Raw genomic sequence first — 144,179 nt, forward strand, 5'->3', positions numbered from 1 at the left:
TGCTGCTTCTGCTGCTTCCCTTGCATGAAGCCAAAAGTCTCTCTCTCTCTCTCCCTGAGAACGGAGCTGGAGACTGTATCCTGCGATCCCAAATAAAGAATGATCGATTGGTAGGAAAACAGGGTGGGGAATTTTCCTGCAGATTTTTTTGGGGGATTTTCCCAGGGTCTCTGGTCCGCAGGATTTAAAATTATGAGTTTGGTGGTCCCTGAGGTCCAAAAGGTTGGCGACCCCTGCTCCAAAGCACCTGAGGGAAGGACAAAAAACAACGGATGGAAACTAATCAAGAGGAGACGCAACCTGGAATTGAGGAGACATTTCCTAACAGTGAAGACAATTAACCAGTGGAACAACTTGCCTTCAGAAACTGTAGGACAGTGGTTCTCAACCTTCCTAATGCCACGACCCTTTAATACAGTTCCTCATGTTGTGGTGACCCCCAACCATAAAATTATGGCTCGGTTCTAAGACCATTGAAAATATGTGTTTTCCGATGGTCTTAGGCGACCCCTGTGAAAGGGTCGTTTGACCCCCAAAGGGGTCGCAACCCACAGGTTGAGAACCACTGCTGTAGGTGCTTCATCACTGGAGATTTTAAAGAAGAGACTGGAAAGTGACTTCTCTTGAAATGGTAGGATCTCCTGTTTGAGCAGGGGGGCTGGACTAGAAGACCTCCAAGGTCCCTTCCAAGCTCGATTCTGATTCTATAGCGTCCTTTGGTACCGAGTCTGAACATGTGACCTGCGTTTGAAACCTTTGGGAAGGGAGGGAAAAAGTGATCGAGAAATCAGATTAAAGCTGAGAGATCCCAGATCGAAATAACACTGGAAGAGGTCACACGAAATCGAGATCCCAGAAGCCTCGAAGCCGAGAAGGAAAATCCAATCACTCCTCCCCCCCGCCCCAAAAAAAAAAAAAAAGAACGCAGGCAGTTTCAGCCGCTGCGTAAGAAACGGGCGTTCAACATTCAATGAGGTCAAGATTTAGAGCTACTTTTCTATTGGCCCTTGGGCTGCACGTGAGGCTTGAGGGGGCGGTGTCTCGGACGGGAGGGGGCGGAACCTTCCCTGCGGGGTGCGGCGGGCGGTTTAGGTCGAGGGAGTTGCTGCCGCTGTTGCAACTGCTGGAGTGGGCGGGATCTCGGGTTTCCCTGGCGACGGGAAGTGGGGGGAAAGGGAGGGCTTTGAGGAGGCCCGATTCTGCTCTGCCATGGGCAGCGGTAGTTGGCTGCCGCCGCCGCCGCCGCCGCCGGTTGCGCTGTCCAAGGGAGGAGGACGAGGCTGGCGGAAGGCCGGGCTGAGCAAGGCGGTTTTTGTGTGGGCGGCGGGAGCAGGTAAGCGGCGAGGAAGGAAGTGGAGGGATTGGAGAATCGCAGCCGCCTCGGAGCCGGGGCCTAAAAAGCAAAAAAAAGCAAGCGAGGGGGCATCTCTCCTTGGCTGCTGGTTGGCACGGACAGGCTTGCACCGCCTCGCCTCTTGAGCTGGCTCTCTCCGCTCCTGAGGAGAGCGGCTTGCGATGCTTCGGCTTAAGGTTGCATCCTGCCGGTCTTTGCCAGCCTTCCCCGGTTGGGCCGCTTTCCTCTGGCCTTGCGGGACAACTGTCGGGTCTGCTGGGTGGCAAAAGGAGGCTTAAAACTTGCAGGCACTTTCCCCTTCCTTTTTGCCATTCTTTTGCTCTACCTTTTATTATTTTGGAGGAAAGGCGGGGGAGTGGGGGTGGACGTTCAGATTTGGCAGCCTTTTGGGACAATTAGTAACTTTTGTGCGTCTTTGTTTTTGAAAACCAAGAACCAAATGGAGTTTGCTGTCCCCGAAGAGGGTCCTGCCTCCATCCTGTGTCAAGGGGAGATTGCTTTTTTTTCCATGGGTGTAAGAATAGGTTTCTGCCTCTCCTTTTTCTCTTGGGCTCTCTGCTGCCTCTGCATCATCATCATCATCATTTCTGATACATTAGCAGCTTTGAGCAGCACTTGTTCTTGCCAGGAGGCCAATACTCAGCTTAGCTCCCTCGGGTCTGTCTGGGATCATCAGACTGACTGCAAGAAAATGGTAGGGAAGCAGGGCTGGTTAATTAGCTGTAGCAGCCCTGAAGTTGGGTGTAGAAGGAAAACAATGCACTGGGCACCAGTTCTCATTATCTCAGTAGCAGCAGCAGCAGCAGCAGAATGCTGTTGCCAGGTGAAGGTGAGGGCTTCGTTATAGTAGAGGATAAACCACAAGCCTTGCTGGAAATCTTGAATATGAAATGCACTTCGGGCTTTTCCTTTCCTGTACGGCCTTGGACAATTTCCCGATATTGTTGCTAATTGCCTCGGTTAAATTTATTATTCCCCAGTGTTTTGTTTCTGCTGTAGAAAACCCAAGACTTGGCAGGTCACAAATTAGACTTGGGCCAACACATAACTTAGTTATTGATGATATATTGGGGAGGAGATTTGCACAATGCATTGAACTATATACACTGTCAAATACAAAACATAAGGTGTGTGTTTCAAATATTGAACGCTGCCCAGAGTCTTTTTCAGAGTTGGACAGTCTTAAAAATCAACTAAGTAACCCAACCAATGTTATGGTAGCACTAATCAGGCTTAATGTTTTGTTCAGATGCATCTATTAAGTTATCTGATCTGGTTAAACATGTTGTATGACTGCCGCTTTAAGACTAACGGCAAATTTGGAATAAAGGGAAAGAAACAGAAGAGTTAAAGAATGCTTTACTCATATCAGGGTGCCCCCAAAAGAAGAAAAATCTTTGTTATTTGGGAATTTCCCCTCAGCATTAAATGCCAATCCCTCATAACTGGTTAACGCTATATCCAGACTTAATTTGATCCTAGAAGAATTAAATTGGGATAAGCAAGCAATAGATTGTATTTCTTCTTTGCTTGATTATTTTTTGTCTGAATTTTAGTACAATCCTAAATTGTTTTACAAAGAAGGTTTATAATATTACTATGGCTTACTTTAATATAACGGTCATTAGGCTATAACACAAGAATGATACATTCTGAGATTAATGAAGATTTAGGAAATTTACTCTATGTTACAGGAAAGATATCTGACTGCTTAAAAATACTGAAGATAATCTATGTACTTTAATCTTTGAAAAGTTGTGATGGCTGTGTACCATACTGTGAGGAGGGCCTGATTCTTTTTATTTGTAGAATATAAATTTAAATAGTTTGAGAAGTAATTGTGTAATGAATTCAATGAGCTGCTAGCCAGATGGATATCAGAACCTGTTATTTTATACATCTGCCCAAAGTTTTATCTTCTTCATTATGGTATTTTAAGCATAATCTGAATTTGTTATCTTTTCAGTCATTATGTGTTCTATGAAGAACTTATCCATTAATTTAGATAACTTAATCTCTGTTAGATTGCATGACATGTCATTTCTTACACTAAACAAACACCTAAAGTTAAAGAATATAATTCTTTGCATGTTACCAGTGATCTTTTCTGAAGATAGCATTGAATGTGTTGCTTGTAAAAACATGTTAGGCTCCACAAGCTTTTTCTCTGTATAGAGACCAAATATAACTCAGAATTTAAAAATAAAACCCTTGATGTGTGCTATCAGAACCTTATGGATTATATGTGTTTTAATACTAATTAGAAAGTTATCTTTTTAAATCATTTTTCTCCTTTAGTAAGTTTGTGTTGAATTCTGGATGAAGATAACTGAATAACATACAAACACGATTTTAAGCTAACTTCAGGGATTTACATTACATTCATATCTAGAATATTTATGAAAGATCTGGAATGTAGATTCAAATTTGGAATATAAGCTAATGGCTAAAAGTTCAATACAGTATGTTAACACATTAAATACATTATGAATTTACAAAAGAATAATTACAGTCTGGTGCTTCAGTTCTATGCATCAAAGTAAATTTCTTATGCCTAATAGTAATTGTGTAACAAATATATGCTTTATTATTTCTTCTCTCTCTCTTCCTTGATGTAAAAGTTGTTAGATCATGCAACAAATGCTGGAAGTCTAGTCAAACCCCTTTCTAGCTGGATAATGGATGGTACCATGTAATTCCGGATATTGAAAGAATGAAACACGCACATATACCAGCCAAATAAATGTGCAACTGAAACATGTAGATTGTTTATTGTAAACAAGAACTTTTGTTCACATGGACACTTAGATGAGCTAGATCAGGGGTGGCAAACTTGTCACAGTGTTTTCACATAAGTATCGGGACTTTTTCCCCCTTCACTAAACTGGGCAGAGCATGGCCAGCATGTGAGACATCTGGCCTGCGGGCCGCGAGTTTGACAGCCCTGAGCTAGCCACACCCATTGGCTTTCTGAAAACCTGGCTCTGGAACTGGCTCTAATGTGGGTGTGTCTCCTACTTTTGAGGAGGCTAGTAGATTTGGAGAAGATCCCATCTCCAAGCTGTTTACATACTGGTCCTTTTTAATCCACTTTTTTGTTACCTTTTAATTTTTAAGGTTTAACCCTTTAGATTGTTTTATATTGTTTCATGATGTTGTAAACCAAATGGAGTTGCTTAGCAGTGAGATGGGCAGCGTGTAAATTTAGTACATGCAAAGTGGTATATAAGTCTAAGTGCTATTGCTATGTCAACAAGGCAGGAAAAGTTCATTCTTCCAAAAGGATAATTAGCTGATGATATCATTGTGTGAAAGGGTATAATCATCTATTTAGGCTATTCTATACATTTATTTGAAAAACTATTTTAAAACACAATTTAATATTGAAATGAAGGAATGAAATAATTCAAATGCACTAGAAGAACTGAAATGATCCCAGCTCATTTGCCAGCTCAAATTATATTATGTACTCCTGTGATTATAGTGATAGCATTAATTGTTATTTTTATATATGTGGAAATAAAACCTCTAATCTGAAGTTTTCATGGTATTTGGACACTTTCTCTGTCTTCTAGAGCTAGCTGATGCCTACATATTGTGGATTTAATTCAGTTTTTTAAAGTAGCAAAATGCCTAAGGCTAAATATCTGTGCTTGTGATGTAGTTATGAATGAAGAAATTAACACCTAGAATTGAACTGGATCATTGGCCTATCTGATTCAGTATAACTACTCTTACTGGCAGCTATACTTTATTTATTGTTAGAATAAAACAACTAGAATGTCAAGCAAAGACCATTCTCATTCTCTGTTACCAAAAGCTTTTATATGAAGATGTTTAGTTTACTTTACTTTATTGTCATTGCACCTCATACAACGAAACCAAACACTATCTTCAGTGCACATCATGACCATGAAAATAAACACAAATACACATCCTTCACACTCCATACATTGAACCGAAAACCCCCAACACCGCATGTATGGGATTGAAATGAGATATTATGCAAAGAAAGCACCCCTGTTGTCATAACAGATTGCCACTGGCTGTTTTGTCTAAACTTCGATCATCTGCAGATACAGATGAATGTGGATACAATTGGTCCTTTTTTACAGTAAAGCTACACACACTGTAATCAAGTGATACTATATATGTCAAATAAAGCTTTTTTGATATACTGTACAAATATCTTTGCTTTCATCAGGCTTTGTTTTGTACTGTAGTCATTCAATAAACACCCTAATGTTTTATCTTGGAAAAGCTTAGCTGGATAGATATTAGCTGCTAAAGACATGACTACCTAAAGACTGCATAATTGCCAAATTTCCTTGTGAAGTGCAGTAATTAGGAATATAAGAGCATTTATTAAAATAGCCATGCTCTACCTTCATTGTTGCATAATGAAATACTTATGGTTCCTTCTTTATTGTATGTCTTTATGTATAATTTAGGATATATTTTATGTCTAGACAGTTTAACACAGGTAGAGATTTTGGTGCATCCAGGTGGATAAGCATTTTCAGCAACCCCAACCATTGTATTAAAGGAGAAAAGATTAAGACCATAAAACTGGCTAATCAGGCTAAAATATAAACAACAAGTTCCACAATCGTATTTCAGAAATAGACATTCCAGATGTTTAAGATTAGCCACCCTAAGGTAATATCTGGAATGTCTATTTCTGAAACATGATTGTGGAATTTGTAGTTTGTTTATATTTTAGCCTGATGAGCCAGTTTCTATAGAGTTAAGTTTCATTTCTTGTTGGCATTGTGGTCAGTTGTTAACCCACAGTTCTGGGATATGCCTACTTCCTTTTCAGAAAGTCTTTTTCTGAACTCTTAATACTGTATTGAAAGATTATTTGCAAATCTTTTGCTTTCAACTAGTTTCTTTTATGTTGTTTGTGGTATCAAGGATTTTTATTCATTTGCTTGTTGATTAACTACAACTGCTTTCCTTTGGAAGCGCAAGGTGGCATACATAGTATACCTTTTAAGAGATGTCTAATCCAAAGTGACCTCATGAGCTTCCATGGCTGAGGCTGGACCTGAACCTGTGTTCAACATTTTAATTGCTACACACACTACCTCTTCACTCAGATTTGCATACCAGGAGAAGATACACTATTCTAATTTTATGTGAGATACCAGAATTACAATGGTTGCTATTCTGCTTGAGCTGAATGTACAACACTAGCTAGATATTACTGGGAAAATTTTATGGTAATATCCTTCAGGAAAGTTTGTTAGATAATTCTTTGCTAACATTTGATTATTATTAGATGGCCCTCTTAATTAAAGAACATCCTAAAACTTTTCTGACCTTCGCTTCTGTATAATTGCTTTGGTTGGAGCTGTTTGTTGTGAGGCTGAGTCAGAGGCTTTGCAATATATCTGTTGATTTAAAATGGTTCTCCTCCCTTCCATTTATGTGTCAGTATTGTTTTTTGTATGATAATGTGAGATGAATGCAGGATAATTTTGGCTTCTCTGCTTTGGTGTAGAGAATTGGTTATTATTGCTCCTATTGGGACTGCCTTGTTTTGGATTTAGGAGTGCTGTTCTAGTACTACAGTGTACAAAATCAATTTACTCTGAATTCAGTATTTGGAAGGACATTTCTACTTTTTGCAGAAATAAAATTTGCTTTTAATGCCATGGATCACATGTGTAATGGAATGTAACTCATCTAATCCCTTCTCACAAAGCATTCTAAAAGTGGAACTAAATTGTTATTTTCACTGAAAGTCTAAAGTGAAAAGCAGTGAAATATGGTACATGTGGTATAACTTAATCAGGAGTATCTTGCAATGCTGAATTTGGCTTGGTTTAGGGATGACATAGAAAAACAAAGACAAAAGCTTGCCTTTGAGAAAGCTTCAAGCTTATCTTTAGAACGGAGACTTATGAGAAATTATAATAAATTAATAATCCAATAGTACTGGTAGTTTCATGGGCTAATACATTTTTTTGTTTAAGGGTATTTGAAGTGTACTCTTAAATATCTATGTGAAAAGCTAATGTATCCTCAGTGTTGTTATTTCTTTCAAAACAAGATTGAGGATACATTAGCTTTTCAAATAGCAATAGCACTTAGACTTGTATACTGCTTCACAGTGCTTTTACAGCCCTCTCTAAGTGGTTTACAGAGTCAGCATATTGCCCTCCACAAGCTGGGTCCTTATTTTACTCACCTCGGAAGGATGGAAGACTGAGTCAACCTTGAGCCAGTGAGACTTGAACTGCCAAATTACAGGCAGCCAGCAGGCAGCAGAAGTAACCTGCAGTACTGCATTCTAACCACTGCACCACCTAAGCTATCTATACAATAGATACATATCTATTGTATTTTAAAATTTTAACAAGTCAAGTGATAAGCCAGTTGAAGAATCACTTTATAATTAACAAATAAGACAACCACAAAACATTTGTAACTTTCTCTAAAGACAGTACAATGGCATATTCATGGAAGGACAGAACGTTTTAAGTGGTTTAGCAAATGGTGTTAATTATTATGGGCTAAATATTTACCAAGCAATTTACTGGAACTGGGCTTGTGCTTTGCTTTCTATTATTCATTCTTATTGATTATATATCTCCAAGTCAGTGTCGACAGTGGCCACATAGGTAGATTTTCTCCAATGTAGTCTATCCCTAATCTGGAATTTCAGGTCTTCCAGTGATGCATTCAATGCCACTGTAGCTTGGACCATCCACCTTGCTGCTGATCATCCTCTTCTTCTCTTTCTTTCCATCTTTCCCAGGATTAGAGCCTTCTACAGAGAGTTAAGACTTTGCATATTGTGAGCAAAGTTGGAAAACATGAGCCTGGTCATTTGCATATGCAAATTCTGGGTTGATCTGTTGAATAATCCATTTCTTTTCTTAGCTGCCCATGGTATTCTCAAGAGTCTTCTCCAACACCAAAAGTTCAAAAGCATCAATACAATTTCTATCTTGCTTCTTAAAAGTTCAACTTTTGTTTCCACAGACTCATTGGGAAAACCATCACCTGCATGATTCGGATTTTTGTAGTTAGACATATTACAGCATCTGAATATCTTTTCCATGGCCTTGATTACTATTTTACTATTTTATTACTATTTTATGATTACTATTTTATTTCTTGACTGCTTGCTTCTTTCCGGTTGATCCTAAAAGACAGAAGTTATCTACACTTCAACATCTAATTGTCAGTTCTAAGTCTAATTGTTGTACCTATTGTCATTATCTTGATTTCTTTATATTTAATTTTAGTCCCATTTTTACACTATGCTCCTTGATTTTTATATCCTGAAACTCATGTATTCTGATTTCTATACTTATGGATATTAGTTATTTATAGCATGGTTCCCTATGTTGTACATGAACATGTATATAGTAACATATATAATACTCTAACAGCAAGCTAAGGCCATCATCAAAAAGCAAAAGTGTAAAAGCACAAAAACAAATATCTTAACAAATTTGGCAAGTGTTCTTTTAAGTCATTTGTAAAGATGTTGAATAATCTTGGGCCAAGGACAGAGAAAATTCTGGGAAAGCCCCATAGTTACTTCTTTTCAGGATGATGCAAAACATCTGTATGCACTTATATAGTTTGAAATCCACTGTGTTGCTGTGTCTTCTACTTCACATTTATCCATCTATCCACAAGGATATCGTGAGAGAATCTATAACATGCTTCAGTGAAATCAAGATATACGTCATTCATAGCATTCCCTTGGTCTACTAAATTTATTACTTTGCCATAAAAAGATCTGCCATCGACCCTATACCTAGTTACCTTGCCCAAATTTATACTATATACATTTTCCAAGGACTTCTGTTACAAACACAAAATATGCTGTCAAGTTCATTGAGGCATCTTTTTAATTTATAAATATTTTTGAGTGAACATCTGATATAAGCACAGGTTTCTTTTTTTAAAAAAATAAGTTATTTGCAAATCAGTGCTATCTCAAGGAATCCTGTGCATCTGAATTTGCAGAGAGACTAATAGAAAAACCAAGAGTAAGAATGCCTATGGGAAGGTTAAAGGGATTACAGATAAGCTGTAGAACATGGGATATGAATCAAAGAAATATTGCTTTTCTAGCTAGAGGCTGGTGATTTTTCAAACATATATAAAACCAACTTAGTCCAGAAATGCTTTGTTATGTGAAGGTATTTGAATTATAGAAGAAGTATGAATTGGTCCAAGAGGTACTGATTCCAGTTTGGGTTATCTTTTTCTCTTCCTCTCTCTTTCCTTCTTTCTCTTTCATACTCTGTGTGCGCACACATTCCCATATAGAATTATTATTGTTCCAAGTTCGCTTGAGGCAAAAACGACAAGCTTTGCTAAGTTGTTATTCAAACCATGCCACAGCAAAGCTGGTTAAACCTTTCTTGTTCATTGCCCCTTTGCTCTTGAGTTCTCAGAAACAATGATCACAATCCATTCTAAGTGCAGATCCAGAATTTTGGAGGACAGCTCTCATTAGCATGTGATATCTTGGTGCGCTAGTCAGGTCCACTGTTGCAGGAAACTTGCCAAGTTGAGTTAACATTACCCATTGTGTCAAGTCTTCTCTCTAGAGCAGGGGTGTCCAGCTCGCATCACAGTGGCGTCGTGATGTATCTGGGCTTTTTTCCCCTTCACTAAACCGGGCGTGGGCATGGCCAGCGCGTGCCGCATCCAGCCTATGGGCCAGGAGTTTGACAGCATTGCTCTAGAGTGTCCCTTATGGCCCATCCTGCACATTTATGCGGCATTTAGTGCTTTCCCTTGCTGGGCAGGAATATATTTGTATAATATATTTACAAGCAGTGCAGCCAAGAAGGTTTATTATTAGTCATACAACTTGAATTGAGTGACCATTGAAATGCAATTAGAGAAAAGCATTTGTGGCAACACAGTTTAATTGTTGCGGTTTCTTCCAATGCTATTATTATAGAAAGTTGCAATCATAAAGTGCTTGACCTCCCCCCTCTCTCTCCCAGATTGATACCCAATTAAAATAATTCATCCAATTTGTTTTGTACAATTATTTCTGTGCTTCTTATGCCATCTCAATGTTGGAATTGAAGAAAGGGGGAAACTGCTCTATTTTAGTTAGATATAAATGGATTATTTTTAGTCCTCAGATGTGAGATAAGAATATAAACAAAACACGGTAATTAGTTAATGTACACTTTCCATTCATGCTACTTCATAATGTGTTCTTGGCTTATTAATTAAATGTTCAGAAAAATCCTTGCATAATAAACATTTGTTATATAACAGAATAACAGAGTTGGAAGAGACCTTGGAGGTCCAATCTCCTTTTCAGGCAGGAAACCCTATACTATTTCAGATAAATGGTTATCCAACCTCTTCTTAAAAACTTCCACTGTTGGAGCATTCACAACTTCTGGAGGCAAGTTTAATTGCTCTAACTGTCAGGAAATTTCTCCTTAGTTTTAAGTTGCTTTGTTCCTTGATTAGTTTCCATCCATTGCTTCTTGTCCCACCTGGAGGTGCTTTGGAGAATAGTTTGACTCTCTCATCTTTGTGGCAACCTCTGAGATACTGGAACACTACTATCATGTCACCTCCAAGTCCTTCTTTTGATTAAATGAGACATACACAATTCCAGCAACCGTTCTTTATATGTTTTAGCCCCCAGTCCCCAATCATCTTTGTTGCTCGTCTCTGCACTCTTTCTACTGTCTAAACATCTTTTTTACATTGTGGCAACCAAAACTGAATGCAATTTTTCAAAGTGTGGCCTGACCTTATAAAGTGGTTGTCAGGTTTCCAAGTGATGAAACCCATTCAAAAAGAAATAAGCAAAGTCCATCTTCCGCAACAAATTTCTTTTATTTAGGTAAGCATCAAATTGGCAAAGTCTGTTGTAATTCTGGATCTGACACAAACCGGAATTACACCACAGAATATTGCAATTTAAAAACAGTCCCCAAAAGTCACATTCCCCAATAGAAATAAATCAGCGTTGCCTAGTGTCATCAATCTCCACCTCCAGGTCTCAGCAGGGACAACTTCTGTTCCCAGGGGAAGGCAAGTCACCTAGTCTCACAATCCTCACTATCTAACCACTTCTCCCACCTTAGGAATGTAGCAAGCCCAAAACCCTCCCCCCCCCTTAACAGCAAAGAGAAAGAAAGAAAAGAAATATATGATTATAATTAGTGCTAAATAAAATGGCTACATATATGTCAATTTCAGGCTATTAACACTTCACATGATCTTGATTCCATCCCTCTCTGTTAATGCAGCCTAGAATTGTGTTGGCTCTTTTGGCAGCTGAAGCACACTGCTAGCTCATATTTAAGTGGTTTTTATTATACCTTTTTATTTAGTTTATATAGAACTTTTAAGGCCTTGATCACATTTGAATATTTTGTGAAGGTGAATTTGGGAAGAGATAATTTGGGAGAGATGTTGTAGCAGGAAGCTACTTTCTACCAGTCTGTTCAAACTGTTCTTTCTAAATCAGTTTTCTTTGAAGTAACATTTAAATTTTAAAGAAATTAGAGCACATTTTTAAAAAAACATAACCTTTATTAATTGCCTTTTCTATTTTTTTAATAAATTAAGTAAAAATCTTAAGGCTAGAAACACATGATTCTAGGAAATAATTATATAAATAAGAAGTCTTTCATGGGAACTAAATTGTTTAGTTTATATTTGCTTTAACTATTGTAATTAAAATTTTCAATAGAAATTGCTTTAAAAAACACATGAGTCTTAAATAGCTGTAATGTTGATTTGGGGTCATTTTTTAATTACCCTTTTCACTTATTCACTTTGAACACAGCCTGGCTTTAGCAATTAATTATTTTCTGTATTCTGCTGATTTCTGTATTCTTCAGATCCCGTTTGGGGGGAAATGGGAGCGGTAAAGATTAAACATGCAGTATGCAGCCATTAGGAATTAATTTGTGTTTTTTTAAGCAAGCCTTTAATTTGTGAAGGATTCTAACAATTACTTTTAGGCACATTTTTTATTAGCTACAGTATGCATTTTATTTATTTCATACATGCCTTGTTTTACAGGTCAGTCGCTAACAGACATACTGAGAACATATCTATTTAACGCTTGATAATTACTATCAATGAGAAAGGAAGTGTAATCTGGTGAGTTTTGGGGACTGAGCGTATTTTAAGATACTTAAATAAGCATGAAAGTGTACTGAATCAAGATCATGTTGAAGATTGTAGAAAACAGAATACTTTCATTACAATTCTACTTGATTGCTATAACAAAGAAATTATAATTTTAGAAGTTAAATACTAGGTCTTCCTGTGATGCAGGATGATTTGTATGGCCCTAAATCTTGTATAGGTTTTCATGTGTCTTAAGTAAATTTGGGGTACTTTACAGACTAATATTAGCTAAGAAATAGCTAAGAAATCAGAGTACTGCTGAAATTAATCTCATTTGACCTTTAAGAAAAAATAAATGTATGTACCTTACATCATATTTCATTAGTACCATACTTTAATTGTGAATAAAATGAATAATGAAACGTCAAGATAGCTTCCAATGTTTATAATGTTTCCATGTATTTCCATCTTAGAATCATTTCCATCTTAGAATCATGTAAATTTATATTGATATAAGGCATTCTTCTTCCCTCTCCACGTCTTTTTCATTGTGTGTAATGCATTAGAAATAATTTCCTTGGAAGGATTTTGGAGAACTGTTTTAAATTTAAACAGCTAAATGTAGCAATCCTTACATAAATTTTTATTTTGCTTTCTTATCAGGGAATGAATATGAAGACCATCTTAATTTTTATGTAGCTTATTAAAAATTTAAATTTGTGTAGAAATTTTAAATACATGCTTTCATATTTCCTCTAAGGTTACTCCTGTTTCAATCTTTTTATTCTCCTCTTTTTCCTCTGTCCGGCTCAGATGAGAACAGAATGTATTATACTGTAGCTTTTTCAAAGACAATTATGTTAATAGCTTTTCAAAATGTTTTAATGTCCATTTATTTGAAACTGAACAGTTTTACAAAGTCGAGAATGTTTCTATCATTTTTTTTTAGAAATGTTAGCTTATTATATAAATTATTTTTTAAAAAAAATCAGTATATGTCCTGTATGTATCTCAATAATATGCTTATTGTTTAATTATAATCATGATTAAATACTGATATGCTTGCAATGTAAAGTATGTATCTCATGTATCTTTTTGTAATATATGGGAAAAGTATTCTAATCTAGGAAACAAAGTATTTAGTACTAATATAGATTATAGTAGCAGCCAGTTAGCTGACAAATGTTGCCCCTATTTTAGGTTGCTAAACTATACAATAGAAAGGATACAATGGCAAACAACTTCCAATGAAACCTTGCCAAGAAAATATGAGGGACTAGCCGAGGCAGTTACCAGGAGTCAAAAACTGACTCAAAGGCACAAATTTAAAAAAAAGATACCTGTACAAGCTATATAAGCTATTCTAGCTTCCTTACATCTTTGGAAATGTTTTTTTTTATTAATGTTGAAAATCCTTTGTTTATTTGTGACAGCTCAGACATGAGCAGTGCGAGTAACTCTCTGGCACGAGAGTTTTTGTCTGATGTCAGCCATCTTTGCAATGCAGTGGACCAAAAGGTGGAAGCCAAGGAGGAAGAGGAAGAGAAAACACACATAGCTGCCCTTGGACAATATCTTATTCAAGGTCGAGGATTCGCTTTGCTTACTAAACTCAATTCCATCATTGACCAGGTAAATGTTGTTTTCACATTTGTCAAAATATGATGCATTTAGCTGGAACAATATCTATTTGAATTAAATAATATGATGCATATCCTTCATTGTGCTTATAGTTATAAAGAAGATTAATTGGGATCACTTTCATATTCTGCTTGAAATTGGATTTTTACATCAGCCAGGATTAGGATGACAGATGCATTTGATAATCAGCTTATTAGTCATATTCTATGGGTCACACAAAAGCCTTCCATTAGGCCAGGGCTGTCAAACTGCTGGCCCATGGGCTGGATGCACCACAGGCTGGCCATGCCCACACCTGGTTTAGCAAAGGGGAAAAAAGTTAATGTGAGTTGACACCCCTGCATTAGGCCAACGTTGTAAGATGGGCCAGTGCTGTAGCTTTTTAGCCACTGTCCTAATAACGTAGGACATGGGTTTTCCCACATGAAATAATCAGATGTGAATGACTTGAAGGACAAGATCTCTTTCCAGTCAGTTCACTCATAAGTTAACTTTTTCGAAGTATTCATAATACATTGACTCATAAATTAAGTACATAGGTAGGTTTAAATATCTTGCTATTTAAAAATAAACCAGAGTTGTAATTTATCAAGTTAACCTGGTGTGGAAATGCAGCTGGTACAAATTTAATAGCCTGATTTAGCTATTACTGTCTTAGACAATATTACTTCTATTTTTTATTGTTTTATTTTTGTGGCTGTACAATATTTTTTGCAGCTATATATCTGTTTACCTGGGTGTTGTTACACTAATGGTATTTCTTTTCCAAACTGGTTATTTCACTTACCATTTTAATGTGAATATTAAACAGTATTTGGAGACAAGGCAAGAACCCATTATACACCTAGTATTTTCTGGAATCAATCAAATTAAAAAGGAAAATCTATCCTGGGCCAACTTATCCAGAGATCAAAGAAAAACCTAATTGAGATTGATGTAGGCTTCAGTATCTTCTAAAAATAACTGGTAAAAATGATAACCATATCTGTTGTCTCACCTGGATTAAATAGAAAGGTAAAGGAGGGCACCCCCAAATTATTAATGTACAGGTTAAAAAGAATGTGCAATAAAACTGAATTCTGTGAAGCAATTGCCATGGTAAAATACGGTAGTCTAAAAATGTTATGAAACATTACTCCAAACTTCTGCCAGCTGTTCTAAAATGTTATTGTGAATTTAGCTATGTTGAAATCTAAGGGGAAGTCTGAGGAACGCACCGATTATGTAAGGCACTTCCAGTCTTAAAACCAAACCTTAGGTTAAATTGAAAGAACTAGAGAAAATCTTGAGAGAGGGAAGAAAGAAAATTTCTCAGGATTAGAGCTCAATTGAATTACAGGTAGTCCTCAATTTATGATTGGTCACTTAGCAACTGTTCATGTTATGACTGACCTGAACAAGGGGACTGATGAGGCTCCATTACAGTCATTACTTTAAGGATTACCTGTAACTTTTTTCACTTCAGATTAAATGGTTAAAATGTTAATACAGAATGCTATAAATTGGTATTAGACGCTTTGAAAAAAACAAACAATAAAACTTATGAAAGTATGGTAAATTATTTTTCATAAATAATGAATTATATTATTTTATTTTATGAATTATCATAAAAAGATGTGTTTTTGTTTCTTTAATAGGAGCTTACCTGTCGAGAAGACCTTCTTACTCTCCTTCTATCACTTCTGCCACTAGTATGGAAAATACCTGTGGAGAAAGAAAAGGCCATAGGTAAGTTCTCTGTAATCTTGATGCATAGATTTAAAATATATTTAATAATTATAACTTGAAATACATTTTTTCCAGATAAGTGAACATCTAAAATTTCTGTGCATATAACTATATAAAAGCAAGATTGTTTAATAAGTATCATAGAGCTTTTTTGTATTCTACATCTCCCAATTACCTTATAAAATGTACTTTTTAAAGTGCTTTATAAATATTCATGACAACTTGGAAAAATGAAGAGTCATATATTGTACACAGGGTACTGAACTGAGTTGTGTCTGAAATTAAACTGAGGGGTTTTTTTAGCTTTGATTTAAAGCGTTTATATTCAAAGTTTGGTATCAGTTTTTGTGTTCAAGGGCTAATTTGTGTCCTACAGCTGGTTTCATTAAATCATTTTTCCAAAACAAATAATATGTAACACTTCATATTTAAAAACTATAGTTCTTGTTATATGTAACCAAAGAGAAAAAAAGAAAATGGATTTGGTCAGGACACATTTGAATGTACTAGATAGATTATATTTATTACAAAGCGAATCTTAATAACATACATTTAGATCATGCTAACATCATTTAGGTGCATATATTACACAGTTAGGTCTTGTTCTCTGTGTGGCAAGTCTTTAAAAATCTTTTAAGTAATAGGCTGGCCATATAAGTTTGCATCTAGATAAGTATGACGACACATTTTTATCTCAAGCTGTGAGATTCTAGTATCAATTGAAATAATCTTCCTGTTTTCCAACAGATTTTAATCTGCCCTTCTCTGTTGAAATATGTTTGACCAAAGAGACAACCCTAAGTTCTCTGAAACCTTCTCAGGAAAAACAAAATGTAGGAGAAAATGTTCATCTATCTGCTCAGGCTTCTGGAAAGCTAAATTCTTCTTGGAAGAACAGACGCCAGCGCAAAACTACTCATCGATATTCTGTGAGGGATGCAAGGAAATCCCAAATCTCCACCTCTGATTCAGAAGGCAACTCAGATGAAAAGACTAGCGCTATAATAAGGCACAGGAGACCACAGCTTCTGCAACCTTTTCCAGCAAACCAGTCTAAAGAGCAATCTGTAACAAGTGAATGTAACTTTCTAGAATCTGAAATGGTCCAGAGCTGTAATTATGGAAGGGAGAACTCCCAACAGTTCATTCCAGTTCAAGAAGGTATTGTTCAGGCTTCAGATGAGTCAGTTACACCATCTGCCAGTTATTTAGACAACTCTCCCTTTGATTTGTGTCATGTCTTATTGTCCTTGCTGGAAAAAATATGTAAGTTTGATATTGCATTGAACCACAAGTCTGCATTGGCAGCCAGTGTGATAGGCACTCTAACAGAATTCTTGTCAAAACTTGGAGATTGTTACAATATAAATAGTGCTGCTGAAAATGAAGCTGTTTCATCAAGTTGGACAGAAGAATCAGTTGCTCTGGTTCAGAGAATGCTCTTTAGGACAGTGCTGCATCTTATGGCAGTAGATGTTAATAATGCTGATACTATGCCTGGAAATTTGAGAAAAAATCTTACTGATTTACTTAAAGCAGCCCCAAAAGTGAAATGTATTCTAGATGCACTATTTAGTCCTTTTCCTTCAAGATTACAAGGAACATTACAAAACGTATTGCAGGTTAATTTTTTCTCACAGAATCGCCACAGATTCCTTCTTTTGCCCGAGTTCATGGAAGGAGTTCTGCAAATTCTAATCTGCTGCCTTCAGAGTGCAGCCTCTAATCCTATTTATTTTAGCCAAGCCATGGATCTGATTCACGAATTCATACAGCAGCAGGGTTTCAAACTGTTTGAAACCACAGTACTCCAGATGGAAGGATTATGCGCCAGGGGCCCAGAGGTCAACACAGAAGCGTCAGAATATCTCAAAGCCCTCGTCAACAGCATTATGAAAATAATCAGCACTATCAAAAAGGTGAAATCAGAACAACTTCACCAGTCTGTGTGTGCGAGAAAACGGCACAGGCGATGTGAATATTCTCACTTCATGCATCACCACAGAGATCTCTCAGGATTGCCAGTTTCTACTTTTAAATATCAAGCTTCTAAGAGTCCTTTTGAAGAAACAGCTGATGGGGAAGTTCATTATCCTGACCGGTGTTGCTGTGTTGCTGTTTGTGCTCACCAGTGTCTGAGGTTGCTCCAAAAACTTTCTCTGAACAGTACATGTTTTCAGATCTTAACTGGCATCCACAATGTAGGCATATGTTGTTGCATGGATCCTAAATCAGTAATTAGCCCCTTGCTTCATTCCTTCAGATCACAAACTTTCAAGAATTTTCAGCCACATATACTAAGCATCCTTAATAAGTTTATTTTAGAACAACTTGGAGGATTACAAATTTCTCAGAAAGTGACGCATGCCTCTTGCAACATCTGCAGCATTGACTGTGATCAACTTGCAGAACTTGATGACTTCCTACATGGGAATGCTGCTGAAGTATCAGCATCAAGTTCATCAGCTCCATACAGGTTTCAAGGGATTTTGCCTAGCAGAGGATCTGAAAATATGTTTCTGAAATGGGATGCCTTGGAGGCATATCAGAGCCTTGTTTTTGAGGATGATGACAAACTGCGTTGCATGCAGATTGCTGGACATATTTGTAATTTGATCCAAAAAGGCAATGAGATTATTCAATGGAAACTGTACAATTATATATTCAGCCCAGTGCTCCAGAGAGGTGTTGAGTTGGCTCATTACTCCCAACAAACTGGTGCAACTACTGCTTTTAGTCAAACAAGTGGCTATCAAAAAAGATGTTTCCCTCAGGAAGTCCTTCAGATCTATTTACAGACTCTACCAATACTGTTTAAATCCAGGTTTGTTCATTTTGTTCATTGGGGGGAACAAATATATTTGGCCAGTTTCTTCCATACCTCTTCTTGGCATAATAAAATTGGAAGCTAAGAATGTCACTGCTGATAGTAAAGGAAGATGAGTAAAGATTGGTAAAGTCATAAATTCCCACTCCTGGACAGTTCCCGTTTTAAATTGGCCTTGGATTAATCTTATGGCCCTACTAAGGAAATTATATTGGTGTAGTATTTACAAGATTATATTCCCTACTAAATTTACATAAATGCCCAATTTTGGAATTTATTTCTACGCTAAATCTATATGAAGCCACATTTATTTTTTTCTCCTCTTGACAATAAATCTTGCATCTTTAAAGATAAATAAGCACGTATATTTCCAGATGGCTACGGTCCTACCAAAATCCTCCTGAATGCTCTGAAAAACTATTGATAGAAAAATCAGCTCTTGTATTATTTGGAAATATATAAGCACATATTCCATAATTCCCATAGTATATATTCAAAGCCAAAGTATAGTATTCTGATAAAAGCTTGTATGTTACTATGCTTATTGCAACCCACTTCTCTGTTGCTTTCTTCGTTTGTGTTATTAAAAATGTAGCAATTAGTTAATGAAGCTGTGCTTTGAAATATGAATCGCATAGCATAGCATAGCATAATTTGGCAGCATAGCACATGCTTTGGATTAGAAGATCCGAATTCAGTTCTTGTCATCTCCAAGTGTGGGAAAGCTGCTGACTGAATCCTCCTCTTCTCACTAGTTTTATCCTGTACTAGCTACAAGAAACTATTTATTAATGGAGAAAATGTTTGTAAAGGAATTTAGGAGTTTAGCGTCAATATCCCAATCCCCAATGATATATGGCATTATAGTAAATTATTTATGTCTCTTTCTCTCTCTCTCTCATTTAGTTGATAACAGTTTAAAATATTGTTTTCCTCCACAGAATAATACAAGAATTATTTTTAAGCTGTAACGGAATAAACCAAATAACTGAATTAAATTACTTGGACAGTGTGAGAGCATACTCATTGAAAGTATTTGAAACATTGGTAGTTTCCCTTGGAGATCAGCAGACAGATCAATTGATGCCACATGTGGAAAGTTTGGACAGTGAAGAAAAAGTGCTTGCCTTAGACTTGGATGTTGCAGTTCATAGACAGCAAATGGTTTCCGATGTGCCTCAGAGCCTAAGTAAATTTTATGCTGGACTCAAAGAAATCAATCCGAAAAGGAAGAAATCAGTCAGTCAAGATGTTCACCTCAACATGATAAACATATTTCTCTGTGTTACTTTTTTATGCGTGAGTAAGGAAGCAGAGGCTGATCGAGATTCAACAAATGATTCTGAAGATACTTCAGGTTATGATAGTACTGCTAGTGAACCTTTCAGCCATAAGCTTCCATGTCTGTCATTTGAAAGTTTGACTTTGCCTTCCTTGGAATATATACACAGGGCAGCAGATACTTGGTCAATGTGTCGTTCAATCTATTTGTGTAATGCAGTATTTCAAAGACAATTCCATAGACTTGGTGGTTTTGAAGTATGTCACAGATTAATAGCCATGATTATTGAGAAACTTGGCGTGAAAGAAGAAAAGGAAGAAGGTATGCAGGAGAAACCTACTGAATTTCTTTTCAAAAATTGTTCATCGCAGTTGATAATGAACAATGAGAAAGGGCAGTCAGACAATAATACTGATGAAAATCTTGACAATATAGGCCAACAGAAATCCATCTCTTATCAGCATTCATATGCAGAGCAAGCTTCGACTGATGGCACTGCAGAATCAAAACATGTCTTAATGCAAGAAAATGACTGGTCGCTGCAAGGTATAAGACTTTTGGAAGCTCTGCTGGCAATTTGTTTACACAGTGCAACTAATTTCCAGCAGAAGGCTGAAATGGAGTCTCTTCAGGTATTGTGCTCTTAAAACTTCATTAAATATTGACATTCCTGGCTTTAATTGACAGATGCTTTAGAAAGAGGATCAAAAAGTTGTTTGGCATGTTGAAACAAGTGTCTCATGACAAGCAGAATTTTTAAGTTTAATGAAGTTTACCAAATGTATCAGAATGACAGAATGACATTTGTCAACCTCCCCCCCCCTAAAAAATATATATATATATATATCCCCCAACCCATTGCCATTCATCATGCTGTGAGTTTTCCATATTCTTGCAAAGCTTTGGGGAGGCTGAGTATATTGCAGAGTTTGTAGCAAAGATAAAACCAAGGGGAAATCCTGTGTGAATAAGTGCAAGTGATTTGGATGAGCCCATTGCAAGAATATAGCTGCAAATGGACAGCTGAGAAACAGCATTTAAAATTGAGTTCCTTTTAATAAGGTAATTCTGAGGAGAAAGCAAATAATACAAAAGGGGACTAATACAAATAACTATCAAAAATGGATAGAAATGTATTTCCATAAAGAAATTTATGAGAATAAAAACTAAAATAAACCTGCCAAGGGATAATTGGCACAAATTCTTATTCACAGTGTACTTTTCAATTTCTGATGATGTAGAAATTGTAGTATCCCTTACCCAAAAGTAATGCATTAGTGTTTTTATTAACTTTGTAGGGATTTTTTAAAAATTAAACCATATATAGTGTATCATATTAGAATGCAACAGAGACATTTAGTTGGAAATAATTGTAATAGGAAAAAAAAGCCCTTTGAGAAATGAATGTTGGTTCTTGTTTTCAGCAACAATTATTTGTGCTTTAATTTAGAACATTTGTGTGGAAGACATATTACTTGAAATGAGGGAACAGCTAACTAAAGCTAGAGTAATGGAAACGGAATTGGTGAAGCCTTTATTTGATTCTTTGCTTCGAGTTGCATTGGGAACATATTTTACTGATCTGGACCATTCAGAAGAAAAGAAAGAAAAGGTATAACTAGCTCAAATTGCACATTTCCTACTGTTCACCTACTTGTCGCAGACTCTGCAGTTATTAGGTTGCTCTTAGTAATATTGACATCCTCTTGAAATAGGCAGCGTGCATATTCTAACTGAGCTACTATTGGGGTAACTTTGAGTAACCTCCAAGATTTCTGCTATGATTAGATTCCTCTTTCATGTTCTTTTTAAATACAGTCTCATTTTTGGGAAGTTTTGTAAATAGCTGAACCAGAATACTGGACTAGATAGGATTTTTAATCTGATCCAGAATGGTTTGTTTTTTTTGTTAAGTCTGCAAAACAACTGGGCAAGCTAGTGTGCATGGTGAATTAAAAGACTAAGCCTGAATGTGAATGTGAATTTCAAAAACTTACTAGTCTAAATGCTGCCTTCTCATTTATTTGTTCTACCTAGCATGAATTCAGAGTCTTGGGTATTTCTGTTTTGTCTTATGTTTTGCATACATTGAATTTAAAATATTAAGGAATGTACTGTAGCTATCTAATTGGAAGTGGGCGTTAGTATATTTAGATATTTTCTATCCAATTTTACCTTTCAATATTGCAGCATTGTTCTCAGTGCTATGAAGCCTAGAATCTATGAAAATAGTTGGTAAGTCTAATTTCTAATTGCACATTTTAAACTTATGTAATATCATGTCAGATTCATCAGTCTGAAAAGGAGCCTATGTCTCGGCCTGATGATATATCTGAAGAAGCTGATGAATCACAATGCTATTGTTTTAAATGTTTTGCTGAAGAAAAAGGCTATGATGCTGATAGTGAAAGTAATTCAGATGACAATGAAAGCAAGGATGAAGGCAAGTACTTGAGCTCTGAGTAATCCCTTTTGCGCTGAAATAGCAAATTGTAGAGTATTTTTTCCACAGTTGATAATCTTAAGGTCCTTTAGGATACAGACCTGTTCAAGTGTTGTGTAACAGTTTTTAAAACTGTCCATGTTAGACTTTTGCTTTTTTTTCCTTCTTAGTTCATCATTATAGTTCGCTGTTTGAGTCAGAAATTGAGAGGAATATAAAGACAACTACACCAGAGACCTGAAAAATTCTGTAATAGCGGCATTATGAAAAAATAGAAACAGCTACATTATTTCTTCCATTCTTGTTCGCTTCATAATTTTGTCATTAAAGAATGCAACTTGAGTTTTTATTTCTGTTTATGGGAGCTCCAGCTTATAAACCAATGATCCCCAAGCTTTCCAGCTTTGTGGAATGGCCAGTGGGGAGGGGGAGGAAATGGTTCTGTGCGACTTGCAGGTATATGTGCTCTCATGCGTACAGCGGACACTCGTGTGTGCTTGTGAAATGCTGTTTATGCGAGCGGCACACACTGCCACTTGTGCGGTCCTGTTCCAAACAGGCTGTGGTCCAGAACCAGGCCATGGCTTGAGGATTGGGGACCCCTGTTAGAAACCTTATGTGGTGTTTTTTAGTACAATGCAACCATTTATAAACTGTCACTTTCTAGAATATTTTTTAAAATAGGCATATAGCATTTGTAAACAGCATTATTAATGAAGATGTAAATAAATAAATAAAAAGCCAACAAAATAGGGTATTATCACATAATGTGCAATGCCTGTGTATCTAATCAATTTCATGTCTAAGGCCAAGCATACACTGAATATGAGTGTATATGATTTACCCTATTCATTTTAGTGAGAGTATGCTACAAGTTGATTTGGGACTTTGGGCTGTGTAGAATATTTGATTTCTAGTCATCCATTCTATTGTCAAGTAATGAACATTATTGTTGGGTAGCAGGATAACACACACATGCACACACACACACATACACACTGTTAGGAATATAAGTCACCTAACAGGTATTTGGGTTAGAAATATATAAACCAGGATAAACATTTTAGTACTATATCTTTAAGGGAGTGCAAGAGCATGCAATTGGGTGTGGTTTCTCAAACAGCCATAAGATGGAGCCAGAAACCTGGGTTGTTTAGTCTGAGTCTCAGAAGAGAGTGTGTCTGAGTGAGTATCACTGTTTCCTTCTGTTGGAAAGTATTGCCGTTGCTCCATTTCTTCTAATTGATTGAAATTACTGGATTTAATGTAAGTCTGATACTGAACTGTTTTTGACACTGGAATTTGATATTTGGATTATCCCTGGATTGAAAACTGACTGATTTTACCTGTGAATGACTTTGGACTGCTTATTTTGGACTTTGCTTAAACCTTTCTGGAAGTAAAAACCTACATTTACTGTACAGTGTATCTGTGTGCTCTGTGTGTATTATTCTAACACTACTCTATACGTCTCCCTGTATGTGCTCATTCTCCTAACGGGGAATTACCTCAACACTGGTTATGGGCCCAGGCCATACCAGGCTCAGATAACTGAGAGTTAGTGTGAATGCACAGTACTGTATACAGACAGCTGTTTACTGTTTAATTGTGGTTTACTATCCTGATAAAGATGGCACAATACACTTCAACAAGTCTATCACTGATAACCCGGTTGGAGGGAACAAACTATGTTTCCTGGTCTATGAAATGCAGTCTACTTCTGCGTAAAGAAGGTTTATGGAATGTAGTTCCAGACCCACTGGATGTAAATGCTTGGGATCCAGAAAATGAGGATGATGCCAAGAAGCTTGCTGACTTTAAACAGAACAATGAACGAGCTCTTTGTATAATTGGACTAACACTGAGTGACCAGCAGCTAGTCCATATTCGTGGAGAAGAGTCTGCTGCTAGGTGTTGGGAGAATTTGAAGAGGATTTATGTTCATGACAGTGTAGGTGCACACATACATCTTACACGTAAACTGTTTAGAGCACGTCTTCTGAAAGGTGGAGATATGTTAGCTCATTTAAACTTCATGAAAATAACTTTTCAAGAGCTACATGAAAAAGAACTGATATTTTCAGAGCTGCATCAAGTTTACATCATTCTTTCCTCATTGGATGAAAGTTATGATGATTATGTATCTTCACTGGAAGTACTGCCCAGAGATAAACTGACATTGACTGGCATAACTGGAAGATTGTTAGAAGAAGCAAGAAGACGGCTGGATAGGGACCAACTGAGGAAGGAAGAACCACAAGAAGAGGATTTATCTTCAACTGCCTATACTGTTAGGAAATGTTTTTCTTGTGGGGCTAGGGGACATATAGCTAAATTCTGTAAGAAGAGAAAACAACAGAATACTGGCAAACACCAGAAGGCTAAGAAGAATGTTAGTTTAGCTATGTCTAGCAATTCAACTGTAAACCATGATTTGTGGGTGGTTGATAGTGGAGCATCACAATGCATTACTAAAGATAGAAAAAGGTTTGTAAAGATGTCCATGAGTAAACAACATGTATCATTGGCAAATGGATGGAAGATTATAGCATCAGGTGAAGGTACTGCATATTGTTCTTGTATAAACAAACATTTAACTATGTTATATGTACCTAAACTGAAATTTAATTTGTTATCAGTAAGGGCTTTAGTTAATCTTGGTTATGTAGTAACCTTTAGTGGAGATAACTGTATCATAGAGAAAGAGGGTAAAAGGGTTACTGCTACTTTAAAGAATGATTTATATGTGATACATGATGATCAGCTGAAGATGGCTAACTCAGTTTATAACAATGTTAAGCCACATGATGAATGTATACATTTACTGCATAGAAGTCTGGGGCACATTAATTTCAAAATGCTCAAACAAACTGTTGAATTGTCAGTGGGAGTAAAATTGAAACCCTGTATTTACACTGTAATGCTTGTAGTCAAGAAAAGAGTAAGGTTACTCCAGCAAACAGACTTAATGGGTTTAAGACCAAAGAACCTTTAGAGGTTGTTTTTGCTGACATAATTGGTCCTAAGAAACCAAGTTTAGGAGGTGCCTGTTATATTTTGAGTATTATGGACCATTACTCAAGATATGGTTTCTCCTATCTTATGAAAAACAAAACAGAAACATTCCAACATTTCTTTAACTGGCTAAGGTTTGCTGAGAGAAAAATGAAAAGTAAAGTAATTACTTTAGTAACTGATAATGGGACTGAATTTGTTAACAAAAGATTCCAAACTATGCTAAAATTGGCTGGTGTTGAGCATAAACGTTCTGCACCTTACAGACCACAACATAACTCATTTATAGAACAAAGAGGGCAAACATTACAAGCCATGGCTCGCACTATGTTATCTGATTCAGGTTTACCTGAAACACTGGGGTGAAGCCATAATGTGTAGTAATCATGTTTTGAACAATGTAGTTAACACAACAACTGGAGAATTGCCATTCACTCGTTGGCATGGCAGAAAGCCAAATTTAAGTTACCTACACACATTTGGAGCTCCAGCATGGGTGCATATTCCTTCACAAGTAAGACTGAAAGGGCAACATAGAGCTAAGAAGTTATTTTTTGTGGGTTAAGAGGCCAACCATAGCTCATTTAGATTCTGGGATCAAGGCACAGCTCATGTTTATTGTAGTGCTAGGGCAAAAAAATGGTTGTATATATTGTCTTACCCAAAAGGGGAGAATGTTAGGAATATAAGTCACCTAACAGGTATTTGGGCTAGAAATATATAAACCAGGATAAACATTTTAGTACTATATCTTTAAGGGAGTGCAAGAGCATGCAATTGGGTGTGGTTTCTCAAACAGCCATAAGATGGAGCCAGAAACCAGGGTTGTTTAGTCTGAGTCTAGGAAGAGAGTGTGTCTGAGTGAGTATCTCTGTTTCCTTCTGTTGGAAAGTATTGCCGTTGCTCCATTTCTTCTAATTGACTGATATTACTGGATTTAATGTAAGTCTGATACTGAACTGTTTTTGACACTGGAATTTGATATTTGGATTATCCCTGGATTGAAAACTGACTGATTTTACCTGTGAATGACTTTGGACTGCTTATTTTGGACTTTGCTTAAACCTTTCTGGAAGTAAAAACCTACATTTACTGTACAGTGTATCTGTGTGCTCTGTGTGTATTATTCCAACACTACTCTCTATACGTCTCCCTGTATGCGCTCATTCTCCTAACGGGGAATTACCTCAACACACACACACACAAAGGTGGGTAGGTCTAACAGCCTCTGAATAATGGAATTTCCATATATAATGATGTGTCTCTTTTTTTTCCAGGAACAGAAATTAAAAGAGAGCAAGGATGTTTTGGCTATTGCAGTGTTCCTAGTGATCTTGCTGAAAATATTATTCAAGGAGAATTGATATATCCTGAACTATGTATGCTGGAATTACATTTACTTTCTGTTGGCAGTCCAAGCCTAGATGTGCTCACTCATGTTTTCCACAGCTTCTTGAAAGTAGTCAGGTTGAAGGAAAAAAATGCAACATTACTAATGGAACAGGTATGTGTCCTTGTGGCTGGATTCACACAACATACTAGGCACAGACACAGCTTGACAATCCATCTGACCCAATCAAAGAAACCATATTAATGCATTAAAACCAAATTTACAAAATCTGGTGGCCTAAAGTAAGAGTGTAATGGCTGAATACGATGTTCTAGTTCATATAGCATGCTGCAGTGCAAATTTGGGGGTTTGTGTTTGAAATTCAGCATTGCTGTCATAACTTGCATCTATTTTCCTTAGACAAGCTGTTTATTGGCTTGTCCAAGCAAAATGGGAAGGAAAGCTTCTGGTGTTGTCTGGCAGGGCTCTGACTTTACTCTCTACTTTGTTTGAATATGTCAGCTGCCAAGTGAGTTCTGATTTTATATGTTTACCCTTCATGACTTGGACAGCCAAAGCTGAATCATTGTCACGTTTGTTCCATTTTGCTTGGATTGTCCAAGCAATTCAAAGGGTGAATCTGGAGCATTGGTTTACAGATACCAAGCTGGATCACTGGCAGTACTTCCTCATGCTGCTCTAAAGAGCAGGCACCATTCCAAAATAGTAAGCTAAAAGTGTGAGTGGCTATCTCAACCATTAAGAGATTTTAGAAATAATGCAAAACTCAACATTTTTTTCCTATTACAAATATGGTTTAAAATATGGTTGTTTTATTGTTTATTTCCAATGAATTGTTTTATTTTATGAAGTGGGAAAATCCTATCATTGTTTTATTTGGTAAGGGGATTAAAATTTAATTATTAAAGTATGTTTCTTGCCCAACTCTAAGCCTACAGTTTTATTTTGGGAAGACACACAAATTTATTAACTAAATCATTTAAAGGGGACACATCACTGCAAAATTTCAGAAGCCCAGTATTAAAACAACGATTGCCTTCTTAGAACATTCTGATCACAAACTGTTCAATCCGTTTTAATCCATTTATGGTGCTATGCCAACCCAGACAATGAATTAAGGTTTTTATCTAGCATATGTTTTGGTTCATTTGAGGACATAATTCAAAATGTTAGTGATGAAGAGCTTGATGCATAATACTTTAGAGACTGGCACTAGGTTGTTCATGCTGTAAGAGTTGATGGAGTAATTATTCTCTGCGTATTGATGGAAACAAAAAAAAATAGCCCTTCAGTAACCATATTTAAGCTGTAAAATTCTTCTGCCTTGGGATATCAGACATTAGTTCTCATATCTGACTTTCTATTTGCAAAAGATGTTCACTTCACAGGGAGTTTAAATTTTAGTTGAGATTCTGTTTTCCACTGTATCTCCTGTTTTACCAGATGATGTGGATATTTTTGTTTATTATTTTATACATGATTTTAGTTATGGGCTGTTGTATTAAGTTGTGAAAATGGTTAGAATAGAAGATTACCTATATATTGCTTTTATATTCATATTTTTGTCTGTTCATGAATTGCTTGGACAAAAGGGGCAAGACAGATATTCCCACAAAACCTAGAAAAAAAAAGGGAATCAATTGACAATTTGAGGAACCTTCAGCATTTCAACCAGAGGAAACCTTCAAGGAATCTTTATCCTAAGGTTCCCATATCTCGTGGAATTGTCATTTTCTGCTTTAGGAAAATAATTAGTGAATATGTTTCTATGACAAGGAAGGAATGTATTAATCAAAGCATTCCAGGAATGGTTTGTTTCTGGAAGTGAGTCTTCTGGAACCCATTGTGTTCTAAATGTGTTCATAATGTTAATCCATTGGGTTCCGGATTACAGATGACTCTTTTTTTGTAGAGAGTTCACTTCAAAAAATAGAGAAACCGTCTCTGAAATCAGGCTGTTCCAGAACTGAAATATTCCATCAAACAGTGGAATGTCATTCAAATACCAGGTTAATATTTGGTTTCAAATTCCTCCTCCTCCTAACTAGAAATGATTGCTAGTCCTAGTTAAGTGTCACACCTGGCCTTAGGGAGGACTTAAACCACATTTAAAGGACTTTGTTGGATAAGGAGTCAAATGACAGAGCACGTTGTCCTATTGTTAATTTGGATGGTTATATTACTTCGGGTAAACAAAGTCACTGCATGTCTATATGGAGATTCTCAGTCACCAGGTCATGGTTTCCAAAGGTGCTTTTTTCAAAACATCTTCAAGGAAAAACAAAGAAAGTCCAGTTGCCTTTTGAAAAAGTACCTTCAGGAGGTCACTGCCCAGGCTTATCTCATGTCTATTCGTATACCCATCCATCTTACATTAAATAGAGACACAGACATTCTTAACAGGCATGGAAACAAAAAATTCGGAATAAATGTGGGAATAATGGACCAGACCATTTGCTATGAAAACACTGTTGATGGAGAATTTTAGAATTTAGAGAAGAGGTGTGAAGAAGAGCAAATTGTTTCACATGTTAGACATGTTTATATATCTAGACTACAATCTGTGCATCTTATAACTTGGCTATGAGCTTGATAATGTGAAAACATAATTATGAACTTGAGGAAACAGAGGGCAATACAAGGGGTTTAGTTAAAAATACATTGGAACATTTGGGCTAGGTTTGTTACTCATTTAACTGTAAAATATTTCTGGGCAGTACTTCCTCATCACTGCTGGATATTTTATTAATTCATGATGAGTGTTCTTTATAATTTTTTTATCTTGGTTGGTTTATAGGGAACTGTAAAGAGCCTTCTGGGAGGATTCCTCCATGTATTGACACAAACAGATTCCTGTTTTCATGGTGAGTTGTAAATAATGGATACAGTATTTCCTTTTGATTTGCTTTAACACTTGGCAATTACTCTTGGATCTGCATTTTGAAATGCTATATGTTCCTACTCAGTTATATATTTTCACAGTATATTCTTGTAATATGAGCACAGTCTAGCAAAGCTAAGCAGTTTATTGATTTATGTGAGAGAGCATTTGAGTAATAAGGTAAATTCCTAATGAAATACTGAGATTTAAATGTGCTTTGTTCTGTTGGATTATATACAGCTTTGTCTGTAAATGAGCGTTTAACTTCATATTTGCCCCAGGATGATGATTAGATTAGGTGTGAAAGAAATTACTCAATTCATAAACTATCTGTTCAAACTTTCTCCATCCTATTTCATATTCTAATGGGTTTCAGAAGAGAAGTTTTAATCTTCAATTTTAAGGAAGATTTATAATCATGAGAGGGGAATTATCACTCTTAGGTAATAGCCTCTATTATATTAGATACAGAATCAATAGCATTCTGTATTGATTTTTTTTCTGGTTTGATAAACCTCTTCAGATAAATAGGTAGATATTTTAAAACTCATATAAAGACAATGAAATGTGTCATTAATTCAAGAAAAATGGATTTTTGTATATATTATCTTCATAATATATTATTTACTGTATAAGCATGTGACTTCAGTTGTGTGTCTTGACTGGGAAATTACATTTTGTATAGATTATTTTACTTATTTTCTGGAAACTTTTGATTTTGCTTCAGTTCTACTTGTTTTATCATAGGTTTGGGTAGAGTATAGGTATGAAGGCAATCTAGCTTTCCTCACACGTTGTTTAAAATAGTGTCTATTATCTCCCTCAGGGGGGAAAAAGTATCTCAATCTATATCACATTTGAGGTGAAAACTAATATTTATATAGTTCCACAAACAAAAGATCCTGAATATAATATATAGTATATGTAGCTATTGGAAGTTGTTTTGCCTTTGTTATTACTAATGTAACCCAGAGGATTTAAAATACACTTGCCCTTTCTTGTGCATATAGTCATTACTATGACACCATATTTAATTACATTTTTACATTGCTATTGGGAGGGGGATCTTCTAGAGCAGCAAGTCTTTGTGCTCGTGATTATACACCAGAAATTGTAGCAGTGAACAAACAGCAGATGGATATGAAGCAAGATACCTCTTCCTAATCACAAGTCTATGTAGTTGTTTTCAGTTATTTCCTCTGATGTAAGGGAAAAAAAATATATCCAACAATGTAGGGATTGCTGCTGGGACGCATAAGAAAAGAAGCCTAGAAGCCACACTGAATGGTTTATTAGATTAAATTTGTTGGATTGCATCCTATTTTAAACAGATTTAACAGAGTTTAGTATAATATGGAATAATTTTAAAGCCATGATTCTGCTTTTCAGAATGTCAGAAAATATTAGTGGATTTGCTGGTTTCTCTGATGAGCTCAAGCACATCTTCAGAAGAGCTCACACTTCTTCTAAGGATCTTTTTAGAAAAAACACCTGCTACGGTAAGATTTTAATAGTAAAAGGGAAATACTTTGATTTGAAATTAAGTATTGCTTTAATATTTGTGTTTTATTACTGAATTGTCAAATTAGCATGTTATCCTTTAACTCGGGAGTCCCCTACCCTTGGACCATGGCTTGATGCCAGGCTGCTGCCCAGTTGGAACTGAACCACACAACGGCAGGCAAGTATGCATGTGTGTGCAGCTCCACTTTGGCAAGTGGCATGCTTATGCGTTCAGCTCCATTTATGTACGTGCCTGCTGCTTGTACAAATGGAGTTGCATATGCATACCTGCCGCTTGCACCAAGCCATCCTCTCCCCCCCTGGACCACAAGACTTAATTCAAGATTTAAATAGTAACATTTTTTCAAGCCTTAGTGGACCCCCTGTGATGCCACCACACCCCCCCAGGGGTCTGTGGACCACAGGTTGAGAACCACTGATCTATTGTTTTATTTTCTCAGAATGCCCCTGTGTTCTGTCTGAAGTTCAGAAGCTCTGCTAGAAATAGCTTATGCTTGAGGATGGTACTTAATTTTGTCATATGCATTTATTAATTGGTTTAAAAAAACTTTTTAGAAAGTGAGCAGGAGCTATCAGCAGACACATTGACTTTCATAAGTGTTGTGTTAGGAAGACAAATATGTGGTATAATGACCATTTGTTAATTATTTTGTTCATTTCTTTTAGGGTATCCTCCTTAAAGGAATCCTAAAAATTTTGGACGCAAATACCAGGATGCGGCCTTTACAGCATATCGTATTTCCTTTGCACCAAATTTCAAGTTTAGGAAGCAGCCCTTGCCAAAAATCAGCCCCTACATTCTGCAGCAAAACTGTAGCATTACTAAGGCGAGCAAAATTAGTCCAGGCAAAGAAAGAACCAGAGGGTGAGACTTTGCCACACCATCTTCTTTCTCCATGGCATGTGGCTCCAATCCATTTACCTCTGGTGGGACAAAACTGTTGGCCACATATGTCTGAAGGATTCAGTACCTCATTGTGGTTTAGCACTGAATGCATTCATAGAGCAGGCAGTTCCTTGGAGAAAAGTAAAAAAATGAAAAGAAGGAGCAAGTCGCTAATATCACATGAAAGCAGTTTTGATGAAGCAGGTAAGTAACACGTGTAAAGCTGTGGAAATTATTAAAAATATCTATATGATTGTTCCTCTGAATGATGAAGTGAATTAAACATTAAAACAACTATAAACTGCAAAAATCACAAAAAAAAAGAAATAGCATCTAAATATGAAAAAATTCAAAACAATGACAAGTATCTATACCTTCTGTATTTCCTGACCTCATCCTTGGGCAGACAGTCAGATCTTAAGCACCTTCTGGAAAGTCATCAGGCTTGATGTCAATCCATTCTCAGGTAGTAAGGTATTTCAAGGGACAGGTACCATACAAAAGGGCACATTTTCTGGTCCCACAAAATGACAGGGCCATTTGCTTAATTTTATAGATTGCTTATAATTTTGATGAGGGCTGGGATTAAGTTCTGTCACTTAATATTATTAGCTTTGAGGAAGCTAATTTTGGCGGGGTTGGTCTTTTTTAAAAATCAGCTTTTTAATATATTTGTACTTAGCGCTATAAAGATTTAAATTATTGGTGCAGAAAACGTTAATCGTAGCTTTAATACTTTTAATATTCTTATATATCAGTGCCATTTGATCTGCATGTTCTTTCATACTTTTCACAATTTAAATTTGATGTACTCTTTCTAAATCTGTTTGGATGAGGATATAGGAGCACAATCACCTTGCTTTAGAGGCATTCTCATTTTACTTTTAATTGGTATTATATTAACATTTCTATATGTTTTTAATCCTTAGTAAAAAAAACCACTGCAACAATTTCATTCTTTGTTACTTATACAATTGTTACTTTCTTACTTATATAGCTGTTTTAAACTTGGCTTAATTTTTTCCAAATTATGAGAAATGCAAAATGAAATGCTGCTGTGCATAATACTTGTACATGTCTATAAATTAAATTTCAAAATAAACCAAAGTTCCAGATTCTTCTCTTTTATGGAATAATATTCTGATTAATGATATGCTTGGTTTTATAATTGTTATGTGTTACAGAAGAAAGCAAACCTGGATTTGATTATCTCAATTTGGGAGATAAACTCCTTGAAGATGGCTGCCTTCATATATTTTCACTGGGCTCCAAAGCATTGATGATACAAGTCTGGGCTAATGTGAACTCGGGAACTTTCACATTTCGGTATCATTATCTTATTTTAGAGATGAAAAAAATGCATTTGAACAGATTATTTATGCCTTTTATCATCAGGGATTTGCTATAACATTAATAAAACGTTGCCACATTCTGTACTTTTATATACCCTGATTTTATCATATTACATTGAGTTCAAACAATGAGTCAAGCACAATGGGTAAAATGATATTTCTGCTTAATCAATTTAACTGGTTGCATTTATGTTTTACTAACCCTAGAAACCAATTGGATGGGAATAGTGTTTTATAACATTAATAAAGTGGCATATACAATAAAGTTGCAGCATCTAGAAAAATAAGTTGGTCCATTGTTAAGGCCTTGGATAATTGAAGCCCAAGCAAAGTAGTCTTGGGAAAGGAATAATATATATTTTGAAATATATTTTGATAACTTTTTAGTGATTTTCCTCTTTTTTATTTTCAATAGTATGTGTATAGATCCGAATGATGAAATGAAAGCTGGATTATTAGCACAAGCTGAAACACCAGAGAATACCTTCCTTGTAGGCAAATGGCAGCATTTGGCACTAACCTACATCGAACAACCAGAAAACAAGAAAAATATCCATGGAACTCTCTCTCTATGGATTTGTGGTCAGAGGTACGCTTTTCCAAGATTATAAATATTATACAGGTAGTCCTCAATTTATCACCAAAATTGAGCCCAAAATTTATGTTGTTAAGTGAGTTTTGCCCCATTTCACGACTTCTTGCCACATTTGCTAAGTGAATCACTGTAGTTCTTAAATTAGTAACATGATTATTAAGGGAATCTGGTTTCCCCATTTGCTTGTCAGAAGGTCTCCAAAGGAGATCACATGACTCTGGGACACTGCAACGGTCATAAGTATGAACCAATTGCCAAGCAATGTAAATCATGTAACTATGGGGATGTTTCAACAGTCATAAGTATGAAAAATGGTCATAAGTAACTTTTTTCAGTGCTGTTGAATCTTAGACCTGTCACTAAATGAACTGTTGTAAGTCAGGGACTACCTATATACATAAAACTAAGGAGGTCATGGGAAGCCTTGTCTATTCTTTTAAGATCTAAGTAAAAAATAACATTTTCTTTGAAGAGGTTTTGCTTCTCATTCAAAAAGCTGTGAAGAAGCTTCATAGACGAGAAGCAAAATCTTTTCAAAGAAAAACCAAGAAAGTCTAGTTGCTTTTTGGAAGAAGCACCTTTGGGACAACCGTGACCTGGATGATTGAGAATCTCCATAGACAACTTTTCAAATGGTTTATAATTCTACAGGTTTTCAGTAAAGGTCTGTTGACTTCATTTAGGCAGGGGAATATATTCCTGTCATAAAAGAGGAATCACTCATTTCTGTCAACTGTGGGCCTGATTTAATCAACCAAGGGGCAAGAAATGAGGTCCTCAACCTTTCTACATTCCATATTTTCAAGAGTTGATGAGATTTAAAAAGTACATGGCAAGTGGTTGTTGAAATCATGTGTCTGTAACCTGCTGTAATTCTGACAGCTCCAATGCAATTTGTTTAGGACGTGCCAGGGCATGTTCCCGTTCTCTGCTTTCTTGGTAGAGGAAATGCTATGCACTACAACAAATTGCCTATTCTGTATAGAAGGAGTAAGACTCAGAGCAGTAACCTACTTTCACTGGTTGCAGAGTTAAATGTTCAGATTCTGAGTACAGATGTACTCCATACCCAGTCTGATCTATCCAGGAGTCGAGTTGACCATGGCAAGTTGTTGGTGGTGGGTTGGCTGTGTCAAGTTATCCCATTCCATGGAGAAATTGCCTAAAGAAGCAATCTCTTCCTGAGCTGCTTTTTCTTGCAGTACATCCCTAAAAAGTGAAGACTGCAAGTTAGCAAGCTCAATGCTATGACTTTAATTAGTTAATTAGAATTGCAGCTGCTGCCTGAAATTGGTCAGATCTTGAGCACACCAGGCAAAAGCAGGCACAGGTACATTCCTTTCGGTGTGTATTCCCCATTGTGTGCCTGCTTACTTTCTTGTAATCCCTTCCTCTTTAATGAATGTAACACACAAATATCAATTCTTTTTCTTGATAATTATCTGCTTCCAAAGACTGGTGGAGTGGAGGAAAAGGGCTGTAAGATTTGTCCTTTTACCCAGCTTCCTCTTGAATCAAGTTCCCCAAACCCTTCCCTGCAGAGGTGGTATTCAGCAGGTTCTGACCAATTCTGGAGAACCGATAGCAGAATTTTTGAGTAGTTTGGAGAACCAGCAAATACCACCTCTGACTGGAGATTTTACAGTATCCTTCCCCTACCACACGCACCAAGCCACACCCACAGAACCGGTAGTAAAATTTTTTGAATCCCACCATTGCTTCCCTGCATATCGGGTTCACTGACTGTTTGGGATCATATCTTTCTAATGCTGTACAGTGAAGGAAAACTGAAGTAAAATTGTAAGCACAAAGTCAAAGTGGTTTTTCATTTAGCAGCTGCTTCACTTAATGACCAAATTGCTAATCCGTGACAGACAAAATGAAAAATTCTTAAAGTGCATTTAGGAAACCATGAGGTGCTTGGATAGATTAATGCTGTCCATTTTTGCCTTCACAATAGCTCTTCATGTGCTTCACTGAGAATTGTTCTTCAGCAGCAGACATGAACCTTTTCATATTTTAATGGGATTGATATAAATTAGCTCATTATTTGGTTGTTCATCAGTTAGAATTGGGGATTAATAGGAAGTGTTACTGAAGAGATTAAACTGTGGGTTCAATAAATTATATTTCCATGTGATTAACAGCATAATGCAGTGGAAATAACAGATAACAGATAATCAGAGTTGGAAGGGACCTTGTAGGTCATCTAGTCCAAACCCCTGCCCAAGTGGGAGACCCTACACCATTTCTGACAGATGGAGTCCAATCTCTTCTTGAAAGTCTCAAGTGATGGCGCTCCCACAACTTCTGAGGGCAAGCTGTTCCATTGGTTGATTGTTCTCACTGTCAGAAAGTTTCTCCTTATTTCCAGGTTAAATCTCTCCTTGTTCATTTTCCATCCATTATTCCCTGTCTGACCTTTGGGTGCTTTAGAAAATAGCTTGACCCCCTCCTCTCTGTGGCATCCCGTCAAATATTGGAAGACTGCTATCATGTCTCCCCTGGTCCTTCTCTTCACTAGACTAGCCAAGCCCAGTTCCTGTAACTTCTTCATATGTTTTAGTCTCCAGTCCCCTAATCATCCTGGTTGCTCTTCTCTGTACTTTTTCTAGAGTCTCAACATCTTTTTTTACTGGATGCAGTACTCTAGGTGTGGTCTTACTAAGGCTTTATAGAGTGGTATTAGTACCTTACTTGATCTCGATTGTATCCCTCTATTAATGTAATTTAGGATTGCATTAGCTTTTTTGGCTGCTGCTGCACACTGGGGCTGATGGCTTATATTTAGATGGTTGTCCACTAAGACTCCAAGATCCCTCTCACACCTACTGCTATTGAGCCTGGTTTCACCCAGTCTATATGTGTACTTTTGGTTTTTCTTCCCTAGGTGTAGGACTTTACTTTTCTCTGCATTGAATTCAGTGGTGGGATTCAAATTTTTTTTACTACCGGTTCTGTGGGCGTAGCTTGGTGGGCATGGTAGAGGAAAGATACTGTAAAATCTCCAGTCAGAAGTGATATTTGCCGGTTTTCCAAACTAGTCAAAATTTCCGCTACCGGTTCTTCAGAACTGATCAGAACCTGCTGAATACCACCTCTGATTGAATTTCATTTTCTTAAATATGGCCCAGTATTCTAGTCTGTCAAGATCCATCTGGATCTTGAGCCTATCGTCTTGGGTGTTAGCTATTTAAATTTAAGAGATGATGAAAGATGTCCTTGAAGGGGTACCTGTATCCTTGGTTTCTTTGGAACTAGAATGTGGAATTGCTACCAAATGCCTACTGCTAGATGTGGGCCACTTCAATAGAAGCAGAAAAGCAAAATTTACTGATGCAGATTGCAACAGTCACAACCCTTCTAAGGTGGAAAAGAAGGGAATAGATGGAGACTGTTGAACAGCACTTCAGATTTTCTTAAATCTCTTCTTTTGCAAACTTCTGTTAATGGATGATAGAGAATAAATAACATAAAGCTCTATTTCCCTTTTTTTCTCAGTAAAAATGTTTAGGACAGGTAAAAAGTTACATATATTTATTTATCTCTTTATTGCTTTTAGAAAACCTGACATTTGTTTAGATTATACACTTCCAAGAAAAATAAGTTTGTCATCCGACTGTAATAAGACCTTCTGCATGACAGGCCATTATACATCATCCCAAGATGATTTTTTGCAGTTGACTGGGAGATGGAGCCTTGGGAATTTGCTTCTCTTCAATGGTATGTTATAATTTTTGCTCTTTATAAACTGCTTCTTATCTTGCCCCGAATTATATTGGAATTTGTTTTAAGGCTTATTTACAGTACTTATATCTTGCTTTATTATAAATTTAGACTGTATAAAATCAGGCAAGCCATTAAAAAAAAGAAAGAAAACAGAGAAGAGCAACAAAGATAATTAGGGCTCCACCATTGGAAGTTTTTAAGAAGAGATTGGACAACAATTTCTCTGCAATGGTATAGGGTTTCCTGCCTGAGGGCTGGACTAGAAGACCTCCAAGGTCCCTTCCAACTCTGTTATTCTGTTCTGTGATTCTGTTATTATTAGATGTTCCAGAAATCTAAGAACTTGATTTTATCAAATAGTCATAATACAGATACAAGAAGTTATAAACTGCAGACCAGTTAATTTTAGCCATGTTTTTTAAAAAGTAGAATAGCCTTTTATAGCAGTAAACTTTAAGGAAATAAATTTATAGCTATTCATTTATAGCTCTATTTTCTTTGGCAAGACAAGCAATGTTCTGGCTTCTCAGTCCTTTGTCCAAGAATGTTCTAGCTTCTCAAACCTATTCCCTTTCCTTAAACATCTTTAAATATATAATCCATGGAAGTATTCTGCATCGCTTGATGGGAAGAAACTGTAGGCATATAGTGTTTTCGTGTTCTGATTTTCCTGATAATAGTTGTAGAAAGTGGTACTAAGCGTTTCACAGCAGTTAAAGAACTGTGGAGTTCCCAATATGTGTGAAACTCTACCTGATAATTGTTTGGAGAAGTGTTCTGAGGATCTGAACAATAATATCATCCATACACAGTCAGTGTAACACTTTCTTACATTTCAGGGGAGCTGTTTGGAATTAATACTTAATATAGGTGTTACAATATATAGGAATCAGCCAGTGAAAGTTTAAGTTAAGTTGAAGTGGGTAGAAATATTTATAAGAAAAACGTAAAAGCAAAAGTGGGAAAACACTTTTGGATATTCAGGTCATCTGAAATGTTCTTATCCAGCTCTGGCTATGTCAGCAACTGTACTTATTTATTTCTAGAGAAAGGACATCTAGCATTGTAATATAGCCCTTTGAAAAGCTCTTGAAAACTTCCCAAAAAGTACAAGGCAGAACTCTTGCTTGTAAGAAAATATTTGAAGGACTGCTTCTCATAGCAACCTGAAAAAGTACTAAGATCAGCTCTCCTCCATGTCCCAGTGTCAGGTATAAGCTTTATTACAGCATGCAAGATAACTACATGATTTGCTTCGGCTATGAAATTTTTTAAATGGGAAAGTCATCCTTCCTGTTCGTGAAGATTTTCTCTTACTTTATTAAAACTTTTCAGCATTTAGCCTCATGACTGCTTAACATATTTATGCTCCTGGGTATATCCATCAAGAATTAGCTGCAGTTCATTTAGGTTAAAAAAAATCTTATATATTTCAGTGAACCACCTCAAAAGCTTTTATCCATCCTAGAAATAGAAAAGCAACAGGATAAGAGTTTTCCTAAGAAAAGAAAGTGCTGCTTTCTTGAAAATGGCTGACAAACAGTGATACCAAAGGAAATCATCAGGGAAAGCTTCAGGGTGAGGTCATGAGTTTCTCCCAGAGTCACCATGGCATTAGAGAGTAAACGTAATGTTTTTGTTCTTATACTTTTACTATAGGGAGTCTTGAAGGCATTTGAGAGCTGCTTCTATTCAGTGTTTAATTCCTCATTATCTTCCTTCAATGAAGCTTGAGCTTGTACTTTTACATCGTTGATAAAAACTTTGATTATAATTCAGGCTCGTGTTCATATTACATTATGCATTATATTTATTCAGCTGGAATAATATAAGAAGCAACACAATTATTAGCCTGTAACAGATGGATTTCAACCCCTGTACATCTTATGAATACACTTATTTTGAACACCGCATGTCTTGGAGCATGCCGTGGCTAAACCACTTTACTTTCTTAAAGGCATCTTATGTTGACCATGTAAGAAGTTTATTTAATCTTTTAACCTGACTTAGTAACTCAGTTAAATTTTCAGTAGTGTTAATTAATATAAATATATTTTTTGTATATGAAGCAAAATGTATTAAAACACAAAGTGTGGTGTGTTTGTCTTCCTGTAGGTGCAACAGTTGGTCCCGAAGAGGCATTTCATCTCTATGCTTGTGGGCCAGATTTCACATCTGTAATGCCATGTAAATATGGCAAGTCAATACCTAATTACTCCAAATATATAGATAAAGAGATTCTACAGTATGAACAAATCAAAGAACTTCTGTTGACCAAAAAAGAAGTAGACACTGGGCCCTTAATTGTAAGTTTGTAACCCTTGTTACCTTTCATTTGGCAATTTAGGTTAAGGCACCACCACAAAAGATCCATCATGAGAAATGAAGTTGAATCAAATGGAATCTGTATTTATGAAACAGCAAATACATTTTATTACCTGTTTTGGACTAGTTTATTTTTGCTTGATTTCAGACATCCTAAATAATAATAATTAGGGTTGGACCTCAATTTAAAATATACGTCAGAGTGAAATTTTAGATAGCGCAGAGAACTCCTTAACTGTCATCAAGCTACCTGGGTGTGAGAAAGTTTATATTTCAGAACCAGTCCTGATTTCCCATCCTACTGTGGTCTCAGATCGGAAGACCCAACAATTTGTATAAATGAAAAAGGGTGGTAGTATATTGCATGCATTTTTCTAGCAACTTAATCCTATTAATCTCCCCCAGGTTATCTCCTTCTTAAATGTTGTCTATTATATTTCAGGAAAACCTTGCTACAGTATACACCACTTGCTGCCCTAATTACTACACAATCTATGAACCAGTAATCAGACTTAAAGGTCAAGCGAAAACCATTCCTTCTCAACGACCTTTCAGTTCAAAAGAAGTACAAAGCAATTTATCAGATCCTCATTATCTGAAAATGCTGCAGCCTGCTGAATACAAAGGTCTACAAGGCATTCTTCATGAGATTGGTGGAATTGGGTCGTTTGTCTTCCTTTTTGCCAGAGTAAGATGTTAAAAGCATTACATAGTATATTTATGGTAGGCCTTCAGGGTTTTTTGCTATTGTTGTTGTAACTAGGGTATGGGAAACAGTATACAAAGAGTATTCCATAGGAATAGATGACTTCCAGAAATTATGCTTAACATTGCTCTTTTGCCGTAAGGTAAGAGTGACATTGAATCCTCCCATTGTGTGTTCTACTTTTGTGTATTTATCCTGCTGTGATCTATCATGATAATGGGTCATTACATCACTACAGCAAGTATGGAAGAGGAATGACCAATTCATTAGAGCATTTATTTAAGCAAAAAATAACAACAACCCAGCAATCCTTTAAAAAATAAAGCAGTATTAGATTTGTTAGATTTTTCTATCCCACCTTCCTTGCAAGAATTGCACATAGTGCTTGCTCCTTCCTCCCACCCCCTTAGAAGCAGACATTAGATTTGGGCTATGAGACCGAGACAACCCTAAATAATATATCAAATTTGCATCACTGAAGGTGAACTTGAAATTTCTCTTTTCCTAAACATGTTGGTCAGTGACCATAATAAAGTTAATAATAGGAATATCTGTTTTAAAGTCCTTATAATTTATTTGGAGCTCTCAGGATTCTCTGAACAGCTCTGTAAATGGTGGCTATTTAAGTATTATTTCTTTTGTTAAATGCCCCATATCAAGAATGCATTGTGCAGGTTTCATTACAAAACAACCCATCTGATGAAGTTATTCATGCATCACTTCTTTTGACGAAATGAATGTTTGTAAATAAAATATCTACCATAAATTTATAGCTGCAACTTGTGCGGCAAATCGCAATTTGTCAAAATCACTTTATTTCTTCAATGACGCATTGGTTTATTTTTAGGTTGTAGAGATCAGCAGTTGTGAAGAAACACAAGCTTTAGCTCTGAAAATTATCCTTGTTTTAACAAAACACAATCAACAGAGAATACATGAGTTAGAAAACTGCAATGGTTATTCAATGATTCATCAGGTGTTGTTAAATTCAAAGTGTATTGTTGGATTTCACATTTTGCAGGTAAGATTTGGTAGTGAAATGTTCCATTTTCAGTTAGCAAGATAGTTTATTTATTTATTTCTTAAATTTATTTGCTGGCCATCTCACTTTGGGGCTATTCTGGGCAGCTTACAACAATAAAATGGAAAAAATGGTAAAAAATGTAAACATAACAATAGCAAGGGAACAAAACAATAAAGAAACAGTGGGAGTACAATAATATGAAATTAAAAAGATGGGCAGAGAGGGAGCAAGAAACACGTCGGGGTGTGCGGGAGATAGAGCCAGTTAATTAAACTGGTAATAATAATACAATTTTATAAATTATGTTTTCTGACTTTGAACTCTTGGGATTTGTATCAGCAAAGACACATAGTATATTATATTAACCTTATGGTATAATATATCATGTTTTATCACTAAAATAAATTATTGCAGCCAGACAAACATCATATTAGGTTTAAAGTTAAAACGTTAATAAGTTCAATAGCCAACAATTATTATAATTTGTGTTTGAGCTTGCATTCTTTGAAAGGAAATACCTTGAGTGCTAGTGATGCAGTATAGAGTATGCACAAATACTGAAATATGTTTTTAAAATGTTTTCAATTTAAAATGTTTTTATACTTCGAAAGACTATTCTTGAAGGATGCTGTAATGAGAAAATGATTCATCAAGATGACAATGGACAATTCATGCTTGATATGGAATCCAGAGCAATAATCCAAGATGTAAAATTGTTGGAAGAGCTACTGTTTGATTGGAAGATATGGTCTAAAGCTCAGGTAGGTTGCACTAATCAGAAAACAACTACTTTGTAACTAAAGGTAAAATATTACTGTGCCCAAGAGAAAATAATTATTAGAAAGAAAGATGCCCTTCTGTTGGTCTTTCCCCTTGTCACCGATATTTAATCAATCTCTAAAAACTATAATTGCTCATGGGAACTTAATTTATACAGAATTAAATATAAATTGCAGTTGAGAAAACACTTTGTTCAGTCTGTTTCCCTCTGCTACTCCTTGGCTATGTTAGCTAATTCAATGCCATCTGCCTTTAGAGTCAGCAGATGCAATTCTGTAATGGAATGGAAAGGCTTTTTGTAAAGGTATCCATCACTTGATACCACAGTAGTTCAAGGGTCTTGAAACAACCCATGTATCAGGCACTATTTATATCCTTAACCTGCCAGGAGCCAAATTTAGCTTTCCAGGGTAGATATGCATATTGGGAGTCCACAGCTTAAACATTTAAAAAGCAGAGGTAATTGGCTGAGCCAAAGGTGCTTTTCCAAAAGGCAACTGGACTTTCTTGGTTTTTTTCTTTTGAAAACGTTTCACTTCTCATGAAGAACTGAAGAAGCTTCTTGGATTGGAAGCGAAACCTTTTCAAAGGGGAAAAAAAACCCAAGGAAGTCCAGTTGCCTTTTGGAAAAGCACATTTGGTACAACCATGACCTGGATTATTGAGAATCTCCAGAGACATAATTGGCTGAGGTTGTCCATCCTCTTATAAATGTTGCAATAGTAAATTGTGCATTTGTCAGGAGATGGGAGAAATTTACCTGTTTTCTTCATTAAGAGCAGACAAATGCCAAAGAGAAAAAGTTCCTTGTTTGTATGTAGAATGAAGGCTCTTGCAGCCCCAGAGGCCTTGTATGTAGCCTCTCCAAAAATTGTTGCCAAATGGCAATAAGGACATTTCTAAATATTGTTCTCATTCCAGCACATTATATTCTGAAAAACAGCTCCATGATCATAAAATTGCACACAGTTGTATATAGTTTTTTTTGCAACAAAGTGAAATCTCCATTTTTCAATACAGTTTTTATGGTAATTTGCTTTTAGCTTAATTGATTTGCCTGTCTGCTTACGTTACTGCTCTTTTGCTTTCTTTAGCAAGGTGTGTGGAAAACACTGTTATCGGCTTTAGAAATACTTATCCAAGATAATCACTGGCAACAGCTGTTTAACATTAAACAACTTCTTAAAGCGCAAGTTGTGCATCATTTCTTGAGGACATGTCAAGTTCTGCAGGTACCGTGCCGTTTTTAATTTGAATATACGTTATAATCTGTGAGATATATATATATATATATATATATATATATCTATATATATATATATATATATATATATATATATATATATATATATATATATATATATATATATATATATGGTGTTCGGCTTGGTTCGGGTATTTTCCCACGTCATTGTAGTTCTTTTAAAGTTGTAGCAACGTTTCAGCAGAATCTCATCTGCCATCATCAGGCTTCTGTATTGTGTCCGTCTGTGGGTCAGACTTTTACAGTGGTTTCAGATTTAAATTTGGGGCAGCCTATTGCTGTGCCAGAATGGTTTTTTCTTCATCCTGATTGGTTGGGAGTCTTGGTCTGTGTTTATTGGTCTCGGAGTTTGCTGTGTTCTGCTTGATGGGTGTCTCTGATATCTTCTGTCTGTTTTTTGGCTCTTTTTGTATCTTGATTGGCTGGCAGCATTGTGTTACTTTAATGGAGGTCTTTAGTGCAGCTTGGCTTCGGGTAAATGGACGGCTATCATTAGTTAGGAAGCTGGGTTTCATCTGGGTGCCTGGTTGGGGTGTGTTTGAGCTGGAGGTATCAGGGGGATCTGTTTGTGCCCAGGTGTTTGCCTGGCTTGTGGTGTGGAGATTTTTTGTTTGTGAGTGCAGGCTTCCAAATGATTGACAGCCTGGTGGAATCATCTCTTCTGTTCATGCTTTCTGGTCTTTTTTCAATCTCTATGGCTTCTCTGATGACTCTGTGGCTAGGGTTTTCCATAGTGGCCAGGGTTTTGGTGCCATTGAAGTTGATGCTATGACCTGTAGCTTCCATGTGTTGGACTAGTGAGGAAGTGTGTTCCAGCTTTTTGACTGCATTTTTGTGTTCATCCAGGCGGGTACTTATTCTTCTATTGGTCTGTCCAATGTATGTGGCCGGGCATGATGCACAGGGGACTTCGTATATGCCTTGGTTTTCCAGGTCAATTTTATCTTTGGGGTTGCTAAGGATGGCTGCTATTTTTCTGTCTGTTTTGAAGGCAGTCCTGATGTGATGTCTGTGTAGTACCTTACTAATTTTGTCTGTAGTACATACAGACATACATTGGACAGACCAATAGAAGAATAAGTACCCGCCTGGATGAACACAAAAATGCAGTCAAAAAGCTGGAACACACTTCCTCACTAGTCCAACACATGGAAGCTACAGGTCATAGCATCAACTTCAATGGCACCAAAACCCTGGCCACTATGGAAAACCCTAGCCACAGAGTCATCAGAGAAGCCATAGAGATTGAAAAAAGACCAGAAAGCATGAACAGAAGAGATGATTCCACCAGGCTGTCAATCATTTGGAAGCCTGCACTCACAAACAAAAAAATCTCCACACCACAAGCCAGGCAAACACCTGGGCACAAACAGATCCCCCCTGATACCTCCAGCTCAAACACACCCCAACCAGGCACCCAGATGAAACCCAGCTTCCTAACTAATGATAGCCGTCCATTTACCCGAAGCCAAGCTGCACTAAAGACCTCCATTAAAGTAACACAATGCTGCCAGCCAATCAAGATACAAAAAGAGCCAAAAAACAGACAGAAGATATCAGAGACACCCATCAAGCAGAACACAGCAAACTCCGAGACCAATAAACACAGACCAATCAGGATGAAGAAATAAACCCAACCAATCAGGATGAAGAAAAAACCATTCTGGCACAGCAATAGGCTGCCCCAAATTTAAATCTGAAACCACTGTAAAAGTCTGACCCACAGACGGACACAATACAGAAGCCTGATGATGGCAGATGAGATTCTGCTGAAACGTTGCTACAACTTTAAAAGAACTACAATGACGTGGGAAAATACCCGAACCAAGCCGAACACCATACATGTAAGTACCCGCGAAAACTTAAGAAAATATATATATATATATATATATATATCTTTCCCTTCCTCCTTCTCTCTCTCTCTCTCTCTCTCTCAGCTTTTGATAATGCTCTTCTATTTTTTACCTCCAGATCTCTGTCCTTTTCATACTATATTACAAATAAGTAGCTAGAATGCCATTATAAGGAAAAGTTGTTGACTATTGAAATATATCCTTATTTTCCAACTCACTTTATCATTGCTACTCTACATGGCAAATACCTTATATACTGCTGCTTTGCCATTAGCACATCATCATGAGGATGGAGGGCAAGAATCATGAAAGACTATCAGTTTTGCAAGACCTTTGGTCTCTCGGACCTTGGAATCGGCTTCACAAAAGCACACTAATGCTAGTTGACATTTATATCCAATTCTTTGGAACAGGGAAAAAGAAAAGCTTTAGATAGAGTTTATTGCTGCACTTATGCAGTGAATTGTCAGGTAATATTGACCATAAGAATTGTTGAGAATTGGGAATGCTATCGAAATATAAATTACCCCATATGTCTAGATTTTTAATTGACAAGAGGATCTAATCCAATATATTAGAGAGAAAACCATATCCATTTTAAAGTTTCCTTTTCAAGGAAAGATGCATTGTAACAGCAGCTGGGCATGATGTAACCTCTCTTGTTCTCTACCTACTTATTTTCAAGAAATATGAGTAAAACATAAAGTTAAGGAAAACACTCATCAGGTACAATATTTTACTCTGAGTTTACCTTTGGATAAACTATAAAATGTAATACTAATTTTGTAGGAAGCTATTTTCAGCTTTTTGCCTATATTTCTCTCTTTCTCAGGAGCACAAAGAAGAACATTTCACATCTATTCCTTCTGAAGTTTGTACTTCATTTGTGAAAATAATTGAAGAAGTGCTTGGATCTCCACCAGATCTGGAACTGCTGACCTTGATCTTCAATTTCCTTGTAGCAGTTCACCCTGCTACTAACACATATGTTTGTCATAATCCCAGAGATTTCTATTTTTCCTTGCATATAGGTAGATGAAATATTACATTTTATATGAGTCAGGAAATAACAAATTTGCAGTAGAGGCTTTTAGACCCAACATAAATTTTGCCCTCCTTCCTTTATAAGATCTGATCTGTCAAGTCTTCTAGCTTTCCAAGGCATTTTTGAGGTAGAAAGGTCTGCAAGAATCTGTTGTATAAAAGCATGATGTTCCATTGAGGAAGACACTAGTAGGTTACCATTTTAAGTAGCAGAACTATTGCCAATAATATTTTATTCCACTCCCCCATTTCAGTCATTCTATAACCTCTGCTTCGATTTATTTCCTCTCAAAACTTCATTGTATCTATAATTAGTTCTGTTCTGTTAAATGTTATTGGCCTCTATCTTACAATATTGAATTCATTGTATTAGGAAAAAGGTATGTAATTTGAAAAAGCTAAAAGGAATAATTTAGTGAAAATGAAACATTGCTGTGTAAACGTGAAGAGTAGCTGTGACATGAAATTTTATCACCAAGAATCTTTTCATAAAAGTTGGTGTTAATGTCACACCTAGCTGATACAAGCTGCAATTTTCTATAAAGAATGACCTTGCAGCCTTAATATGACCATAAAGCTTTTTGATAGATTATTGTGTGAGAGCACTTATGTTTATGTGAAATTCTGCTAGAAAGTTGCTCATTTTTATCTTCCCAAAAACATTTACTTAAAATTAACTCAAAATACCCTTGGTAGGTCTTCAGTGTATAGAAGGAATTTGCAAAGCTTTCTGATTAAAAAGAAACACTATAGCCCCCATGTACATTTATATTATATATTGCAGATAGTAAATTGTTTTTGCTCTTGAAATTAATAGTAAAATGCCCATGGGTGTCCTTTTCTATCCTCAATATTTTACCTTTAATTTCAAGTGGAAAAATAATGAACTGCCCCACATAGCTCCTCTTTTTTACAGCCTTAAATAGCTAAACATTTATTTAAAAGCTCAGTGAGCCCAACAGTTTATTTGTAGTGTTCATCTTTTGAATTTTGAAAATTAAAATTTGAAAATTAAAGCTCTTTACTATACAAACAGATATTGTGATTCAATTCTTTCCATAGCTAATATGCATTGCTGAACTCGTACTTCTGAGCAAATATGCATATGATTGCCTTGCACTTTTCTGGCTTCTTCCCATCTCTTAGAGCAAAGGATACATATGTTTTGTTCTTTTTTAGGATTAGTGCCAGCAGAAGCAAAGAAATATTGCATGTTTGTTCAGGGGGGCTTTGACTTAATATCATATTTACAAGTGTAGTTCATAGACTAAGCTTCTATGTTTTTAATTTTATCTTTAAGAGTGAAATCATCTGAGGTGTTAACTCACCGTCTTTACTTTTTCTAGATGGCAATATTTTTCAAGAGAAGGTTCAATCCATCATGTATATGAGAAATTCCAGTAGTGGTGGAAAATCTATTGACAGTCCAGCTTTAGCTATGATGAGCCCAGTTAGATTTTCTGCTGTCCAGCAAGGTAAGTAATCAAAATAATAATATGCATTCCTAAAAAAGCTGCAGATGAGTTAATCATTGGAACCTTATTTGTATTAGAGTTGTGAAAACTGAACACAGATTTGAAAGACGAAATGTACATTGATCCAGCTTGTATTGGTGAAATCAATATATTTGATTTACTCTCCTGATTTACTGTATGTTAGGAAGCAAGTATAGAGCAGAAAGCATCAATCAAGGGCTGTAGTTGACATCTTGGCTCCTTATAGTATATAGTATCAGGATTCCGGCTTTTAGTTGACATATAGCTCTACTGTTGTCAAAAATAGTAGCTAGGCTCTGTGGAAACTGGCAGCAGAAAAAAATGGAAGAAGACTTCAGAAGTCATAGGAATTCTTGTCATCAAATCAGAGATGTACATTGTCTTTTATTGTCTTGTGGTATTTTGCCCTTGTAAGGACCGGATTCATCACCTGCTTGTAATAAATTGAAAGCAAGTTGATGAATGAACCATGTTGAAATATTTCTTGACAAAGAAAATTATCAAAGTGTGTTTAAAGTTTCCCTAGAAGAATTTTACAGATTAAATGCAAGAACAGAATTAATAAATGTACTGGTTTCATTACAATCATTTTTGTTATGGACCATTGGAAGAAGTGTGAATGATATTTGGCATATCTGTTTTCTCAGGAAATGATTCTTCCAAAGCAAGCAACTCACAAAACACAGTTCATCAAGCACCTGAAAGACTCTGTAAAAGCTTACCATCATCTCCTATATCCTCGCCAAGAATGCATCAAGGTTTCCTTAGGAATATAGGCTGGAGTGCTGAGAATCTTCATGAAGTTACACAGCCTAAAAGAGTTGAGCCACTCCAGAAAAACAATTTGAGAAAGCACACAGAAGCTTTTAAAAGGAGTGAGGAAGAGCATTTCATTAGTAGTTGTGAATCTGCAAAAACAGTTGTAGGATTGGGAGAAGTAACCCCTGCGGAAACACTGGGTATTTCAAGAGAAGAGATAGAATTGTTAGATAAAACCTCTGAGGACCATGAAAAAGTCCCAGGAATGAAACCCAGTGAATATAACGTTATTCCTGAGTTATCTCTGAAGCGGCCTGATAATCTGAAGGGATTGTCTCCTATACAGAAAAGCCACGGCAATTTTGCAGGCTTGGGATTAGCCTTCTCTATTCACACTGGAGCTACTGTATATCGCTGGCCCAGCTATAAGAATGTGCCTTCAGAAGATTGGGAACGTCTCACTTCTTCAGCTAACGAATGGGCTGCACAAAAATTTGAAAGCGTGTCCAACAGGTAAGTGGTGGCTGCTATGTCTAGGAGTAGTCTGTTCATTTATACTATTTAATTTTAGCTACCTGGTGAAGATTGCATTGGGAGTACAGTGGCTTTTTGGAGGGGAGCGTGTGTTATGTGTTTTGGAGTCAGTCTTGACTCTTGGCAATTGCCTGAACAAGTCCCTTCAGTTTTCTTGGCAAAATTTTGGAAGTAGTATGCCATTGCCTGCATCCTAGGGCTGAAAGGGAATGACTGACCCAGGGCCACTGAGCTGTTTTTGTGCGTTAAGCAGGGGTAAAACTCCATCTCCCGGTTTCTAGCCTAATGCCATAACTACTGCACCAAACTGGCTCCTATTGGGAGTAGTACAGAAATATAAATTATATGCTAATAACAAATGATTTGTTAAAGCAATGGAGCCTGAATTATTCTCTACGTAAACCAGTAAAAAAAGGTCTACCTAGCAAGAATATTTCTAGTATCTTGTCTAGTTACAACTAGGATTGTAATGCATCATACAGTGCAATTACTGTATATTGTGAGACAGTGATACTTCATACTGAATTCTTACTTTCGTTCAGCAAATATTTAATTAAGTAGTATAATAACTCTTCTTAATAGTGGCATGTGTTTAGCATTTTACTGTACTTTAGTTTTTGCTAATTGTTGATGTAATGAAGGTTGACTGATGGACTATAGTGTAATCATTGGAATGTCATGTGTTATTGAAAACTCGTGTTATGGTAAAAATATGGAGGAAATGGCCTAGTTCAGACTGTAATATTTTCTCCTTTCCCATGTCTGTCTGGTAGATGCAATCTCCTCTCATTGTATACTAGTATAGGATATCCTAAAAATACAGGGCTTTATTTTCATCAGATCAACAGAAGATTGTCTTGTACTCATATGCCATGGTCTGTATCACCTTCTGCGAAGAATTCTTTTAATTTTGCCAGATGTGATGCTCCCAGATGTATTGGACAAGCTGATTCAGCCAGACATTTTCATAGTTCTTGTAAACCATCCATCTACTCTCATTCAGCAAGGAGTCATTAAAGTAAGGACCTATGTGTGTGTGTGTGTGAGTAAGCGTAAGAATGAGAGAAATGGCTAGAGAGAAAATTTTTTGTTAAAATAATTAAGAAACAAGGATATCCCATTGAAATAGAAATTAAGGACATCCACTGAAGTTAATCATATATGGAAAAAGAAATATCCCCCATTTATAAAATGCCTTGGTCCAGAAAATATGTCCTTCCCCTCTTCCTTCTTTTCTAAGATTGAGAAAACCACCTGATACAGGGGTAGAAATGCTATCGGTTCTGCCTGGCTCTGTAGAACTGGTAGCTCTGAAGAGCAGCAGACACTGAACTGGTTCTCTGTCTGCTGCTCTTTGGCCCACCAGCCCGCCCGGACTCTTACCTGTCCTTTATTTCCTGCTTTTTCAACCTCAGCTGCTTTGCGCAGCACAGCTGAGGTTGAAAAAGCAGTAAAAAAGTAGCTTTTCAAATGCTGTGCACCTGCACGCAGCGCTTATCAGCAGTCCGGGCAGCACAATTTAAGGTTTAGTACCCCCGTGTGCACACACGAAGCACACATGCGCATGCAAAACATAATCACCGAACCGCTAGTAACACCGGTTGAATCCCACCCCTGACTTGATACCATGCTGAATCTGGGTGTCTTACAACAATAAAATTAATGCAAAACCCGTATATGAAACAGAAAACTGACAAAAGAGATAGCCATCTAATAGAAAAGAGAAAATCCTATGAGAGGCTCACAACCCACATTAACCAGGATCTGGGAAAAAGCCATATTTCTAGAAACTTTTAAAAGGAAAACAGGGTAAGAGGCATATGAATCTCTGAGGAAGTGCTCTTTCAGAGGGCAGCCACAATGATAGAGATCAGATTGCAAGTTCTGTTCAGGGTCTATGATAAGTTCTCCTATTACTAATGAAATATAAAACAGTTTGGGATGGGATATGTTTTTTTGCCTATGTATTTCTTCAAGCATTTCATTTTATTTAATGTGTTTTATGAAAGCTAAGTGATGCTTGAGAGCTTTACAAATAATGTATAGTAACAATGTATTTATCAGTGAGACAGTACAAATTCTGTTCGAAAACTCAGTATATATTACAAACTCCAGATCTTTATTTTGTCTCTCTCTAGCTTTTGAACACCTATTTTAGCAGAGCAACTAGAGAACAAAAAGAGAAGTTTTTGAAGAACCGAGGTTTCTCCTTGTTAGCTAATCAGCTGTATCTTCACCAAGGAACACAGGAACTTATGGAATGCTTTCTAGAAATGCTTTTTGGTCGATCAGTTGGCCTGGATGAAGAGTAAGTATAGGCTTTCCCCCTCTTTTGATCAATAATGCATTTTTAGGAAAAATAAAGGTTTGGTAAATTACTGTAGCCGCTCTATTCCTGAATATTCTGAGTAATTTAATGATTAGTTAAACCAATTAATACAGTTATTATAAAGAATCAGTGTGCCACCCTTACTCTTCTTCAAATTCCTTTTTGAAGATGGTTGAGAGGTGATACTTTTCCTTAGTGGCTTTCGTATTAAGAGACAAGTAATCTTTGAGATCTTGCAAATAATATGAAAATATCTATCTTGCTCTAGTAATTAAATAAGTAAAGGTAATGTAGTGAGTCATGTGTAGTTATTCACCACTAAAAGTTCCATTTATCCATACAATTTATCACTGAGTTAAAGTTATTACATGTAAATTGATAAATTCATATTTTATTTCTATTTCTTACTGCCAATAGCAATACGTAATATTTCTATTTTTTAAATGTAAGCCTTGCTGTTTTTAAGATTGCATTATTACTGTTTTTATAGCTTTGATCTAGAAGATGTGAAAAATGCTGGACTTTTTCAAAAGTGGTCTGTCATTCCTGTTCTGGGCCTTATTGAGAATTCCCTCCATGATTGCATCCTCTTACATAACTCCTTTTGTTTCCTGCTGCAAATCATAAATTCTTGTCCTAAAATATCAGACATGCTGTTGGATAATGGCTTGTTGTATGTGCTCTGTAATACTTTAGCAACACTTAATGGACTTGAAGCCAAGTAAGTGGTATTTTATTTTTCTTTTGTTGTAGAACAATTAGATAATTTAGATTATTTTGGGGACATTCATTTAAGGTACAGGCTTCCAAGGAATGGCATGAATTGGAAGAAGACATAAAGCCATTTATGTCATAGACTCTGGTTATTTGAGGGGCTGGCTGTCTTAGGTATGTCCAGGCAGAATGGGTGTACTCCACGTCCCATCAATTAAATGTCATCTTTTTTTATAAACTTAGAGTTAATTCTAATTGTAAATTAGAGATTACAATTGCAACAATAAAAACTAATAGAAACTTAAAAAAAAGAATATAAAGAAAAAATGGAAGAGAAAAAGAGGAAAAAAGAAAAATATATATCGTAAAGGAAAAAAATATACATTTCTTATATATTTTATATAAATATATAAATAAATGACTTTTCAACTTTCAATCACAAGTATGAACATGGGGACATTGATTAATTACCATGTTACATGTTATGTAATATCGAATGCGGTCACTAAAAATAGCTTGAAGCTAGGCAGGTTCATGAGTTCTTTTTAGAAAATGTACAGCTTTTAAGACATATGTAGTTTTAAACAAAATATTCGGAATTGCCCAGTAAGCCATTGGAATAGAGCTGGACCAGTTGAACTTGGATGTGGGACTAAAATATGGGATTTAATTTGTTAAGCCTGAATTCCCCAACGAGTGTTAAGGAAAACAAACTAAACAGAATGTGTAGTGTAGTCAGATAGGCAGACAGGTAAATGTGTGAGATAAGTTTGTATTTTTAGTTAACACGCAGTAAAAAACAGATACGCTTGTGCTATCAAAAATATAGTTTATTCCATTAGGAATTATAGCATAGTCAAAATAAGCGGTCCATTAGTCATGAATCATTTCAGTCAGTCCAGTCGGGGATACTCAATTTGCAAAGTCCGTGTTGAATAGCCAGTGTCAGTTCACTTACAATAAATCAGTCCGTATTATCTCTTCTCTCCGTTGAGAAATCAACACTCCTTTCTCTCCTCCGTTCCAGTAAGGAAAAACGCAGTCATCAATCCATCCAGTAATTAGGGATCATTAAGCCAGAGAGAGAGAGCTGCAATTGACTTGCTTCTTTTATGGTGCTTTTACAACCACACCCTTAATTACATTCTTGTAGTTAAAGTTACACACACTTTAACCAACAAACCATGATAACTTATTTATTATTTTTTACCCAAACCAGTTAGGGTAAACAATGTTATCCCTAACATAATTAACTGATTTCATCTTTTCCACAGCATTCTCTCAAATGACTCCAGATTACTTGTGTGTGATATACAACAGTTACTTGCAGCAGTGACAATCCATGCTTGCAGCTGTTCAGGAATACAATATTTTCGGATTATTGAAGATCTTATGGTGTTACTTGGACATCTGCAGATGAGCAAGAATGACAGAACACGGAGTAAGCTGCAAATTCCTTTGTGTGAATAACCTGTTTGAATTATTTAATCTTTGAAATAATCAGAAAAAATGATTGTTTGTTTAATCTCTGTTGCTTTCAGAAATGGCAGTTAATTTCCAATTCACAGTCTTGCAATCAGCTGTAAAGTATATAAAAACTGTAGGAAATCCAGATTCAGAGCATTTAAGCAATTCACTCCATTTATCAATTGAAGATTATCAGGCTATATTTCAAAAACGCAAAAGCATTGCTGGTAAGTTTCTTAACTGAGCAATCTTTGACTATAATTTGGTTATTCACTGTTCTATGGTGAAGTGTACAGTCTTTTTTTTTTAAGTTTTAAAGTTTATTGAAGATGAGTAAACATTAAAAGAAAATATATCTCTATAACAAAATATTATCAAAATGTTTTTATTATGTTAGTTAAGTTTACGAGCAGAATCTCTTGACCTGCTTTTAACCTTTAATTCATTTTGCTAAATAATTCTGCCTTATAAAAAGATCCTTGGCAAAAGGGGAAAAAAACCTTTCCCCCGCTATCACAACTAATACTATGGACACTTGATATTTACAATTTAAAATTTCATCAAAGAATTTATCAGTGAAGTTTTATTGGCATTTCCTTTTCATTTTTGAAGCAGCAAGAACATTTTCTGTTGCTCAGTCTGAGACATTCCTAATGCGAATGCATGCAATTGCAAACGAGGAACTGGATTTTATGATGCTGCGTAGAATGAGTCAAGACAGTTCTGTTTGTGCCACTGAAGCAGAGCTTATACAGAGGTTACAGAGGATTACTGTATTAACCACCAATAGATTCATGTATCAAGGTAATATTTTTCCAACATTTTTATGAAAATTAATCCACAGTGCTAATATCAGCTTTCTTAAGGAATTTTTGGAATCCATTAAGACACATCACTTGAGCAATATGTCAAACTACAGCAGAAAGAATCGTATATTGTAATTATGTATTAAACAATATTTTAAAGGTAGCCCTAAAGAAGGATTATGCAGATTATGGTCCATTATAACATTGGAAGTTGTGTGACAGAATATTTTGCATGTCCTGGCTATTGCTTTTAATTAAAAAAATAATAATAGAGGCAAAAGTGCTTTAAAGTGGTTGGTTTTGAATTGCCTGTCATTAAATTCTTCCACATGTCTCCGCATCCCATATGAATTCATTCTTAAGGAATAAAAGGCATATCAGGTTCCACTTTCACCACTCAGTAAATCAAGAGACTTGGAGCAACTAAGGAAAGGCTGAGAATGAATGAAGGAGGTACTTGGATAATGGTGGGGAACATAGGCCTCAGGGTAGGAGGAAACTAGAAACAGAAAGACTCAAGTGGCAGAATGTGGTAGACCATGCTATGTCTTGCAGAATGTGCATTTATATGGGAGACGTCTAGAAAGAAATGATAGAAATATTACACATGATTTTGGGGTTTTGATTACACCTTGGTCTTGTGTTTAGATTCTTGGATGAATTACTTGCCTTTTATCATCATCAGCTGTGTCTTTATGTGCTATAGCTATCCATGGCATGCATTGTGTGAATGGCAAATCTTCCCCTTATGGCAACCAGTACTTTTTCAAAGTTCCATATTTGTACAGGTTGGCATTTCTAATCCAGTTTATAACTCTGGGTGTTATGGAATGCAGTAGCTTTCATATTGAGTTTGTTATTTGTTGTTTTCACAAAAGACTGGTTAATTTTCATTCAATTCTCCACCAACCCTGGGATAGGAAGAGTTTTTAGTAGCAACAAAGGATTCAGTGGGCAGGAAAGCAGTGCTGCACAAATAGATTTGTTCCATAAAAAGGTCTTTGTTCCGTAAAAAGAACTGCAGAAGCAAATATTGTTCTTCATTTAAAAACAGTTCCTTGTTTTGTTCTTCCTTAATATTTGTGCCCAGGATACATGTACAGTACTCATGATATTTTGATTTCTTGGCTTCATTAACATTTGTTACACATGTATCCCACTGTGATACCTGAGTTTAGCAGCCTATTCCATTAGTGATCCTTAGCCCAGGTCTTAAACCAGGACTGTTCATTTCAGGCTTCGCCCCCTGTCCTGTCCTTGGAAGCAATCATTGATGTGGGTTAGGAATTCTTAAAAGCCAGGATTTGCTTTCAGATGCCTGAGACGCAGCACTTACTGTTGCTTCATTCTACAACTCCTTTTTCATTTTCAGTAATTTTCACTGTACTTTTCTTCTTCCTGTATTTTTAAAATATTCCAAATCCTTTATTTAGAAATATTTGCACATTTAAATGCAAGATATTGGTACAGTTTAAAATTTGACGTGAAAAAATTACATGTTGCCTATGTTGCCAACTGGCACTATTTTAGCAATGACTTAACATATATGTGTTTTTCAATTACCACAAAGTCTTCTTAGTCTACTTTCATTTTTACAGCAAAGAAAATGATAGCCTAAAGTCCTTATAATGCAAATTAAAGAATGGAATAAAATTCAATTGCATTCAATTCAGTTGCATTCAAAACTGTTATTTCCTGTATTCTACCACCCATGCAAGTGCAGCGTAGAAAGTGGGATGACTATGGCCTTGGATCAAGACAATCTAGGTTAATGTTGACCATATAATCCTTTTTCAAATTTGCAGACCTTTCTGAAAATTGCTCTGAAATGATTGAGATCCCATTCCAGAATAGATCTTCCAGAATAGTTTCTCAACAGGACAAGACTGAAAAGGAGGATGAACAGAAGGAACTTACCCCAAGAAACACTTTCTTGAGAGAAATGTTTAAAATAATGATTGAAGGAATCGGATTATCTATTGTAAGTGGTTGTGCTATGTATTACCTCCTAAAAGTTCATCAATTCCTCTGATCCAATCTTACTGCTTTCTGTACCTCAGATAACATTCAGCCCTTTGACTATCCTTATCTCGTCCATGGTGGCAGGGAATGGTGGTGGAGAGGGTGACAGCGCCTCTCCACAAAAGTCCCAGTTTCTCAGGTGGCCCTTTGGGAAAATTAATTGCCCACCCCCTTTGTAGACAGATATTTCCTCCTTTTTGATATTCCCACTTTTAACCAAACAGCGATACCAATCCTTTTTGGCTCCATGGACTGGCAGCGGCAGGGAGGAGGGATGGTTTCGTGTATGCAATCTAATCCTGCACATGTGCAAATAAAGCTTTGCACACTCGCCCACTGCTTGTGCACCCCATTCTGAACAGGCCATGGACTGGTAGTGGTCCATGGCCTTGGCATTGGGGACCCTTGCTATGGTGTCTGTATATCTGCCTGAGGTGCAGGAAGCTTTGAATGGAATAATAAGGTAAATAATAGTTCACATGTTGCACATTATTTTAATATGTACTGTACAGAATTACAACTTTCTAAGTTTTCAGTCAAATTAGAATCAATGTTTTGTTGGTTGGAGTCCTTCCAGATGTTTTAGTAAAGGTTATAGTTTATGCCTACCAACAAAAATGTGATATGTATCTTTGTAAAACAAACAAACAAACCCTTTAAGAGTACTTCATTTTAGTCAAATGCTTGTATCGTATTAGTCATGTGTTTTGTTCTTAGATGAGAAAGAAGAATCTTTGGGGATAACTTAACTTTTCTCATGCCTAGGGCACTTCCCGATTAAGCACCCCCAAACAACAGTGGAAGAAAATTCTCTTGTCTTGTAAAGATACTTTTCGAGTGCAGCTTGGGCGACTGCTCGTGCATGCTTTGTCTCCAACACGCTCTTTGCAAGAACGAAAGCACACTTTGGGATTCTTACATGAAATTAACCACCAGGAGATTTTGCGAGAGTGTTTAAGTGCAACTTTGCAGGTACGAATTCTAGCGCTTTTAAAAGCTTCAAGGGAGATTGTTCTAATGTTTTTTTGAAGAATGGTTAAAATGGTTAAAATGTCCAAGCTCCATAGAGCTCCATTTGTTAATAGCTTGTATGTTTGGGAAATGATATTTTAGATTTCTACCAGTGGCTTTCTTTAGGGTTTTTTTTATTCAACATAATCTTGATAAGAGGAATTTATATGGAAAAATGTGGTCTTAATAAATGATAGTTTTATCCTGTGAACTGACATTCTTTGAACCAAAGCCACATTTGCCAAAATTTGGAAGAAGTAGGAAATTGCATTGCCTGAGGAAATTGGGCTTAAAATATGAAGTTCATTTGTGGTTGAAATTATTGCCTTGGATTGTACCTTGAGGCAAACAAAAAGCAATGCAAGTATTTCATAACTAATAATACTGTGTTGTCAGTAAATAAGTAACAGTGTTCTATATCAGCTACTTATTTTTCAGATCAAATGTGGCACCTATGAGGGCATTTCCCTCCTCCCACCAAGTCTCCAAGACATGCTTTTAAGTCGTTCTTAATAGGATTGTCAATGGGGATATGATATGGAAAATCAAGGTGAATTGAGAGCACTTCAGCATAGTGATAGAGAGAATCTCTCTGTTAGACTGCAGACCCATTTAGCTCATTTCTGTGATCCTGAAGTGTAGTGGAAGCTCCTTTTCTGTATCTGAAGTTCTTTTAGTTGTAAAGCAGTGCTGTGCCATTGAGCTGTGGCCTTTTGTTTAGTAAGTGTTTTAGTAGTTACATATGGTAAAAGAACAAATTCATGTTAAGAAAAGGCCCTGGACCATGTTTGTTGTCTTCTTGCATCACTGGTGATATGGACCTCTTGGAAGTATCTTTATATAATAGCTTGTAAAGACATTTAGATATGCCAAAGGATTATGCATTCTCAGCGGAATTTTTGATAATGATTTCATTAATAGTAGATTACAGGTAGTCCTTGATTTACAATAGTTTGTTTAGTGACCGTCTGAAGTTAACAGTGGTACTCTAAAAAATGACTTACGACTGTTTTTCACACAATAATTGCAGCATCTCCACGGACACATGATCAAAATTCAAACACTTGTCAAGTGACTCAGATTTATGATGGGATCATGTGATCACCTAGAGTATAGTGACTCAGGTGGTTAGGACGCTGGGTCAGAGGTTAGCAAGCTCGTGTTTGAGACCTGAGTGCTGCAGCATGGCAGGGTGCATCATTTCAGTTCCTCGACAGGGACACGAAAAGAGCCCCCACAGACATTCCCTGGGCAACAGTGATATCACTGACCAAGCCTTTCAACCTGGAAGTGCCTTAAATGGTGCCTTCGTCATGAATGGGATGTGATCACCTTTTGTGACCTTCTGACAAGCAAAGTCAATGGGGAAACCAGATTCACTTAACAAAGGTGTTGCTAACCTAACAACTGCTGTGATTCACTGAACAACTGTGGCAAGAAAGGTCATAAAATGGGGCAAAATTCACTTAACTGTCTCCCTGAGCAACAGAAATGTTGGGCTCAATTGTGGAGGACTACCTGTATCAAGCTACGGAATATAATAAATTAGCCATCTAGGTCCCTTCAACTTTAAAAGGCTTTAACCATGTTACCCATGGAACTGTTGTTCAAACGGCGCAAACTCTAAAATCTATTTGTCTGCATAAACATGTTAAATATGCTTTGAATAATGATAAAATATGTAAATGAATATTTTTATCTGTTTTTTTTTCTGTAGTCCTTAATTTGTAACTGCTGTATTATTATATATATTATTATTATTGCAGCATGGGCCTAAGGTGTCACTGTATTTATTTGAATTAATGCATGATCACAAAGATGAATTAACCAAAGAAGAACAGATATCGGTTGGAGCGTTTATGAACACATTAAAACTTTGTGGGTACAAATATATTCCTCTCAATGCTCCACCAAAACCTGACCTCATAAAAGCAATGGAAGAGGTATGTAAATCTATAGAATAGTATGACTTGATTACATTTGTATCATTGACATATTTGCAAAGTTAGATATGGGGCATCTATTGAAATTCCCATTTCAATAGAAAGTTAAACAATTCTTCAGTTTCAATTCAATATGAACACTGAGATTTATGCAAAGACATGTTTTTTTTTCCAAATTATGTAGTACGGTTCTGTCAAAAAGAAATATATGTAAAAATGAACTTACTAAGAAAATATTTGCAGGAGAACCCATAGTTTTGGAAAAATAAGGAAGGGAAATTAATTGAAGGGAATTATTTGCAAAAAGTACATATACTAGGAAAATTGCATGCAGATACACAAAAATGTATATATGTGTGTAATATATGTGTAATATGTATATATGTGTGTAATATATGTAAATTTGTGTATAAATGTATATGTGTGTAATGTCTTCATTATAATTTGGAGCTTCTCTGTTTCAGTAAATGTATTTCTTAAAATAATTGTAATACACTAAACAAAAATAGAAAAACATGTATGTTTAAATAAAATTTGGTTGCAATAGGTAAGTAATATTAAAGTATTAGAAATAGAATGGAACGGAAGAATATTCTTTATTGGCCAAGTGTGATTGTACACAAAAGGAATTTGTCTCCAGTGCATACTCTCTCAGTATACATACAAACAACAAAGTAATACAATCATACCAATAATAGAAAGATGAAAAAGATAATAGTAATAGATGAATGTGAATTAATACTTAGACTTCTATGTGAATTAATATCCTTAGACACAAGACAGTGCTGTGGGAATTACATATTCAGCAGAGTGATGGCCTCTATCTATTTGTTTTGGCATGCAATGCCTTATAATGGTGTCCTGAGTGGAGGAGTTGAAACAGTTTATGTCCAGGAAGTGAGGGGTCTGTAGATATTTTCTCAGCCTTCTTCTGACCCACGCAATATACAGATCTTCCACAGAAGGCAGGCTGGTTGCATTTTTTCTTTCAGCAGTCTTAACTATCTGTTGAAGTCTGTACCTGTCCTGGTTGGTTGCTTTACCAAACCACTGTATTTGATATTGCAGCAGTATTAAGAAAATAGATGAAAAAGTAAATCACTTTTTTAAAACTGCTTATCAGGACCATAAGAAATATGTGGGTGAAGAAGAGGTGAATAAAGCTGCTTGGGAAAAGATAATGGCCAACAACTGGCAAACGTAAGTTGCAACTGCTTTTACTAAGAATAAAAATAGATGTTTCCTCAACCATTGAGACTTCATCAAGACAGGCACCAGTCTAGTTTATTTCCCTCTGAATATATTGTTGGAGTGTGCTTTTTTTTTTTAACCTCAGTGCATCTTGGCAAAAGCATGGAATGCCATATGTTTCATTATTATACAATGTGGGATGAAAGAGTCAAACAGCATAACATTTCTCTTTCTAGCATCAAAGGTTTTCTCTTTTTATCCATTTCTTTTCACAGTAGGATAGCTTCAGTATTATGCTATGGAATTAAATTATGGTTATGTCCGGCATTATCTCAGAAGTTGGTGGTTTGAGAAGTTTCTTCTGAATCCTACGACCCATATTGAATCCTAATTTGAAAAAAAATATTTTAACTTTAGAGGAGACATTTTGGGGGAAGGGGATTGGCTAAACTAAAAGAGAAGAACAGAAAAAAAAATCCTTATAAATAGAAAATCCTAGCTACAGATTGATACAATGCTTGCTTTGTTTGTTCCTTAATGTAGATGGTGCTGTCTTTTAAATTGGTTGTTTCAATTTAGTCTGTTTCAGCGCTTGGATACAAAGTCAAAGGAGATTTCTAAAATTGCAGGGGACATCACTCAGGCTGTCTCTCTGTCCCAGGGAATGGAAAGAAAGAAGGTGATTCAGCACATCAGGAGGATGTATAAAACAGACTTAAGTGCTAGCAGACACTGGCAGGAGCTCATTCAGCAGTTTACACATGATAGGTAAGCAGCTACCTTTCTACTTTTCAAAAAATTAATGGCTGCTGTTATTGCTTAATGAGAAAAAAATCGGAGATAGCTGTTCCCATTTGTGAAATAGAATTTGATTCACATTCAGATTTGTATTTTAGAAGGGCTTGAAACTCTGCCTTTATTTCCCTTAAAAGAAGCAAACTCTGCAATTATTCAGAATCAGTATAGGGCGGGATGGCTTATGAACCAAATAGCCTTTTTTCTGTTACAACCTAAAAATCTGGTCAAGTTATAGTAATGTAAAATGTGGAGAAAAAAATCTCATCTATTTCATTCCAAATTAATGTATCACCGAAGCAGCAGATCAAGCTGATTTATTTGGCCTTCAAACTTATCATCCCCAGCTTTACCTCTCCTGAGGGATTGACTGTTTCTTATCTATGCTGAGCAAAATTGCATGTTATATATGTAATATTTTTAAGCTCATCAGAATGGACTCGTTGATGTACAAAGTGAAATTGGGAAGGTATACAGATCCTCTGCATACTGTACCTGACATGGGATAGGGTATCAACCTTACTCCAGTGCTTCTATTTGAGTGGGATTGAATTGAATACGTTATTTGGACAAGTGTGATTAGAAACATAAGGAACTTTTTTCCGGTACAGAAGCATTCAGTGTACTTGAAAGACAACAGAGAAAATAATAATAATAACACCAATAAAAGCAGGAACTAAAGAAGATAATAATTAATAAACAATAATATTAAAGCCACACTCTATGGGTTGATTTCTGCAGGGCTCTTTGGTATGACCCTGCCTCCTACCCAACATCTTGGCAGCTGGACCCAACTGAAGGACCTAACAGAGAGAGACGCCGCTTGCAGAGGTGCTATTTAACTATTCCAAATAAATACCTCCTCAAAGACAGGCAGAAATTGGAAGGTAGGTTATAGTATTCTTTATGAGTCCAGTTACTTTCTTTAAACAAAATTAAAACATAAACGTTTTGTTTTGTTTCTTAATAGAGGTTCTTAAGCCCCCTCTGGCCTATCTGTTTGAAGACAAAACACACTCATCTCACTCTTCTACAGTAAAAGACAAAGCTGCCAGTGAGCATATAAGGTCAGTTCTCTGGAAAAGTCAAAAACTCAACAGGGTTAGAGTGGTTGTGAAAAAAGTTAATATAATGCAGGGTCATCATTTTGTGGAAGTACTTATACACAGGATGCTTAAGAATCATCTGTCTATAATTAGAAAGCTTCTCACAAATGAGGCCTGAGTTATAGAAATATGAGTGCACATTGAATAAGTAAATGGAGTAGCAGGTAGGTGGGGGAAGAGGTCAGGCTAATTTAATTGATAAGAGGAGGGCTCAGTTATTACCACATACATATTTTTAATGTATTTAGCCCATGTTAGTAATGAAATTCTGTTTACATTTCCTCCCCTCCACCTGTATTTATGTAGGTGTTCTCTCTCTCTCTCTCTCTCTCTCTGTGTGTGTGTGTATCCTGCTAATATCTAGGGAATAGATTATAATCCAAAAGACCATTTACCTTAAAAAATCAATTAGGTTTGAGCCCAAACTATGGGATGCATGGCTCCCATCAGCCAGTCTCTACATCTCAGAAGAAAGGAGGTGGTAGAAGAAACAGGAGGGGGAAGGAAGAAATATTCTGCTTGTAAATTTCACATGTGCTAACTAGAATCTACCATTCTTGGTTTTATATTACCGTAGTATTTGAATTTGTCATATTTTATTGTATTTCTTTGCAGAGTTAATCGAAGGTGTATAAATGTGGCCCCATCTAGAGAGACCCCTGGTGAATTGTTACTAGGTAAATCTTTTTTCCCCTTAACTGTGTATTTGATCAAGGAATCTGATTCTTATATACAGGAAGTAATTTTGAGATGAATACTTTTGATACCTGCAAAAATAGCAAATCTAGTTGTTTTCTTCTGAATAACAGCCAGGAGATACATACTGCAGTGCATGGGAAAAGTAATTTAGTCCAAAGATATAATTTAACCTGTATGAATTTTTCCATACTTTCAAAAATTACCTTCATCTCAGTCTTAAAAGCAGTTTTAGAAGAAAGGAATGTTAATAGGATCAAAGTGGGATGATGATGATGACCTTTTCATCATCATATAGTATAGACCCTGCTGGCATTCCAGAGAGCCTTAAAGACTTTTTCCCCAAGCCTTGGGTTAAGGAGCCCCTGTTGAATGTATTTATTCATTCATTCATTTAAAATATTTATATAGCTGCCCACTAACCAAATCTAGGTAGCTCTTATTCCAAAATTAAATCATGAAATATTAAAACTATAAAATTAAACACATTAAAACATTAAAAACAACAGTGTTGGGTTTTAGCCATTTGCCAATGGTTCTTGTTCTCTTTTATGATTTTATTATATTGTATTTTCTATATTATTTGCTTTTATTGTACACTGCCCAGAGTCAGTTTGGAGATGGGCAATACCTAAGTTTAATAAATTAAACTTATTTTTATGCCAGTCTTTTGATATCATATATAGGTTAAATATAAACCATGTTAACTCTAATGTATACATTAAAATATTTCTTAAATATTTTTCACTTTGCAGGCAAATGTGGAATGTATTTTGTGGAAGACAATGCTTCTGAAATTATTGAAAATTCAGTAAGTAAAAGTTTTGAATTGTTTTAAATCTTACTCTTAAATACGTTTATATACATTTAGTGATTATAATTCAAGGAAAATCTATAATATGTTTTTACCGTATTTGCCGGCGTATAAGACGACTGGGCGTATAAGATGACCCCCCCACTTGGAGGCATGTTTTTCAGGGCAAAAAAGTCATCTTATACGCCGGCAAATACGGTAACTAATCATCCAATATTTACACAGTGTGTATGTTATTCTGTGTTGGGAGTGAAGGATGTTTGAACTCTCTTAGATGGACTGTCTAAAGGAGCGTGTCTCGGAGTAGGCAGGCGTTACTCCAGAACCCTGGCCATTCCCGGCGGAGTCCCTCGGGCTTTCCCGCAACAGAGTCTTCTTGCAACGCGTCCACTAGGTCAGCCAAATGATCCCGGCGGGGTCACCGGAAACACCCTCCATAAATCCCTGGGGCTGCAGCGGCAGGGCGGAGTGCCAGGGGCTGTGGGAGGAGCAGGAAGGCAGGCAGCCTTCACATGGCCCTGCCTGGGGCAACAGGAGCGACCCACGCTCTCGCTCCCCCCAGTCGCTGCAGCCTCGGGCGGAGCGAGGCGAGCGGGATTCGAACCTGATTCAGAGACACGGGGAGGCTCTTGGCGGAAGCGACGCGGGGAATCCGGGAAGCCAGAGGCGCCTTCGCTGCATCCCACAAGCATCCGAAAGCCGGCAGTGGATATACCATATTTGCCGGCGTATAAGACGACCCCTCCACTTGGAGGCATGTTTTTCAGGGCAAAAAAGTCGTCTTATACGCCGGCAAATACGGTATGTCAGTTGTTGAAAGAAAATGTAAAACATTAGTTAGGTAAATTTCATAAATTTCTGGCATCTGAAAGTATTTGTTAGTTAGAAATGTTTGTTACTTATTTAAAATGCATTGAATAGGTATATTTATTAACACTGACATTTGCCATAAAATATCAAAATAAAACAATAACAATAAGAATTTATGCATCCTCTAAGCAAAAATATCAAAAGCATTAAAATATTTCCATGTCAGAGAAATATATTCTGGGTTATTATTATTAAGAAGCTAATTGCTTTAACATGTTGCATTTTCTCTAGAGTGTTCATGGAGAAACTGAGCCAGCATCATTTTCTTGGACATTTGAAGAAATCAAAGAAGTGCACAAGCGTTGGTGGCAATTAAGAGATAATGCTGTAGAAATATTTTTAACAAATGGCAGAACATTGCTATTAGCTTTTGACAACACAAAGGTAGGTTAAGAATGTATAAACATTCTGTCCAATGTTGGATGGAACTTTGTGTAATTTTGTTTCATTTGCATGAAAATTTGCAAACGAAATCAAAGGGAGTCCAGGCAGAGAAAAACTGAGCAGCAGAGCTATCTCTGCATTCCTGGTTTGCATGTATGTCTGGGAAAGGAACAATTCTTTGCTAAAACCCAGGTATCTTGACGAGGTTACTTGAATACAGTAGATGGAAAATCTCACTTTTGATCATATGCTGTGTCTCATAGAAGATCTCCCATGTCTCCCTCCAGATGGTTAGGAGGTTATATTCTGCCCCCAAGGTTACCTATGTCAATGTACAGCAGGAAGTATTTAAAACCACTATATTAATATAAACTTTAAAAGATCACAAGAGAAAATAAATAATTATGGTTTAATTCAGATGATTGTTCAGAATCTCTCTCCCTTGAGACGGATTCTGTATATTGAGAGATTATAGAGGAAAAGTTCCAAAGATATCATAGTGATGGCATTTTATTTGATAGCATGAACAAACCAAAGGTGCTTTTTCAATAGGCAACTGGATTTTCTGGTTTTTCTTTGAAGAAGTTTCGCTTCTCATCCAAGAAGCTTCCTCAGTTCTGACTGAATGATGGGGAATGGAAGGATTTATACTACTTGCAGGCAGCTGGTCATTTGCATTCTTTTACGAGTCGTTGAAGTGACTCACTAAAAGAATGCAAATGACTAGCTGTCTGCAAGGAGTAGAAATCCTTCCATTTCCCACCTTCCAGTCAGAGCTGAAGAAGCTTCTTGGCTGAGAAGTGAAACATCTTGAAAGAAAAACCAGAAAGTTCAGTTGCCTTTTGAAAAAGCACCTTTGGGACAACCATGACCTGGATGACTGAGAATCTCCATAGACATATAGCATGAACAAAGTTTGTGGGCAAGTGTGCATGCATAGGTAGTCCCCAACCTATAACCATTCATTCAGCCACTGTTCAAAGATACAACAGCACAGAACAGATGGTGGTTATGACTGGTCCTTAACCTTCCAGCCACCCCATTGTCACGTGATTATGATCTGGGCTCTTGACCACCAATGCATGCTTACAACTGGCTGAAGTTCTCCACAATCCTGTGATTGTCATTTGTAGTCTTCCCAGAATGTCAGTGGGGAAGCTGACACAGAAGGTAGCAAGTTGCTAAGGTCAGTCTTCCCCACCTGCACACCCTTCCCTGACCCCTTTGTACTTGTGCCACACTGGCCACTCACACTTCATTGTGCAGTCTTATGCACCTTCCCCAAGTCGTGCCACACCTTCCTTCCCCTTTATGGCTGCATTGCTTAGTGACAGAAATTCTGGTCCCAACTACCTGTATGAAACCTATTTTGGAAAGGGAAGACAAGCATCTATTCATGAGACTACTTATCAAGAGGTGAATGAGGCATGAAGATACGTATGTATTACTCTGGCTACAGTTCTAAAATAAACACATGACTGGTCAAATATATTGAAAATGTATAGTTCAAAAGATTCATGATTTAAGGCTTGGTAAAAAATTTCTTTGATTCTTTTTAGGTGCGGGATGATGTGTACCACAATATCCTAACAAACAATCTTCCTAATCTCTTGGAGTATGGCAACATTTCTGCATTAACCCATCTGTGGTACACTGGACAGATCACTAATTTTGAATACCTCACTCATTTAAATAAACATGCTGGGCGTTCCTTCAATGATCTCATGCAGTATCCAGTATTTCCCTTTATACTTTCCGACTATACTAGTGAAACATTGGACTTAAATGACCCATCTGTTTATAGGTAAAAATATAATGGCTTGCCTTTTAAAATGATATATCACTTCCTGTCAAATTCCCATATGCTAGTGAAAAAAACCCCCCATTAGACTGCATTGTTGTGTTCCTTAAGTTCTGGAATTGACAAATTGACAAATTGTAATATTGGTGTAATTTCAGAAATTTGATCAAGCCAATAGCTGTACAGTCAAAGGAAAAGGAAGATCGTTACGTGGACACTTACAAGGTACTGAAATATTTCAGTTCATATCATTTTATTTAAATGAAAAGGGGGGAAAAGAGAGAGAGAGAGAAAAGAAAAAAAAAAAAAGAGAAAAAGTTTGTCTTGTGTTCTGCTAACTGCTTGCCTGATTATTCAACTGAGCAAAAGGGAATAAAATATTCAGTAATCCTCCTCATTCTAGTTTTTGATAAGAAATAATTGTCTTCTCAAGTGATTACAAGCTTGTTGTGGGAGCCACTTTTCTTCATTGCTTCAGCTTAGAGTCCAACCAATTTTGAGGCTGATGAGTTAGTTTCAATTAATTGCTACTTTGGTAGTAATATTACTAAGTAATCTATGAACATATAAATGATTTATGTACTTAGCAGCTGAAGAAAATCATTTCAGATTTCTTCTTTGTGACTGTCCTGAATGAAATGTTCATTGCATGATGACACTGTTGATGGTCTCTTTAGTCCTGATGACATCCAATGTTTATATTTGAAGTTTTAATCTGTTTTATACATAGGCAATTATTTTTTTAATTTTCATTTTGATCATGTTGATTGATAAATTGATTTTTAAATTATCATCCAAAGATAAGATTAAGTAATCAGTTCATTATATTGCTAATTTAAACAGCAGCACTAGTTTAGTATTGCTGTACACAAGTATCACTTGTGATCATTTGAAGTTACAATGGACTTTCCCAAGGCTACTTATGACCTGGATTCAAAGTTCTGAAGACTTCCCCCTGCCCCCCCCCCGTCACCTGATCACATTTGGGGTACTCAGCAGCCAACCTCTATTTATGGCACTTTTCAGCCACATGACCACAGCTTACAATGGTTTTTTTTTGCCAAAAACCTCCATTCTCCTGAGAGCCGTTCGGATCATCCAGAGAGTGGGAGGTGCTTCAGTCTGCGTCGTTGAAGGCTGAGCTTAATTACTGAGGAACGCTCCGCCCTCCATCACGTGGCTCCCTTGCGTTCCCCAGTTTACGCTCAGCCTTCGTGAGATTAGGCTGTGTAGTTCACCACTCCTTGGCCGATTCAAGTGCTCTTTATTCTCAGGTTTGATTATCTTTTCCTCTGGTTCTCCTTAGCCTCTAGCGCATTGGGATAGCGATACAAGCAGGGGAGCGCATTTTTTTCGCCCCAGGGGGTTCAAGAACAGGCGGCTTTCGCGCTTTGGCGCCAATCTTCCCCCAATTCGGTCTTCTTTCCTGCCGCTTTTCACCCGCACTCATAGCGGTTCTATTCGATCGCGCCTAGACAGCGCAGCTGGTATTCCCCCCACCGTTACGCCGATCGCCCCAGGAAGGGGCGAAAATTTGCCTGGCTGCCTCTCTCGTTTTTCTGTGTGCCGGAGAGGCTGTTATATTGCTCTGAGCAGCCCGTGATTAAGGGAGCGTGGGCGGCCGCCATTTTGAGCGCCGCCACGTGTCGGGCGCCATTTTTATAGGCCTCATCGAGCTGCGAAAGGACTGGCCCTAGTTATAGGCCTTTCAGCCTGTAAGAGCTACTGGGTATTCAGTGAAATTGGCAAACTTGTTGGCTTTCCGCAGCACGCTCAGGGCAGGAATCAGCAGCCTATCCCTCCCGGTTGTTGCCTGGGAGCTCCAGCTGCCAGAGGCCTCATCCCAGCCTCAGGCGTTTTCATTCGGCAAATTGGTGATATTTAACAGTACTCTCTGGGGTCACTCCTTCCTGGGAGCTTCATACCAGACAAGAGGTTCTTTAACCTCGATTCGAGCTTCTGCAACTTGCTTAACACTCCCGAGGTAGATGAGCCCATCGTTGGTTTGGCATCTTCGTCCTCCCCCAGTGACCCCCTAGAGGCCCTGAAACCCGAGGATAAGAGATCCGAGCTTGCTTTACGTAGGGCTCATCAAGCGGACACCTGGGCCATTAGATCGGCCACGGCCGCTTCCTTCTTCACCAGATCTTTGATCCAGTGGCTCCATCAACTGAAGCAGCATGTTCCCCTCTCCAATACAAGGGCTCACCAAGACATCGCAAAATTGACGGCCACGGCAGAATTCTCAGCCGACGCCACCTACCACGCGGTTAAGTTCTCCGCCCAAGCAATAACCTCTCACGTTACAGCTCGCCACCTGCTCTGGCTCAAGCAGTGGCAGGCGGACGTAAAAAACAAAGTTAAGCTGGCCACTGCCCCCATAAAAGGGGACAAACTATTTGGCACTGCTCTGGACCCATTGCTATCCGAAACCCGAAGCAAGAAAAAATTTCTCCCTCCCCTCTTTCGGAGGTCAGAGTCAAGAGCCCCTCAGCCATTTCGGAGAGGTTCCTCCCGACCCTTCTACGAGTCTCCTTTCCCACCCAGGTACCCAAGGCCCCCCGCCTTCTGGCCATTCCAGCCCCAGGATCGAGCCGATCCGGGCGACAGGAACAGGAGGGGCAGCAGCTACAGGCGTCCCTTCAGGGGTTCAGGAGGGAAGCCTTTCCGGCACACCAGATAGATCCCGTCCCTCCCTTCCCATCGGCGGACGCCTCAAGTACTTCGCCGACCGACGGGACTCCTCCACTTCTGATGCCTGGGTCCGAGATACCATCAGACTTGGTCTCACGCTTGAATTCCAGCGCGCCCCCCCGACTTCTTTATGGCATCCCCCCTCGAGGATCCCACCAAATGCAACTTAATGGATTCAGCAATCCATCATCTCCTCAACATACAGGCCATTCAACCCGTCCCACCATCCCAGCGGGGGCAGGGGTTCTACTCCCACCTCTTCGTGGTCCCTAAATCCTCCGGCGGATGGAGGGCCATCCTAGACCTGAAACGCCTTAACCGTTACCTGTTCTATCGCAGGTTCAAGATGCACACCCTACAGTCCATCCTACTGGGCATCAGGCAGGGGGACTGGCTATCCTCCATAGACCTTTCAGAGGCGTATCTTCACATCCCAATCCGGCCCTCCCATTTCAAATTCCTCAGGTTCTGCTACAACCATCGCCACTTCCAATATGTGGCCCTTCCCTTTGGGCTGGCCTTCACTAAGGTCCTCGTGGCCCTGGCGGCCCATCTCAGGAACCTCCCGGTTCGTCTCCATTGTTACCTGGATGACATCCTCATCCTGTCTCACTCCAGACCCCAAGCAGAGAGGGATATCAGAGCTACTCTCTCTGCCCTCCAAGACCATGGGTTCCTAGTTAACTGGCAAAAGAGCCAACTGTTACCATCTACACGGATCACCCACTTGGGGTCCGTCATTGACTCAGTTCAGGGTAAAGTTTTCCTTTCCTCCGAGAGATTCCTTAGCATCCAGGAAACCGTCAAACATATCAGACGATCAAGGAAGGTAACAATTTTAGAATTGTCTAAATTACTGGGTAAAATGGTCTCATGTATCTCCATTGTTCCCTGGGCCCGTTTACACACTAGATCCCTGCAGTGGTTCCTGCTCCCGTTCCAACGGACCAGCAGAAGCAATTCAAAGGCCACGGTCAAGGTGCCTTCAAGGGTCCTCACGTCTCTCCTCTGGTGGACCAGTCCCGCCATCAACAAGGGCCATTACTTCAAGGAGCCCCAACGCCTCACTCTCACCACAGACACCAGCCTGTCCGGATGGGGCGCTCACATCCACTCGCTCTCAACACAGGGCAGATGGTCATAGGTAGAACGGGAATGCAGTATAAACTGGTTGGAACTCTGCACCATCCACCTGGCCCTGCGCAACTTCCTCCCTCACGTACGCGGGCGGCATGTCCTTATACTCATGGACAACGTCACCGCCAAGGCTCACGTCAACCGACAAGGGGGCACCCAGTCGATACGTTTGATGAGAGAGGCCGAGCGCCTCTGCCGTTGGGTGGAGCGCAACCTCCTCTCCCTCAAAGCCGAACACATCTCAGGGGACTCAAACACCCAAGCAGATTGGCTAAGCAGGACCACGGTGGACCAGTCCAAGTGGCGCATCCACCCGTCACTATTCAGAGAGGCGACCAGGATGTTCGGTCTCCCGTTAGTAGACCTCTTCGTATCCCCGCTCAACAAGCAACTCCCCAGGTTTTTTTTGAGATACCCCTCCCACGGGGCCAAGAAGCACAACGCCCTCCGTTGCCCCTGGCCCACAGGGCTTCTATATGCATTCCCTCCATTAGCCCTGGTCCCCAGAGTCATCGAGAAGCTCATCTCCGAGAAAGCAGAGTTGATTCTAGTGGCACCCTACTGGCCCAGACGCCCATGGTTTGCGGACCTCTGCAACTTATCGGTGGCCCCTCCCTGGAAAATCCCCTCGAACAGGATATCCCTTTCCCGGGGCCCCTCCAACACCCGGACCCTCAGTGGCTCCAGTTAGCCATTTGGAGGTTGAGTGGGAACGTCTAAGAAAGGAGCAGTTTTCTGACCAGGTTATCGATACCATTTTAGCCGCCAGGCGGCCTTCAACAACCCGAATATACAATGCCACTTGGAATGGTTTCTGCAAGTGGTGCCATAGTCTCCAGGTCAACCCGCTTTCACCTTCCATCGCTCAAGTTTTGGAGTTTCTCCAAGAGGGCCTGAGGAAAGGTCTTTCCCCAAACACCCTGAGGCGTCAGGTCGCAGCCCTCTCAACAGTCATTGCTTGTGATAATCTGGGTTCCCTCTCCCTCCACCCTCGCATTCGGGCATTCCTCAGAGCCACTAACTTGTTTCCCCCAACCATACACCGATACCCTACCTGGGACCTCAATAAGGTCCTGGTGTCCCTTACTAAACACCCCTTTGAGCCCCTCAGGGAATCCTCACTCCAGTTCCTAACATTCAAAGTCTTGTTCCTGGTGGCTATTACTTCGGCCCGCCGAATATCGGAGTTAGCAGCCTTGTCAGTAAGGAAGGACCTTTGCATTTTCCATGCCGACCGGGTGGTCCTCCGACCGGACCCTACCTTCTTGCCCAAGGTCAACTCGGCCTTCCACAGAGCACAGGAACTCACACTCCCGAACTTCTGCCCCAATCCCTCGCGGGAAAGGGAGAAGCTTTGGCACACCCTGGACGTAAGACGGGCCCTCCACATTTACATCAAGCGTACCCAACCCTTCAGGAGGTCAGAATCCCTATTCCTTTCCTTTCAGCCCAAATCATTAGGCCACAAAGTGTCCCCGTCAACCATCGGCCGCTGGATTAGGGCTACTATTTCCAAGGCTTATTTGTCCCAGGCTCTGCCGGTACCCAGAGGGATCACAGCACACTCCACCAGAAGTGCAGCCACCTCGGCAGCTTGGGCCACCTAGGCTCCAATTGCTGATATTTGTCGGGCGGCCACTTGGGCCTCCCCATCTCCCTTCATTAGACATTATAAGATCGACACATTTGCCTCGGCGGAGGCTTCGTTTGGTAGACGAGTCCTCCAGCGAGTCTTCAAGGAACCGCAGAGATTACAGGACCAGACGGAGTCCCTCCCGTAGGACAGCCAAGCTTTGGTATGTCCCACTCTCTGGATGATCCGAACGGCTCTCAGGAGAATGGGCGTTGGTCCTTACCTGACACGCCATTTCTCTGGAGCCGTGAGGATCATCCAGCCCCACCCTTATTATTTTACCGTCTGGTGGGGTCTTGTTTCGGCCAATGAACTTTTAGCATAGGAAGATGAGAGCACGATCTTCTCTTCACTCTCGTCTTCGCGTAAACTGGGGAACGCAAGGGAGCCACGTGATGGAGGGCGGAGCGTTCCTCAGTAATTAAGCTCAGCCTTCAACGACGCAGACTGAAGCACCTCCCACTCTCTGGATGATCCTCACGGCTCCAGAGAAATGGCGTGTCAGGTAAGGACCAACGCCCATTTACTTTCAGTTTCCAGTAAAAAATACCTATTAATAGAGAATGGATTTGCTTAACAACCATAACTTTTGCTAAATGACCACAACAAAAAAAAAGCTTGTAAAATTGGGCATGGTCCATGGTGATCTACTTAACAACCAGCATGACTTACAACCATAATTTTGGGCTGAATTTCAGTTGTAAGTCAAGCACTAATTGTATTAATCAGAAATGCATGTCTTTTTTAAAATTTTTAATTTTAACTTTGGAAATATTTTTTTAAAAAATACAAAAACAATGCATGTTTTTTCTCCTGTTTTTTTCTGCTGCAGTACCTAGAAGAAGAATATCGTAAAGGAGCTAGAGAAGATGATCCAATGCCTCCTGTACAACCTTATCATTATGGATCACATTATTCAAATAGTGGAACAGTTCTTCACTTTCTGGTTAGAATGCCTCCTTTCACAAAGATGTTTTTAGCTTATCAAGGTACATTTTCCTATGGTGTAAATAGTTTTAATTTCCTAGCTTCGAATAGGCAGTATTTTGATAGTCCCACCACAGAACCAACAAACCATTACAAATATTTATTTTAATTCTTTTTTTTTATAATCCTTAGAAATAGAAGTGCTGAAATATATAATGTATGTCTGCATCAGTAAAATTAGAATTAGAATTAGAAGAACTTTATCGTCATTGTACAAGTACAACGAAACTGTGGATGCACCCCAGCAACTGTTCACAATACAATAAAACCAAAGCACTTAAAAATGAAGCTAAGAAAAATAGAGTACCCACATCTCCATTTGCAATTTGAGAGTACAGTATCTATGAATATACATAAAAATGCATATACGTAAATAAGATGCAGAAAATTAAATATTTTCCTTGTTGATCACCAAATATTTAAGTGTGATATATTAATTTCTACGTAATGTAATATGATTTCATCATTTTCAGATCAGAGTTTTGATATTCCAGACAGAACTTTCCATTCTACTAGCACAACCTGGCGCCTTTCATCATACGAATCCATGACTGATGTAAAAGAACTCATCCCAGAATTTTTTTATCTTCCTGAGTTTTTAGTTAACAGGGAAGGTATGCTTCAAAAAGACATTGTTGTATTTTTTTATAATCCATCCAGCATTCAGACACTCAATGCTGGAATTGTTGAGCTTTTGGGCTTATTTGGTAGATTGCAGATGTAATGAGCAAGAAAAAAAAATACTTGACTCATGTGAGGGTGGTGAAAAGAAAAAGTGGAGATAGACACATTTCATTCATGAAATCAGACCAGGATACAGGAAAGAAAACTGTACTGGTTGCATTAGTTTGTTCATTTATTTCCTGTCATTATTTTTACAAATAATACAAGATGGCGAACATATCCAGCACACCTCTTCTTTTTCTTATTTTTTTCCACAACAACTCTGTTGGGGTGAGAGAAAGTGACCGGCCTAAAGTCACCCAGCTGGTTTTTATGGTTAAACCAGGACTAGAGCTCATGGTCTCCTGCTTTCTGGCCTGGTACCTTAACCACTAGACCCTTTGCTGATCATGCTATCCTTTTCAATCATCTGAGGGGGTTAGAGATTGTGGTATTGTGCTCCAGTGATTCCATTCCTTCCTTCCATTCCTTCTTTTCATTTCTTCATAGGTGTGTCTAATCTGTGGTAGTAGATAGCAAGAGATATTAGCCCAATGGCCTGCTATACCAGAGTGTCACAGAGCTTGGTTCTCCATCCTACTTTTTAATCTTAGCTACTGGATCAGGTCATTAATTAGTTTAGGGTACAGTATCTTATATATTGCCACCCACACAATATAGTTAGTATCTTGTTTCGGAGCTTGGAGGCTATTGGATATGATTAGGAAGGAACAAACTGAAACTGAATTGAAGGAAGATGAAGTATTGTTCATTTGCAAGTTCTCTGCTAGCTCTGGTCTTATCTCTCAAGAAGTGAGTACTACCCTTCAGGGAAGCAGATCTATGATTCAGGAGTACTTCTGGGCTCAGAACCACTGCAGAACTACTCCTGAAAAGTTAGGGCTATGACCCAAAGAGCTTTTAGCCAGTTCCAACTAGTGTACCTATTACTGTTCTACCTGAAGTGGAACATTCACTAATAGTTCCCCACTACCATGAAATCAGGGGGGTTGAGGCCAGAAGGAGGGGCTTCTCTAAAATGGTCTCTATATTAGCACACACACCCCAAATAAAAAATGGAAGCAAGTTAAGACTAAACTCTGGTGAAATGCCGGTGTCTATATTGCTCCAGTTAGATAGTTGGTTTTAATTTTTTATTAATATTGTTGTTATGCCATTATTGTTTATGTTTTGTTCTCTATATATTGCTGGGAGTCATATAGTTGCAGTGATCCAGAAATCTAAAAAATAATAAAACAATGGACCTTTAACTGTTGGTAAACAAAACATAGATCTCAACTGTTATATTAAAATTTATATTTAGTCATAGGTCAACATTATTATTACTGAAAAACATTATTTAAAAAAGGGGTCTGTAATAGATTCAAAATGTTTGGTTCATTGTTAATAAACTGCAGATTGGTGAAAAAAGCTTTCCTGGAGGAGAAGAGAAACAGGAGAAGTGCACAAGGCCAACATTTGCTTTCAGATTTAAAGCTATATGCAATCTATGCAATTGATTTAATTTAATGTTACAATTGTAATTTTGGAGAACAGAATTTTGCAACTATTGCTCTGAGTTGGTTTTTAAGAAATATGGTGTGAAGATAAAAATGATTTTTTATATTAGCTGTTTAGATTTAAGCCAACTAATATGAATTATTTCTTATTTATAGGTTTTGATTTTGGGATACGTCAGAATGGTGAAAGAGTAAACCATGTGAACCTCCCACCCTGGGCTCGAAATGATCCAAGATTATTTATCTTGATCCACCGTCAAGCTTTAGAGTCTGACCATGTTTCCCAAACCATCTGCCATTGGATTGATTTAGTATTTGGGTATAAACAAAAAGGCAAGGCCTCCGTTCAAGCTATTAATGTCTTTCATCCTGCTGTAAGTACCTTTCTTTTAAAAAAATACATTCCTTTGATTCAATGACAGTATTAGACCCAGCATGTACGAGGGATCCAGGCTCATTTAAAATGTAGCATATTCCCATTCCTACTAAAGAACAGCACACCTGTTTTCTATGTGTTAAGGTACTTTATTAGTCTGCAACCAACCAACCCGTTACTAAATGAAGTGGTTAGTTCAAAACTATCACTGCTTTCTTTGCATTAAAAAAAAAGAAAACTGGGTATTAGCCATATGTTGCTGAAGTTTCTGAATGATCTCTTCAGCTGTTTCTTGGCCCTCGGTAATGAATAGCAATCTTCCAGCATTCCCTTTTTAGGATGTATTAGATAAAATTGGAATTATTGTATCCATTCCTGTTTTAGAATCCAACAGGATACTAAAGATGGTAGAATTGAAGATTGTGAAGAAGTCAGGCAGAATCAACAATAACAATCTTGGTCCAGTTCCTAATAAATGTCATCCTCTAAGGCGGTGTTTTTTAACACTAGCGGTTTTAAGATGTGTAGACTTCAAGTCCCAAAAGTACACATGTCTTAAAAATGGCCAAAGTTGAGAAATACTACCCTAAGGCATCCATAGCAGTATCAGTTCTAAAATCAGGCGAAGATGCTCACATTAAGGTGTAGATGACTTCTCTGGTGATAAAAATTACAATATTGTAGAGTGATCAAAGGTAAATTTGCAGAGGTTCAGAAGCTGGGAGATACAAGATGTTTCTTGTATTAGTGCTTTATGTGTGGAACTTACCATTCCTTCCTTCTGCTTCTTGAATCTTTTTATGTTGATGAAAACTGAAACAAGAGGAAGTCAGAATAACTTTTGTTAGCTTTGGTGCTACTATTTTGCCTCAGCTGTACAATCGGGTCTCCAACCTTCACAACTTTAAAACTTGTGGACTTCAACTCCCAGAATTCTGGGAATTGAAGTCCACAGGTGTTAAAGTTGCCAAGGTTGGAGAGCCCTGGTATAGTGTACTTGCTTGGCTGCTTAATTTTATTTATTTAAAAAGTTTTATGTATGCCAGTTCGATGTAATGGTTAAAGTTTTGGACTAGAAATAGGGAGACTGTGAGTTCTAGGCAGATAAATCAATTGGGTGCCTTTACGCCAGTTATTCTTTCTCAGCCCAACCCACTTCCAAGGGTGCTTGTTGTGGGGAAAATAGGAAAAGGAGACATTACTTTCACTACCGTGACTTTTAAAACAATAAGAGAAAACATAAATCTATTAACAGGAATATATCCATGCCTTAAGAATGAATTCTTCTCTTATCCTTTAATGAATACGCACATAGATATAATGTACATAGATATAATTTGTTTCTGATTTACATTTTAGACATATTTTGGAATGGACGTGTCAGCTGTTGAAGATCCAGTCCAAAGAAGAGCTCTGGAGACTATGATAAAAACATATGGGCAGACTCCTCGCCAGCTGTTCCACACTGCCCACGTCAGCAGATCGAAACCTGTGGAAGGAGAACTCCCTGCTGCAATGGGATTATTAGTGCAGTTTGCTTTCAGAGAAACAAGAGAGCATACGAAAGAGATTGTCTATCCAGTATGTTTCATAATGCTACTGTGTTCATTATAGAACAGAATTTATTCCTGCTTTTTTAATGGTGGGAGGATCTTGAGTGGAGAATATCTGTAGAGAAATCGATACTGTTTTTAAAGCTTTTGTTAAAGTGCCTGTCAAGGCTGCGTGTTACCTAAGTACCTCTTTTCTTTCAATAAGCCTTTTTTTTTTCTGGATTGGAAGAGCTTCCTGCTTTAGATTCCTTGTTCATTTTATGCTCATACAAGAACAATTGTCTGTGTCTCCCAATGTAGAAGTCAAGAGCTACTATTTTAAAAAAATAAAATAATGCTTTAAAAGTAGCATTGTTCTTCAAATGCTGTTACTTAATTTCTTTACAGATAAGTTTAATCAAAAGACCCAACCTCATTTTTAAAACTCAGAAAATAAAGATAGCTTTATTAAATGTTTAGACCTGGGTTAGACAAGTCTGATACCATGGCTTCATCACATTTGGATGTGTGTTATGGGTGACCTTTCCCAAATCACTAAATAATGATTTAATAGACTGGCACTGTCAATTCTGAACCAGTCAAGAAGATTTCCTGTCCACTGTACAACAAATAACATAAATATCTGACCGTATATTAGTATATTAATTGGATAAATTAAGTTAAACTAATTCAACTAAATTAATTAAAATATACAGGTAATCAGTGGATCCCCAATTGCACATGGCAGCCATTTTTACACACATGTAGACTTTGATTCCGACTTGCACAAACATATGAACACCCTTCCTTCCAACAGAGATTTGGGGAGGGAGTGGAGGAAGGAAGGAAGGATGGAGTTAGAGATAGCTGAACTGGAAAGGGCAGAAAAGAGAAAGTGGAGAAATAAAACTGGAGGGAAATGAGAGGCAAAGACAATTGGACAGCAAATAAAAGAGAGAAACTGTATTTAAGTATTATTAAAAAGACTATAGATTTAAATTCACCAAACAACTCTTCCTAAGTAACAGCTTATTTTCAAAGGCTGATACCGTTTGTAACAATGATGGTGTAGTTATCTGCATCAATTATTTTGTCTTCAGTGGCTTCTTTTATGCAAATTGGCCAATTTAAGATGACTACTAGCTACTGTGCAGCTCTTTAGAATTAAAGGTAAAAAGGCACTTTGGAATGGATGGGGACACACAGTTGCAGCAGCTGTCTCTAACCTTTTCTCTGGGATCACATGGCTGCCATTGGCATTTGGGCCCTGTGCCAGGAAAAGGTGTGTTTGGGAAAGAGTCAGGAGCAGGTGCTGTATTAGTCCCTTACAAGCTCTGGATCACGTTTTGTGCTTTCTAATGAGAAGCACTATGCAATCCTAATCACCACTCTCCAGTTCACAAGTAAGTGCTTGGGAGAAAAATTGGGTGGGTAAATAAGTTTTCCAACAATTTTATTAGAAATAAAAACACATTAAACCTGGTGTTTAAAAATTGTTTTAAAATGGTGCCACTGACTGCTGTTTTGTTTTGTTTTAGAGTCCTTTACCTTGGATCAGAGGCTTAAAATGGGGGGAGTACGTAGGTTCTCCCAGTGCCCCTGATCCACTTGTCTGCTTTAGCCAGCCACATGGAGAAAGATTTGGCTCCTTGCAGGCTTTACCAACTAGAGCGATTTGTGGTTTGTCCCGAAAATTCTGCCTTTTGATGATCTACAGCAAAGAGCAAGGTAAGGACTCTAGTACAAAGTCTTCACAGAAACGTCGGAAACCAGAATTTAGAAAAGGCCAAATTATCCTCTTTTATCTATTGGTTCAGTCATCCAAAGAAGACAAATGAGTTATTGAGACCCACGCTGTATATTACTGGGTGGCATAATTGCTGTAGAGATCTTAAAATGGGTGGAAAGTTTGTGAAATGGCTCCCACATGAGCTGTAGCAATTCTGATGACAACTGTAGAAACATCCACAATGGAGTGGCTCAGTAGATGCAACAAGCTTTTCCCTGCTCCATGTTGAAATTATTGCCCTTAGGTAGCTTCCTGTAGAGATATCTCTGGCTCACATATGTTTTGGATCCCACAGGAATCAGTTAATGTATAAGTAATGTAATTCTGTTTTATTATGGATTCATTAGGCAACAAAAAACATGAGGAAACTTAAGGACTCCAACATTTTTTGCATTCTTGTTATGACAAGTTCATTGCTTCCGATTTTAACATAGAGAATATGGAAAGCTTATCTTCTTATGAAGACCCCATTATGTAAGGCTTTAATAGGTTTGTAAAACAGAAGATGTTGTTAAAATAATAGTGATGGTAATAGTAAAAGGATAGATTCCAGTGTTTGCTTTTTAAAAAATGATATAATACCTCGAAATGTCAACTGAATTCCACTTCTGTTGCAGGTGTTAGAAGCATGCATAGTACAGATATCCAGTGGTCAGCCATCCTGAGCTGGGGATATGCAGATAATATCTTAAGATTAAAAAGCAAGCAAAGTGAACCTCCTGTAAACTTTATACAGAGTTCACAGTTTCACCAGGTAAGGCGTTAATTCTTTTCTGCTAAACTAATTTAGCATTGGGGGGGCAGGGGGGGGAAGCAATCCTTATAGCAGTGGTGGCTACCCTTTTGGGGCTCCTGTGCCAAAAATTGTGTGCGCATTGGCGCTTGCGTGCCAGCACCGAGAAGGCAATGCGTGCCCCCCCACACCCCCTGCGCACATATGCGCAATCCCGCCTCTGGGAGGCTGAAAAAGGCCTCAAACCAGGCCTCATAGCTGATTTTTGGCTGGTTTGAGGCCTTTTTCAGCTCCCAGAGGCTTGAAAAAAGCCTCTGCAAGCTGAATAGGCCCATTTCATCACGGGCTTATTCGGCCTGCAGAGGCTTTTTTCAAGCCTTTGGGAGGCCGAAAAAGGCCTCAAACCAGCATGCGCATGTGCAGTAAGGTAAGTTTGCCTGCGGCTCGCGTGCCAGCAAAAATGGCTCTGTGTGCCACCTGTGGCATGCGTGCCATAGGTTCACCATCACGGCCGTATAGCATCTTAACAAATAAAGTCTGTTTAGATGTATTGATCCTAGTCTAATAAGTCACTGTATATCAAATTGAGAATGAACCTTATAACTTTGCTACAACCTACCTCTTAAACACTTATAATGTCTTAATCCATAATTTAATTTCTTAATAATGGAAATGATTAAGTCTATGCTAGTGTTATTATAGTACAACACAGAAAGAAAACGTAAGGCAATCCATACAGTTACAATTAGTCATCAGTAGGATGTGAGCTTTTATGATTTTGAGCTTGTTTAATCAAATACATTAAAGAATGAGTGTTCCTAGTTGCAAACAAAGAGACAGCTGCTGTTTTTCCTGCTTCTCATCGATCACACTATTCATAAGTGTTTTTGTTACCCTGTCCACCCAATTGTAGAATGTAGGTGTGTATGGCCTCTGGTTCAGGCAAATTAATACCACAATAAACTGCTCTTACATTCATGCTACTCCCTGACTTTCTTAAATCTGTGTTTGCGTTTGATCCTATCTAAATAGATAAAGTTGCTATTTTATTGTTATTATACTATCAGACTTAGGGAATCATTACTCACTTCAGTAGTCAGCAGAAATTGATTCTCTGTCTGAATTAACTAAGAAAAACTACTTGATTCTAGAGCCCAATTGCATGTATTATACATGGTGCACGCATTATATCAAAAGCTTGAGCTGCAGAGTTTAGAGTTGCAGCTTTCCATCTGTTACTTAGAAAGCTTATTTCCAGCACCTTTTTAACTTTCTTGTATAGTTTGCTATATGATGCAGAGTAACCACAGTAGGAGAAAGTTTAGTTAATGCTTGTAGATTTGCAACCTGATTATTGTAAATGTGGCTGTGGCTTTTTGTCAGTGGTGGAGTGGAATGAATTCAAGAGCAAAACAGCTGAAGACAAAACAAAGTGGTTTTTCTTCAAATGTATCTGTTTTTAATATCTCCTTGGTCAATCTTTGAGATGAACAGCATATAAAGCATGAATACTGTTTAAATGTCTCACCCTTTTTTGTATCTAAGGTAACAAGTTGTGCCTGGGTGCCAGACAGCTGCCAACTTTTTACTGGGAGTAAATGTGGAGTTATCACAGCGTATATGAACAGATTCACTAGTAGCACTGTAAGTATATAAAATTGAGGCTATAACTGCTTAAAATCTGGCTGTAGTTTAGTTTCCCTAATATAGTCCTACTTTCCTAATCTTAGATCCTATGTCTTTCTTGCACATCCTTCAGCTAAATTATTAAATAATTTGATTTTACTTTATTTTGCCAAACATCCAGTTTTATTTGAACAGCTAGATTAAAGTTTGGACATCTATAAATGTTTAACTTTTACCTCTGCCATTTTGCTAATAGCTATAAAAACAAACGTTTTCTCTCTCTCTCTCTCTCTCACACCCACACCCACACACACATATAAAAATTAGCTATCATTTACCTGTATATCGTATATACATGTACATATGTATAACCACCAAATATTGTTGCTCCTTTCAAATATTACCTTGAAACATAAACATATGATTAGTAATCTAGTTAGGAATCTCTTAACTTTCAAGTATTTTGATCGTCATCTATTACCCTGAAAATAAGCAAACCTAAGGGCTACATGGCAGTCAGTTCCATTTTGCAGGATCCCAAAACCTTCCAGGATCATGTTTGTTTGTTTTTCTTTATTTATCATCTATATTTATATGGCTGTACTATCAGTGTATGACTCAGAATGGCTAACAATAGAAAAATAAACACAACAATCGTTATAAACAATTAGTATCAAGTTTTGCCCATAGCAAAATTTAGCAAAATAGTCATTACACCACAATGGGGCTATCCCAATGCTGACACACAGAGCTTGGTTGAAGAGACTGGTTTTTACTGCCTTAAAAGGGCTGGATGTCAAGATTAAGGCCATCCAAAGCTCACAGGTATGTTGTTCCAAAGAGCAGGTATCATGACAGAGAAGTCCTGCTTTCTGGGTTGCATTAGATGGCACTGTTTAATAGGGCTACTAGTGACATACTACTCTGCCAGATCTTGTAATTGGAGATGGGCAGTGCACAAAAACACAAAGGACTTAATAGAGGATAATCAGCATCCTCTAGCCATGGCTAACATCTCCTTGGGCAGGAGCCAGGAGTCTAAAAACAACCCTGGGTTGTGCATCAGTGTTGCCACATTCAAAGCCAAAGGTGGTAAATTCTCAGCTCAGGGCTGAGGGTGGGCAGGGGATAGTCCTAAATACTTACGGAAACTCCAAAGTCAATTTATCCATTTCTGCGCATTTTGAGATTTTTTCAATAATCATTTCTTCTGATGGAATTTGATGTTGTTTCCAGTGTTGAGCGAAGGCTAATCTGGCCGCTGTTAAAATGTGTATTGTTATGTATTTGGCTTTTTTGGAAATTTGCTTATCAAAAATCCCTAGTAGGAAGGACCCTGGTTTGTATTCGATCTGCTCTTTGGTGATTTCTTCCAACCAAGTTTTGATTTTCTTCCAATACTTTTGGGTTTCTGCACAAGACCACCACATATGGAAAAAGGTTCCTTCTTTTTTCCTACACTTCCAGCAATGCGGACTCATGTTGGGGTGCATCTTCGCTAACCTCGAAGGGGGGAGATGCCATCTATAAAACATTTTATAAAGATTTTCCTTGTATGCTGCCGATTTGGTATTTCACTATACTACGATAGCTGGAATTGTTGGTATAATTGGATTGACCAAAGATAAATTATATATCATAAGACATAAAAGAAAAGTATCAACCCATAATAACGAGGTAGCGATATAAGTTAAAAACAGGTGTGGTTATATGACACAAGTTAAGGTTATGAAAACAAAAGAAGATCTTGCAAACTGTTAAAATAAGAATACTTTTTATCTTGTAACCTCTTTCTTTCTTTCTTCCCCCTTTCTTTTTCTTTCTTTTCTCAAAATTCTTTCCCTCTCTTCCTCTTCTCTCTTCTTTCTTTTTCTTTCTTTTGCTTATTTGTGTATGTATTGTGACTGGTTTTAATTGTAAAAATTAATAAACTATATTTATAAAAAAAAATACTTACGGCAACTCAGTCTTGTCAGGATTGACATGTTTCGCCCCATTCAGGCAGTGAAGGAGAAGCTATGTATGTTTCCTTTCTGAGCTCTTGATTGTATCTTTTAAATGGTACGTAAATGGAGTTTATCGCTATGTTGATGCTTGTTGATAGCTGATCTGTTTGAATAGCAAGCTTCCAGGAAGGAAACAAAGTGCTAGAATGCATCTTTTGTAGCAGATAACACCCATAAGCAGGGAACAACACTCTTCCTCAGGGAAGAGACAATATTCTAATCAAGAAACTATCAAGGAAGAAACATGACCCCTACCAAGACTGGCAGAGCAAGATATTACATATAAACAGCCAACAAATCCCACTTTCTCTTGCACGTATTATGTTATCTAGCCTGGTAATGAAACATCTATAAGAAAGCAACCAAGCTCAGAGGATATCAAAAATCAAGCAGTTCAGTTCTGACATATATCTATTCTATGGTACATCTAGAGTCCATTTTAATAAATGAGGGTTCACTTCTGATTATTGTGCTGAAAGCCATAACATTCTCTATATAACAACTGAAGTCACACTTTGGATTTTCATCTTGGGAAATTCCCCAGCCAGGTTTTGGGTTACACATATCAAAGGGATTTTGTCAGTTTAAGTAATTGTTCTCTGATTTAGAATAGAGATGATCCTTATATGAATTTGTATCCAAAATATGCTGTTATTATGCAGTTTTTAAAATGGAAAACAATCTTTCTATTTTTTATTTTTTTTAAAATCTCCTTATTCCTCCGCTTAAGCAGCTTGTTGGGTGATTCTGCAATCTGAAAGTAATATTTTCATAACAGCAGTACTTTTTCAAAGTAAATTATTGCAACATAGACTTTGCTTTGCTTGTAAACATTATTGTAAACATGTTCAATCATGTGAGATAGATTGAGAACATTTGTGTCCCTGCTGTTCAGTTGTAGAAGGTTGGGTTGCCTTTCTTAGGAGCCTCACACTCTGGCCTCTAGAGAGCAGCGCTCCCCAACCTTTCTGATTCTGTGGACCAGTGGTGGCTCGCCTGCTGCTTGCGTGGCCTGCTTCCCAACAGGCTGTGGTCCGGTACTGGCTCCCAGTTGGGGACCCTGATACATGGTGTAATTAGTAGCATGAGAAGAGGCCATATGATACAACAACATGTTCACTAAGGTCTGTTTAGGTTTCTCTTCTAAAATGAATATTAATTTAGAGAAACAGTGAGATTCTGCACTGAGCAATAAATAAGGAAAAGCCTGTCAGTTACATACACTAATTAGTGAACATGGACTAAATACCTCTCAGTGCCCTTCTTTTCTATAAAAGATAGGTCAGATGCTGAAAACACTGTTTTCAGTGTACAATTTGAATATGCATTATTCGCCCAAAATTATTTTGCAGGATAAATAAATCTTGGATTTGGTATATTAATGGGTTGTTGAAGTCTAGCAGCCTTCCTTCTGGGATTCCAACAAGACAACGTTGTACCTGGCATATCAAAGCTATTGTCTATCACCTCTGCTTTCAGTCATTATCAGCTTATTTTATTACATTCCTGCATCTTAATCAGCTCTCTCACCTTTAAGCTGAAATAAAAAAAACAGCATGGAGTAAAAGTTTCTGATTTTGCACACCTTTTGGTTACAACTATAGAAATATATTGCATATATCTGCTCATAGCAGAAATATATTGTATATATCTGCTCATCTACTCAAGCAACAATATGTGCTGTAAAATAAGCAGCTATTTAGAGCTTTCCTCTGTGCTAGTAGTTATGTGAAAGATCTAAATAAGCTATTTTTCACAGTTAATGCCATAGCAGCAATTGTTTGTCAATCAAGCATTCAAGTTTTAAAGAAAAACTTGAATTGAGACATAGGCAGTCTTGGCTTACTGTTTTTGTAACTGAAATTGAGAAAAACAGTTATATAGGACAAAAATGGTTACAACATTTGGTTTATCAAGTGGAAGGTTGGTAGTTCGGGACCCAAGCACTCCGTGACAGAGTGAATTCCCATTCCTTGTTCCAGCTCCTGCAAACCTAGCAGTTCAAAGACATGGAAATGCAAGTAGATAAATAGGTACCCCTTTGGTGGGAAGCTGACAGCATTCCATGTACCTTGGTGCATAGTTATGCTGACCACATAACCACGGTAGTGTCTTCAGATAATGCCGGCTCCTTCAGCTAAGAAATTGAGATGAGTACCACCTCTAGAATCAGATACAACTGGATAGTGGAAACCTTCCTTTCAGGGAAAAAATAATAAAATGGCACTTGTTGAATCAGTAAAATAATGAATGAAGCAGGTATATCTTTAAATCTAGTCTCAAGTTTGACTTGTAATGTACTACTTTTGTTCTCGCCTTTTGCTAAATTTATGGTTGTCTGTTTTCCTTTGCAGCCTTCTGAAATAGACATGGAGTCTCAGATGCATCTATATGGACACACTGCAGAGATCACCAGCTTGCTCGTCTGCAAAACCTATAGTATCATGATAAGTGTGAGCAAAGATGGAACCTGTATCATATGGGATTTGAACAGGTATAAGCATTTTTAAATCACACTCCTTACTGTATTGAATGTCCCCAGTTTCTGAATTATAATGAAGGTTGATTTTCTCCATTTTATAAAATTAACAGTAAGATTGCTTACCCTGTGTATTTTGCCCTATCTACACACTGATGCCAGATTCCAATATTAGTATTGGAAATAAGGATTTATTACTATCGGAAATAAGCATTAATTTAAAATGTTACAACTGCTATTAATCATGAGAATGATTCTTTGAACAATTGAATCATTGTTACAGGCTCTGCTATGTGCAAAGTCTTGCTGGGCACAAAAGTCCTGTTACGGCAGTGTCTGCTAGTGAAACAACAGGGGACATTGCAACTGTTTGTGATTCAGGTAGGTGTCTTATTAAGTGGAAACAATACAAACTAGCAATGTTAAGCCTATGAAGTTAATTTTATACAACTTTTCGTAGAATTGCAAAGAATTGCAAATTGTAAGAAGTTAAATATTTATCTTAACTGTGGTCAAGATATGCAAGCTTTTGAATTGTGCAGAAGTCCCCATTGGTCAGAATAAAAATGTAACTGATTTCCATCTATACTGAGAAGTTAACTAAATAACTTAATTTCAAGTATTAACTTCAGGTGGATAAGTGAAACTGGCTTACCTGATAGGCCCTCATTTGTCTTAAAAGAGTAGAGTAGGAAGATGGTTTAGAATTGGAAGAATAGTTGCTGTGCTTGTCTTCAGTCTAGGGCAGGGGTGGGTAACTATGGCAACATTGCAACCTGTAGACTTCATCTCACAGAATTTCTGAGTCTATCATCTCTGGGAGTTGAAATCCATAGGTTATAAAATTGCCATAGTTGCTCACTCCTGGTCTAGGGCTTGGGTGACTGGCTAGCTAGTTAATATATCAGAAAGTCATTGGCATACAAGAGAATCAGAAAATAGTTTAAGGTCCAGCAAGTAGGTTGCTATTATTACAAATTGAGAAGGGGATTATATTTAAATATCACTGGAGGACTTCTCCTTCCTGTAATAGATTCTTGGATTGTGACTAATGAATACTTATCAAAAGCCAATATATATCAGACTGAACTTTCTGGCACCACTTAATTGGTGCAGCAAAGGAGTTCTTAGCCTGTCAAGGACTTTCCTAACTGCCCTAAAAAGAATAGAAAGAAAGATGCTTTGACCTGAAAGCCCAGAAATATATAACTTTAAAAACCATGCGTGAGTCCTTAAATGCAAAGTGCAACCATGCAGTCTTGTGTAGTTTTAATAGGAAACTTACTTACTTACTAAAAAGGAGTTTGTTGGGAAAGAAAAATTTAGGGGAAAAACAATAGGGAAATATACTAAGAAAGTCCACTAAAATCACTACAAACAATCTAGCCAAATAAATTAAATTGTATCTGCTTCAATAAGTTGATGGGTTTCAGTGCACATTCAGCACATGTTGACCAAAAGATTATTGAAGAAGTTTGTCTCAGCTTTCTGCTCAGAAATTTTCTTCTTCTCAAGCACAGCCCTTAAGTATCAAATAATAAAGGTGATTATGGAAAGCCAGTCCCTTTGGGCAGGTTGTCTGCTGCTATACCCAAACATAAAAATGCTTTCATACTTGATATCCTGGGTTTAGCCAGCAAATCAGAAATGATTCAGGAGCTAAACCTACTTTCCTAATGATCCTTGGTGAAATTGTAAAATACAGTCTAATTTTCCCCAATTGTGCCACTATATAAATGGGTTATATGGGGGAGACTTTTGAGGGGAAGCAAAATCTGAATTCAGTCATGTCAGTGTGTAGTCAATTTACCAGATCCTTTAGGAAGCACCATTTCATACTAAAAGCTAAGGGTTTCCTTGACAAACAGATAAATTTAGATTCATCATATATCAATTCAATTTAGGTTATCAGTAACAAGGTTAAGATAGGAGCTTAGAACCAGATGCTGTCTGGATTCAGTCACTGACCTGTGACTTCCTAAAATGATGCATGAATTTATGCAATTATCTCTCCCAAATAAACCTTTTTTGCAGTTAGGTTTGTGCAAGAAATGCATATACAATATACAGTACTTTTAATACTTAAATTTTAATGTACATATTAAATAAAACAATGATAGAGCCATACAACTTATAACATTCTTTTATTGAAAACTAACATAGCTCCAACATATTTTTATTGGGGACAAGTTGTTTAATGTGTAGTTATGCGTAGTTTCTGAAATCTGGGTTTCATTAAGACAGCTATCAAAGCTCATTCACCAAAATCCAGGGTAGGAAGAGCAAAAAGTGTTTTCCTGCATTACCTTCTCTTCAGATGTTGCAGTTTGTGGGTCCCTTGCAAGCTTCAAGTCTCTTTTGCTATCTTTTCTCCCAATTGATCCTGCCCAGATATAACAGCCGCAGTCCATTTTCTCCTCCATTTTCTCCTCTGTCACTTCTAGCTTGCTGATCTGTGCTTGTAAACTGCTGGTTCCCTTGTGTAATTTCCTCCTCCCTGCAGCATAAGGATCAGGTCAGATGGTTAGAGCTTTTACTGAAGCCTTATGATTGCTGTCCCTTCAAAAGGCAAAAGCAAAGCATTGAAAAAACATGACAGACATTCAGGCTTCATAAAGGGCCTGAAGCAGTTTCTTTGCTTTGCATTTACCATATATTTGCATCAAACTGGTAAGCCTATTGAGCAAGGACTTATGTTGTCTAAGTGATTCCATTGAAGGTCATAATTTGCACTTTTGGAAACAATGTGCTAAGCCAGATTGTTGTTTGGTTATGATTTGTAAACCACATCTTATAATATTTTGTCTGAACCAGAACTGTATGATTTATTCAGTGAAATACAGTATTATTAAAATAAACATCAGCTTAGCACAATGTGTTTAACCTAATCTCTTTTCCCAACAGCAGTTGGTCATAAAGCTAATCAAAGCAAGTCTACCATGATCAAGCTGCTATTGGTATTCCCTTTAGAAATACTCTTTCCTGCTCTGAAAAAGCTTGTTCTTTATTTATGTACTGACTTATTGGATCTGGATGCTAGAGCTTCTCAAGGCTTTGAATTCTCTGATTTGGATCCAGGGTTGACACTTTCTTGAGGGTTCAGGTCTGAATTCATGAAGCCTTTTACTGTATTCTCTGTGAAGGAGTCTTCTATAGATAAACATATGATATCTGGGCTGCAAAAATCCAGTTTACTACTAGATGGTAGTAGAGTTATATTTTTGTATACTTTTGGTGCCATATAGTGCTGCTTCCAAGTTATATAGTATAGCTACTTGAAGAAGCATAATCACACTTCTAAGAATATGCAGACGTGCTTTAGGGGAAAAGAAAAAGAACACCTTCCCCTTTCAGTTTTATGGAACTCTCCTCCCCTTTACCTTAAAACTATGTAATGTTCCCAAACCAAGACCATCTTGCAATTACACCAGCACGTAATTGTTTTTATTATGTTAAGACAGCAAATTCCTTCTATAAACATATAGCAACACATTACTGACAGTTGCTTTCCAAGGTCTCAGGTTTGAATTTCTTTCATCCACCACTATATTTTTTTTAGCAGAGAAGAGATTTTTTCAAGAACTTGTACATCTGGAATCAGAGTATTGACTTTGACACTTGTCCACAGAGTAAGTTTTCCACAGTGTCAGAAATCTAGCAAGTAATCTCACAGTTGAAATTACAATGAACACTTGCTCAGTGATTCAACTGAATAAATTCACTTGAATTCAGAAATACGTCTCTAGTAAATAAATTAATAAAAGAAATATCTTAAAGAATCCCATGTTAGGTCTGGCAAGGATAGGATACTTCCTTATATCGATTCAGACTGATCATCCATCTTGTAATAGTTTGCATGGCCCAGTAATGGCTCTCTATGGTTTTTGACCTTCTGTCTAGATCTGAGATTTTGGAATGTTCATTTGGAATCTTCACCAAACACCCTGTAATGTTTCTGAACCTTAGCAAGATGATTACAGCATGGTACTGATAATATGTTTTGTAGACGTACACAGGCACATTTAGGTGATATTCTGGCTTCAAAATTATGTTTTAAAAGTTTCATTTCTCTGGTTGTGACATTACATTTGTTCACCAACATACAGCAATGGGGAAAATAAAAAGCAAATTGCTTTTGCTGAAATTATATTTCTCCTGGCCTCCTGATGCAAAATAATTGGCAGCAGTGGGATTACATTAAAATGTTCATTAACTGTGGCTGAAAAAAATGAAGCAAATAAAGGTTGTGTTCTCTCTCTACCCCCTCCCTTCCCCCCTCTCAAAATGAGCGTTATAGATGTCCCTAAAAATAGAAGGATCCAATATTACGAACGAGTCTTCCCATACTTTCTTATACATTCCAGCAGCAGCCTTCTACCTCACATACCCAGATCAGCTTCCCATCTGCATGGTTGCAATCTGTTAAGAGGAGGAAATCTTTTTCTCTGCAAACAGTATGGAAGCCAAAGAGAAGCTTCCCATACTCTTCTCCTTAACATGACCTATCCAAGGACTCTATATGTGACTGTCAGATCACTAATTCTTAATCTGTTCCTTTGATTGGAATATTAATATTAATAGAACCGTGATACTTATTCATTTATCCTGCTTGCAAGATAGTTTTGATCATAAATTAAACATCAGTCGAGGGGGAAGAACCCACAGAATGAAATATGAGATGTATAAATATTATTTCTAACCTGTTTCCTCTATTGATTCAAAAATTTTATGTTTTAAAAAAAGTTTATGCTTATGTTCTTAAAATCTTATCTTCTGCCGTGACCTGTTTATTGGGGCCAAAATTGTCAAATAATTTCATCCAATTCATTTTAGTTCCTAAAGCTGAAAACAGCGTTCTGATTTTCTTTTCAAATTGCAGAGGAGGAAATCTCATACTTGATTGTTCTTCCTTGCTCTAATAAAAAGGATCAGGATTTTAACACTCACTGGACTGTAAATGAATTTTTAGCTAAGCTGCACTGCTTGCCTTTTCTCCACATATTTTTGTTGGAAGAAGTTTATTAAATTAGAGATCTTGGCCTTTTGCTCAATATTAATTCTATTATTCCATTTTGCAGGGGATTTACAGTATGTGTTTACAAGTTGATTCAGGAGGCTTGTGTTGCTAATGTTAGAAGAAGAGATTTTCTGCTTTTGAGATATCTGATGGAGGTGTTTGTTTACTTACTTATTTCAGTTTTTTTAGGTACACACTCCAACACAATAAAAGGATTAAAACAGTATATAATAATAGTGCAATAAAAACCCTGTAATAACAGGCCTTACCTCCATTGTACTGAGGAATATCACTCTTGAAAACATAGCAATCCCATAGTTCAGAGAGGAAATCATTTATTTATTTGTTTGTTTATTTATTGAATTTATATTGCTGCCTATCATATCCAAAGGCTTTTTAAATAGACAAGTCATGGCAATTTTTCTAAATGCTAACAGAACCAGTGCTGACTGAGCTCAAGTTAGCTCCAGTGGATATTAATGTTCTTCCTGATCTCAATCTTAATAATGCTTAAGAGGCAAGTATTTATACTTTCCATTCTTGCAGGCAGTGTTTTGGAAGTTACTATAGCTTCCCAACTCTACCAATTTTTTTTTTGAAATTTTTCTTATAGCCATAATTTATACCATTATATCTGATTTTCTCAAATGCTTTCTTTGGATTGGAATGTGAAGACCTCATTTTTATGGTGGGGAAAGGATATGCAGTCTTTGTTATCTACCATAGACAATTTACAGTAATGTTGTATATTTTCTGTCTCTTTATGCCTCCTGCTTTCTAGCATGGAGCCTTAACCACTAGAGTAGCAGTAAATTTATTGAGGTCCCCTATCTCTCTATTTCCTAAAAAACACAGGAAGCTAAATGAACTTTAAGTGATGCTTGAACAAAAAGGTTCAATTGGCTGTGTTACTTCTGTGAAATAATAGCTCAGTAAGCTATGTAAGCTCAGTAAGCTATGTCATCACAGATAAACTTCACATAATTATTTTTTTCAGAGTGTTTTGAGAAAACTCATTTTGAACATTTCTGTGTTTTTTCATATGTAAATACAATAATGTGACGAAGTACACCCCATGTAATTGTTTTCTCTTTTTAACATATGTGGATATATCAATATTTCATTGAAACAGTATTAAAGGAGTAGAGTAGAGTAGAATAGAATAAAATAGAATTCTTTATTCTGTGATCGGACACACAAGGAATTTGTCTCCGTGGCATAAGCTCACATTGTACACATAAACAGCAAGTAATAGGTCATAAGTCATAATCATAGTTACAATCATTAATCATAAGTTACAAATTGATAAATCATAAGAAACCAATAGAAGATGGTAGGAAAGATGAGATGATGAGAAAAGATGAGTATGAGGCAGTGGGAATTAAGTGTTCAGCAGAGTGATAGCATGGGGGAAAAATATCTTTATGTCTGGTTTTTTGGCATACAGCAGCATCCTGACGGGATAATTTTTTCAGTTGTGTGACATTTGAGAGGTTTCTTGCAAACAGAGCCCTTTTCAAATCTCTGTCCAGCATCTCAATGGGCTTTTGGTCCATACTAATTTACTTGGTTATTCCAACCCTTCCATTTCTTTCAGCCATAGCATGATGGATACACTGGAATTTTTAAGGTCATTTTCATATTGCATAGTCCACTTTCAGTTGAGCATCAACATTTTGATAGATGGTCTCATATTACCCTCAAAGACTCTGTAGTAGAATAAAGAATTCTTAATGGACTTTATGATGGTTAATTACCTAAGCCCTAATGCAGCAAAGCAGTTGCATCATAACATTTCTGCCACCATGCTTTACCTGATACCAGATTCTTTTCTTGAAATATCTTTGACTTAGAAGTCCTGGTCTTTTCTTAGATGTACCCGATCAAACTTTACTCTTTCTTTGATGTTCTTTCAACATCAGAAATTTCTTCCTGGCATACTTCTGTGTAGATTTCATATGTATAGTTTATTTTGTAATGGTAGTCATGCAGATCAGTAGTGTGAGAGTTACAAGTGATCTTAGATACTTTTTCCAGCATCTTGCATTCTGCTCTTGGCCTGAACTTGTTGGCTTGGCCTGACATGGCAAAGTGGTAGTTCTCCACTTGTAGATGATCTTCTGGGTGGTGGAATGTTTGATATCCTATTATTTTGTAATCTTTTAAAATCCTTTTACAGTTTCATAGGGATTTATAACCTTTTTTCTGAAGACTACAAAGAGCTGTTTCGATCTAGGCATGGTAATAACACACACTAAAATAACAAAGAACAAATCAGACTAAATACTTGAATTTTAAATAAGACAGTTTCCTCCCAGATCCTCTCTAACAGTGTTCTAATTATTTGCACCTGATGTGGTGCAACAGTTTCTAATTTTAGGTATCTGAGGAAGTGATTGTGTAGGAATGTACTTAGGTTTTTCCATATGGGAAATTTTCATGTATGTTTACTTAAATTATGTAATAGATTACAAAATGTAATGATATTTGTTATATCCCATTTATCAGTATTATTGAAATAAAGTTCAAATTACTATATGTTGAAATATTTGGAAAAAGTAAAAAAATTAAATGAGGCATACTTATTTTTTCACATGAATATAATTCCTCAAGTGTTTCTTATATCCTCAAATGAAAGAAAGTTTTTATTTTTCCATTGACAAAAAGTCTTTGTAAAATCCGGAAGACATATTTTGTCTTTTAGTGATGATTACTTATGATTATATTACTCATTTGAAGGCGTGATGGCTCAGCAGTTAAAGACACTGAGCTTGTCAGCTAGAAAACTGACAGCCTGTGTTCAAGACCTGAGTGCCACGTAACAGGGTGAGCTCTTATTACTTGCCCCAGCTCTGCCCACCTAGCAGTTTGAAAGCATGCAAATGTGTGTAGATAAACAGGTACCACTTCGGTGGGAAGGTAACAGTGTTCCATGTGCCTCGGGATAAAGTCATGTTGGCCACATGACCACGGAAATGTTTTTAGACAACTCTGGCTCCCTCGGCTAAGAAATGGAGATGAGCACTGCCCCCTAAAATCGGAAACGAGTGGACAGGGGAAATGTTTACCTTTATATCAACTGATTATAACAATTTTATTACATATTCTTGTAGACATTGTTACTATCAAATGGTGGTATGCAGTTCAGTTCTTCTATAGGAATATAAACTTTTCTTTCCTTTGTTTTAATATAATTATTTGGATCATATATGTTACTTCATTTTATTGTGTTACTTTGCTCACTCAGTAATTTGACTATATTTCAGTTGGTGGTGGTAGTGATCTCAGACTCTGGACAGTCAATGGTGACCTGGTGGGACACGTACATTGCAGAGAAATCATATGCTCTGTTGCTTTCTCCAACCAGCCTGAAGGAGTCTCTATCAATGTGATTGCTGGAGGGCTAGAAAATGGAGTTGTGAGGTAAGTGACTCTAACAGAACATTTTTGCTTTTAGAGATATATGTCATTTATAAAACTATAATGCATTTTTGGATACTATTCAGTGTATGCATTGTTTTCACCCCAAAGTATCTGATTTTAATATATGTGTGATTGGTTTCTGGTTTTATTCTATGGTGTAGTGAAAACATTTTTCTTCATTGTTCTACAAAGATTCTATTTTATAGCTTTATTTCAATACAAAGAACCTTTGGAAATCTTAAAGGCTAATAACTGTGGCCCTTAAATGGCATGACTTTCACACACTGTACCTTATTTCTTAAGATGTATGGGCATCCTGAGGACTGTAAACACATTGGGGAACATTACACATTTTTATTTTACTTCCTGCTTAGACCTGAATCATTTATACTTGTCAAAGCTTTACCTCTATCTTTTACCGTTCTTATTATGTTCAGCAACCAACCTTCAATTCCATACGCACAGAAATTTTGTAATTCAAATCTATTCACTTATTTTCTTTAAAGCAACAATGTGCACTAAACTTTATCACATTTGTACATTTCTATAGTTTGTTGAAAAGCAAAAATCTAATTTTTGTATCCTATATAAAGTATAAAACTATACTGTATTCCCCAAATTTTGCTTATTTTCAGCTCTTGACCTTTTAATTCAGAATACTGCCAAATGCTTTACCAAGCACTATAAATAAATTCTCTTTAGTTTAATATTTAATATTTTTATATTTAATATTACATTCAATATTACTATCTTTGTAAAAGAAAATATTAACAGAATTCTTCTGATATACATTTTAGTGTTTCATAATTAAAGCAATATACTTATGCTATTTTATGTAAAATTGAGTCTCTAATCTAGGGACCACATCACAGGTGAACATAATATTGCTTGCATTCTACCAAGTAAGAGGTTTAGGTAGTCCTCACTAACTATAATTGGGACTGGCAACTCCATCACTCATTGAAGCAATCATAAAATGAAATGTCACTCAACTTATGTAAGTTTGTCAGTTCCTGATGTGTCTGATAAGCAGATCACTATGGGTCATTAAATATATTATATGACTGTGACTTGTCACTTCTTGCCACCTTCCCCATTGACTTTGCTTGTTGGAAGTTAGTTGTGAAGTCACAAATGGTGATTGCAGGCTGCTGTAACTATTGCAAATGTGTGCTAGTTGCCAAGTATCAAAATCGCTCTCACATGATTAAGGGGAGACTGCAGTGGCTGCAATTTTGAGGACCCCTTGTCTTTTTTTCTAGCACTGTTGTAACTTTGAATGGTTGCTAACTGAGTGGTTAGCTATTAAGGGCTACTTGTACATGCACCACATTGACATAGAGATTAAAGCAGCGGTCGCCAACCATTGCAGCTTGGTGGCCTGGCTGAGAGGGAGAGGAATTGAGTCGCACAAGCACAGTGATGTGTGTGCAGCTCAACTTGTGCAAATGGCAGGCCAGTGCATGCAGCTCGACTGCAAATGGATGCATGCACGTGTGCATGGTCCGCTGCTCATGCAAGTTGAACTGTGCATGTATGCATGAGTTGAGCTGTACACATGCACGCTGGCATGCTTCTCGTGTGTCCCAATTCTGAATAGGCCAAGACCCTGTAATGGGCCATGGCCCAGGGATTGGGGACTCCTGGATTAAGGCATTTGTAAGTGAATCTTACAACCTTAGCAACCATATGAGGCAGAGAACCACTATGAAAACGTGTTTGAGTATGTTAATCTCTTTCAGCACAGCAGGCCTTCTCTCAAATTCTGAATTCTGTCACAATAAAATGTAAAAGTCATAACAAAATGTATGTACTGTAGTGCATCAGGATTAGGATCATGTTTTTAAGTATTACATTCAATTTTCTTCAATTTTAGTTGAAAGATTATGCAAACCTGCAACATAACTTGAGCAAAAATCATGACAGGATATAAAATCAATTTCTGTCATTTAGGTTGCACAAAGTAGCATTCATTCTGTCTTTTCTCTTTAGATTGTGGAGCACATGGGATTTGAAACCTGTCCGTGAAATTACATTTTCTAAATCAAATAAACCAATTGTCAGGTAAAAAAAAAAGATTATTTGGTAGCATTTAGCAATTTATTTTTATTCCTTTTCCAAAAAGTCAATATAACTGTTGAAGTGCTTTGCATATCTTTAAAGTTCCCTTAAGGTTTCTTTCGGAAGTAGCACTTAATAACTTTTGGTTTTAATAAAAGTGCCCACTGCCTAATGACATTAAACTATCCCATAATGTGTTCCTTGTTAAAATGCAGAATTAATCAAAGGGGGGAAAGATTAGAAAAATTGTTAATTTAACATACTAATAAGTCTTGCTTGGCAATGGCAATTAGGATCAACAACTCCATCCCTAACTGTCATGGTTGCTAAGCCAAATATCATATGATCATGGTGGGCTTACCGCACTTCTCGTTTGGTTGTTAAGTGAATTATCACAGTTATGAAGCAAGACATCATATGATCGTGACTTATGATTTTGCTTCCACCTTCTATATTAACTGTTTGTCACAAATGCCCGAAGAAGAATCCTGATTGTGGCATGCTGCAAGTTATAAAAGTGAGGAATGGTTGCAAAGTATCTTTTTATACCAGAATATAAAAGGCTGTTAAATGAGACAATAAGGGAGGACTACCTGTATACTTTATATTTCCTCAAGTAATTTTTGCACATCTTTTTCATGGGGTTCCAGTTCACATCAGTAAGGTTTGACAGGCTACACCGGATGCTCATATGTGATTGCTTACATGCCAGTTTGCTGCAGAAAGATATTTTTTGTAAACAATAAAATTCAGTGTAAGCAGAAATATATGTATTCAATCAGAAAATGAGTAAGATTAGCATTTTCATTGTCTTTATTATTAGAATTATTTGCTGCCTATCTCACCATGGGACTACCCTAGGCAGCACATAACCAAAAAACAAACAAACCCCTGAAGAAATAAAAAGGAAGTTTAAACAAAGTGAAAATAAAGTAGAACAATAAAAAACCAAGGGAAAGGAAAACAAAGAAAAAAACAAAAATACATCAATAGGATTAATTAAAAAAGATGGATGAGTGGGGAGTGTGGGGAACTGAGAGGTGCGCTCTGCTGTCAGTCTAACAGCTACCTCAGAATTGAACTTGCCCATTGAGTCCCCAGGCCAACTTGCAGAGCCAGGTCTTCAGGCTCTTATACAATGGAGGTTTGAGGCAGATCTTACCCTGGAGGGCAGGATGTTCCAAAGGGTGGCAGAGAAGGCTCTTCTTCTGGATCGTAACAGTCACAATTCTTTGACGAAAGGAAACCACAGTAGGACGGGCTAGACTTAGTGAGATTTTAGCCAATTTACAGGCTATATACTTTTCTTTCTCTTCCTCTCCCCCTTTAATGATATATACCCTAGGACGTAGGCTATCTGACAGACTTGTTTTTATTTGTGTCTTTTTGAAAACTTTATAGCCTTACCTTTTCATGTGATGGCCATCATTTGTACACTGCAAATAATGAAGGAATGGTGATCTCTTGGTGTCGCAAGGACCAACAGCGCTTGAAGCTTCCTATGTTCTACTCATTCCTTAGCAGCTACGCAGCTGGTTGACAGCTCTATCGGCTTCTCAGCTTTGGTAAATTATGAAGCACTTTCAATACAGAATGGACTGTGGAGCCTCCTTGGTTTTGCTAGATTTTGAAGTACACATATGACTTTATCATCAGCAAGTAGATCATTGATGATATCAACGAAAGGCTGCTATGTATGTTCATGCACCAAATTTATGAACCATATCACAGTGATAAGAAAATTCTGGCTTGCCTTTTCTGGTACCAAGAGGACATTAAGTGCGCTAACTCAGAAGTATATATGCTGCAATATGTTATGTAACATAAACATATTTTTTATGAATACTTTCCTGGACATACATGTTCTAAACTTTAAGCACTAGTAACTTTTGCTCATCTGTTATGTACAAATATAATTAAAATATTTCAAAGGTTTATATAAAAACCAGTGTTTGTTTTTAACTCATTATTAGATTATAATCTGCCTTGTTCTTCCACACATATAACCATTTTAAGTGTTTTAAAACTAGAGTTTTAAATGCTTAAAATTTTATAGAGAATTTGATAAATTTAGTAGGTGCTCTCCATCAAAATTATTTGAATTTATGCATTTAATTTTATTTATTTAAAAATTTATATAGACTCCCATCTTGTATCAAACTCTGGGTGGCTCTCAATTAACAAACATCAATAAGAACAGCATTATGCATATATCTATTAAAACTATAAACATTATCTTCACCCATCTTTCTAGACCAATAGATTTTTTTTTATAAAAATGAGCTATAGATTAAACTTGGATGAAACAAACTGCATTTTATGAACATATGTGCCTTTTAATGTGTTAGTCTGCTTTTTTACTAGATTTATCATGCAGAAATTGAGAAATGATATTAACTGCCGGTCACTAGCCTAGTTTATAAATGATGTCAGTCAAAAAGGTGATTTGTTCATTAGTGTGATGTGCAAACCCATTATTATTTAATGATTTATTTGGTCAGGCCACAATCTAGTCTATGAAACAACTGTTTGAAAATGTCTTGCCTGACATTATTTGTGAACCAGGTCTGGCATTTCATTCTGCAAGTTTTTGTCCTTGCGTATAGTTTAAATAATTTGCCTTTTTGTTTTGACAGCCTTAGGAACCCCAGATTTCAACTCCTGAATTCCAGATATGGTTTTTGAAATGTATCTGGAAGTTTGCAGAAGACCTTATTCTCATAAAAACACTGTTTATTTAACTCCTTTTTTTCTTTTAGAAATAAGGATCTTTTAATGCTTGCACAAACCTCCATGTAAACTGTTACTGGGAAGTCCCGTCCCCCCCATTCCCTACTTACAAGATGCTTTGTAAGTTTTTTTTTGCCTTTTATAGCATATAAAATTTGCCTTTTGTAGCAATTTCAAACCTAAAGTTATGCAAATAATCACTCATATAAGGGCTTAAAATGAAGCTGCTGACATTTGATAAAATAAACCCTTATAAGGATTTAAGGTAAAACAGAAAAAATGCAGTTTCTGTTGTATTATACAAATGCATTTTTATTCCTTAACTCAGGGGTGTCAAAACTCAAGGCCTGGAGGCTGGATCTAGCCCACAGGGTGCTTAGATCTGTCTGTGGGGCTGCCCTGTAAACAGCAAAGGACCAGCCTGTGGTACCTTTGCCAGAGAAAATGGGCTCCTGAGCTCCATTTTCGGCTGTGACAGCATCCTGCACCCTCTGCCAGTAAAAATGGAGCTTGGGAGGGCCATCACAGCCAAAAATGGAGCTCAGGAACCAGTGGTGGAATTCAAATATTTTTACTACCGGTTCTGTGGGCGTGGCTTGGCTTGGTGGGCATGGCTTGGTGGGCGTGGCAGAGGAAGAATACTGAAAAAACCCCATTCCCTCCCCACTCCAGGGGGAAGATTACTGCAAAATCCTCCCCCCCCACCCCAATAACCTGCTTTCCAGCTCTGTTCTCCTGTGCAGGGCAACAAAAGAAGACCCAGCTGATCAGCTGGGACTTGAGAGGCAGAGAAGAGATGAGGGTGGGGCCAGTCAGAGGTAGTATTCCAAACTACTCAGGCACCCCCAACATGAGTGATGTCAAGCTGGCCACACCCTCTGGCCATGCCCCTCCAGGTAAAAAATGTGCCCTTCAATGAAATCAAGTTTGTCTCAACTGATGCCCCAAAATGACTTGCCTTTAGCATAATTAGCACTCAGAAAATATGCCTAGATGGAATATTATCTGTTATAGCAGAATAACTTTAGCATTCTGATAACACTTTTAAAAATGATTACAAATAAAAATAAAAGTAGTGTGGGCCATGGTTTCATCATGGGCTGTATTGTACATTTTTCCCCTGACTGAACTCAAGAAAGGATTCCTGCAGGTTAGCAGCTGAACCCAAATAACTAAAAATGTTTTCTAAAAATAAGTATTATATTGTAGAAACTTTCAATGGAATAAAACATGATGGGCGTCAGATATTTTAAAAATAAATTTGAAAACAAGTATTTATTAAAATGCTTGCCATTGCAGTAACACTATCATGCAGACATTCCTCTTGTTCTTAGAAAATCATGTTTCTTGCTAAGTCTCCTATAGTACTGGGGTCTTCTTTTTTCAGAATGAATGTTTTAATGAGGTAGGTATCTGCAAATTTATTTAGAAATGCATGTATAAAAATCACTCTGCTTGTTCCAGAATCATGAAAGATTCTGTATAACACCTTAAATTCCATGTTTGAACATCAAAAAGCACACGAATTTTAGGAACTGAGATGAATTATCTTATAATTAAACTCGGTTTAGATAATTTTGTTGTTCTTGTAGCCCAAAATATTCTCCTTTTTTTTTTCAGCCTGGACCCCAATTCAAAAGCATTTTTCTTCATTCAGCTTTTCTGATGTCTGGCTTTCACCACCATATTAAAACTGGGAAGATGATTGCTATGATAATAGTGTCATTATTGTATGAATGCTTTCCATTTTAATATGATGTCTAGATTTGTCTTTCTCACAAGGAATAACTGAAGGGTTGCCCACACAATGTTCAGTTCAGCATGCTTTGGATTCTGTTTCTTGCAAAGCTATTTAGTGTTTTCTGTAGGATAGGTGAAAAGTAGATATTCTTACACACACACACTTCAAAATGCACTAGGATGCCCTGCATTTTGAAGTGTTGAGGAACACTTGTCCTTCACACTTTTTTTGTGTTTAATATGGGAACCATCTGTATATCTTTTGCGAACATGATTCCTACCCAAAGTGTGAAACAGACTCTTACTCACCCCTCACTTGTCTTCTTAAATTATAGCCTGGAACTGGATGACCTTTTTCCTTTTAAACAGATTTGATTCTGTTGCTTACTGCAGGATAATCTATTGGGAAACTTTACAGACTAAATGTTTTTAGTCCATTCACATTTTTCCTTGTAAAAAAATGACGTCAGCTCCAAATTAAATTAGTCTTTTAAGGTGTAACAAACATTTTATGTATGCAATATGAACTGTAGTTATAAAGTTAGGCTCAATGGGGGAAATAATTATTGGAGTCACTCTCTTTCTGCAGCTTTAAAAAGCTTAGATTGTTTTGACATGGGAGACAGCAGATTTCTTTTTAGTATGGCTGTTGCATTGTGCCTCTTATAAGCCCTCATTCCCTTCTGCCTCCATTCCTCTCCGTCCGCCTCCGAGCTTTACACCTGTTTCTGCACTCCTACATTGCCTTCTTCTTAAGAAGGGCAACACAGCGAGAAAATTACACTCTTAAACTGTTGTTTCTGCTTCCCCTGACACCGTACACATTTATTTGGAAACAAACTCTTTGTTTCTTTTACACGGCAGTTATTGTCACCAAAAATGGAGGCATAAATCTTCCAGCTACAAAGCTGAGTCTTATTGTATCCGCCCGGAGCCCATTTATCCGGCCGTCATCAACAGCCAGGCTCCCAGCGGTTCCTTGAAAGCTCCCGGGCCACGTGGCCCCGAAATCTGCAACTAAAGGTCCTTGGTCGCTGGCCTTCGCCGCACCGCTGACGAGCAGAGATTTAAAAAACTCGGGCCCCGGCGCTGGGAGACGAGTCCTTCCTTTCAGGGTCTCTCCGGAGACCGGGTGGGGGGAAAAAAGCCGTTACTCTCTGCGGCTCGGAATTCCCGGTTTTTTTTCCCCCCCTTCTTCTTCCCGTACGTGCAGTCGCGCGCCTCTCTTCACCTATGTTCATCCTCTCTGCCGCCGTTTCCAGCCACGAAGCCTACGCGCCTCCTTCATGCAGCCGAGGACGGAACGCAAGACGCTCACGCCGACGGGCGACATCTTCCAAAGAGTAGGGGAAGCGAAGTCGACGGCCGCCCCGAGGACGCGCGCTTTCCCTCGCCCCGCTCCGATTGACGTCACTAGCTGGAATTCCTCCTCGCGGCAAACGCGGAGACGCGCACGCGCGCCGCCAGAGACTCAAGCAGCCACAGCCACAGCGCGAGAGCGAACGAGTCGGCGAGGTAGCGGCTGCTCCACTAGCCGGGGGGGCGTGACGGACAGGTAGCGTTCTTTTTCAAAACCAAAACAAAATAAAACCACACGCCACACAGACCTATAGCCGACATCTTCGCCTCAAGGCGAGTCAGAGCCCCCTTCCCCCTTTCCCCCCCCTCCCGGGCATGTGCAACCTCAAGACGTCCCTGCTTGCATTCGAGGCGTAAGTGTGGTGGCTTCGCTGTTCGAATCTCTCTGACTGCCCCCAAAGCCTCCATTTCTTGCTGCAAGGTAAGTCTTCGCACTGGGCTAAGGCGGGCACGGATGGGGAATTTATAGGGAAAGCCGCGCTCCGGTTGCTGGCAACGGGTCTCAAACCCTTTGGTTTGGTTGAGAAGGGGCGGGGGGGGGGAGACTTTTGGCCGGTGGCAGATTCACACACAGCTTGTAGAGTTGGGGTGTGTCGTGCGTGCTGCATTCTTGGTCTTAGTCGAAATAATTGGTTTAAAGAAGTTGTCACTGGGATTGCTACAGCAAGGCTGTAATTTCACTCACTCTTCAGAAAGAGGCCCTCTTTCTGCTTTTCATTTTTGCTACTTTGTGCACTAAACAGACAACAGACTTCTCACATAATTAAGCCTTTCATCTGACTTCAACCATATAAAATCAAGAGTATGGCAAGAACTGGCATGGATGACTCTAATGAATAGAAGCTTTATATATATATATATGTCTGAATTTAGTATTTTGAGCTGCTGGGTATTCCATATTACAGTATTCCAGGCCATGTGGCACCTGATTTAGGAAATCTGAGAAGGCAGAGATGTGTGCCCATAACACATATATTAAGGGAGCAGTGCATCCATCAGAAAATGAAGGTTGTGGGCAGAAGGCAAATATTCTGAGAAAGTGGGAGAGATTATAAACTGGCACAGTTTGTTGTTTATGCCTTTTGGGGGAATAGAAGAGCCTTGTTTGAGGATGCTTGTTAGAGTTAGCTGGTTTCTGATGAACATTTTATCTGTATGATTAGCCACTGAATGCAGAAGATTAGGGTAGTCCTGAAAGGTAAAAAAAAAAAACATGTTAGAAGCCTCAAACATTCAAAGCAGCATTTTAAGAAAGGTTTTTCTCTTCTCCTTTTTCTCTACTTGGGGGCTGATAGGCAGGCAACATTGAGGAATTTCAACTGTTCAGATGAAAAAGTGCCAGAACAGATTTTAGTGCAAAATAGACAGACCGTTCCAGTTGTACTACAGTGATGAAAGCAGGGCGCTAGCACTAGATATGAAAAAAAGATCAGAGAGATTTTAAATTGTTTTCAGGCAAGGGATGAGGAACATCCAGTTAAATATCCTTGAAAAATTATGGACATGTTTCAGACTGTTCAGAATTTAATGACAAATATAAAAAACCAAATAGCTGTTTAAAGATATCGGGCATGGAGAAAATCTATCTATGCGGTCACTCGGAATTGAAAATGACTTGAGGGCATATAATCCTTCAATCAAAGACACCAAAATGAATAAGAAAAAACCTGTACATTATGTGTGTAAATGTATTCATTCACACACAAATCAATTTGTATAAGGGCACAGCATATCAATAACAGATGATCTTCACCATATAATCTAATATTAAAAATTGGAAATAAACATATATCTTATTGTTTACAATATTGTTGGGTGGATGATGAAGTTTATCAAGCAAAACAATAAAAATATATGCTCTGCTTTAGTTGAATATTTCTGAGAGGTAACTGTTTGCCTCAAACGCTTCTGGATCTGTTCTAGACTAAAGTAAGTAGACCTGATATTATTTGGGCTTATCTGTTATCTGTAGAGTCAGTGGAGGTTAATTGACTCCTTTTCTGTGATGGAGTTGAAGTGCTAGAAGGCTCAGAAAATTGATCCTTTCTACCTACTGCATAGTTTTTTTCAGTTTTCAACCCTTACCCCCCACAATGCCACTCAATGAATGGGATGGGAATAGCCCTTGCTTTGCAATTTTTGAAAAATGTTTTTGGCTGGAACAAAAATAATCAGACGATAGAAAGGGAAGAGCTGAACTCTTGGCTTGGGGGACTGTGAGCGTGACAAACAGATGACTAATTGGGATATCCCAGCTTGGGACATTGAGATAAAGGGAGACGATGGGAAGGTATGAGTTAGAAAAAAATTAAAGATGCAAGTATTCATGGGTTGTAGAAACAGACTTTTTAACTTCTGGAAAAGACTTTTGTCTCAGCATTCCAGGGAGAGGGAAGAGAGAAGCTTAAATTTCCATGGAAGTGAGACATCCAACCATTGTCCCAAAGATGAAGATGGGTGACCTGAGAGAACTGGAGTCTGCAGTCTACAGACTTGATATCCAGGGAAATACGCTGTTTCCCAAGTGTGAATATACAGGAGTGATGGAGAGACACTAACCTGATTAATCAATCCTATTGATCATATCCTTTTCTTCTATTTCACATTGGAACAAAGACACTGCCAGAAACAAACTGGAAGAATTATCAAGGGACTATCGGGGGTTAGGCAGAAAGCAAAAATGGTTGGAGCACAAGTAATATTTTTTCCCCGTACTTCCATGATCAAGGCCTGAGGAAGGAATAGAGGAATAGAAGATTCTGGAGTTAAAAATAGAGTTCGGTGATAGTGAAAAGAGGAACATGTAAGCAAGATTTCAGGAAATAGCCAGAATGTATAAGGAACAGGTAGACTAAGGCTCAGAATAAACTGAGGCTTGCTGTGAATGCCAAGAATAAACAAAAAGTGGTTTGAAGTTATGTGTGAAATAAGAGAGTCTGTTGTTCAGAGAAGATAGCAAGATGGTGATGGACATAAAAAGGAGAATAATGAACTATTTAATTCCTATTTTAATATTCTCTTTTTGTAAAATGAGAAAGAGATCCAGTCTGTCAGAAGCTCTGCTTGAGGGACATTGGGGGTGGGGCACAGAAGAAAAGTGCAGATCAAAACAGACTTGGGGGCTAAATCCTATGGAAATTGATTAAAATAACTGACATATTATGGGTTATTCTCCTTAGAGCCAAGGTAATAATAATAATAGTAACATGGCAGTATATGGTGACAACAGAATAGACAACTGGATAAAATTACAAAATACAAAGATCTGCAAAAAGAAATAAAACAACTGTGGCAAAAGAAAATAGAGACATCGGTAGTACAAATGATTGCACCTTGGATGCAATCTCCAAACAATTGGAGCGTTAACACCATTGGCATTGACAAAATTACCATCAGTCTACAGCAGTGGTCACCAACTGATGGGCTGCAGCCCACTGGTGGTCTGCGAGAAAATTTTGGTGGTCCACAGAGAAATGTCACCCCCAGAGCACCCCCAAAGCAATTAATCCAGGCTGCAGGGAACACAAGGCTGCACCGCCCACATGGCCCACGGGAACCCTCCCCGCCCACTCCTTACCTGGCAAACTTGCCTGCTAAGTTGCTACTTTTCCTTTTTTTTTCCTGACCATCAGCTGTTCTGCTGTGCCGGGAGATTGGATTTCTTGCTTTCTAGATAATCTTTAGATCTTTGGCTCTGCTTAAGCAGAGCCGAACCTCCCTTAGGACTGAAGGTTCTATTATTCAGTTGCAGACTCAGACAGCTGATGGCAGAAACACAGATCTCTAAGTGAATCTGTGATTCTGTGAGCAACTCAATCTGCCTGCCTGCTTTGCCTGATTTTGGGTAAAAGTTGCTCTTTAAAAAAAAAGTTCAATATTTACATACATAGTGTGTTGTGAGTTAATTTTGTGAGTTTGCTTGCGAGCAAATTTTATGGGTTTGCTTGCAAGCAAATTTTATGTGACAGACTCAGGTAGCCAATGGAAGAAAGATAGATCTCTGAATCTGATTCTGTGAGCAACTCAATCTGCCTGCCTGCTTTGCCTGATTTTGGGTAAAAGTTGCTATTTTTTTAAATAAAAAATTCAATATTTACATAAATATTTATAATAATTACATACAAGCCATGCCCAGCCAGTCACATGACCACCAAGCCACACCTACAAATTAGGCCACACCCAAGAACCTGTTGTTAAAAAATTTGAATCCCACCCCGGCCTCTGTGTGTTTGTATGTCTGTGTGTATGAGGGGTGGGGGAGACAAAGGTTAGATCAGGTCTCTCTCTCTCTCTCCCACTGTCAGCAAGCCACCATCAGTCAAAATTCATATTAGTGGGATTTAAAATTATGAGTTTGGTGGTCCCTGAGGTCCAAAAGTTTGGCAATTCCTGGTCTACAGTAAAAGGCAGCTTTACCTGGAACAGCCTACATAATCAAACAACAATATCTGCCTATTCCCGGTCCTTGGGAAGGAAATACCAAATTCAGTCTAAACATCTGGCTGTATGACCAACATAACATGATTATATATTACATGTATATGCTGTCTGATGTCCAGTGATTCTGGGAGGACAAAAACCAATGGGTGGAAGCTTTATAGACAGCCAGATATGAGGAATTTCCTGATTACAAGAGCTGTCAAATAGTGGAACAATCTGCCTCCTTGGGTTATAAATACTCCATATTACATACTGGAAGATTTCAAGCAAAGGTTGGAATATCATTTGCCTGAGATGGTTTGAAGATTTCTACCAGGGGTTAAACTAGAAGACCTCCAACATTTCTTCCAATCCTACCATGTTTCTCACAAAATAAGGCCAGGTCTTATTTTTTTTTGACCCCTGAAAAAACGGGTAGGCCGTCTTTTCGGGGGGTGACTTAATTTCCTTCCCCACCTAGAGCGGCCCATACGCACGTACGTCGCCGTGAGGCCGCTTCTATCGGCCGACGAAAGCTCCCCAAAGGCAGAGTCCCCAGCTGCTTCAGGGCGTGGCGTGGCTGCCCGTGTCCCCTTGCCCTTAGGCAGTCTCTTTTCGGGCGATGGAAGCTCCCCAAATGCAGTCACCAGCTACTTGATCGGCGGTAGAAGCGGCCTCGGGTGAGTGTACACACACACTCTCCTCCTGCGAGGCCGCCTTGCAGATGAAAGCTCCCCAAGGCAGAGTCCCCAGCTGTGTGTGGCTGCCCATGTCCCCGCCTTTAGGCCCGAAGCTCCCAAATGCAGTCACCAGATATCGGCCGGTAGAAGTGGCCTTGCAGCCAGGGAGTGTGTGTGTGCCGCCTCGCCCGCGGCTGGGATTCTGCCTTCAAGGGAGCTTCGTCTGCCAAGAAGCGGCCTCACGGCGAGGAGAGTGTGTGTGTGTGTGCTCGCCCGAGGCCGCTTCTACCGGCCGATCGAAGTGGCTGGTGACTGCATTTGGGGAGCTTCCATCGCCTGAAAAAGACTGCCTAAAGGCAAAGGGACACAGGCAGCCATGCCTCTCCCCGAAGTGGCTGGGGACTCTGCCTTCAAGGGAGCTTTCGTCTGCCGATAAAAGCGGCCTCGTGGTGAGGGGAGTGTGTGTGTGCGCTCGCCCCGAGGCCGCTTCTACCGGCCGATCAAGTGGCTGGTGACTGCATTTGGGGAGCTTCCATCGCCCGAAAAGACTGCCTAAAGGCGAGGGGACATGGGCAGCCACGCCTTGCCCTGAAGCAGCTGGGGACTCTGCCTTCAAGGGAGCTTTCGTCTGCCGATAAAAGCGGCCTCGTGGTGAGGGGAGTGTGTGTGTGTGCTCGCCCGAGGCGCTTCTACTGGCCGATCGAAGCTCCCTTGAAGGCAGAGTCCCCAGCCGCTTCAGGGCGAGGTGGTGACTGCTTCCATTGCCCGAAAAAGACTGCGTAAAGGCGAGGGGACACGGGCAGCCCCGCCTCGCCCCGAAGCGGCTGGGGACTCTGCCTTCAGGAAGCTTTTATCGGCTATCGGGGTATTCTAGCCTAGGCTATCTGCAGGGCACTCCTAAAGGCAAGTTTTCTCCCCATCCCCCCCACCCTTCCCCCGCCCATTTCTCTTCACCTCGTCTAGTTCTAACGAATGATGTGAGAAATGGCGGGGAAAAGCATGGTTTGAATAGGCCTAAATTTTGGGGGCGGGGCTTAATTTCACCTCATGCCTAGAAATCATGCTGGGCCTTCCTATTGGTGGAGGCCGTATTGTTGGAGAAACACGGTATCTTATGAGTCTATGACTTGCATGGCTCTTGACAAGAAGTTGGTTTTATAGCGTAGACAACAAAATCTTGCACAATTACGGACCATATTAAATATTATTTACATGTGAGTAAATAAGCTTTGTTTTTAATTTGCTTATATGGGTTGATACATTAATCTTATGCAGTGCATGTCATAACTTTTCACTGAAGAACTGTGGCAAATCATATATCTAATTTCTGGCCATTATGCCAGAATTTAGTGGTACAATTAAATAGGGTCACAAACCATTGCACGTTGTTGTTCTTTCTCTAGATGGTGCTGTTGGTCTATATTAATGGTTCATTTATTTGATTTACATTAAATACTGGATAGTCAATAATTAAAATATAAAAAATAAAAATAATTCTATAGTTATTCAGTTATAGGTTCTGCATCTGATTTTAATGTGTCTTTTTTTCTTTTCGTATACCCATTAAAACCTAGAATCATGATAGAATAAAATCAGAGCAGCATTACAGATTTCTCAATTCTGATTGGTATTTATAGGGTTAATGCTATATCAGGTAGTATTTTTCTTTGTAGGTTCTGTCTGAGGACAACCTTAATTTAATAACCTTAGTTTAACTAGTGAGATATGGTACTATGAGCAGGTCCTAAAGAAGAAATGTTTTGAACATATGACCAAATTGAAATTTTAAATTTTCATCCAGTGGCAAGACATCTTAGAAATCAAAGACTGTTTGGCACTTAACTTTTAGACTTCATTTTAAGAACTCTTTAAAAATAACATTTGGGTTTGGGAAAATCATAGGAATTTCCCCCAAGGTGGCTGGACTCCCATCAAAAATGACACAAGGCAGAGCATAGAACAACTCAAAAAAGTAGTGTAAGATCAGATGAGAGAAGCCCTAACCCTAACCCATACAATCATCAAATGTCAGACACAGCTGAATGGATATCACCACCATCATCCCATGAAATGCCACAAAGAATTAGGGAAATTTAGTTTGTGTTCTAAATCAGCGGTCTCCACCCTTTGCATCTTGGTGGCCCAGCTGGGGGGAAGAGGGGAACTGGGCTGTGCAAGTAGTGGGTTGGTGCATGTGTGCGAGGAGTGGCATGCATGCACGCAGCTTGACTTGCACGACCGATGGGTTGCTGTGCGTGAGTGCCCGCATGCACGCACTCTGGCCAGCCACTTGTGTGGCCAAATTCTGAATAGCCATGGTCCAGCGGTTGGGTATCCGTGTTCTAAATCAAAACTGGCATACTTCCTATTTTGTTTTATAATCCCAAGTATAATTTGGATGGAAATAGCACAAAGCAAGCAAACAAAATCACTTTGCTGTGTAATTTAAATAAATTTAACAGACATATATCTATGTTCATGGAACTAAGCCTTAAAGATTATAAAATCTTATGTTGTGCTCAGAAATTAACCCATGCAAAGGCCAATGTTTGGGATGAACTTCATTAGAAGCCTATTTGTTGTAGTAGTTGTGTTTTAAACAGATATAAATATAAATCCTTTAAGTAGATATTAAAGCTTACAGAACAGTTAATTATATTTGTTTTAGATTCATCCAGTGGACTTTTCATCTAGTAAAGGTGTCCTTTCCCTGTCTCTCCCTTGTAAGAAAAGAAGGATGTTATTGTGCGAAATAGGCAAGAAAATATACTCAGTTCTATGAAAAAGTATGAAGATTTTCTGAATTTCTGCATAATTTTCTACCAATCAGAGCTTTACATGGTCCGACTAATACATACTATATATATGGAATCTGAGTGAAAATAAAGTTTTATTTTTGTCTTATTCGTTCTATAAACAAAGGTTATCCATATGTGTCAGTGTGAAAAATGTAGTTTCCCCTTAATTCAATCACTTCCATTACCAATGTAACTAGGGCTTAGATATGTGAGTGCCTCATTAAACGATCAGGACTGATGTGTGCCAAAAGTAAACTTGTGTGTTGCTTGCTTCCACTCAATATGAGTATGAAACAGAAACAGTAAGAATGTATTATTTGTCAGAAATTTGGATTTCTCTCTGAATGTTTTTCAAGCAAGGTTTCCTTTCCATGATCGATTTTATTTGGTTCATGTTAAAGCTTTGCGAATAAGCTACGCTTATCTCTTGAGAAAGAATCAGTTTTGCCCCCTTTGAGGAAGGTTTTATTTCATTTTATTTGATTTGTCTGCCACCCATTTCGTTGCAAGGCAACTGGGCAGCATATAAGTTTTTAAGAAGCCACTGATTCTCAGAACTAATCGCAATAAATTAAAAGAGTTATTTATTTTCTCCTCTTTAAAAATAGTAAATTAAATGTGAGGGTTCAGGAGTAATTTTCTCTTTTTTGCAGTATGCCTTTGCATATATTTGCTTTAATCTGTCTGAGATAACCCTCAGGTACCTTATTTAGTAGGAGAGTATACAGAGATTTTGCTGTTGTCTTTTTAATCCTGTCACTCACAAATAGTCAGCTCTCTTGTAGCACTCCCCCCCCCCCTCGGGGCTACATGCTTGTACAATTGCCTGTTGTCCTATCTGTTAGTCTTCTCATATTCTGTAGAACTAGAAAGACAGAGGATATCAGTACATCTTTTATATCAAGTTTTTATTTAACCATCCATTTGATTTTCAGGGCACATAGCCCAGTAATATAAATTGAGACTCTAAGGTAGAGTTGCTAATTATTTCATTGCTATTTGTAATAAAAAATATATCCACCTCCCTCAAATTAGCATATCTCAGGTAAAACTATAATGCTACAATAAAGTCTGTATCAGAATAGTACAATACAAATGATACATAAAATATCTTCAGTATCAAAACCGAAACTTTTTAACTATCAGTATAGCAAGAAGGTAGTCAGGCAAATTATAGGGAAGTTCATATTACAGGTTGGCATTGCTTCTCACTAATTGCCTAGTTTTTACTGATTACCTCTTTCAAACTCTGGTCATAAGATTTCTTTTATGACAGAAATAAATTGGTTCTTTTATGGTATAAATAAACCAGTTGGTTCTCATTTTCAGTTCTCCCTTTGTAGTGATTTTTTTCTTTGTTATATTAACTCTAGAAACAACCTTTTACACATTAATTTTGTACACATGCAGACATTTTACCTATAAGTATTTCATTACTACTTTAGTGAGACTTCACATATTGTGTAAAGGCAGTTTTTTAAAAAAAATCTTGGCTTTATTACCGTGTTTCTCCAACAATACGGCCTCCCCAATAGGAAGTCCCAACATGCTTTATAGGCATAAAATCAAATTACCCCCCCCCCAATTAAGGCTTATATTAAACATGGGAAATGGCGGGGGGGCTGGCCGTTGGGAAGTACTTTTGTTGCATACCCAGATATGGTGCTGCCTGCGTTGACTTCGGAGTTGGCGGGGCACTTCGTATCGGGAGACCTTCCGCCACCGTTGCTTTCCCTTCTCCCCGTGCTGCCGTGGCATTTAAAGCAACGCCGTGCCCTTTGGCGCAGCCACCCGCGGCCAGCCAGGGCTCCTCCCTGCAACTGGAGCCCGGCGGAGACACTCGGCTTCAGGCGCTCCTGTCGCTGCCTTCCCTTCGCCTTCGAAGGCAAAGCCAATTCTTTTAAAAACGACGCCCTACTACCGGTACGACAAAAACTCCCCTGCCCGAGAGGGCAGCCCAACCCCACATGAGGAGGCAAATCTCCCAGGGCCGCAGCGCAGGATCGGCCCACCCCAGGAGAAGCGCCCAGCCGCCATCCCTGCCTGGCGCCGGGCAGAGCGCAAAGAGCTTCGCCTCGGGCGCCCAGTGCAGCTGACAGATGGGCCCTCCTGCCCGGCGGCAGACCTATCACCAAGGCAGCGAGCGCCTCCCCGCCGGACCCTCTGCTCATCCCACCAGGGCCATGCCAGAACTGTGCGGGCTGGGCAGAGTCGGGAAAGCGAGCCACGGGTGCGCGCACGCCTGCCAACTGAAAGAGCCGGGCCGACCTGAGCTTGGCTTCCTTCCCAAGTCCCTCCAGCCCGAACCCAAAGGGGCCACCGGGAGAGGCTGCCCGAGGCAATGATAGCGCCCACCCGTCCGCGGATAGGGAGGCGAGATGACAGCGCTGCTTCCCTGGCCGGCGGGTCCGGCGGAGAGAGCCCAAAGCCGCCCATCCATTCCACCCCTTGCCCAGCCCGTCCCCGTCCCCACGCATCTCCAAACACGCCGGCAACTGCAAACGCTGCAGCGACACAGGCATCAGGCAGAGGTGCTCACTCATCGGGGCTCAGCTCGGAGGACGACGCGGTGCAGGCTGTTGCCTTGCCTCCCTGTCCACGGATGAGTGGGCACTATCACTGCCTCGGGTGGCTTCTCCCGGTGGCCCCTTCGGGTTCGGGCTGGAGGGACTTGGGAAGGAAGCCAAGCTCAGGTCGGCCCGGCTCTTTCAGTTGGCAGGCGTGCGTGCACCCGTGGCTCGCTTTCCCGACTCTGCCCAGCCCGCACAGCTCTGGCGCGGCCCTGGTGGGATGAGCAGAGGGTCCGGTGGGGAGGCGCTCGCTGCCTTGGCCAGAGCTCTGCCGCCGGGCAGGAGGGCCCGCCTGTCAGCTGCACTGGGCACCCCAGGCGAAGCTCTTCGCGCTCTGCCCGGCGCCAAGCAGGGATGGCGGCTGGGCGCTTCTCCCGGGGTGGGCCGATCCTGCGCTGTGGCCCCGGGAGATTTGCCTCCCCATGTGGGGTTGGGCTGCCCTCTCGGAGAGGGGAGTCTTTGTCGTACTGGTAGTAGGGCATCGTTTTTAAAAGAATTGGCCTTGCCTTCGAAGGTGAAAGGAAGGTGGTGACAGGAACGCCTGAAGCCGAGTGTCTCCACCAGGCTCCGGTTGCAGGGAGGAGCCCTGGCTGGCCGCGCATGGTTGCACCAAATGCCGTGGCGTTGCTCTAAATGCCGCGGCAGCACGGGGAGAAGGGAAAGCAACAGTGGCGGAAGGTTTCCCGATACGAAGTGCCCCACCAACGCCGAGGTCAACATCCAAGCCATCGCTGCCTGCCTGCCCGAGAATGCAAGGGGGGGGGGGAATTAAGTCACCCCCCAAAAGACGGCCTAGCTGTTTTTGGGGGGGATCAAAATAAATAAATAAATAAGGCCTGGCCTTATTTTGTGAGAAACACGGTATTTATAAACCCAAGTTGTGAACATATCTAATGCTCCTTTGTCCTGTTTTCTGTGAGATGGGTTGGGCTGAGAGAGAACGACTGGCCAAAGTCACCAGCATGCTATGATGCCTAAAGCAGGACTAGAATTCATGGTCTCCCTGCACCTTAACCATTGGATAAAACTGGCTCTCTGTTTAACTGTTACTGATTAAATAAATTGCCATAAGATGAATTGGCATATGTTAAGCCATAAAGTATGATTTTTAAATTATAGTTGTTGGGTTTACAAAATAGGTAAGATAAAGTAGAGGATAAAGCAGAGGAGAATAAGAAACATCCTGTGTTTTAAAATGAAAGAAGAAATGTACTGAAAATCTAAAACTAATTTACCAGGAAAAACACATACAAGGTGTTAAACTGTTTTAGCTCAACATTATTAATTTATGCTCTAAAATTATATTACTGGATTTGGAATTGAAAATATGAAACAGAATAAATGAAATTTTGAGTAGTGTGATTTATGTCTTACATTTTTATTTGTATTTTGAAAGGTCAAAAGCCACCCCATAAGGCTATTCTTTTACCCTTAACTTTGGCCTGCAATTCTTTAAAATAAAGAAACAAATATCAGTGTTTTTCAAGGTTGAAATTTCATCTGACAGAAATGCACAATTCCCTGATTTGTAAAACCAACCCAGGTTTTGAGTAACTAAGATGCAAAATTAGTCTTTCTCTTTTTTTTTCCTCTCCAAAGCTACTAAGCAGAAATGGGTAACTTTTGGCCCCCATAAGCATTTTTGAAATCCTAGAAGCCCTGAAACTCATAGATGAAAACCAGTGGTATTATTACTTACCACTGGGGACATGACGTTTCCTGATATTTTTAGGCAGAAAACACAGAAATGGGCAAATTAAAGAAACAAAGTAAAATAAAAAACCAACCTCTCCTATCCAAATAATTAAGGGGACTACCCCCTCCCCCCTGCATTTCTGCTCTGTCAATGCAGCCTCCTTCAGTTGAGGGGGTTGCCTAAAGCTGATCTCGCCTGCTATAATAAATGGCTTAGTTATGTATTAAATATGATGGCTTATTGTTAGGTAACCTGATATTGAATATATTGAAAAGCCTTGGGCAAGATTGTAAAGATAAAATTCCACACTGGCAATTGAATGAGGATTGATCAGTGAAATGAAAGAAGTATCAAAGAAACAAACCGAAGCTAGAAAAATATATCTATTCTTAGAATGGCGTATCTTTTGAAAATAAACAATTTGTAATGCTCTCATTTTTATTGATCTAGGAAAATCAGAATGAAGGAGGTAATGCCTAATAACAGTACAACAAGTATATCTCAAGCAAGAAAAGCAGTGGAGCAGTTAAAAATGGAAGCATATCTGGATAGGATAAAGGTAAATTTGAACTTGTAAACATATTTACAAATTCTAACCACCCACTGGTTAGAAAACTGCAGAAGCTACTCAGATTTTCAACACAACATAGCTAGATAGGAATTTTCATGGCATACTGGCATCTGTACCAGGCTGAAGCTAGTTGTTTGCCATCTGTCAATATGAGAGTGCAGTTTTCCCTTTGTCCAGCGCAGTTTAAATCTGTAGCTTTCCCACCACCATCACCAATTTTCTCATAGCTTAAGGAACACCTGTTTTGCATGTTTCAGGCAGGGAGCTGGGTGGCAATTGACATTCCTTCCTTGGCATTCTCTGGTTCAGTGTAACTCCTGTAGATGTTATCTTGTGATATTTGTTATCAGGCAGCTGTAACTGCTCACAATTCCCTTCACTGTTCATGGATCAGTGTCTATTGCAGAAAAAAGGGGGATATATTCTTTCTCTAGAACCCCCTGGATTCTCAAAATCTTGGGGTAATCTTGGGATAGAATGAGGCTAAGGTTGGCACTGTGGAATTAAAAAGAGAAAAGTGCTACTGTTCAAATGTAAATCCATCTGGATAATGTTGTAATTTACTCAGGTTGCATAAATGTTTAGGTTAATTTGAAATTGGGGCATATTGCTATTACTTATAGGTATAGCATTTATACTTGAAAGTTAATTGCATGTGAAGCATCAGATTAACCTTGAATTATTTCCTGAGCAGCTTTATAACTGTCTTAGTTTGTTGATAATTTTTTTTCTCTTGAGAAAAGACCCTCATTTTAACTTAGGAAAAAAGTAGATTATATTCATTGTAACTGGAGTTAGTAGATTTATTGAATGTTAGATATCATCCTTACAAGAGCACAATTTTGTTGTACTTGAGTGAATAAAGCAGTATTTGGAAGTGCTTTAAAGATATTGACATTTCTTAAATTTTCTGTCCACAATATAGGACATCTTGGCTTATAAAATTAATTACATGTTGTTACAAGTTGGCTCAGTGACAATTCTGTGAAGTTTAAACCCTCCCCAGAAAATCTAACCTGCTGTGTTGTCCTCTGTCAACTGCAGTACTAAAATTGTTTCTCAAAGACCTCATTCTCTCAAAACACTGCCTAAACAGATTTTTCTCCAGTTTGAAATTACTACTGCACATGACAAATATTTGGCTTTAATATCTTAGATTGTGATTTTTACATTCATGAGATAAGCAAAATGAATTTATACATGTTTACTTCTCTTTGGAAATGAAACACATACATTATAAAATAATTAACTTTTATTATTTTCTCAACATTCCCATGTAAATATTACTGTATTTCTGCATATGCATAAACAGAAATGACTCATTTCCATATGTACAAAATATTTTGAATGATACATTTAAATTGACATTTTGAAAAAACTGATGCTGAGAATCAGGACAATCAATTATATTCTTTATGAAGTTATATACAATCTTTTATGTTATTGTAAATACTATTACTACCTTATAAAATTGAGTTCATAATTAAGTCCATGTATTTAACTATGGTTTATATACACATGATTTACTGAAAAGACACTATTGGCTGGCTTTATATAATATTCTAAACCATTACTGACATAAAAACCACAAAACTTAATAGTTGTACAGTTTAGGCTAGTAGCCAAACATAGCTCTTTGTATTCAGTGAATTGAGTCAAAATATATAAAGAACATGCATGTGAAGAACAGAAAGAGTATATATAACAACTATAAAAAGGAAGCAAGAGATTGGGGATTTAATACTGTTTATTGTCTATCATTTCTTCTTTTCTAGAAGTTGAACATTATCTAATCAAGTTTTATTCTTAAAGCTAAACAGATCCAATTTTATATACTACTTGGATGATCACACATCTGAAAACCATATGCATGCGCAGGGCATGTTCAGTTAATAAGATTTTGATTACTAAGCTGAGAAATACATAAATGTTTCTTAGCATATAGAGTTTATTTAGAAAGCTAATATGTATACCAAGCTAATAAGTAAACCATAATGCCATTAATTTAACTATTGCCTCCTTTGTTTTGAACAGCTAGTAACTTTAAAAAGCTATTACAATGATTTCAAAATATTGTAAAGTTTTAATATTTTGGTTTGTTCTCAATGTGTGATAATAGTTTCTCAATTCAGCAAAAATAAAAAACTATGTGAGAGACTTCTTGATTTAATCACTATTTGTATTAACAAGAGACTTGAATATATTTCAAATTAATATACAATGACTTGATTGTCCAAATAGGAACTGATAAATTAAACTCCAAAATATTCAGAATAGCAAACAAAATATACTAAATTAAAATTAAAAACCTTAATTAAATACAGTAGCTATGATCGAGATGAAACTAATGCTGTGAAAGTGTAGATAAATATTGCTGCTGAAATTTAATTTATTTTAAAAAGTAAAACAGTGAAATTGAAAAAGTTAGAGACAGTATTGATATAAGAAATAGGTATGGTATAACTGAAGTTTGCAGATACCTTTTAGAATAACAAAACTATGCTGCTGACATCCAGTTAAGAAACACTGATTTTTAACATAAGTAGCACTGTGAACAATTGCATACAGCAGCTATTGTGCTTTTCCCATTCTCCTTTAAAGATGGAATTGTTAATTATTTCTAAAATAGTGTTGTGAAATCAACACTGGCATTAGTGAGATGTTTGTGGATGTGCTCATTTTAGATACAAAGCAAAAGCAGAGTGGGTGAACAGTAATTATGTCTGTCTTTTCATGGAAGGTGACTGTAGTAATTGCAGCATTTTGTCTTGTCACTGAATCTTATAATTATAGGGTATCTAACAGGATTATATTCTAACTTGGGCTGTTTTTAGTCACCTTCTTTATTCTGAAATGTAATGATAACATTCTCTAGTTCTTTTAAAGATTGCTAACTTACTCTTAAATATCTGGTAACAACCCTTTGAATTTATGGCAATATTCATCTATAATAAACAAAAAGATTCAATCATTGGTTTAATGTAGTTACATTGTTTGGATTGTGAGATCTGGAAACCAATTTATCAGAAATTGTTGATTCCAAGTTACATTTCTTGGTAAAGGACATATTACAAAATTTCGTTTCCTTACATAAATTACTAATCTAATTTATCCTTGTTTTCCTTTCTGTTACTATTTTACAATCTGTCAGCATAAAAATAACTGACAAATTTAATTGAGCTTTTCTTTTTTTCCTGAATGTTTGTACTTGTGCCATAATGTACCATTTGTTATATTATCATAAAAATAAAACATGTTATAGGAGCTACATATGAATAAAAAAATTCCTTGGTTTTGGTGCATCTTGCTGGCCAGCTCTGCTGTAACGTTTCACATGGCTTCCTTTTAGCATTGACTTTGTTCTTTGGAGTGACTTATGGTTGGTGAAAGAACAATCTGCCTTGTTTGGACAACACAACTTGTGATAACTTTTCTGCATGATGCAGCTCTGTCACATATATGTACTATTTTTAGAAACTTACTATAATTTCAGAGAGATTAATAAATGATATACTGAACTATAGTCTGAGATGTATGCATGGTGTGCAATTCATATTCTCAAAAAAAAAAATGATGTTGCAAGGCAAAAGATTTAAAATAATTTAACATTAAATTGTTTAATTATATGATTACTGCTTATATACCTAATACTTTTGTGTTTCTGCCTTATTCAAAATTATAATACAGAGAATTTTGGTGAGAGGCTGGGAGATACACAGAAAGCTTTCAAGAATCATGTGTAGGCCTGGGGCATCTGTTTCCCCAACTATATGGTATAAATAAAGAACTATACCTAACTGCTTGGATCAACCTATTAACACTGTTGCAGTAGTAATAATACTTAGATAACCCTTCCCCCATTTTTCTTTTGTTCTTTTTCCTCTTCTTTACAAAATGCTTCTAGGTATCCAAGGCAGCTGCTGATTTATTGGCATATTGTGATGCTCATATGGGAGAAGATCCCCTTATTATACCAGTGCCTGCATCTGAAAATCCCTTCCGGGAGAAGAAGCTCTTATGTACTATCCTATGATTCAGCCTGCAATTAACAATGTTATCTGTGAAAACACATTACCGATGGTGCATGCTTTTCCTCAAGTTTTCTCCCATGTAGTAATTTAGTCCTTTCTAGAACACAATATAATCTAATACATTTTAAGTGAAGGTTTTTAATGTCAATTTTTCTATCAGTGGTATGTGTTCAACATTTCTATTGTTCTCTATTTGTGTTTTGTAATAAAAGAATCCCATTTGTTGTTAAGTATGCGATAATTAGATTTTGTTGGTTAAATTTCATGAACTGTCTTTGGCTAGCCATAGCTAGACTAGCCATAGCTTATATAATAATGGCTTATGAATTAACCAAATTGCCTGACGGAACACACAGTGAATCATAAATCAACCACAGAGGTTATAGAGTTGCACAACATACTGAGTCACAAATTGGCCAATCGCCTTTTAGCCTGGTGTGTTGTGTACCAACCCAGGCTGTCTTTCAGAGGGACTGAAACTATGATGAGCAATACGCACCATCAATTTCTTAACTATTTTATTTCCATGTAAAAAGTGGGATTTCAGAAGAGAATGTGCTTGATGAATGTTTAAATTATGAATATTAAAGTTAAATCAAATCTTCCCAATAAGCTGCCTTATACCAAGTCAAACAACTAGTCAACTTACTTGGATTTATCTTACTGATGGGGCAGCATTTTCCGGTTTTGAACAGGAGCGTACTTAAGCTTAACCTGAGATGCCAAGGATTTAATTTAGCATTTTTAAAATCTGAAACGTGTTCTTTACCATCAAGATGTTACTCTTCATCTTTTTTGTGTTGCAGTATGCTAATTGCAGCAGGCAGTAGCACTACTAATAATCATTCTAATAATAATACCAGCACATGAAAAGCCTGCAGGCCAAATAAAGACCATACTGATTTCATTCCATAGGTCAAACTGGCACAGTGTGGAGTCCAGTTCAAATAAAGAATCATTTTTTAAAAAATTTAACACGTTAATTATAGTTTCTGTGGGTACAGAATCCCATGTCATACTATAAACTATGCAGCCTGCAGCAAAGGATGTCATCTTGATATGTTCCTTAATATTTCAAATTATATACCTCTAGCCTTTGTAATATGCTAAATACAGATTTCTAGTATAGTTGCGTGTGTATTAAATAACAGATTTCTATGGTCTTTGTATAGGCTCTTATCTTTAAAAAAAATATTAAGTCTATGCTGTAAAAGCTTGTTTGTCTGAAATCAATTATATAGTTCATTTGATATATGTTGTATGATAAAATGTACTGTTAATCATTCTCCTTACTTGAATATTTTAATAAAAGTTACTTTTAATTTGGGATTGTATTCCTACCGTAGTAATTTGTCTGTTGGAGTAATACAAACTATTTGTGCATCCATTTTAACCTGGGGTTAAAATTCCACTGATGCCATACATTCACTAAATGACTCTATGAAATAGTTCTTTTTCAATCTGTATCTGATACCAAGTAAATATGCTGTATTTTAATTCTCTAAATATGGGCATTCTTATTTGTATATTAAGCACACATTTTTTAGTTTTCAAACATTTTAAAATGCAACTAATTTGCATATAAATTGATGCTCAAAACCACAGCCCAAAATTGAGCCCTAGATTGGATATATTCATTTATTGATTGGATTTATTAGATTTTTATGGCTGCTAACTCCGGGCTTTAACACTGAGAACAATAAAACAAAAAAATAGAAACATGTCAAAAAGAAAAAAAATGGGCAGCAAAGATAATTGTACAAACAAGTTCATAAATTAAATTCACAAGCTCTACCATTTCCGAAATCTATGCCTAAAAGAAAAGTCAACTCCAGAATTGCAGGAAGTTGAGGAATCTAATCTCAGGAGGAATGGTGTTCCAAAGAGCTGACACTGTGATAGAAAAGACATGTTTCCTGATCAGCAAGACGAGTATGCTTATTTTGCCAGATGTGATGGAGCAGGTAGAGTCAACTGGAGGAAGGTGGTCATTGAAATATCCTGACTCTATGCCATAAAGAGCTTTATAGGTACAAATCAGCACCCTAAATTGCACCTCAAAACCTGCTGGGAAGTAGTGCAGCTTAAAACGCAGATACAGATAATGTCGTACAGGCATATTAAAGTATGCCCATAATTGCTCATGCTGCCAATGGTAGTTTTCCTTTGAAGAAAGGAGAGTTCCATTTAGAATACTTTGCATTCTAATCCAGCTGGGAGATGAAAGAAGCATGAGTGACCATACACAGTTCCTCTTGAGCCAGGAAAGGGGACAATTAGTGCACAACATGAAATTGTAGAATTTCATGGCCACCACCAACTCTATGAGTCTAGGAGAACCCCCAAATTATACATTGGTTCTGGTGTGAGACAACACAACTCCATCCAGAACTTTAGACAGAAGATCTAAAGTCCAGAACTCTGGACGCTCTAAAATCCAGAACCATTCAGTCCTGCTGGGTTGAGTTGGAATCCGCACAGACATAGATGCAGAATCTCCACAACCCAAGACAGAACTACCTATTCTGACACATGACCTTATCCAACTGCTTCATGAATATGTTAGATAAGAGTGGGGAGAATGTTGTTGAATCCTGAAGAACTTCATGAAAAAGGGGATGTGGGCTCAATTCCCCCGCCCCTCTCGTTAACATCAATTAGAACTGATCTCAGAGGAAGGAACAGAACCAAAGCAAAGTTCTGTCCCCAATTAAAAAGTCCAGAACAATAGCATGTTCAATGGCACTGAAAGCCATGGAGAGATCAGGCACCACCAGGAGTAAGCCACTTCCTCAACAATTTTCAATAGAAAAAGGAATATTGGAGGCAAGTTAAATATTGCCCAAAATAGAGGGGTCGATTGATAACTCCTTTAGGGGGAAAGAAGCTGGACTAAGATTAAGTTGGAGGGAAATAACTAAATTTGAATGATGCAAAGTGAAAGCTGTTCCAAAATTATGGGTGTGGAGTGTATATAAACAAGCCATAATGAAAAGTCACTTAGAGACCAAGATCTGGCCAAGATCTGTTTAATTTGTACATATTTTAATCTTGCATTTTATATTTTAAATATGTCATGGATTATGCCTTATTTTAACTGTGATGCTTACTAATAAACAAACCTAGTGGCTTACTTAATCTGATATTTTGTTCCCACAATGGCCAGCCAGACCAATGGAAAGCCATTTAAAAGTAAACATGTTACTAGGCTTCCCATTGGCTTGGCTAACTAGCCATTGTGGAAACTTCTGAAATATTGTCAAGAAAACGGAAAGGATTGTCCAGATTGTCTCCAGGAGTCAACACTGCCGAAGGCGTAATAATAAGTTACTGCAAGAAGATTGCACAGGCTGACCACAAACAACGGCATTAACTCGCTGCCAAGATTGGATAATCAAGTGCCTAGGAATAACTGGAGTCAGCAGAAACAACAGAAGGTTTGTGCAAAGATCAATGGCACAATGGAAGATACACTCTAGACTTAACAATTGATGATAAGACAGACAAAAGATTTTGGAGAGTAGACATGGCAGAACCTGGAGACAGCAGAATAGGAGAGAAAGAACTGGAGAAAATAACAAAATGTAAAGACCTCCAAAGAGAAGCAGAAGTGGCAAATGAAAGCAAAAATTGTACCAATAGTAATAGGTCCCTTGGGTGCAATGTCCAAACAATTGGAGCACCACTTGAACATCTTTGGCATTGACAAATTCACCAGAGTCAATTGTAAAAAGCAGTTTATATCCTGGGATGATACCATTAACACCATGAAACAAGAACACCTGCCTAAACTAGGTCTTTGGGAAGGATTCGGTGGATTAAAAATGCCAAATCCAGTCTAAACATCTGGCTGACTTTGCAAAAACCCTAAAAACAATTGTTAAAAAAGACAAAAAAAGGTCTGGCTAGTAGATGTGCAGTATCTGGAGATAGCAGAAGAAAAGAGAAAGAACCTCGAGAAAATCACAAAATACAAATAATTGCCAAGAGAAGTAGAATGGTTATAATGTGCTATTAGTATTTCATCGTATTCTTTCATCATCAATCCTATCTTAACAATAAAATCAGACTACTTTTTAATGTAAGTTTCTGCACCACAGTAAAATCTTATTTTACTAGTAGCTATAGGTTCTAGAATTGTATGCATTTGGAAGAGCTATCGCTTTACATCCACTATGTATTCAATCTATACTTGTATTTTAGCAAAAATATTTAAATATGGTTTTGAAGAGCAAAAAAAATCAGTTGCTTTCTTCATAGGACACTCAGGAACTAGGGAATCCTTCAACATCATAACTGATTTAATTTTAACAAGGCTGCATCAGTTCCCATGGCAACATATTTACTTCTGCTTTTCCAAATGATAACTGTCTAACTGGCATAGTGAAAACTGAAAATATAAGCAGAGTGTTTATCCTTAGAAAATGTAAGCACAATGCTTATTCTCTTTCCTACCCAATGTAATTAAGAAACTATAAGATTAAAAGTGCATTTATTTAATAGCATTCCAATATATTGACTCAATTATGAGATAATTTTAGAAGATAAGAAAACACTGATAATAATAACAATAATAACCTGCTTACCATGAACTTTCAAATTACTAACTGGCATTCTATTTGATGCAATACAACAGCATCTAGTTGAAAATAAGATCTCTCCATCCGAGCTGAAAGGAGACAGCAGAAGGACATAAGATCAATTCCTAATTGACAAGATGATTTTGGAAAACTATAAGAGAAGAGCAACTTGAATGTAGCTTGGATTGATTACAGGACAGTATTTGACTCCCTGCCACACAATTGCATAATTAAGTACATATGTACAGTTTGAAATGGAGCTAAACTAATATTTGGAACTGCATTGGTATTGTTTGTTCGAAACCTTAAGACAAAAGGTCAAATCAATTGATAATAGAAAACCTTATTAAATATATATTGGTTTTCTTTTCAAAATTGGTTAATAGTAACTTTTAAGAAACTAATACTAGGGATTCATTCATTTAAACGTACCTGCATTCAACCAACCAGTTTTATTCTGATTGCTGTAAAGGAGCAGAAAGCAGTACTTCTAAGCAGTTTGCCTCTCTGCAACTGATTTTCCCCTCAATCTAGTTCAGCTGTGTTCTTAATCCAGCCCTCATGAGGATATCTAAATTGGCATCAGAAGTTCTGTAGACCTGAAATGTGAGTCTCAAAAAGCTTAGCAAACAGCCTTTAAGATTTTTTTGCTATCTACTTTTGCTGTCTGATTTCTGATAGAGAAGGCCTGGTACTATCTGGAGAAGCTGGGCTGAGCTTTAAATAGTTTCCTGTATCAAAATAACAACAGTTGATTTGCAGATAAAAAGCAAGAATTTGGGACAGGACATCAAGTATGTCTAGTTATATATTGAATCATTTTAAAAGCTAATTTATTTTGGCTGAAGTATACAATTGGAAGAATTGTATGCCCTATGTGCTTCATATGAAAGGAATAGATGATGATGATAATATAATTGCCTAGCCTCAGTAGCTGCATAAAAATGCAAGCTAAAATTTCTGCTGTATAATATGTATTTACTTATTTGGTGATTTATCAGTAGAGGAATATTTTGTGAAGAATATTATCCAAGCATAAGGATCTTTCTCAGATGATTTGTAAACTGAACTATTGCTGCCATCTGCTGGATAATGAAATAATAATTATGTATATAATCCCCAAATTTCACTAGGTAATTCCATTAGGGTCTCAGGAGTAAGTAAAAAGCAACTAAATGTATAATCATGTATATATTTAACTCCTTGTGGAATGTTTTTTGTTATAATATTTTACTCTTTATATATATATCAACTGAAGAAAATTCATATGCCCATGAGGACAACAGATGTGTTAAATGTGGAGATGTATGAATATAGTGAGGAACGTTACTAATTCAGTCTGACTATAGATTTTTTTGTTTTGTTCCATAATAATAAATTGTAGAGGAATTCCTCATGTAAATCCAATGGATATGAGTTTGATATCAAGAAAAAGGTGTTTATTTTCTGCAGACTTTGGTAATAACATCTGTAGTGGAGGTAGGTAGACAACAACAATATTAGGCTATCGAAACAACTGGTACCAGCCCTAATTCAAATGTTTAGACTGATTTATTTATATTTCTTCATCACATCATATATGGAATCTTTTAGAAATTATTCTAAAAGAAAAATGCAAATCCATCACAATAAAATAAAGGCCAATTACATGCACACAAAAAAATCCCACTTCTTGAACCAACAAACTTAAGGACTTAAGACACTCAATTTACTCTTTAATGAGCTTCCAGATTCCAATCAGCTAAAAAAAACCAATAACTCTGATGATATACCATCATTAGTCATATCTTTTGTAGCTTTCAGAAGCCACAGTTTTACAGCACAAAAATCCTCATATACCTCCTCATAAGTATTTGGCAAATAAGAGGAGAATTTCAATTCTTCCTCTTTCTTATCAGCCCATCTGCATTACTTTCTTTTGCACTGAGCCAATGCATTTTCTTATTGAGCCACAATCTTTCAAGGTGTCAAATTGTGCACAAAGAAATTCTTTGCATCAGCGACCTAAAAGCTATTTCTGGACATGGGATTAATGTTCCCTTGGAAGACTACTAAACCTGTGTTGAAATGATTGGGTCCCATGGCCCTCCCCTATTCTGCAAACATATCAGCTATTTATGACATCAATTTAGCAGTCTCAGAAGAGAACTAGACCTATGTTCAGAAATAGTTTTAGTGACAGGTCACTTGTGATATAGTTTGAGAGGAACACAGGTGATTTCTCTCCCATTTCACTTTGTGTCCCCCTTTGGGATAAAAGAGAATGCAGAATTGTCATTAACTACATCCCAGCTTTTACATATTTCAAGTTGATATGAAACAGCCTGAGGGTTGCAAGCAGGGGTGGGATTCAAAAATTTTAACCGGTTCTGTGGGTGTGGCTTAGGTGGTGGGTGTGGCTTTGTAGACATGTGACTGGGTGGACATGGCTTGGTGATCATGTTATTGGCTGGGCGTGGCCAACTCAATATCACTCACATCGAGGCATGCATCTCCTTGCCTGGCCTCTCATGACTGTGAGGATGCTGCAACAGTCGTAAGTGTGAAAAATGGTCATAAGTCACTTTTTTCAGTGCCATTGTAACTTTGAATGATCACTCCACACAAGCAAAGTACCAGCAAAGGAGGAAAAAAAAACTCCAGAGAAATTCCTGAGACAGGAAGTCTAGTCCTGCCAAGAATGTAATAAGGGTTAACGGAGAGGCAGTTTCTGTAAGCAACACCAGAATGTTTCCTTCCTGCCTTCCTTACAGGATTAGCCCAGTAATTTCTTCTAACAACTGGTTCTCTGAACTGCTTAGAATGTTAACAACCGGTTCTACCGAATAGGTGCGAATTGGTAGAATCCCACCCCTGGTTGCAAGGAGCACTATGGGAACTCTCCCTCCCACTTCAATGGCAGTGCTGGCATTGAAATGCAATGGCTAGTAGTCCTCAGAAGTAGCTCATGTAGTACACAAGATGATGCCACTGCTTCTCACAAAAGTAATGAAAATATTTCTTGTTCATTGCAGCAGCAAAGAACTTAGAACTTGGGCCCAAACTAACAGCATCCAGAACTTGATTTTTCCTACTTTAAACTGACCTTGTTTTGTTTTTAAAGTCAAGTCTAGCATTCTAGGGACCTAGTGGCTCAGTAGATAAGATGCTGAGCTTGTTGATCAGAAAGGTCGGCCGTTCGGGGGTTCGAACTGCATAATGGAGTAAGCTACCGTTACCTGTCCCAGCTTCTGCCAACCTAGCAGTTCGAAAGCATGTAAAAATGCAAGTAGAAAAATAAGGACCACTTTGGTGGGAAGGTGACAGCATTCCATGTGCCCTTTGGACAGTGCTGGCTCTTTGGCTTTGTAACGGAGATGAACACTGCCCCCTAGAGCCTGAATAGACTAGCAGGTATGTGCAAGAGGAACCTTTACCTTTACCTGGCACTCTATCAAACAACTTCTGAACACTTAAAAAAAAAAAGTGGTCTTGCATTCTGTCAAAGAAATGCTATGTTTATGTACATAAGGAACCTGTAATCCTTGACCTGCCCTTGCAGAAGCTTCCCAACAATCCAAGCCAAAACGGCCATGGAGAGCTAAGCCATGAACTGGAGGGAGAAGCCTCAAGTGACCAAGAGGATCTGGGCAGATCCCATCCCTGATGTTGTCATCATCCACATCCTCAGTGACAACAGATTGCTCTTACGCCTTGGCTCCTACCAGAAGGAAGGAAGATGCTAATTTAACACTGGAACAACTAGTACAGGCACTGGTTTCATTTTTAGTGGGCAGGTTATGAGATGAAAGTGATACTCTGAGGATATTTCTTTTAAAATGGTAAGCAGGCCATCTTCAGGTAGGATTAGTGGGATTTGAGAATAAGTTCTTGATTTCTTCCTGTTTAAAGAAAAAAAGTGACAAGTTTCCCTTACAAACTTCACATTTCCCAAGGGATTGGGCGAATCCTACCTCGTTTATCAAATGCAACTCATTTACAAAATTTTGTTTTAAAAAGATTTGTTCCACACATTCCAACAATTGAAATGAGTGTGTGTGTGTGTGTGTAAAATGGAAAGGCCAGATGTGCTAAATAAAAGTTTTTCTATTAGGTGCCCATTTTTACCTTCCCTCTCATTCTTTCTCTTATTATTTAAGAAGAAAAAAACAAAGAGGTACAAAAAATAACCTGCAGTTATAAACACCGGCGGGCCTTTCCCTACCTCCTCTTTCTTCTCTCCTTTCCACGGAGTCACCAGGAGTTTAAAAAACAAAATATCACCTAGATTAAGGCCGATTTTCTTTGTTCACCTCGAGATGATGCGTCCTCGAGAGGGGTGGGGGGGGGGGGGGCGCTGTCGGATCGCACCAAGGTCAAGCGGCTTCCGCTCGGCGGCGAGGCATTGTGGGGATTGTAGTGCGGGAGGCCCGGCTCTGCGCACACGCTTTCCTGGTCCGGGCGGGACTCTGGCTTTGGGCCGGCCGCGGGAGTGGCCGGCGAGGGTCTCTGGTGTCGGAGCGAAGGAGGACGAAGGAGACCTTGCCTGTCTCTGCGGGTCCGTCCCGTCTCTGCTCCGAGAGAGGCCGCGACGGCTGGGTAGCGGCCGGCGGCCAATGCGAAATTGGTTGGTGCTTCTCTGCCCGTGTGCGGTCGGGGTCGTGCTGCACCTCTGGCTTCTCCTCCTCAGCTGCCCGGCCAGCGGCCCCGGGAAGCAACACCCGGCAGGTAGGTCGGTGGCGGAGGAGGGTCCGGTCGCACCCAGCCTGCACACTTGCCGCCCTCCCGCAGGGCTGGCGAGGGGGCAGAGGCACCTTGCGGGAGGGCCTCCTTTGCACGGCGCCGCTCTGCCGTCCGTCCGGCTCACGGTTTCGGAGAGCGGGGCAGGAGGTAGAGGAGGGCAGCGCTGTTGCCTCCTCCTTGCAGCCAAGCGGTGGGGCCAGGGTCGCCCGGGCTCTGGAGGGCAAATCGAGAAGAGGTGGCGGGGTAGCTGAGCTCTCCTCATCTCGGTCGAGAAGAAGGGAATGGCCAGCAGCCCTTCTAAGCGAATAAGGCTGCTTGGAGGAATCGGCGAGAAATAAGCGCGGGGTATGTATGTTGGCGCCGTTGGAGATTCTCAAGTCATCCAGGTGGTGGTTGTCCCAAAGATGCTTTTTTTCAAGAGGCAACTGGGCTTTCTGGGTTTTCTTTGAAGACGTTTCGCTTCTCATCCAAGAAGCTTCTTCCCTCCAGCTGTCAAAAAAACCATCCTTGGAGCTTCTTGGATGAGAAGCGAAACGTCTTCAAAGAAGAAAAACCAGAAAGTCCAGTTGCCCCCGGAAAAAGCTCCTTTGGGTATGTTGGTGTCTTTCATGGAGGAAAGAGCTTGGAGGGCAGAAGGCTTGGCTCAGGGGAGATACCAGGTAGGAGAAAAGGTGCAGGATTGGGATATACAGTCCCCCAAACGTTTGGAGACAGGCTTGATAAAAGTAAGAAATGCTGAAGAATGGAGTGGGCTTGATTGTATATTTGAATTGTGGTGTTGCTTTTTTTGACTAGTTCCACCAGCTGGAGGCATATGTTTGCCTAACTGCAATTCTTCAAACAGTTAAGGTCAAAAATCCTTGCTAATCTACTGCAAATTAGATACAGCTGCCAGTAGATATGAATAATTTTTGCTTGTTCCTGTTGTGAATATGGAGCAGGAGTTGAGAAACAGAAGAAAAGAAAAGAAATTAGATTGCTTTCCATAGAGACTTTCCTTCAAGTCATACCTTAGCTTCTTTCTGGTGGTTTCATGTTCATGCAGGGTTTTTTTTTTTGACAGCGGTAGGGAAGGAGATGTTTATTGCTTTCTGGGATGTTATTTCCACTTCCCAGACCTATAGTTCTGGTGTTCCCAAGAGGTCAGGCTTTGGGTTGGCAGTACGCTGCCATTTTTGAGACATATTAACTGTAGGAAAATGAAATAGCAATAGAAGATTTATTATGCAACTAATGTATTGATGTTTAATCAAAGACCATCATTGATTGTAATGACCATCACCATATATATGCATGTATGCTTCTCTGATTAACATTTCATGCATTTGTTGAAGTAGGTTCTAATGCTTGTTTCAGTGGAGATTCTATCTGGGGGTAAAGGAGAGCTAGTAAATGTCACGCTAAGAGTCTTATTTTCATTTATAGAGGAAGAAATTAAGTGTTGTGGTGGGTGACTTCTGTCAATCCTAGCAGTTATAATTAGTCAGGTTTTGAGAAGGTTAGGGCATTCTTTTTTGCCTGAATTTATTTTTTTGCCATTTTTTCAGTGATATATGAATGACCTTGTCTTTGAAATAAAAGATAATTTAAAACTTAAAAACATGAAGCAGTGTTCCTCAATAACTTCAATTGTTAGGATGTCATGTAAGCCTGAAAAAAAAGATACTGTTTTAAAAAGTGGCTGTGTTTGCAGTCCCTTAACCTTCCTTTCAAATCATTTTGAAGTTTGAAAATGTTGTGTGTGTTAGTGAGAAGCTTCACTCCAAAAAAAAAAAAGGGGGGGGGGGGCAAGGCCAGAACAAAAAAAAAAAATACATTATTCAAATTAATAACTTTAGCTATAAAATAAAAAGCTGAATGTACCAACCATTCTCTTTTGCACCCACAAATTTCTCAAAGTACTGTCTTCTTTGGGAGAAACAGCCAAAGAAAAAGAACAATAACAAAGACCATCATCTTCATAAAAGAAGAGGGAAAATAGAAAATAGAAGTTTTATTTTTATCAGTTCTAATATTATATTCCCCCTCCCCCAATTCACAGGTATTATATGGGAGAAAACTTCATTTTCCTGTTGGGTAAATACCATCTGTTTATATCACCTTCCTGTTATTTTGGCCAGGCAGCTTTTCTTTTTAAGATCTTGAGTTGTAGTCAAGTAATATTTGGTTTGAAAAGGTAGCTAGAATTTAATTATTCATTATATCTGCTTCATAAGTGGTTTGGGGAATTTGATTTCAATTCCCGCATGCTTCTATTTAATAATCTGTAACAGAAAACTTCAACGTGTTCGTGGAGGTCTGTATTTTTATTAGCTTTCTGCTTTCTACCATTACTCTGGAAGGAGAGATAGGCCATATATAGTTGTGTAAAATGTCTTATGATTTCTTGCTCTGCATGTGTGTAACATACTGTATCTTTTGTGCTGTGCGGCCATGTAATACTTGAAAAGTATTTTGTATAAGATTTAAACATATATAGTTGCAGTAAACTTAACTATTACATTGCACCCTCTGCTGCGTAATTATTTTCTTCTTCTCTTAGAAGTGCAGAAATGCCTATTGGTCTCTGACCTTATTTTTGAAACCTGTATAATTCTTGACTTTTGACGAATGTATCTTTTATGTACACTGAGAGCACATGCACCAAGACAAATTCCTTGTGTGTCCAATCACACTTGGCCAATAAAGATTTCTGTTCTATTCTATTCTATTCTATTCTATTCTATTCTATTCTATTCTATTCTATTCTATTCTATATATTGTTCATAAAAAACGAGCCCTGATGTTTCAGTGCTAAAACACAGGTATAGCACTTGCAGCTGGACTTGCTCATTTTGTGCCAATAATATGTTTCAAACAGTTTTGGTTTAGGAAGTTGTGTGAACATGGTTTATATCTTAGCAGCAGTGCAAACTCATCTGATCAGTGTTTTAAATCATAGTGAATAAACTATATTGCGTGATATGTGAATCCAGTTCCAGTTCATTATTTAGATTAATTTCTAAAAAAAAGAACCCAAGACAAATTCTTATACAAAAATAGTTACATATTATAAACTCTGGATTTTGGCCTGTTCCTTTCTCTTGACCACACATACAATAGAATCATGAAAATCTCTGATTTCCTCCCCAAGTCTAGACTAGGAATAGGGAGAAGTAAACAGCCCTTTTTTTTGGTAAGGTGTTTCTCAGGGATTTAGAGATTTTCCATTTAATGTTCTCACAGCTACAGCAACAATATCTGTCTCCTTTCTTCCAACAGCAGGTGCATAAGCAAGATGCTCAAGTAATTAACATTCAACTCCAGGCATTTTTGGATGACGTTGATTCTCAGGATCCATTTCAACTCAGATTTAAGTGCAGTTTTGAGACAGAAACAGCCATGATTTCCCCAGGGATGGCATTTACCAATAAAGAGACAGAATTCTTAGCTGCCCCTGAATCTCTCAGTAGCTCTCTTATCATCAATCACAGTCTATTTCTGAAATAGGCATCTAAGTTACAGATATAATTTTTGGTGATTCTGCTTCTGTTCAGGTGTCTAATTTGATATAATAATGCTGAAGGATTATTATTAGAGGATAATATTTGAAGGTTTTGTAGGTCTCTGTTTTATCCCACATGTTTTATTACTCCTACATGTACAGAGATTATAGTATCTGAGGATGTAGGCTGAGAGATCCTCAGCATATAGCTGAAGTTCAGTTATTTTTGTAATTTCACTTCATTCAAATGGAGACAATGAATGTCCTGAATCCGTGTCCAGCTGAGTAATGGACTGGACAAAGACCAAAGTTCAGTTCAGAAAGTTAGATATCCATTTAGTGAGAAATTCGACTGCCAAGTTTTTCTCTTCATATGCTACACTACTTTCCATTCTCTTTCTGAGTGCATTTCAAAACATGACTATTGATATTAAAACCCCAAAATAATTAAGGGGGCAGCATGTACAGTATCTGGAGGAATTATTTTCCCATGTATACTTATACCTTTGGGCCATTTTTGGGATTTCTTCTTTAGATACCTCTGTTGGCTAAAGTTAAATGGGTGACTATAAGAGAATGAGTGATCTTTTTAGCTCTTTTCATTTTGTCCATGAAATGTTCTATTTAGAAAGGCTTGTCTTTGATCCCCAGGGTTTTGAATGCAAAATGGAGATATTTCTGTTACTTCACACATTGTTGATTTAAATAACTGATTTACAGAAAAACATAATCCTTTGCCTTAGGTAATTAAACCCAAGAAAATGCTATTTTATATTCTTCATATTTATTTTGTCATGCTTTCTTTCTTTTTATGCAATATACCCATGGAAATGTATTATGACAAAAAAGTAATTGATCTGTCTTGGTGGGGGATGATGGAATTCTCACTGATGAACAAAGAAGAATTATAAAGTGTGGGCAGTTTAATATGGCTGCTCCCAAGGAAAACACTTAAATGTGTGTAACACTAATTCAGACTACATATCTTCTTACTCATATTGGTTTTCAGCTAATCAGCAAATAATTTCTTTTTGTTTGAATTATAAAATATTAGTTGAAGGAATCCAATTGTGTTTTCCACCAATTTTTCTGAATTAAAAAGAGGGCAGCATTGATAATCTTAATAAATGTACTATATTAAAAGACGGATATAGTTGGAAGATCATCAAGATCTGGAAACATCCATATTAGATCTGGATCACACAATTTGTTGATGGTTTTTTTTTGAGTTCACACTAAAATTAAAACACTGAAATTATATCTTGTACATTATGTGCAGTCATTTTTCTAAACAGAGTTGGCATTTAGTTGATTTGACACTTAATTCTTTTTATTCTCAAATTAAGCAGAATGAGATGAAACTGATCTTTTGCCAGGGCTAAATATAAATCTGAATATATCCATTATACAATAATTTATTAAAAATAAACCATGAATACATGCTACCATCCATGATGGAATGTAAATTATTTGTCTTGTTTATTGGATTTATGAAGCCATAATAGTTAAAACTAAATCAATGTATTTAGCGATAGTTGGGTATAGATATGCATATCTGAATATAGTATGTATCTGCAGATGGGAACCTGTGGCTTACCAGATGCTTCTGAAGTACATTTCCTAGCATTCCTCACCATTGGTGTTGCCAGATAAAATTACTGTACTGTACAGGGAAATGTAATTCAGTAATATCTGGAACCTTTGTTTCCTATCTTCCTGAAATATTTATGATGTATGGATATCGCTTATATCCTGCTCCTTGATTAACAGCTGTATTAATGGTATTAACAGCTTAGCTTCTCATTTTTAGAATCATTTCATTATATCTAAACTATCTATTTTACCATCTAATTCTTTGATCTGTTTGTGTTAAATACAGTAAATAAATATTAATATTTTAAGGAAGAGAATATAGTATTTTGTAATATAGGAAACACACACACACACACACATTCATATTCTGTATTCTCATATATTCATATTCAATTCTTTGTGTTAATTTTTCATCTATCAGGATATGTGAAACTATTTTCAGTATCTTTTTTCTAAATTTTAAGTAAATGTTTTATTCTAAAATCTTTCTTCTCATTTTATATGGGTTTGACTAAAATGTTTACAAATAATTGAAAATTTCCTTTTTTTATAACATTGATCTGCATGCTTGTTTGCTTATTTCTCTGCTAAAATATTTTTAATTTATACTTCTTAGGTCTACTGGCTTTCTTTCCTCACTGGAAACCAAAACATTATGATGTTATCGTAGGGATACTCTCTGCACGACACAATGATGGATTGCGGAATGCTATAAGGAATACTTGGTTTAGGCATTTGAAGCAGCATCCAACATTAAGCCATCGGTAATTCATCATTCTTATTGCCTTCATTCAAGAAGATGCAAATCTAACATTTATAGGTTCTCATTGGTTTAAATCAGGGGTGTCCAACCTTGGCAACTTTAAGACTTGTGGACTTCAACTCCCAGAGTTCCTCAGCCAGCAAAGCTGGCTGAGGAACTCTGGGAGTTGAAGTCCACAAGTCTTAAAGTTGCCAAGGTTGGACACCCCTGGTTTAAATGAATTATTTCAAGAAATTCTTAGCATCATTTGAATAAGAGCCCAAAACCTATATTAAGCAGAACGCTTACAAGGCCTTTCCTGTATGTTCTTATCAAGAAAAATCTTGTTTTACTTAATGGTTTCGATGAAATTCTCAGAATTAGCCTCTATAACTAGAATTTTACATGCATGCATACATACATATTTATGTATTACTGTTTGGGGAAAAAAAGGTAGCACAACTGGGCTAATAGAAGAATAAATAAATGTTGTTAATCTTGTTTTAGTGTCCTTGTGAAGTTTATAATTGGCACACATGGATGTGATGTGCCAATAGAAGATAGAGAAGATCCTTATTCATGCAAACTTCTAAATATCTCTAATCCAGGTAAGAATTTAAGGTTTTGGGAGAAAAAGATATACTGTATGACATTCCTATAATTAGTCATACAAAATATTGTAGCTGCTACAATTTCCTATCCACAGAAGTTATACATTTAAATAGGAGCTCTGATATTTTCAAGTGGTTGTGATAGTTAACAACTTTTTCATTGTAGCGAGCCAGGAAGTAAGCTATAATCTCACCTATCCATGTTAATTTCAATAATGTTTGAAGTATATGCAATATAGTTCTAAGCTAATATGTTAAGGATTAAAGTGTAAGTGCTATTTATGCACTGTGCCTGCTCTGGATGTGTTAGATCGGGTAGATCGGTTCCCACAGAGACGTGAGACCAAAGTGAACAGTCAGCTCTTTATTTGGTATACAGTTCTGTACAGGACCTAGGAATCGCGGCAGCTCTTCATATAGAGCTAGCTCGCGGCTCGGCGGCCAATGACAGCGCTTTGAATCTCCCGCGATCGGCTCAGCCAATCGCGGTAGATTCTTAGCGCACCAATCACAGCCGCTTAGTCGGCCAATCAGGTTGCGGTCCGTGTGGACCAATCAGAATTTAGGATTTGGAGAATGTTAATATAGAACAGGATGGGATAGAAATATAGAAGCTTTCCTTTTATGGTAAAATAGGACTATCTGAAAGAGTTACTGAGTCTTGACTGCTTTCTTCTTATTTTAGATGAGCTTGGTTTGCCCTCTTTCTTAATTTTTTTCATTAGTTTTGAATCAAGAAATTGAAGCCTTCACTCTGCCAGAAGATGATACTTCGGTGCTCTCAGAAGACAGAGTTGTCAGTGTGCATTTCAAAGTCCTTTATCCGATTGTCATCACCAGTCTTGGGGTATTCTACGACGCTAAGGGTGTTGGATTCCAGAGAAACATTACAGTAAAACTATACCAAGCAGAACAAGAGGTATGCCATGTTCCTGTAATTGTCTTAATAGAACAGACCAAATCCTTAGTCTCTTTAAGTGTGGAACTAAGCAGGCATTATTAAAGAGATAGTAGATACTCATGAAGAATGAACAGGCAAAATGACTTGTGGTGCTGTTATCTGCAATTCATTTGACTAGTGTGTTTCTTAATCATTGTTTTAATTGGGGCAATCAGAAGTAGCTACTAGAACAGAATAAGTGGGAATAATGGGGTAGGTGGGTGGGTAAGTGAAGGACAAGTAATCAGTTATGTGTGCTATATATATTGTGTGAACATTTGAGGACCCAGATTGTTGGGGGCAATTTTCTGACTCTGTAAATCACTTAGAGAGGGCTGTGTAAAGTGCTGTGAAGCAGTATATAAGTCTAAGTGCTAAGTGTATGTAAGTCTAAATAGCTATTGCAATTTAGAAGTCTGAATATAGCAATATGCTAGGAACAATAGTTATGTCCTAATTTTTTGAAGTCTTCATTCTGTACTGGAGTACTCATGGCACTTTAAGGGAAGAACACTGACCCGAAAAAAACCAAAAATATTTAAACTTAAAAGGCAAACAATAAAATTTAGTTTCCAGCTCTTGAGCCACAGCTTGTCAAGAATTTCTAACCAAAACAATGGGAAGGGGAATCTGGAGACTGTGTGGGTTTCAGTCACTTTGTTTTACATCTGCACTGAGTTATTATTTTCTGAGTGTCCTTTTGAATGGATGGCTTTGTTTATTGGATATTTGTAAACTGCATCTCAAAAGTTTGCACATTGTAAAACGGAATCTAAATACAGCAGCAATGTTGTAGCCTCTTCAGAAGTAAATCCAACAAAGCTCAGTGGGGCTTACCACTAAGTAGACATGTAAAACATTGCAGCCACAATATGAATACTAAATACTCTCTTGCCTTCCAACAGTTATTAAAGGCAGAAATTCTTTACCTTTTTCTCAGCTCTGGTTCAATCAATGCATTGCTATAGCAGATGAATTCTGCTACATGGCTTTTCAGAAATCCATTGTGAATCAAAGTTCAACCTTGTTGTCAGCATTCTGCTACCGTAATACATTTTAAGGCAATTATTTGAGAGGACAAGGAAGGTTCTCGTAGAATTTAATTTCAGAATTACTTTCAAAATAGACCAGTGTTGTAATTAGCAGCTTGAGAGGGTATTACATATAGGTTTATACTTAGACGTTCATGAGTAAAAAGAAATCTGGCTGATTGTGTGATAAGATTTTAAATATTTCACACATATCCCTTGGCTGTGTTATACACTAAACATTATTTAGCATTCAAATACAATACAACTTTGATTTAATACAGGGACGAGTATTATATTTGAATGCTAAATAATGTTTACTGTGTAATACAGCCAAGGGATATGTATGACATGAAAATTGGTTTCATCACGTACATTTTTCTCTATGGTTATGAAATGCTAATTCACTATCCCTAGATGTCCATAGATTAACATGTTTGCTGTCTTGGAGTGAATGCCTGGCCCTTTGAAGAGAAGTGCATTGCATATCACCTTCTAGAGAGCAAGGGTTCCCAACCTGTGGTCCGGGGTCTAATATCCAGCCACAGGCTAATCACCACTGGGCTGTGTGAGCGGCTGCCCGCGCACATGACTCCACTCGCATGAGCCTTGTTGCGGGCACTTGCGGCCCACTCACGCAAGCATCAGCACGAACCTCATGAGTAACATGGGTTACTTATTATTTCCATAGGAGGCACTCTTCAGCGCTCGTTTTAGTCCACCTAGTTGTGGAGTGCAAGTGAGCAGACTTTGGTACAAACCTGTAGAACAGTTCATTCTGCCAGAGGTATGTGCAGTGTATTTATGGGGCATACTGTACATTGTTTCTTTTCAATGACGTTTCTTTTTTCATTTATTCATATTTGCTCAGAATTTTGTTGTAATTAATAAAAAACGGATTTAGGACTTTAAATCTCACATAGGACCTGCTAGTCACCTTTCTGTTTTGAAATTTAAAGAGCTTGATATTATTCATTTATTTTTCACATTTCTGAATCCATCTCCCTCAAAGAATAACTTATTAAGAACTTAATAACATGATAGAAATTAAATATAAGCTTTCCTGAATTTGTTTCCACATGCAGTAAAGAAAGAGAAGATATTACATACGTTTTGCTCATGAGGTGAAAACAAAAGGCATTATATTGCATTCTGGAATTATAAAGTTAAAACCTTTGTCATTATAAATGGTGACTAGGAAAAATAACCAGATGGATTTAGATTTGGAAGTGAGGACAAGTTGTGAGCTCTGGAATAAAATTCTGTTTCATAGCCTGATTTCTATAAAGTTGGCCAACTTTGTTCATTCAGGCATGAACAACCAGTCCCGTACATGGGAAGTTCAAACTAGCTGCTTTATTGTTCTCTGCCCATAAAATGAGACTTTCCCCAAATGAGCAGCTTTCACTTGGGAAAAACTAATAAAGCTCAAAGGCATTTGGGAGTGGTCATACCTTGTCCTCTTGAATTTATGGAGTTGAGTCCAGGCTAATTCCCTGCTTCAACCCTCTTCCTGACTGGGATGTTTGCTCTTCAACAGTTCATGGCTCTAATTCTGAGGCTGATTCTGCTAAACAGTTTAAAAATTTAAAATTTATTTAAAAATTCTGCTAAGCGGTTTAAAAATCATTCTCAGTGAACAAAAATATATGTAGAAAAAATATTGACCTGAGATCTTACAAGGTTGACAAGGTGCGGAGATGTCCTAGGGGCTGATTATACTTATTTTAAAGTTCAAATAATATTTTTTTTAAAAGAAGAAAAATGCTGCTGACAGTACTTTTTCTCTCCAAATTTAAGTGACATGATGCTGGATAGCCCTTGGAAGTAACAAGTTGACCACTCCTGATTTAAGCTATGACTAATGAACAAGACGGAATTACAAACCATCATTTTATCTGGCTTACTTTAATAAATAATAGTTTAAAGTAAATACATGTTACTGGGCTTAGATCTAATGGGAGAAGTTTGTTAGTTTAAAAGTGGAATTAAAAACTCTGTTGTCCTTGCAGATTTACCAGAGGAGAAAAGTAAGATGAGTCTACAAGAATAAGCAATGAAGGGTGTTCCATACATTCTACATTATAGATCCTATAATCTCTGATTAGGTCTATCTGTCTGGAATGTAGTCAGAATTATACTCCAAAACATTTGAAGTATTTACTTTAGCAAAAATGAACTTTAAAACATTTGTCCTGGTTTCAGAGAGTGACAGCATTGTTTTTAGTGAAATTAGGTTTTCATATGTTGAGAAGATGCTGCCGACTGAATATCATTAACTATGAACACAAAGGGCTTTGTTTGGAAGAGAGTGTTTCTGTTCAGTTTGTGGGATGGCATTTACTGCCAGGCAGCTATTTAAATTCTGAGATTAGGGATGGAAGAGAGGATTGTGGATTCAGACAGCAGTGTTGTTGGATTAAGACATTTCTAAATTGTTAATTCAGGAGCACAATGAATGCTAATTAAATGCTTGTCCATTAATTAGATATTAGCCACCTTATTGTTTTTAAGAACACAATACAAAAGTTATATTTGCCATAATTTCCAGATACTTAATAGTTTTAGTAAAAACGTTTAAATGCCCATTTTATTCTTATTTTATAGATGCTTCCTGTATTACCCTTCAAGTGAATCTAAGCGAATAGTATTATCCAACAACTGAGAAAAATATTTTAAAAAATTAACTATAAATATCATAATATAACCATAACTATAAAAAAAGAAAACCATAATAAGAAGTACTTATACATATATATCCTAGGTGAGACTTTGTTGATTCAACAGTCACCGCATGCCTGCTTAAACAACCCGGTCTTCAGCAACTTTCCAGAGGTTCATAGGAAGGATGTCTGCAAACGGGATAGTTGATGCCACAGGAAAACAGTTTTGGCAGAGAATGCTCACCTCCAAGGCCCCATACACCTCTGGGGGTTCTAAACATGTACTATCTATTTTCAGATCTTGGGCAGGCAGATTCTATTTAGAGCAAATGATCTTATGAATACCCAACTCATGCACAGTTTTTAAAAATTATTATCCCACCTGGAAATGCACCTAATATCAAACTGGCAGCCACAGTAGCTCTCTCAGTATAGGTATTGTAAGGAGGCATTAATGTGCATTCTGTGCTAACAGTGGCTTCTAGGTGCTCTTCAAGGGAGACTTATGTAGATTGACTTATAAATAGTCTGGTCAGGAGATGGTGAAGAAATGAATGACTATTGTCAGTGCCTCCTGTTTTAGGGACACACACAACTGGTGCACCAGCCAAAGTGCGTCAACGAGTCTCCTGTTCATAGTTTCTATCTGCTGATATAGCAGGAGCTGCAAGTCCAGAAGAATCCTCAGATTATGTATCAGATCCTTTTTGGGAAGCTTAACTCCATTAAGAGTTAATGTTGGAACTGCAGCATCTTGGTTTCTTTATTAATAGCTACCCTGCCTTATGTAGGTTAAATGTTAACTTGTTCTTCCAATCCATTCCCTTACAACCTCCATACACTGGGTCAAGACTTTCACTATTTGCTATTCAGTCGAGGTAGAGTTATAGTAGTGTTAGATATCATCTGATTATGGAAGATAATGTATTGTATACATCAACCTTTCAAATAATATGCTCTCCCAGAATTTTCATGTAGGTATTAAATAAAATGAAGAAAGGAGTTAAAGCTCCAGGACATTTCATACTACAGTGCCAGAGAGCTTGACTATTCATCTCCCTCTTGCATCAAATAGAATTACCCTCTCATAAAAGAACAGAACAACATTATGCAGAATGGTGCCTACAACTCTAACCCCTATAGATGGTTTAGAAGGATATCATGGTTGACAGTAATAAAGGGCACTGAGGGAACCAGAAGGATAAGGAACATTGCATTACCCTGTTTAAGTCTCATCAATATTCATTGACAAGTGTGATCAGTTCCACCCCCTGGCTCAATCTAAACTCTGATGGAAAAGGGTCCAGATAATGGTTTTGTGTAGTTGAAGCTCCACCGCCTTTTCAATAAACGTCTACAAAAGTGGAGGTTGGAGGCTGTGTTATGTTCGAAGGGTTGGGCTCATAAAGACGAGAGACTCCGGTTCAGTAACAACAGCTCTTTATTTATCAGCTAAAATTCAGCTCAAAAGAATAGCAGCCGCGGCGGCTCTTTTATAGAGCTCGCCGGGGCTTTAGCGGCCAGTGACATCGCTTTGAGTCTCCCGCGCTTGGTTTCGACCAATCGCGGCAGACTCTTAGCGAGCCAATCACAGCCGCCCTGGTTGTCCAATCAGGTAGCGGTTAAAACGGACCAATGGGAACATTGGGTTTCAAGTCTGTCAATATGGAACAGGCTGGACACTACAGTACTTGCTTGGGCCTTCTTAAGAAGAGACATACTAGAGCTCTCGTCAGCATCCCTGACACCCCCCCCCCATCCCCCCACATATCTCCTAGGCTGACCTGCCTCTCAAACTGGCCCGTTCCATTATATAAATTAGAACCCTTTCCTGGATTAAAACATGGATATTCTAAAAATGTTCTAAAATATTGATATTACATTATTAATATTATTTGTATTGGATTAGATATTGATTTATCCTTTGGAATTTTTTTAGTTCCTGGAGAATATGATAATATATGATAGTATATAACATGGATAGCAATTTCAACAATAGTTTGTTGAAAATGAAGGTGAGGTTTGTCCATCTGCTGATCTTTTTTCATGCTTTTAAAGGTGTCACCGAAAGGAAGATTAATCAGCTTCAGTGTTTGGAAGCTTCAGATTGATTAAGTATATTACTGCCAAAAGAAATAACGATAGAAATAGATACCATAAGAGAGTAGGTTAAAGAAATATTGATTTGTTTGTGACTTTTCATGCTTTTATGTGTTTATTAATGAGCTGTGGAACAAAAACAGATACTGTGCTGCTGGACATTTTTTAAAATCACATTGTTTAAGTATAGCTTTTTGAAATATATACACAAGTTGGTCTTATGATAGGATGGTTTAACTTTGCTTTATTGACTACGGCAAGGCCTTAGATTGTATCAGTTATGCCAAAATGAGGCATGAGCTAATGGTATGCCAGGACACCAGAATATTCTTTTCAATATTTTTTTTACAATGAACTGACAACTAATGTGAGAACTGAATTTGAAGAAATACAGCTCAAGTGAAAGAAAGAAGATCAATGTCTTTCAATAAATGGACAGTCACTTAGAGCAGGGGTCCCCGACTTAGAGTGTCATGAACTGCAAAAAACAAGGCTGACTAATTTAAGGTGATGTTGAACAAGAAGAAACTCATATGCTTTAGGATTATAATGCAAGTATAAGGTGGACTAGGGAAAATATGCTTAGCAAGGTGGAGGAAAGAAGAAGGGGAAGTAAGCAGGCAGGCGGGGCAGGTAGACAGGATGGATATACATAGTCAGAGCTATCATTGAAAAGACAGTGAAAGACTGTATGGCAGATCTCCAGAATCAGAGAAGAAGCAATTATCTTCACATTTTTAAAAAAAGGCTGAATTCAATGATATACAGACAGTTCATAATCTTAAGATTCTGGCTTTATTTCTCCTGCACTTTTTGATAAACTAAAGTAGTTTGCTCCTTGGTGTTGTTTACATCAGGGGTCCCCAATCTGGCCCACTACCTAGCCTTGAGTCATTTGAAACCGGGCCACTGAAGTGGCAGGCGAGGGTATGTGCACACGTGTGCATTGGCACTTGTGCGAGCACATGGTGCCCACTCCATTTGCACACACATTTACGCTTGTCTACCATATGGCCCCATCCCCTGTCCTTCACCCCCCCCCCCCCTGCCAGTCTGCAAAGGGAGAAACGTTGGGGAACTCTAGTTTACATCATAGCTGCTAGACACATTATTAGGGTGAGAATCATCTTTTAAAGTACACTGCTCAAAAAAATAAAGAAAACACAAAAATAAGACACCCTAGATCTGAATGAATGAAATATTCTTATTAAATACGTTGTTCATTACATAGTTGAATGTGCTGACAACAAAATCACGCAAAAATTATCAATGGAAATCAAATTTAGCAACCCATGGAGGTCTGGATTTGGAGTTACACTCAAAATTAAAGTGGAAAAAAACACTACAGGCTGATCCAACTTTTATGTAATGTCCTTAAAACATGTCAAAATGAGGCTCAGTAGTGTGTGTGGCCTCCACGTGCCTGTATGACCTCCCTACAACGCCTGGGCATGCTCCTGATGAGGTGGTGGGTGGTCTCCTGAGGGATCTCCTCCCACACCTGGACTAAAGCATCCCCCAACTCCTGGACAGTCTGTGGTGCAACGTGGCATTGGTGGATGGAGCGAGACATGATGTCCCAGATGTGCTCAATTGGATTCAGGTCTGGGGAACGGGCGGGCCAGTCCATAGCATCAATGCCTTTGTCTTGCAGGAACTGCTGACACACTCCAGCCACATGAGGTCTAGCATTGTCTTGCATTAGGAGGAACCCAGGGCCAACTGCACCAGCATAGGGTCTCACAAGGGGTCTGAGGATCTCATCTTGGTACCTAATGGCAGTCAGGCTACCTCTGGTGAGCACATGGAGGGCTGTGCGGCCCCCTAAAGAAATGCCACCCCACACCATTACTGACCCACTGCCAAACCGGTCATGCTGGAGGATGTTGCAGGCAGCAGAACGTTCTCCACGGCGTCTCCAGACCCTGTCACGTCTGTCACATGTGCTCAGTGTGAACCTGCTTTCATCTGTGAAGAGCACAGGGCGCCAGTGGCAAATTTGCCAATCTT

At 37.9% G+C, this 144,179-nt stretch overlaps 3 protein-coding genes and 1 long non-coding RNA gene across 10 annotated transcripts in view; 3 read left to right on the forward strand and 1 right to left on the reverse strand.

Moving 5' to 3' along the window:
• The first annotated feature begins 1,165 nt into the window (after nt 1-1,165).
• On the forward strand, nt 1,166-99,057 carry LYST (lysosomal trafficking regulator). Of its 3 annotated transcripts, none has more exons than XM_026669424.2 (53): nt 1,166-1,333; nt 12,398-12,478; nt 13,882-14,080; nt 15,727-15,817; nt 16,565-18,641; nt 19,586-20,558; nt 21,377-21,538; nt 22,213-22,369; nt 26,662-26,888; nt 29,533-29,599; nt 31,006-31,115; nt 31,807-32,230; nt 33,211-33,352; nt 33,794-33,967; nt 37,536-37,696; nt 39,818-40,008; nt 40,470-40,715; nt 41,581-41,754; nt 42,369-42,518; nt 43,632-43,769; nt 46,487-46,685; nt 48,045-48,173; nt 48,842-49,466; nt 50,328-50,505; nt 51,626-51,795; nt 52,307-52,537; nt 53,805-53,971; nt 54,072-54,224; nt 54,610-54,801; nt 56,609-56,784; nt 57,591-57,797; nt 59,603-59,779; nt 60,903-60,979; nt 61,550-61,738; nt 62,507-62,652; nt 62,736-62,832; nt 63,487-63,548; nt 64,323-64,378; nt 65,483-65,635; nt 67,195-67,439; nt 67,595-67,661; nt 73,733-73,889; nt 74,361-74,501; nt 76,227-76,444; nt 77,806-78,027; nt 79,517-79,706; nt 80,385-80,521; nt 82,046-82,144; nt 86,487-86,626; nt 86,895-86,992; nt 94,895-95,051; nt 97,044-97,115; nt 98,514-99,057. In XM_026669424.2, exons 3-53 carry the CDS (start codon nt 13,889-13,891, stop codon nt 98,650-98,652), a joined length of 11,322 nt encoding a protein of 3,773 aa, XP_026525209.2. In that variant the 5' UTR covers nt 1,166-1,333; nt 12,398-12,478; nt 13,882-13,888; the 3' UTR covers nt 98,653-99,057. The 3 variants fall into 3 exon arrangements, with proteins under 3 accessions (XP_026525209.2, XP_026525210.2, XP_087823771.1); XM_026669425.2 differs by having other exon boundaries at nt 54,613-54,801; XM_087967645.1 differs by lacking the exon at nt 12,398-12,478 and having other exon boundaries at nt 1,195-1,333.
• On the reverse strand, nt 74,939-80,429 carry LOC148132848 (uncharacterized). The gene is made up of 3 exons (XR_015749957.1): nt 80,350-80,429; nt 77,216-77,259; nt 74,939-75,071 (listed from the first exon to the last, which is right to left on the reverse strand). It is a non-coding gene; the product is annotated as an uncharacterized LOC148132848 (long non-coding RNA).
• Nucleotides 99,058-102,388: 3,331 nt separating the features above from the next.
• Nucleotides 102,389-121,038, forward strand: GNG4 (G protein subunit gamma 4). Its single transcript, XM_026669426.2, has 3 exons — nt 102,389-103,362; nt 115,555-115,663; nt 119,580-121,038. Exons 2-3 carry the CDS (start codon nt 115,565-115,567, stop codon nt 119,706-119,708), a joined length of 228 nt encoding a protein of 75 aa, XP_026525211.1. The 5' UTR covers nt 102,389-103,362; nt 115,555-115,564; the 3' UTR covers nt 119,709-121,038.
• Nucleotides 121,039-128,678: 7,640 nt separating this feature from the next.
• B3GALNT2 (beta-1,3-N-acetylgalactosaminyltransferase 2) overlaps nt 128,679-144,179 on the forward strand; it is a 33,019-nt gene continuing 17,518 nt past the window's right edge. For 3 of the 5 annotated variants that reach the window (XM_087967699.1, XM_087967704.1, XM_087967710.1), the window contains exons 1-5: nt 128,679-128,993; nt 134,702-134,849; nt 135,335-135,435; nt 136,164-136,357; nt 138,098-138,193. In XM_087967699.1, the coding sequence (XP_087823825.1) occupies nt 128,882-128,993; nt 134,702-134,849; nt 135,335-135,435; nt 136,164-136,357; nt 138,098-138,193 (651 nt within the window). In that variant the 5' untranslated portion in view covers nt 128,679-128,881. The remainder of the gene's footprint in view (nt 128,994-134,701; nt 134,850-135,334; nt 135,436-136,163; nt 136,358-138,097; nt 138,194-144,179) is intronic. The other 2 variants (XM_087967708.1, XM_087967709.1) reach the window with 1 other exon arrangement.

Source organism: Notechis scutatus, chromosome 1 (assembly GCF_049901735.1).
Source record: "Notechis scutatus isolate UNSWTSFEM ecotype Mainland chromosome 1, rNotScu1.2, whole genome shotgun sequence".
NCBI lineage: Eukaryota > Metazoa > Chordata > Lepidosauria > Squamata > Elapidae > Notechis > Notechis scutatus.

Coding starts and splice junctions, on each gene's coding strand:
- LYST (XM_026669424.2), top strand. CDS start 13,889: ATGAGCAGTGCGAGTAACTCTCTGGCACGAGAGTTTTTGTCTGATGTC. Junction 21,539..22,212: donor CAGAAGAAAAGAAAGAAAAG/GTATAACTAGCT, acceptor ATATCATGTCAG/ATTCATCAGTCTGAAAAGGA. Junction 80,522..82,045: donor AGAGTTCACAGTTTCACCAG/GTAAGGCGTTAA, acceptor TTTGTATCTAAG/GTAACAAGTTGTGCCTGGGT.
- GNG4 (XM_026669426.2), top strand. CDS start 115,565: ATGAAGGAGGTAATGCCTAATAACAGTACAACAAGTATATCTCAAGCA. Junction 115,664..119,579: donor CATATCTGGATAGGATAAAG/GTAAATTTGAAC, acceptor AAATGCTTCTAG/GTATCCAAGGCAGCTGCTGA.